This window comes from Phascolarctos cinereus, unplaced genomic scaffold (genome assembly GCF_003287225.1).
Source record: "Phascolarctos cinereus isolate Bilbo 61053 unplaced genomic scaffold, phaCin_HiC Scaffold_2;HRSCAF=192, whole genome shotgun sequence".
Classification (NCBI taxonomy): Eukaryota; Metazoa; Chordata; class Mammalia; order Diprotodontia; family Phascolarctidae; genus Phascolarctos; species Phascolarctos cinereus.
The window spans coordinates 37,330,466-37,474,644 of NW_027555625.1; the positions used below are offsets into that span (position 1 = coordinate 37,330,466).

At 38.8% G+C, this 144,179-nt stretch overlaps 5 protein-coding genes and 1 long non-coding RNA gene across 6 annotated transcripts; 2 read left to right on the top strand and 4 right to left on the bottom strand.

The window, feature by feature from the left end:
- Positions 1 to 3,747: 3,747 nt before the first annotated feature.
- LOC110203463 (uncharacterized) lies at positions 3,748 to 4,978 on the top strand. Its single transcript, XM_078149116.1, is given in 3 exon segments — positions 3,748 to 3,916; positions 4,008 to 4,151; positions 4,154 to 4,978. Coding segments are annotated over 3 exon segments (1,137 nt in total). The 3' UTR covers position 4,978.
- A 4,299-nt stretch (positions 4,979 to 9,277) lies between these two features.
- LOC110203462 (uncharacterized) lies at positions 9,278 to 31,827 on the top strand. The gene is made up of 5 exons (XM_078149310.1): positions 9,278 to 9,894; positions 26,674 to 26,800; positions 27,552 to 27,647; positions 29,964 to 30,773; positions 31,023 to 31,827. The coding sequence occupies exons 4-5, from the start codon at positions 30,003 to 30,005 to the stop codon at positions 31,746 to 31,748; spliced, it is 1,497 nt and encodes a 498-aa protein (XP_078005436.1). The 5' UTR covers positions 9,278 to 9,894; positions 26,674 to 26,800; positions 27,552 to 27,647; positions 29,964 to 30,002; the 3' UTR covers positions 31,749 to 31,827.
- Positions 22,504 to 47,393, bottom strand: LOC144455741 (uncharacterized). Its single transcript, XR_013484459.1, has 3 exons — positions 45,385 to 47,393; positions 45,057 to 45,146; positions 22,504 to 22,890 (listed from the first exon to the last, which is right to left on the bottom strand). It is a non-coding gene; the product is annotated as an uncharacterized LOC144455741 (long non-coding RNA).
- A 2,628-nt stretch (positions 47,394 to 50,021) lies between these two features.
- On the bottom strand, positions 50,022 to 66,019 carry LOC144455738 (uncharacterized). Its single transcript, XM_078149307.1, is given in 6 exon segments — positions 50,022 to 55,261; positions 55,264 to 55,893; positions 57,533 to 57,628; positions 58,397 to 58,523; positions 65,415 to 65,503; positions 65,881 to 66,019. Coding segments are annotated over 5 exon segments (2,547 nt in total). The 5' UTR covers positions 65,448 to 65,503; positions 65,881 to 66,019; the 3' UTR covers positions 50,022 to 53,600.
- A 6,919-nt stretch (positions 66,020 to 72,938) lies between these two features.
- LOC110203464 (uncharacterized) lies at positions 72,939 to 88,168 on the bottom strand. Its single transcript, XM_078149308.1, has 5 exons — positions 87,833 to 88,168; positions 87,009 to 87,097; positions 77,583 to 77,709; positions 76,790 to 76,885; positions 72,939 to 75,175 (listed from the first exon to the last, which is right to left on the bottom strand). The coding sequence occupies exons 2-5, from the start codon at positions 87,039 to 87,041 to the stop codon at positions 73,884 to 73,886; spliced, it is 1,548 nt and encodes a 515-aa protein (XP_078005434.1). The 5' UTR covers positions 87,042 to 87,097; positions 87,833 to 88,168; the 3' UTR covers positions 72,939 to 73,883.
- Positions 88,169 to 94,961: 6,793 nt separating this feature from the next.
- Positions 94,962 to 141,113, bottom strand: LOC110203465 (uncharacterized). Its single transcript, XM_078149117.1, is given in 11 exon segments — positions 94,962 to 99,409; positions 99,411 to 100,338; positions 114,609 to 114,749; positions 115,765 to 116,101; positions 133,149 to 133,271; positions 133,361 to 133,477; positions 133,704 to 134,740; positions 136,101 to 136,196; positions 136,740 to 136,866; positions 140,442 to 140,530; positions 140,904 to 141,113. Coding segments are annotated over 10 exon segments (3,792 nt in total). The 5' UTR covers positions 140,475 to 140,530; positions 140,904 to 141,113; the 3' UTR covers positions 94,962 to 98,556.
- Between the last annotated feature and the right edge of the window lie 3,066 nt (positions 141,114 to 144,179).

Genomic DNA, 144,179 nt, shown 5'->3' on the forward strand with positions numbered 1-144,179 from the left:
GGTCTCATTTCTGAGCCACGCAAGGCTAAGTTCAAACAATGCAATTAGGTTATCTGCCAATTCCCACAACTGAATAAATTTTTCTCAAAATATAGAAGTTGGACTAGACCTGTGATTGAACAGAAAAAGAACTGAGCTACCTGCAGAATTGAGTCACAAAATGGAGTCAGTGTGGTTGACTCAGTTGCCTCAATTCCCTGTACCACTTGCTGTCCTAAAACCCTCAATTCCCTCACCTTAATAGCAAGTAGTTTATATTTGAACTTCATAACAGTTAAGTGCTATAGCTGGGTAAGCACAAATGTTTTTGGTATTTCAGGAATCAGTGACATTCAAAGATGTGGCTGTGGAATTCACCCAGGAAGAGTGGGTACAATTGAACCCATCTCAGAAAAATTGTACAGGGATGTGATGCTGGAGAACTATAGGAACTTGGTGTCTTTGGGTAAGAACAGCTACCCCTTTGGAGTCTTGATATATACTATGAGAGCAAGATTTTAACAGTTGTTCTTTGGCATGCAAAGGAAACTCTTCCTAATCCATTTGTAGCCAAGAGACAGATTACTTGTGCTACCTGTTTTCAGGAAAAAGGTCCAAGCTTAGTATGCCTGGAAATTGATTTCTTGATTTTTTTGTTATCCTTGAGAATGTATCTTCCCCTCTCTGTTACCTCAAATCCAAGATATTCTTTTTAATCCCAGTGTAGGGTTCATCATGCAGTATTCCCACTGCCTAAGCAGTCAGTAAGTCAAATGAACTGTTTTTTTCTCGAGTCCTACTCAGTAATCCATTTTACCATAATACAGAGTATCCTTCCAGTGGTCTTTTGTACTATCCTTGAGGTCTTCCTAGCATGCGTACTTTTTTTCCAAAGAGAGTCTGAACTTGTTTTGAATTCTTCTATTAAGTTTTGTGGATACTTTTTGAAAAAAAATTTAATTTCTCCTTCCTTTGCAACCTGAAAAAAAAAACAATAAAAAGAAACAAAAAACCCTACTTCTTCCTCCAACCAACCCACTGAGCTCCCATGATTGAAGAAGAAGAAAAAAAGTCAGACAAAATCAACTAACATAGTGCTTTTGGGTGTATAAGCTATGTCTAGCAGCCTTATTCCCCCACCTTTCTAGTAAAGTTGGAGGAGGAGTATTTCATCTATCTCTTTAATGATGGAAGTCGATATGAGATGACTGCCTAGCACTTTTTCATTTTCAATGAACAGGATTGCAGCTTCCAGACCAAATGACAGTGACCAGTTGGAAAGAAAGGAAGTGTCTTCCCTGCCAGAGGCAGATATTCCAAGAAGCAGCTGTCCAGGTGACTACATAAAACCAAGCAGATGAGTCATTGCAAACTTGTAATCTGTTGTTCATTTTAGGTCAAAGCTCTTGAAAAACATTGAACAGAGTGGTCTGTCAAAGCTTCTCTGCCCTGTTGAGAGGAGTTGAGAGTTTTAACTTCATTTTTTTTTACCTCAAGAAGTTAGTTTTTCAATGTATCTCCTTACTGTAATGTACCTCCACTCCCAAAGAAAGTTGTTGCCTCAGTACAGGGCAGTTATATCTCTTCTGTTCATTGAAGATCACCTTAGTTCATCTGCCTCATTTGCATGAATTCATTCTTGTAAAGTAAGCACAGTATTGAAAGTCTTAAGTCGTGTGCTCTTTTTCCTTGTGAGTTCTTTTCTGATATTTTCTTGTTTGTGTCTATGATTATATTGCTTTGCTGCTACTTTTAAAATAATCCTAACCTAATTCCCCTTTCTTCAGCCTGTCATGTTATGTGTCATCCTGTTTTTTTCTTTATGCTTTGAAATTGTGTTTATAAAGGCACTTTAATATGTTCATGTCACAGGAATTATGTAGCCATAACACCATCATTGGACCTACAGATTTTTATTATTTTGCTATTTTTCTTAAGGATTTTTTTTTTTTTAGGCAGTGGGGTTAAGGGATGTTCCCAGGATCACACAGCTATTACATAGCAATTGTTGTTCTGAGGTCAGATTGGAACTCTGGTCCTGGTGACTTCTGGGCCAGTGTTCTCTCCATTGTGTCACCTAGCTGCCCTCTTTTATTTTGCTCTTTTACAGAAAGCTTGTTGTGAAAATTTGCTGAGAGTGCTGTGTTTGCTTTCAGTAACATATTGAGGCTGCAGACCTACTACTGGGGCCATTGGGTGAAAGGCTATGAACAGTTTTGTAGCTCTAGCCGAAATTCCTATCTTTTAAGGAAAATGGTAGCAGCAGCAGCTTTAATAAGTAGGTATTTTAACATAATTCCCAAACTTTATCATTTTCGAGTATCTTGCTAATCTGAAGGCTGTTTATTGCTACCTCAAAAATTGTTTTCATTTATGCTTCTTTGATTATCAGAGTTTGAGTAATGTTTCAGGTAATTATTAGTAATTTCTCTTGTCAAAAACACCATAGGTCTACATCTCACAAATTTCAATCAATTTTTTACAAAGTAGATATGTTAGATTTTTAGAGGAAATTTATAGCAACAGTTGTCATGTTTTCACCCTCATATTTCTTCTTTATTCTGTTGACTTCTTATATCTCTTTCTCTTCCCCACTCTAAACTTAGTTCTGTATTTTCTTTCTGTTCAGTCTTTTCCCTTCGTATTTTCACCTCAGAGGGTAAGGAAACATCAAAATCATCTCTTGGGCTTTTTTTCTGAACATTCTTTTCCATTCAAATGTCAGCCAATGAAAGTAGAGTAAGGGTTCATTCATCCCCCTTGGTAATTTCATCTTATGTCAATTCATTTACATGTTATGTTTGAGTCATCACACTTTCACATAAGATAAACCAATCTCTAGGGGAAGGCTAGTGAGACTGGCCTTCTCAAGTGGGAAGGCAAGAGAATAGCTCCAAAACCTTTGAGCAACTAAGAGCCTTGGGAAAGGGTGAAAAAGACAGGGTTAATCAGCTCTGTATTCTTCCTTTCAGAGAGCAGAGAATTTACTGGAAATAAACCTCTTCAATGTAATGGATATGGGAATGCCTTCTGGAGCAAGGAGCATCTTGCTGTGTGTCAGACAATTCATACTGGAGAAAAACCTTACGAATGTAGTAAATGTGGGAAAGGCTTCAGGAGTAAGTCTGAGCTTACTGTGCATCAGAGAATTCATACTGGGGAGAAGCTTTATGACTGTAAGGAGTGTGGGAAGGCTTTCCCCTATAACTCATTTCTTACTCAAAATCAAAAATTTCATACTAGAGAGAAAACGAAACCTTTTGAATGTAGTGAATGTGGAAAGGCCTTCAGGATTAAGAAACAACTTATAGTGCACCAGAGAGTTCACACTGGAGAGAAACCTTATGAATGTAGTGGGTGTGGGAAGGCCTTCAGCATCAAGACACAACTGATAGTGTACCAGAGAGTTCACACTTGGAGAGCAGCCTTATGAATGTAGTGAGTGTGGAAAGCCTCCAACAGTAAGGCAGAGCTTACTGCGCATCAGAGAGTTCACACTGGAGAGAAACCGTATGAATGCAGTGAGTGTGGAAAGACCTTTAGAATTAAGACACAACTTACAGTGCATCAGAGAGTTCACACTGGAGAGAAAACCTTATGAATGTAGTGAATGTGGAAAGGCCTTCAGGATTAAGACACAGCTCACACTGCATCAGAGAGTTCACACTGGAGAGAAACCCCATGAATGTAGGAATGTGGAAGGGCTTTCAGGAGTAAGGAGCATCTTATAGTGCATCAGAGAATTCATACTGGAGAGAAACCTTATGAATGTGTGAATGTAAAAAGACCTTTAGGAGTAAGGAAAGACTTAAAGTACATCAGAGAGTTCATACTGCAGAGATGCTTTATGAATGTAAGCAGTGTGGGAAGACTTTCACATTCAACTCACAGCTTATTCAACATCAAAAAATTCATACTGGAGAAAAACCTTATAGATGTAGGGAATGTGGAAAGGCCTTCATAAGAAAGGCACATTTAATGTGCATGAGCAAATTCATATTGGTAAGTTTCTTTTTGAATGTAAGGAGTGTGGGAAGGGTTTCCCATACAACTCAAGTCTTATTCGACATCAAAAATTCATACTGGAGAGAAACCTTATGAATGCACTGTTTGTGGGAAGGCCTTCAGGACAACAGCAAGTCATACTGAGCATCAGAGAATTCATACTGGAGAAAACCTTATCAATGTAGTGAATGTGGGAAGGCCTTCAGGACAAAAGCAGGTCATACTGAGCATGAGAGAATTCATACTGGAGATCAACCTTGCAAATGTAATGAATGTGGGAAGACCTTCACGCGTAACTCAAAACTTAAACTGCATGAGAGAATTCATACTGCAGAGAAACCTCATGCATGTGGTGAATGTGGAAAGGCCTTTAAGAGTAAAACACAATTTACTGTGCATCAGAAAATTCATATTGGAGACATTCTTTTTGAATGTAAGGAGTGTGGGAAGGCTTTCCTGTATAAGTCAGAACTTATTCGACATCAAAGAGTTCATACTGGAGAGAAACCTTATGAATGTGGTCAATGTCAGAAGGCTTTCCAGACAATGGCATCTCTTACTGTGCATCAGAAAATTCATTTTGGAGACATTGTTTATGAATGTAAAGAATGTGGGAAGGCTTTCCTCTACAGCTCAGATCTTACTCGACATAAAAAAATTCATACTAGAGAGAAACGTTATGAATGTAGTGAATGTGGGAGGGCCTTCAGGATTAAGTCAGAGCTTACTGTGCATCAGAGAATTCATACTGGAGAGAACCTTTATGATTGTAAGGAGTGTGGGAAGGCTTTCCTCTACAACTTTCAGCTTATTCGACATCAAAAAATTCATACTCGAGAAAAACCTTATGAATGTAGGGAATGTGGAAAGGCCTTCACAAGAAAGGCACATCTTAATGTGCATCAGCGAATTCATATTGTAATTTCCTTTTTGAATGTAAGGAGTGTGGAAAGGCTTTCCCACAGAACTCAAATCTTATTCGACATCAAATAATTCATAATGGAGAGAAACCTTATCAATGCAGTCTTTGTGGGAAGGCCTTCAGGACAAAAGCACATCATACTGACCATCAGAGAATTCATACTGGAGAGAAACCTTATCGATGTAGTGAATGTGGAAAGGCCTTTGGGACAAAAGCAGGTCATACTGGGCATCAGAGAATTCATACTGGATATCAACCTTGCAAATGTAGTGAATGTGGGAAGACCTTCATGCGTAACTCGAAACTTACAGTGCATGAGAGAATTCATACTGGAGAGAAACCCTATGCATGTAGTGAATGTGGAAAGGCCTTTAAGAGTAAAACAGAATTTACTGTGCATCAGAAAATTCATATTGGAGACATTCTTTTTGAATGTAAGGAGTGTGGGAAGGCTTTCCTGTATAAATCAGAACTTATTCGGCATCAAAGAGTTCATACTGGAGAAAAACCTTATGAATGTGATCAATGTCAGAAGGCTTTCCAGAGAAAGGCGTCTCTTACTGTGCATCAGAAAATTCATTCTTGAGACATTCCTTATGAATGTAGAGTGTGGGAAGGCTTTTCTCTACACCTCAGATTTTATTCGACACAAATTCATGCTGCAGAGAAGGCTAATGAAGGTAATGAATATGGGAAGTTTCAGAGTGAACATATAGCTTTCTCAACACCAAAAAATTCATTCAGGAGAGAAGCCTTAAATGTGTAATGCATGTAGGAAGTCCTTTATACTGAGGATACTACTTTATGTGCATCAGAGAATTTATAAGATTCCTCATGAATGTAAGGAGTCTGGGAAGTCCATTGTAACTCAGATCTTATTAAACATCAAAAATTGATGCTGCAAAAAACCCCTATGTATATAGTGAATGTGAGAAGGCTTTTGGAAAGAAGTTACACCTTACTGTGCATCAGAGAATTCAAATTGGAGAAATTCTCTATGAATGTGAGTAGTGTAGGAAGCCCTTCTCTCAGAAGTCAGATGTTACTCAACTTCACATCATACCTTATGAATGTAATGTACACGGAAAGGCCTTCCACTTGAGTGTAGGTCTTACTCAATATCAGAGCATTCATACTAGAGGAACATGTTATGAACGCAGTGAATGTGAGAAGACCTTCAGGCTGAAGACACAACTTGCTCAACATCAAAGACTTAATTCTGGAGGGAAACCTTTTGAATTTGGGAAAGCCTTTAGACGAAGGACCTACTTGATGTCCATCAGAGAATTCATGCTGGAGTGATTCTTCATGAATGTAAGAAGTGTGGGAAGATTCCCCCAGCTGACTAGACTGTGATTCTGAGTCCCTAGATGTAGTTCAGAGAATCTTTACTTAGGCTGCACGGGAGAAGAAGGTATCCCTCCCTCTGTAGAGACCTCTAAAGGGGCAAAGATTTAGTTTATCCTCCCACGGGCCTTGAGGGATGGAGAGGTTATGCTGGCTGTGTCACAGGTTACTGAGTGGACAATGGTATTGGGAGAGCCTTAGTACTAACTTTGACCCCTGGGAATGTGGTGTGGAAGATGCTTGGGGATGACCTCTTGGCCATCAGATGAGCCTGCGCCTAATGAGTGATGAATAGTGGTTGACGGTGCTTCGGGAATAAATCATAATCTGATTAATCATAATGAACTTTGTTCCTCATTTTGCTGGTATACCTCCTTCTGTTCATGTTAATTTGAGTAGGCAGCGTGGACCATAAAGACTTGGAATCAAGAACTACACCACCCACATCAGTACATATTCTCCCACTATGATGATCCCAAATGAGGTCAAAGAAAAATTTAATGAACATCTGGGGACGCTCATCATCCATAGCTGAAAGAGGACAAGTTCATCATTCTGGGTGACTTAAGTGCAAATATAGGCACAGACTCCCAGACATGGAAGAGAGTCCTTGGGAGAAATGGAGTCAAAAGCAGCAACAGTCACCTACTGCTGAAGACGTGTGCACCTCATGACAACACGGTCTTCCATTTACCTCAGTGCAAAAAGACTTCATGAATTCACACTCACAGAAACATTGGCATTTAACAAGCTATGTCATTTTAAGGAGAAGAGGCAGACAGGATGTGAGAGTAATGAAAGGGATGTGCGGTGCAGAGTGCGAGACTAAATACAGATTTATCCTCTCCGTGCTAAATATTCACATTCCACAAATGTGCCGGTACCAAGGAAACACAACTAACAGATGAGTTATTGTCAGCAGATTAGATCTCTTCTCTGAGCAGGGACAGTTCATTGCTAACTTGGAGAGAAAATTGAGCCAACACAGGATTAGCAACAGTGGAGCAGAAAAAGAATGGGCAGGGGGCAGCTAGGTGGCACAATGCATAGAGCTCTGGCCTTCGAGTCAAGAGCACCTGAGTTCAAATCCAGCCTCACACACTTGACACTTACTAGCTATGTGACCGTAGGTAAGTCACTTAATCCCCAATTTCCTCACCCTCCCCCCCAAAAAAAAGAGTGGGCAGCTTACAGATATTTGGTGTACAGCACTGCATTTACTCATCTAGCCCAGAATGTTCACAAGCATCACACTTGGTTTGACAAAAGTGGAGTGGAATTCAGAAGCTGCTAAAAGAAAAATTAGTACTCCACAAGGTTTACCAGCAGGTTTGCCATCCATCTCTAAGAAGGCGGCATTTACCTTCATCAGAAGTAAAGCATAAGCAAAGTTTAGAAAGATGCAAGATTCTTGGCTCAGTCAGAAGGCAGATGAAATTCAGTTTGATGCTGATAGTAACAATCCAAAGTGCTTCTGTGATGTTCTGAAGGCTATTTATGGGCCAAGACCTATGGTGCATTTCAACTACTCAGTGCTGATGGAGCCACATTGATTAGTGTTAAGGATGTGATCTTGGTGAGACAGGCTGAACAATTCCATAGTATTCTCAGTAGACCACCATCAATCAATGATGAAGCCACTGACCATTTACCTCACGTTGAAGTCAGTCTCTGTAGCCAAGTTTCCAACTGAAGAAGTGGCTTTGAATGTTGTTAGGCTCCTGTTGTGTGGCAAAGTGCCTGGTGTTTATTTTATTTCAGCTGAGATTTACGCGGCAAGGTGTCCAGTGCCCATACAAAACCTAACTCAATTTTTTGGTATTACATGACAAGAGGAGGTAATTCCTCAGGGGTTCAAGGATGCCTCCATCGTCCATCTCTATACAGGGAAAAGAAATAGACTGTCCTATGAAAATCACATAGGGGTCTCTTTCTTAGTTATTGCCAGGAAGATCCCTGCTAGAGTCCTCCTCGATAGGCTAATTGTTTACCTGGAAGATGGTCATCTACCTGACACTCAGTGTGGCTTTAGAAAGGACAAGAAATGGTCAACATGGTGTTTGCCGCCCCAGAGGTACAGGAGAAATGCCATGAGCAGAACAGAGGTCTGTATACAGTGTTATTGGTCTCACCAATCAAAGCCTTTGATACTTTCTGTCAGTCATGAAGGCTTGTCGAAAATTATGAGAAAATTTGGTTACCTGGAGAAGTTTATCAGTATTGTACTCCAATTTTATGATGGCATGCTTGCAAAAGTTCTGCATAATGGGTGATGATCTCAAGCTTTCCAGTCACCGATAGAGTGAAGCAGGGTTGTGTGTTTGCTTCCATGCTTTTGAGGGGTGTTTTCAGCGATGTTGTCAGATGCCTTCAGTGAAGAGAAAAATGGCATCAAGGTCAGCTACCTCACAGGCAGTAAATCATTTTACTTCAAAAGGCTACAAGCCAAGACTGAAGTGGAGGGAGAGTCGGTGTGCAACGTTCTGTTGGCAGATGGTTGTGGACTCAGTGCAGTCTCCTCAGCTGAGATGCAAGAAAGTATAGATCAGTTGTCTGCCCCTTCTGCTAATTTTGCCCTAACGATTAACACCAAAAAAAACACAGGCTCTCTACCAGCCAGCACCACAAAATCCATGTGTGGAATCATTGGTTACAAATGAGAAAAAAATATTTTTTTGATTGGGCAATGTTAAGTGATTTCCTAGGGTCACACAGGTAGTAAATGTTATGTGTCTGAGGCTGGATTTGAACTCAGGTCTTCCTGAATCCAGGGCCAGTGCTCTATCCACTAGCTGTCTCGAAATGGAGAAATATTGAATGCTGTGGATAAGTTCACTTACCCTGGCAGTGTACTTTCAGGGATGTACACATAGAAGATGAGATTGACGTATACATTGCCATAACTAGCTCAGTGTTTGTCAGGCTCATAAAGAAAGTGTGAAGAAAAAGATGTATTGGAATGTGTAAGAAACTGAAGGTCTGCAAAGCTGTTGTGCTGACTCATTCTTGTATAACTGAACCTGGACAGGATACCAGTGCCATGCCATGAAACCAAATCACTTACATTTGAATTGTCATTCGAAGATTCTGAAGATAAAGTGGCCAGACAAAGTACCCAGCACTAAGATCCTTTCTCTATCTGAACTGCCAAGCATTCCAACTGTACTGCAGAGAGTGAGACTCCAATTGGCTGGCCTTGCTTTTTGAATGCCAAACCCATGTTTACCTAAAAGAGTATTGTATGGAGAACTCACACAAAGCAAGTTCTCCCATGAGGTCAAAAGAAGCAATACCAAGGACACTTCTAATGTCTCTCTGAAGAACTTCGGAATCACTTGTGTGACATGGGAGACATTGGCAAAGGACCAACCCACATGGTATATCCCTGTCAAAGAAGGCACTGTGTTCTGTGAGCAAAGCAGAATTGCAGTAGCTCAAAAGATATGTGAACTGCACAAATTTAGAGACATCTCCACTCCAAATGTTTGCATGGACTATTTGTGCCTGACTTGAGGTAGAGCTTTCCAAGCTCATATTGATCTGATTATTACAGTTGAATAGACTGTACCTTGACCAATACAGTGATATCATTTTGGTCCTCTTCAAGACTGATGGAGAAGGACTACCACCAGATGTGACAGGTAATTTCTTTCTTGATTTTCTAATTTCTCTGCTGTCACCCATTGTGTCTAAGTCATATCCCTATTTGGAGTTTATCTTTGTATATGGTATGAGAAGTTGGATTATAATAGTTCATGTGAAACTGCTTTCCAGTTTTTCAAAAAGTGTGTGTTAAATAGGAAATTCTTACCCGAATAGATGGATCACTGGGATTATCAAACACTAGGCTACTATGCTTGATTGCTTCTGTATATTTTGTGTACAGTTTGTTACAGTGATTAATCTATTTTTAGCTTTTATTTAGTATTTTGTTTTTCCAGTTACATGTAAACAATTAACGTTCATTTTTGAAAATTTGAGTTTGAAATTCTCTCCTTTCCTCCCCCCCTTGAAAAAACAAGCAATTCCATATAGGTTATACATATGTAGTCATGCAAAACATATCCATAATAGTTATGTTGTGAAAAAACATAGACAAAAGAACCTCAAGAAAAATAAGTTCTTAAAAGTATGCTTCAGTCAGTGTTTACACACCATCCATTCTTTGTCTAGGTATGGATATCGTTTTTGGTCATTAAGTCCCGCAGAGTTGTCTTGGACCAGTGTATTGCTGAGAGTAGCTAAGTCATTCACAGGTGATGATGTTACAATATTGCTGTTACTTTGTACACAGTACATTTCACTTTGCATCAGCCCATGCAAGTCTTTCCAGGTTTTTATGAGAGCATCCTCCTCATAATTTCTTACAGTACAATAATATTCCATCATAATCACACACCACAACTCATTCAGCCATTGCCCAAGCGATGGGCATCCCCTTAACTTCTCATTCTTCACTCCCAGAAAAGGGCTGCTGTAAATATATATATGTATATTTTTTTTCACATAGTTCTTTTGCTTTTTGTTTTTTCTCTTTTGGGATCCAGACCTAGCAGTGGTATTGCCAGGTCAGAGTTTCATACAGTTGTGGGTATGGCCTACGGAAGACCTGAGTTAAATCCAAGTTCAGGCACTTGCTAGCTGTGTGACCCTGGACAAGTCACTTCACCCTAGTTGCCACATCTATAAAATGGGCATCATAATAGCACCTGCTTCCAGGGTTTGTGTGAGGACCAGGTGAGACAGTCAATGTAAAGTACTTAACGGTGCCTAGAACAGAGCAAGCTCTGAGTAAACGTTAGCTTCTTAGTTTTATTTAGTCCATCTACCAAAAAACCGTCAGTCATGAGGTAAGGGGAGATAGGGAGGGGGCGGGGCTCCTGGCAGGAAGGTCGAGGGAGGGGGGCAAGCAGGGAGGCAGGACCGCATTCCAGCCCGGGGAAGGACGGACCAGGCATGCGCAAGGCGCCTCAGCCTCCAGACTACGATTCCCAGAAGGCCGTGCTCGCTTCAGGGGCATTATCAAGCTCAAGGGCGGGGGGCTTTCGTCTAATTAGGACTCTTCCCTTCCTTTTCTCTCCGTCTTCCCCAAGCTTGTTCCTGTTCCACTTTTCTGTCCTGGGCTGGAGTGTGACGGGCGAGCAGGGCCTAGAGCGGGGAGGCCCAGGCGGAGCGGGTGCGGGGATGCGGCAGGGTCGGAGCATCGGGGGCTAGCTGGGGAGGCCCGCGAGAATGGGAGGAGCGTCCGCCAGGGGAGGCAGGAAGCCCCTGAGGGCCTCAGAGGTCTCGGGGCGGCGGTTGGGCCGAGGGGCTTGAGGCGAAGGCTGGGGCGGGGTTTCTGATCCTCCTTCAGTCAGGCCCGCATTCAGTGATCCTAGTCAGGGCCTGCTCCTCCAGGCCTTAGGCCTTGCCCTGTGCCCAGAGCCCCAGGGAACGTGCTACCGGCATGTGTCTGTCTGGTCCTCACTCCTCCTCCCAGCATCCTCCTAGGCAGCGCCTCCGGAAGCCCTCCCTGATACTGCCTGGGCCACGTACCTCCCCCTGCTGAAAGGCTCACCTGTCTGTCCTCCAGTTTGTCTATAAAGAGTTGCTGACCCCAAGAAAGCCCCCCCCCCACCGCAGAGAAATGACCGCTTCCTTTTCGCCCCTCCAATCCCTAGCCCTTGCCACCGTCCCTGATCTCCACATAGTGGATAAGTGGGAATGTCTGGTCTGAGCAGGCAGAGCTCCTGCGTGACCCCTCACTCTCCTGCTTCTCCTTTCCTCCTCAGCTCTGCCTTCTATGGCCTGTGCTGTGCCCCAGGAGACAGCCTGGAGGAAGAGGAATGGCTGCTGCTCAGCCAGCCAGGCCAGGGAAGGTTGCTGGCTGCTTTCCTAAATAGTGCCTCAGGGCAGAGACCTTGGGTAGGTTTCTTTGTTCTGTCTGTGATGACGGGGCACTTGGGTGCTTTTCTTTGGGTGCTTATACTTGGACCCCAGTTCTCCCTAGTGTCAGAAACACTGTCCCTTAGCTTCTCCCCATCCCAGACCCTGTGCTTAGCAATTAGTCATGAGTGGGCCCCAGGGAGACCCTTATCTCTCTCCCTGATGCAGTTCCAAACAGCACCTGAAGGATTTATTAGTTTAAACTGGCTTTGCACTGGGTCATAAAGACTTTCTTACCCACTAGTATACTATCCTACTGCCCTACCTCATTATCTACATCCTGGGTTCCTCATTATCAGTATTCTAGACTTAAGACATATGTACACTCCCTACATCTATCTTGTCTAACAAGACATTGATTGGTGGCAGCTGGACAACTCTCAGTTGTCCCTGAACTCTAGTTGACTTAGTGACTTAGCAGGCCTAAAACCACACCTTCATGTGGCCTCCCTTGTGGGCTTTTCCTAGTGAACTCTGGGTAAAACGCCTGCACAGTAGGTACAAGAAGTGCATGTTCTTTTAAAAACTGACCACTCCTTAACCACTCCCTAATCCCCCCCAATCCCTAGTTAGCATATTTGGCACATGTTTTATTGTATTTTATCCTATATAAACTTTAACTGTACCTCTCTAAGGTTGCAGGATCCTTTAAGAATCCTTGCCTGCTGAAAAGCATAACAATAAACTTTGCCACCGCTTAAAGAATGCTTGAGTCTGTGAATTCATTCCAGATGACCCATGTACTTCAGTCTTTCAGGGGTCACAACCTCTCAACCTCTCAGCCCGCAACAGTAATGCTAGGAATTGTGGGCATCAGAGAATCATAACCACAGACACCAATGTATCCTCTCCCCACACAAAAAAAGACCTAATTACATTTACTTTAGGTTATTGGAAATGGAGAATAAGGGAGTAATCCTTGAAGGAGGGGCAGGTTAAGTAATTGGAGGGCAAGGTATGGAATGTAAGTAAAGTAGAAGAGGTAGGAGGGGTAGGAGATGAGAGGTAGCACAAACGTGAAAACAAAGATCAGAAGAAGAATTTGTTACAGAAAGTGTATGTTTATGCATGTTCATGTATATCTATATATAAATGTTTCTGTGCTTAATTATATCCTGGGCGGGAGATAAAGATGGAAAAAACAAATAAAAAGTGCACAGCAGAGAACAAAAGAAAACCAACAAGGAAGCAAACCAAAGATGAACAGCACACTGCACTAAGTGTAGTATTTATTATATGGGCTTTCTTGAAATGGAAATTTGTTGCTATATATTTTGAATCTTCTTACATTCTGCTCTGCACATGTCATGCTTTTTTCTCCTTTCTTATTTTGTATGTAAGTTAAAATATTTAAGTTAATAATATGTTCTTTTATTTACATTTACGTTTCAGTAGATAAAAAAAGGAAATAAATAAATGGGAACACTTAACAAATTATGGCATGTAGTAAGTGATTATGATGAAATGTTGTTGTCCAGTAAGAAATGAAGAGCAGGATGCTCTCAGAAGAACCTGAAAAGACTTACATGAGCTGATACAAAGTGAAATGCATTGTATACAAACTAACAGCAATATTGTAAGATGATCAGTTGTGAGTGACCAGCTATTCTCTGCAATAGAGTGATCCAAGACAACTCTGAAGGACTTATGATGAAAAATGCTATCCATCTGTGGAGAAAGACCTGATGGTGTCTGAATACAGATTGAAACATACTTTTTAAACTTTAGTTTTCCTGAGGTTTTTTTGTTTGTCTTTTCTTTCACAAGACTACAAATGTATTACCTATATCAAATTGCTTGCCTTCTCAGAGGTGGGGGAGGGTAGGAGGGTGGGAAGAGAGAAAGAGAAAGAATTTTCAATTCACAGTTTAAAAAGTGAATATGAAAAGTTTATACATGTAACTGGGGAACATAATAAATATTATTTTATTTAAATTTTTTTTTTTGGTGAGGCAATTGGGGTGAAGTGACTTACACAGAATCACACAGCTAAGTGAGTGTTAAGTGTCTGAGGCTTGATTTGAACTCAGGTTCTCCTGACTCCATGGCAAGTGTTCTATCTACTGCGCCACCTAGCTGCCCCCTGAAAATAATACATTTTAAAAAATTTAATGTAATCAAAGTTATCTGTTTTACACCTCACACTACTGTTACCTCTTATTTATTCATAAATTGTTTGCCTATCTATAATTCTGATACGTTTCATGTTTCTAATTTTCTTGTATCTCTCTTTATATCTAATTCATGTATCCATTTGGCATTTAATTTGATGAATGGTGTAAGATACTGATCTACACGCAATTTCTGCCATTCTGCTTTCCAGTTTTCCCGAGAATTTTTAGCAAATAATGAATTCTTTTTTAAATTTTTAGTCAGTTAGGATTAAGTGACTTACGGGGTTACACAGCTAGTAAGTGTGAAGTATTTGTCTGAGGTTGGATTTGAACTCAGGTCCTCTCACTTCAGGGCATGTGCTATATCTATTGTGCCACCTAGCTGCCCCAAATAATGAATTCTTATCCCTGTACTTTAAGTCTTTACGCCTGTCAAATACAAGGTTATTCTATTTATTTGTTACTGTAAATTGTGTGTCTGTTCTGTTCCATTTATCTACCTTTCTATTTCTTAGCCAGAACCAGGTAGTTTTGATAATTACTGCCTTATAATATAGTCAAACTCTGGCAGAACCCTTCTTCCTTAACATGTTTTTCATTAGTTTCTTTGACATTCTTGACTTTTTGTTCTTCCAAATACATTTTGTTATTTTTTTCTAATTCAGTAGAATAATTTTTTGGTAATTTAATTGGGATAGCATTGAATATATAAATTAGTTTAAATAAAATTGTCATTTTTGTTATGTTGGCCCTGTCTACCCAGGAACAATTAAAATTCCTCTAAATCAGTTTAAATCTGATTTTATTTGTATAAAAATTTTTTAATAGTTTTATCCTCATGGATTTGTTTTGGCAGTTGTGCTCCCAGGTATTTTATATTGTCTACAGTTATTTTAAATGGCGTCTCTTTTACTATCTCTTCTTGCAGGGTTTTGTTTATGCTATGTAGAAATGCTGATGAATTAGGTGGATTTACTTTATAACCTGCTACTTTGTTAATTATTTTAACTAAAGTGAGTGGGATTTTCCAAGTATATCATCATGTCATCTGCAGAAAGAGATAGTTTTATTACCTAATTGCCTATTCTGATTCTTTCTATTTCTTTTTCTTCTCTTATTGCTGTTGCTAGGATTTCCAATACAATACTGAAAAATCTTGGTAACAGTGGATATCCTTTTTCACCCCTGATCTTTCTGGGAAGACTTCTAGCTTATCTCTATTACAAATAATGCTTGCTGATGTTTTAGATAAATGCTTTTTATCAATTTAAGGAAAAATCCATTTAGACCCAAGACTTTAAGTGTTTTAAATAGAAATGAGTGGTGTTCTTCATCAAAAGCTTGTTCTACATTTATTGATAGCATCATGTGATTTTTAAAAAACTTTTATTGTTAATATAATCAATTATTTTAATACTTTTCCTTATGATAAATCATCTCTGCACTCCTGGTATCAATCCCATGTGATCACAGTGTATAATCTTCAGGATATATTGTTGTAATCTTTCAGCTAGTCTTTTATTTACGATTTTTGTATCCATATTCATTAATGAAATTGGTCTGTAATTTTCTTTCTCTGTTTTTACTCTTCTTGGTTTTGGTGTCAGTATCACATGTCTTTCATAAACGGAGTTTGGTAGGATTTCTTTTTTGCCTATTCAAAATAATTTATGTAATATGTTGGATAGAATTCACTTGTAAATCCATCTGGTCCTGGTGCTTTTACCTTAGGAACCTCGTTTATCGTTTGTTCAATTTCTTTTTTTTAAAAGAGGTCTATTTAGATATTCTATTTCCTCTTCTGCTAATCTAAGCAATTTATATTTTTGTAAATATTCTTCCATTTCACTTAAACTGTTAAATTTATAGGCATATAATTGGACAAAATAACTACTTTTTTTCACCAAATTTTATTAATTTCTTTTGATTTATCAACAGTCACTTCCATATGCTTTTGAGTTCATTTCTCCACCTTCCTCCCTACCACCTTCCCCAAGACGGACACAATGTGATATAGGCTATACATTTACATTCCTATTAAACATATTTTCACATTAGTGAAGTTGTAAGTAAAAATTAAAACCAATAGGAGGAACCATCAGAAAGAGGAAACAAAACTCAACAGAAGAGAAAAAAATGATAGCGATTCAACTTCCATAGTTCTTTCTTTGGATGTGGACAGCATTTTCTTCACAAGGCCTCTGGAATGTCTTAGGTCCTTGTAATGCTGAGAAGGGTTAAGTTTATCAATATTAATCATCACCTAAAGTGGCTGTTATTGTGTACAAAGTTCTCTTGGTTCTGCTCATTTCACTTAGCATCAGACCATACAAGTCTTTCCAGGTTTTTCTGAAGTCAGCCTGTTCATCATTTCTTATAGCACAATAGTATTCCATTACATTCATATACAACTTGCTCAGCCATTCCCCAATTGATGGGCATCCTCTCAATTTCCAATTCTTTGCCACCACAAAAAGAGCTGCTATGAATATTTTTGTACATGTGGGTCCTTTTCCCATTTTTTGATCTCTTTGGGATATAGCCCTAGAAGTACTATTGCTGGATCAAAGGGTATGCACATTTTTGTAGCCCTTTGGGCATAGTTCCAAATTGTTCTCCAAAATGGTTGGATCATTTCACAACTCCACCAACAATGCATTAGTGTTCCAATTTTCCCACATCTTCTCCAACATTTATCATTTTCCTGTTTTGTCATGTTGGCCAATCTGATAGGTGTGATGTGGTACCTCAGAGTTGTTTTGATTTGCATTTCTCTAATCAATAATGATTTAGAGCATTTTTTCATATGACTATAGATGGCTTTAATTTCTTCATCTGAGAACTGTCTGTTCATATCCTTTGACCATTTATCAATTGGGGAATGGCTTGTCTTATAAATTTGTCTTAATTCTCTATATATTTTAGAAATGAGGCCTTTATCAGAGAGACTGGTTGTAAAAATTCTTTCCCAATTTTCTACCTTCCTTCTAATCTTAGTTGCATTGGCTTTGTTTGTGCAAAAACTTTTCAATTTAATGTAATCAAAATGATCCATTTTGCTTTTCATAATGTTCTCTATCTCCTGTTTGGTCATGAATTCTTCTGTTCTCCATAGATCTGATAAGTAAACTATTCCTTGTTCTCCCAGTTTATAGTATCAGCCTTTATATCTAAGTCATGAACCCATTTTGACTTTATTTTGGTATATGGTGTGAGATTTGGGTCTATGCCTAGTTTCTGCCATACTCTTTTCCAGTTTTCCCAGCAGTTTTTTTCAAAGAGTGGGTTCTTATCCCAGAAGCTGGGGTCTTTGGGTTTATCAAATAATAGATTACTATAGTCATTGACTACTGTGTCTTGCATATTTAACCTATTCCACTGATCCACCTCTATTTCTTAGCCAGTACCAAGCAGTTTTGATGATTGCTGCTTTATAATACAATTTAAGATCTGGAATTGCTAGGCCACCTTCCCCTGCATTTCTTTTCATTAGTTCCTTTGATATTCTGGACCTTTTGTTCTTCCAAATGAATCTTGTTATTATTTTTTCTAACTCTATAAAATAATTTTTGGTAGTTTGATTGGTATGGCACTGAATAAGTAAATTAGCTTAGGTAGGATTGTCATTTTTATTATATTAGCTCAGCCTACCCATGAGCAACTGATGTTTTTCCAATTATTTAGATCTGATTTTATTTGTGTGAAAAGTGTTTTGTAATTGTGTTCATAGAGTTCCTGGGTTTGTTTCGGAGGTAGACTCCTAAATATTTTATAATGTCTACAGTAAGTTTAAATGGATTTCTCTTTCTATCTCTTGCTGTTGGGCTTTGTTGGTAATATATAGAAATGCTGATGATTTATGTGGGTTTATTTTATAGCCTGCAACTTTGCTAAAGTTGTTTATTATTTCAAGTAGTTTTTTACTTGATTCTCTAGGATTCTCTAAGTATATCATCATGTCATCTGCAAAGAGTGATAGCTTTGTTTCTTCTTTGCCTATTCTAATACCTTCAATTTCTTTTTCTCTTTATACTGCTAAAGCTGTTTTCAGTGCAATATTGAAAAACAGTGGTGATAATGGACATCCTTGTTTCACCCCGATCTTATTGGAAATGCTTCTAGATGGTCCACATTACATATAATGCTTGCTGAAGGTTTTAGATAGATGCTTATTATTTTAAGGAAGACTCCATTTATACCTATGCTTTCTAGTGTTTTTAATAGGAATGGGTGTTGTATTTTGTCAAAAGCTTTTTCTGCATCTATTGAGATGATTATGTGGTTTCTGTTGGTTTTGGTGTTGATATGCTCAATATGCTGATAGTTTTCCTAATATTGAACCAACCCTGCATTCCTGGTATAAATCCTACCTGGTCATAGTGTATTATTCTTGTGATAAGTTGCTGCAATCTATTTGCTAGTATTTTGTTTAAAATTTTTGCATCTATATTCATTAGAGAAATTGGTCTATAATTTTCTTTCTCTGTTTTGACTCTTCCTGGTTTAGGTATCAACACCATATTTGTATCATAAAAAGAATTTGGTAAGACTCCTTCTTCACCTATTTTCCCAAATAGTCTATAGTATTGGAATTAATTGTTCTTTAAATGTTTGATAGAATTGCATGTAAATCCATCTGGCCCTGGAGATTTTTTCCTAGGGAGTTCATCAATGGCTTGTTCAATTTCTTTTTCTGAGATGGGGTTATTTAAGTATTTTACTTCCTCTTCTGTTAATCTGGGCAATTTATATTTTTGTAAATATGTATCCATTTCACTAAGATTGTCAAATTTGTTGGCATATAGTTGGGCAAAATAATTCCTAATTATTGTTTTAATTTCCTCTTCCTTGGTGGTAGCTTCACCCTTTTCATTCTTGATACTAGTAATTTGGTTTTCTTCTTTTTTTTTAATTAAATTAACCAAAGGTTTATCTATTTTATTGGTTTTTTCATAAAACCAGCTCTTAGTTTTATTTATTAGTTCAATAGTTTTCTTAATTTCAATTTTATTAATTTTTCCTTTGGTTTTCAGTATTTCTAATTTAGTGTTTAGTTGAGGATTTTTAATTTGTTTTTTTCTAGTTTTTTTAGTTGTATGCCCAATTCATTAATCTCCTCTTTTTCTATTTTATTTATGTAAGCATTTAGAGATATAAAACTTCCCTAAGAACTGCTTTCGCTGCATTCCATAAGTTTTGGTATGTTGTCTCATTATTGTCATTCTCTTGAATGAAATTATTGATTGTTTCTATGATTTGTTGTTTGACCCAATCATTTTTTAGGATTAGATTATTTAGTTTCCAATTTTTTTTAGTCTATCTTTCCATGGCCCTTTATTACATATAATTTTTATTGCATCATGATCTGAAAAGGATGCATTTAATATTTCTGCCTTTCTGCATTGGATTGTGAGGTTTTTATGCTCTAGTACATGTTCAATTTTTGTGTATCTGCCATGTACTGCTGAAAAAAAGTATATTCCTTTCTATCCCCATTCAGTTTTCTCCAGAGGTCTATCATACCTAACTTTTCTAATGTTCTATTCACCTCCTTAACTTCTTTCTTGTTTATTTTGTGGTTAGATTTATCTAGTACAGAGAGGGGAGGTTCAGGTCCCCACTAGTATAGTTTTGCTGTCTATTTCTTCCTGTAACTCCCTGAACTTCTCTAAGAATTTGGATGCTATACCATTTGGTGCATATATGTTTAGTAATGATATTACTTCATTGTCTATGGTGCCTTTTAGCAGGATGTAGTTTCCTTCCTTATCTCTTTTGATTAGATCTATTTTTGCTTTTGCTTTGTCTGAGATCAGGATTGCTACCCCTGCTTTTTTACTTCAGCTGAAGCATAATATATTCTGCTCCAGCCTTTTACCTTTACCCTGTATGTGTCACTCTTTTTCAAATGTGTTTCCTGTAAACAACATATTGTAGGATTATGGTTTTTAATCCATTCTGCAATCCTTTCCTTTTATGGGAGAGTTCATCCCATTCACATTCACAGTTATGATTACTATCTGTGTTTTTCTCCATCCTTTTCCCCTGTTTATGCTTTTCTTTCTCCTTTCCCCTCACTAGTGTTTTGCTTTTGACCACCTCCTTCAGTCCCTCCTCCCTTTATTATCCCTTTCCCTTTTCTTCCCCTTTACCTTACTGCTTCTTTCCCTCCCTCTCTTTTCTTTCCCCTTTTCCCTCCTACTGCCTATAGGGCAAGTTAGATTTCTATACCTAACTGATTATGTTTTCCCTTCTTGAGCCAAATCTGATGAGAGTAAGGTTCAAACAATGCTCCCCCCCCTTCTTTCCCTCTGCTGTAATAGGATTTTGTGTCTTTTCCTGTAATGTAATTTACCCTTGTCTGCCTCCTCCTTTCTCAGTACATTTTCTAAGATCAGATTAATCCACTTATTTGGATCCATTTAACCCACTTGATTAGATTTTTTTTATCATTACATCAAAGTCAACTAATATCCACCCTCTTTATGTATACTCCTTTAAATGTAATAACAATACAGTTCTCAAGAGTTGCAAGTGTCATCTTCCCTTGTAGGGATGTAAACAGCCCCCTTATTAACAACATATTGTATCTTTCTGTCCCATTTACCTTTTTAGTCTTCTTGAGTTGTACTTGAAGATCAAATTTTTTGTTGAGCTCTGGTCTTTTTATCAGGAAAGTTTGGAAGTCCCTATTTCGTTGAATATCCATCTCCTCCTTGAAAAATGATGCTCATTTTTGCTGGGTATTGATCCTTGGCTGCATCCAAGCTCCTTTGCCTTATGGAATATCATGTTCCATGCCCTGGTCTTTTAATGTAGAAGCTGCAAGGTCCTGTGTAATCCTGACTGTGGTTCCATGATATTTAAATTGTTTCTTTCTGGCTGCTTGCAGCACCTTCTCTTTCATCTGGTAATTTTGGAATTTTGCTATTATATTCCTTGGCGTTTTCAATTTGGGATCTCTTTCAGGTGGTGAGAGGTGTATTCTTTCTATGGTTATTTTGCCTTCTGGTTCTAGGACTTCTGGCAGTTTTCCTTTATGATTTCCTGAAAGATACTGTCCAGGCTCTTTTTTCATCATGATTTTCAGGTAGTCCAATAATTTTTAAATTGTCTCTCCTGAGTGATTTTCCAGTGGTTGTTTTACTGATGAGGTATTTTACATTTTCATCTATTTTTTCATTTTTTGTTTCTGACTGATTCTTGCTCTCTCATAGAGCATTAGTTTCCATTTGTCCAATTCTAGTTTTTAACAGATTGTTTTCTTCTGTTAGTTTTTGTACTTCTTCAATTGGCCAATTGTGTTTTTTAGGGACTTGTTTTCTTCAGTGTACTTTTTTTCCAATTGGCCAATTGTATTTTTGAAGGACTCTTCTACCTCTCTCATTTGACTTTTAAAATCCTTCTTGAGCTCTTCTAAGAAGGCTTTTTGGGCTTCAGACCAGTTCTTATTCCTTGTTGATGTTGTCCTCTTCAGAATTTCTGTCTTGATCTTCACTCTTCTCATAATATGAATCTATGGTACGTTTCTTTTTACTCATGGTGTTTCTTTATTCCCTGGCCTTTAAAGAGATTGAGCTCTCCTGCTGGGAACAGAGGGCACTGACCCAAGCTTCTTGTGTTGGGAGCCTAGGTCTTGGTCACTGGCTTTGTGTGCTGTGGGGCCTCTTATGTTGGCAATTGGAGGCTGTAGGTTCTGGCAGCTTACCTCATGTTGGGCTGGAATCAGCAAGGCTGGAACTTTCAGGCAATTCTAGGTTGCCTGCTTTTCCTTTCCTTTAGCTTTCTTCAGCTCCTTTTAGATGGGTGTGCAGGGTGTTTATCTGCCTGGGGCCCCTTGCAGTGCTGCCTCCCTCGTTTCTGCTAATGCACTGGGAGATTCCTTTTGGTAGAGTGCTGAGGCACCTGGTGGTTTTCTGAGCTGGTTTCCCGGTTCCCCACCCCCACCACTGAGGCACTGGAGGTCCAGGTGTTGGTGTTTGCCTGCTCTACCACCTGGGCTTCAGGATCTCTTCCTGGTTCACAGTTGGAGGCTGTAGGGTTCATCATGAGTCCTTCAGAGTTATCTTGGATCATTGTATTCAGCTGTAATTTTTAATGGCTGATTGACTTGAAGCATAACTAATCATGATGATAAAAATATCTTAAATTGCCATTAATTCAGGATGAATAAAAAAGAAATAGAGCAGTTTAGAAAAGAGTAGTGGGAGACAACAAAGCCTGAAACAAATTATTCTTGTGATAAAAGTTACCAAAAGATTTTAAAAATCTAGCTTGGAGGCAAGATCAAAAAATAGTGAAGACCATATTTCAGCATTGATAGTGTGATGGTGATGACAAAGGGATACCTGTGAGAAAGCTAAACAACTAAAATCTTCCTTGGCTTTTGTTTTCTCATTGAACAGTGATGAACTTTGAAGTAGGAATGAGAGCCCAGAAAGTGTGAACGCGAAGTGGATGCCAGAAGTAAAAGTCAGGATCCAGCTGTTCTGATAGGAGTGTATAATGTGCTTCATTGCTTAGCCACTATTGTGTGTCTCTGAAGAGAGGGTAGATTCTGCAAAGCCTGGGCTAGTGACTTTGAATTCTCGCACATTCCTACAATACATGAGTAAATGAGTGGTTAGAGAGAAAGGGTTTCTTCTATTTCTTCTGTAAGGCTTTGTGCTATTTCATTATAGTCATTTCTAGAAAAAAGATTTTTTTCCTTCACCCTCTAAATTATATCCTTTATACCAAAAAAGTAGTTGCATAAAAATACCAATGATAGTAACTTTATGTGACAGTTCATTAAACATTCTCCTCTAGTGATCGCCATCTTCTCTGTTTCAGAAGTGGTAACATTTTTTTAGATTTTATTCATAATTGATGGAATAAAACAAGCATTTCCTTAACAAAGTACAGTAAAAAAGATGAACGTAAAAAAGATGAAAATCCAAATGTGGTATGCACAACTTGCTATTTTTTTCAGATGTACAATAAAATTATCATGTAAATTTCTTTTTTTGCTTCTCTCTCCATTTCAGCCTAGAGATGGCTACCATTAGACACATATGGTTTTATATATACAAATTATTCTACACGTACTTCCGTGTATTAGTTCTTTCTCTGGATGTAGATAATGTCTTTCTTCATATATCCTTTGTAGTTAATTTGGGTATTTATAATAGTCATAATAACTTATTCATTCAGAGTCGTTCCTAAAATATTGCTGGTACTGTGTACAGTGTTCACTTGGTTCTGCTCATTTTTACTCTTCATTATTTCTTGCAAATCCTTCTACGTTTTTCTAAAATATTTTAGCTCATTTCTTATAGTAGTAGTATATAGTAGTATTCCATCACAATCATGTACTACAGCTTCTTCAGCCATTCCCTAATTGATGGGCATGCCTGCAGTTTCCGTTCTTTGCCACCACAAAGAGAGCTGGTATAAATATTTTAGAACATATAGGTTCTTTTCCCTTTTCCCTATTCATCTTTGGGAATAGACCAAGTAGTAGTATTGCTGGGTCGAAGAGGATAAGTAGTGTAATAACTCTTTGGGCATAATTCCATATTGCTCTCCAGAGTGGTTGGATCATTTTACAATTCCATTAACATTGAATTAGTGTCCCAATTTTTCCACATTCTCTCCAACATTTGTCACTTTCTTCTATCATTTTCGCCAATCTGGTTGGTGTAAAATGCTATCTTAAGGTTGTTTTTTCTGCATTTCTCCAATCAATAATGATTTAGAGGAATTATTTATGTGACTAAAAATTATTTTGTTTTCTTCATTGGAAAACTGCCTGTTCATTTCCTTTGAGCATTTATCATTTGGGGAATGACTCATATTCTTATAGATTAGACAAAGTTTTATATTTTAGATGTGAGCCCTTTAACTGATAAATTTTGTATAAAATTTTCCCTATGATTTTCTCCTTTCTTTCTAATCTTGGCTATATTTGTTTTATTAATACAAAATCTTTTAATTTCATGTAATTGAAATTCATCTGTTTTGCACCTAATTTTGCTCTGTCTCTTGCTTATTCATAAATTATTCACTTATCCATAAGTCTGATAAGTAATATGTTCAACTATTTTTTCCAGTTACTTAGAGCCTAGCATATTTTTATTTTTATTTTTTACTTATATTTTTGTAATTTTGTGTATTATATCTGGTTGAGTCTGCTTATTTTACACTGTGTCAGTGTATATCTTCCTTTGCTTCTCAAGAATTCCTTATATTTGTCATTTTTAACTGTATAATGAGTCCAGTGTTATTCATGTGTTAATTTTTTCTAGCTATTGTTTGAGAGTTCAGTTTGTTTCCAGTCCTTTGCTGCCCCAAAGAGTGCTCTTATAAATATTTTTGTGTAAAAACTTAGTTGTGGCCTTGGTCTGGTGATAGAGAAAGGGAATGGCAACATGGTACAATGAGAATAACCCTGGATTTGAAGCCAGGAGGACCTAGGCTCAAAGTACTCATCTACCATTTACTCCCCTTTTGGCATTAAGCAAGCCATTTTCCCCCTTTGGGCCTTACTTCCCTAATGTGTAAAATGAGATAATTGGACTATCAAGTCTCTTCCAGCTCTAAATATATGAACTGGAAAGTAGTGGTCCTTTAACACCCTTTTCAGCACTAAAAAGTTTTCACATGCTGTTACAAGAGATTGTAGTCCCCCATGCTTGCCTTTGGTCTCATGGTTCCAGGAACATAGAACACAATCATGGTCATTTCAGAGCGCCACATCTTAAGAAGCACAGTGATTAGATGAAAAGAGGAAAGTAACTGCCTTAGTTGTGAAGAGGTCAGGCTAATTGGTCAAAGGGACTATGCTTATTTACCCTGGAAGAGAAGACTTAGGACCACAGTATATCTTAAGTTATTTTCATTTTCATTATTTTATTTCAGCAAGTAGAAAAGAAATTAGCTATATTACTGCTTGAGCTCAGCATGCAGGAGTAGGAGTCATGGGTGCACATTGTTAGAAGAACAACAACAACAACAAAACACCACACCACACACATTTAAAAGTGATGTCTTTGTAACAACTTACAACAATAAGCATTTATTAAATGCCTATAAAGTGCCAGGCACTTTGCTAAGTGCAGAGGATGCAAAAGATGGCCTTATATAATGGCCCTTGCTCTTAAGGAGCTTACAGCCTAATAGGAGAGGAATTCTTTTGTAAACATTTTTATTCATTTAATTTTTAATTTAATGAACAAAAGAAGCATTTCCAAAATATAGTATGGTTAAAAAAAGATGATTGCGTATGAAATTGAAAATCTATCTATTATGTACAACTTGCTTTTCCTTTTAAATATGTAATAAAGTTATATAAATTTCTTTTTTTCCCTTCCATCCCCAACCCTAGAGATGGCTACAATTTCACACAGACACACACACACACACATACACACACACCCCTGATGTAAGATCATTCTATACATACTTCTATTTATTAATTCTTTCTGGGACAGGAATTAAGTGCCTGCTATATAACAGGCATTGTACTGGGAACAAATGAATAAATGAAACAATGCCTTGTGGCAAATGAAAGATGAAATGACTGAGGAAACAAATGTTCTGTCTTTTGAGCATATCAGTTTATTAAGCAGTGCATGGTAATTGCACAACAAACTGGGACCAGGCCCCTTCCTTAACTTAAGTCTGGACCTGAATATGTGGGGAGATGTAATTTTCTACATTAGAAACAATTAAACAGGACCAATTAATTACAAGGAAATAATACAATAGTAGGTAATCTGATTTCTAATTGGAGGAAAGATCAGGGACTTTCCATGTTGGTAAGGGGAAAGGCAACAGGTTCAGTTCCCTGAATTCAGAAATGAGTGTCCCACTCCCCCTGGGTGTCTGTATACAATCAAAAGAACATGGAACAATAATTAATTGTTAGGTATGGGGTCAGTTTTCAGGTAAGACATACGAGTTGCTTTGAGATGTTCAATTGTGAGAAAACTCCTTACATCAGTGTTTTTGTATCTGACTGGGTTCCTGGTGAGCATGGGTTTCTTGGTCCTTTGTTAAGAGTCTCTAAACAGCAGGTTGAGGAAGTCTTGTTTCCCAGCCACACAGGGCTAGTTTCAAACAATGCAATAAGGTTTTCTCTCAATTCCCACAATTGAATAAATTTTTCTCAAAAGACAGAAGTTAGACTATAGCTATAATTGAATAGAAAAAGGACTGAGCTACCTCCAGAATTGAGTCACAAAATGGAGTTAGTATGGTTGACTCAGTTGCCTCAATGTACCACTTGCTGTCCTAATGCCTTCAGTTCCCTCACACTGCTGGCAAGCAGTTTACATTTATTTGAACTTCATAAGAGTTAGAGCTATAGCTGGGTAAGCACAAATGTTTTTGTTATTTCAGGAATCAGTGACATTCAAGGATGTGGCTGTGGAATTCACCCAGGAAGAGTGGGTACAATTGAACCCATCTCAGAAAAAGTTGTATAAGGATGTGATGCTGGAGAACTATAGGAACCTGGTCTCTTTGGGTAAGAAAAGCCTTGGTGTCTTGAAGTCTTGCTATATACTATGCCAACTCGAGATTTTATTTGGCATAGAAGTTATTCTTTGGCATAGAAGAGGAAAATAATACTTATCCTTTTGTAACCCATTGACAGATTACTTGTACTACTTGTTTCCAGGAAAAAAGTCTTTGCTTAGTATCCTTGGAAATTGATTTCCTGATTTGTTGTTATCCTTGAGGATGTATCTTCCTCTCTCTGTTGGTTCAAATCCAAGATATTCTTTTTAATCTCAATATATGTTTCATCATGCACAGTATTCCCACCGTCCAAGCAGTCAAATGAACTATTTTTTCCTAAATCCTACTCAGTAATCCATTCTACCATAATATAGAGTATCCTTCAGTGGTCCTTTGTGCTATCCTTGAGGTCTTCCTAGCATGCCTACTTGAGGGTTTTGACTGGCTTTGAATTCTTTTATTACGTTTTATGGATGCTTTTTTAAAAAATGTAATTTCTTCTCCCTCTGCCACCTGAAAAAAAAAGGAAAAGGAAAAAACCCTACTTTTCCCTCCAACCAGCCCATTAAGGCTCTCTTGGTTGAGGGGAAAAATCTCAGACGAAATGAGCTAACATAGTGCCCTTGATGGTGTAAGGTACATTCAGCACCCTTATTACCCCACCTTTCTACTAAGAGTTGGAAGGAATATTTCGTCTACCTGTTCTATGATGGAACTCCAAGATGACTCCCTAGCTCTTTTTCCTTTTCAACAAACAGGATTTCCAGTTTCCAAACCAGATGTGATCTACCAGTTGGAAAGAAGGGAAGCATCTTGGATGCCAGAGGCAGATATTTCAGGAAGCAGCTGTCCAGGTGACTATATAAAAACCAAGCAGTTGGGTCATTGCAAAATAGTGATCTGTTGGTCATTTTAGGTCAAAACTCTTGTAAAACGTTGAACAGAGTGATCTATCAAAGCTTCTTAGATCTATTGAGAGGAGCTGAGACTTTAAAACTTTATTTTTTACCTCAGGAACTCACTCTTTTTTTTTTAATGTATCTCTTTACTGAAATGTACCTCCAGTCTCAAAGAAAGTTGTTGCATCTGTACAAGGCAGTTATTTCTCTTCTGTTCATTGAAGATTATCTTATTTTAAGCAGGTATTCTCTGCCTCACTTGCATGAATTCATCCTCCCTTTTAAATTTTAAAACATTAATATTTAGTTATCATTTAATACCTCAATCAACTTATCAATTTAATTATGTAATATTAATATTAAAATAAAACTTTCAGATATTAAGTAATGTACTCTTTTTGCTTCTCATTTCTCTTCTGATATTTTCTTTTATTTTGTTTTTGTGATTATGTTGCTTCGCTGCTGTTATTTTTAAAAATATTTAATCCTAACCTGATTCTCATTTTTTCAGTCTGTCATGTTATGTGTCATCCTGTTTTTCTTTATGCTTTGAAATCATATTATTTATCAAGGCACAATAATGTGTTCATATGACTTGATTAACCATAACCCCATCATTGGACGTATAGGTTTTCATTATTTTGGAATTTCACAAAAAGCTATTGTGAACATTTTAGAGAGAGTTCTTTGCTTTCAGTAATATTTTGAGGGTATAGACCTGGTAATAGGACCATTGGGTCAAATGATATGAGTAGTTTTGTAGCTCTAAAATTACTATGGTACTTTTAAGAAAAATGGCAGCAGCAGTTTCATAAGTAGGTCATTTAATAAGTTATCATTTTAAAGAATATTTGGTAATCTAATGGCTGTTTATGGACACCTGTCAGTTGTTTTCATTTTTACTTCTTTGATTACCAGATTTTGAGTAATGTTTCAGGTCAATATTAATAATTTCTCTTGTCAGAAATACTTGTATGTCTTACTCTTATAAGTTTTAATCAATTCCTTACAAAGTAGATGTGTTGGATTTTTTGAGGAAATTTCTGGCAGCAATTGTCACATTTCCCCCCTCATCTTTCTTGTTTATTCTCTTTACTTCATCTATTTATTTCTTCTCCTCACTCTAAGTTCCCTATTTCCTTTCTGTTCAATCTTTTTTTCCCTTACTATTTTAAGCTCATATGGTAAGACTACATTTGCAAGTTCTCAAAGTCATGTGTTTTTTTTTTCTGAACAGTCTTATTCCTTTCAAATGTCAACCACGTACAGCAGAATTAAGGGTTAATTCATCCTTCCTGGTAATTTCATCCTTAGTCATTTCATTTACGTATGTTACCTTTGAGTCTTCATACTTTCACATAAGATAAACTGATCCTTAGCGAAAGACTAGTGAGACTTGTCATCTCAGGTGAGAAGGCAAGAGAATAGTTCTGTTGCGGTTTCTTGGTGTGTTGTTGGCAACACCATCTCAAAGAATTCAGGGGCAGCTAAATGGCACAGTGGATAGAGCACTGGACATGGATTTGAACTCAGGAGGACCTGAGTTCAAATCTGGCCTCAAACACATAATACTTTCTAGCTGTGTGACTCTGGGCAAGTCACTTAATCACAGTTGCCTCACCAAAAAATTAATTAATTAAAAAAAGGGAAATAAAAATATCAAAGAATTCAGACTCAGACCACTTCTAATCCAAGTATTGGCATTTATTGAGGATTGATGCCCCTCAGAAGTAGGCTGGTTTCCAAGAGGAACCAGGAACTTAGGAGAAAGCAAGATGGATTTTTAGAGGGTAACAATGCAATTACATAATAGAAATGATGAGTATTAAAAAGGCAGGATGGATTTGTTAAGGGATTAGGTAATGCTGGGGGGTCCCTTCTGTGGTTTGGTAGTCATACATCCTGGTTGTGCTGCCCTCTGTTTGGCTAGCTTTGTGGTGCTGTTTGGTCAAGATGGATAGTAAGGTACCATGGGCCTGTCTTGGGCTAAATGGATGATGTGATTGTGGTTGAGTATAAGAATACACCTGTTCAAATACATGAATTGGATTCAGAGGCAGTGGCTAGCTAGGGCCACTAGCTATATTGAGTCTGGGGGGCCTGTGGTGTGGTTAAAGCTAGATTAGGTGGTTAAATCATTGAGGCCTTTAAGGAAGTTAGAATATTGGGGCTGGAGGCAGCTTCATCAGTTCTAAAATCTTTGAGCAACTAAGAACTTTGGGAAAGGGGGGAAAAAGGCAGGGTTAATTGGCTCTTTATTCTTCCTTTCAGGGAGCAGAGAATTTACTGGAGATAAACCTCCTGAATGTAATGAATGTGGGAAGGTCTTCAGGAGCAAGAATCATCTTGCTGTGCATCAGAGAATTCATGCTGGAGAGAAACCTTATGAATGTAGTGAATGTGGGAAAGCCTTCAGGATTAAGAAACAACTTTCACTACATCAGACAGTTCATTCTGGAGAGAGACCTTATGAATGTAGGTGTATGTGGGAAAGCCTTCAGGGTTAAGCAACAACTTTCACTGCATCAGAGAGTTCATACTGGGGAAAAACCTTATAAATGTAATGTATGTGGAAAGGCCTTTACTTGCAAGACAAGTCTTATTCAACATCAGAGAATTCATACTGGAGAGAAACCTTATGAATGTATTGAATGTGGGAAAGCCTTCAGGATTAAGAAACAACTTTCACTACATCAGACAGTTCATTCTGGAGAGAGACCTTATGAATGTATTAAATGTGCGAAAGCCTTCAGGATTAAGCAACAACTTTCACTACATCAGACAGTTCATACTGGAGAGAAACCTTATGAATGTAGTGTATGTGGGAAGGCCTTCAGGGTTAAGCAACAACTTTCACTGCATCAGAGAGTTCATACTGGAGAGAAACCTTATGAATGTAGTGTATGTGGGAAGGCCTTTAGTATTAAGATACAACTTTCACTGCATCAGAGAATTCATACTAGAGAAAATACTTATAAATGTAGTATGTGTGGGAAGGCCTTCACTTTGAAGGGAAGTCTTACTCGACATCTGATGATTCATACTGGAGATAATCCTTATAAATGTAGTGTATGTGGAAAGGCCTACAGGATTAAGATAGAACTTAGAATGCATCAGAGAATTCACACTGGGAGAAACCTTATAAATGTAGTGTATGTGGAAAGGCCTTCAGGATTAAAAAACACTTTCACTGCATCAAAGAATTCATACTGGAGAGAAACCTTATAAATGTAGTGTATGTGGAAAGGCCTACAGGATTAAGATAGAACTTAGAGTGCATCAAAGAATTCATACTGGGGAGAAACCTTATAAATGTAATGTATGTGGAAGGCCTTCACTTGCAAGAAAAACCTTACTCAACATCAGAGAATTCATACTGGAGAGAAACCTTATGAATGTAGTGAATGTGGGAAGGCCTTTAGGATTAAGAAACAACTTTCACTGCATCAGAGAATTCATACTGGGGAGAAACCTTATAAATGTAGTATATGTGGGAAGGCCTTCAGGAGTAAGTCAGGGCTTATTGTGCATCAGAGAGTTCATACTGGAGAGAAACCTTATGAATGTAGTCAGTGTGGGAAGGCCTTTAGGAGTAAGTCAGGGCTTATTGTGCATCAGACAGTTCATACTGGAGAGAAACCTTACGAATGTAGTCAGTGTGGGAAGGCTTTCAGGAATAAGTCAGGGCTTACTGTACATCAGACAGTTCATAGTGGAGAGAAACCTTATGAATGTAGTGAATGTGGGAAGTCCTTCCAGGGTAAGTCAGAGGTTACTGTGCATCACAGAATTCATACTGGAGAGAAACCTTATGAATGTAGTGAATGTGGGAAGGCCTTCATGTGGAAGGGAAATCTTACTCGACATCAGAGAATTCATACTGGAGATAATCCTTATGAATGTAATGAATGTGGGAAGGCCTTCAGGATTAAGATACAACTTAGCCTGCATCAGAGAATTCATACTAGAGAGAATCCTTATAAATGTAGTATGTGGGAAGGCCTTCACTTGGAAGGGAAATCTTACTCGACATCAGAGAATTCATACTGGAGATAATCCTTATGAATGTAATGAATGTGGGAAGGCCTTCAGGATTAAGATACAACTTAGCCTGCATCAGAGAATTCATACTAGAGAGAATCCTTATAAATGTAGTATATGTGGGAAGGCCTTCACTTGGAAGGGAAATCTTACTCGACATCAGATAATTCATACTGGAGATAATCCTTATGAATGTAATGAATGTGGGAAGGCCTTCAGGATTAAGATACAACTTAGACTGCATCAGAGAATTCATACTGGAGAGAAGGCTTATGAATGCAGTGAATGTGGAAAGGCCTTCTGGAAGAAGTCACATCTTACTGAGCATCAGAGACGTCATACTGAAGAGAAGCCTTATGAATGTAGTGAATGTGGAAAGGCCTTCAGGATTAAGTCAGGGCTTACTGTGCATCAGACAATTCATAGTGGAGAGAAGCCTTATGAATGTAGTGAGTGTGGAAAGGCCTTCAGGAGGAAGTCACATCATACTAAGCATCAGAAACTTCATACTGGAGATTTTCTTTATGAATGTAAGGGGTGTGGGAGGGGTTTCCTGTACAACTCAGATTTTACTCGACATCAAAAAATTCATACAGTAGAGAAAGCTTATGAATGTAGTGAATGTATGGAGGCCTTCAGGAGTAAGACACTACTTTATGTGCACCAGAGAATTCATACTGGGAAGATGCTTTATGAATGTAAGGAGTGTGGGAAGGCTTTTGCCTGCAACTCAGCACTTATTCGACACCAAAGTATTCATACTGGAGAGAAACCTTATAAATGTAGTGAATGTGGGAAGGCCTTCGGGATTAAGACAAAACTTAGTGAACATCAGAAAATTCATATTAGAGACAATTCTTTTTGAATGTAAGGAATATGGGAAGGCTTTCCCCCACAACTCAGATCTTAATCGACATTTAAAAAATTCATACTGAAGAGAAACCTTATGGATGTAATGAATGTCAGAAGACCTTCAGAGTGAGAGTATAACTTAAAGCATTAAGGAGAGATACTTTTTTAAACAATTTTTTTAGGAGAGAAATATTAAGAGAGTAATGCATGTAGAAAGGCCTTTAGACTGAGGACAGTAGTTCTCCATCAGAGAATTCATCCTAGTGAGATTCCTCACGAATGTGAGGAGTGTGGGAAGGCCTACATTGCAATTCAGATCTTATTAGATATCAAAAATTCATGCTGGAGAAAAACCTTATGTATGTAGTGAATGTGGGAAGGCCAAATTTATACCTTATGAATATAATGTATAAGGGAAGGCTTTCCAGCTGAATGTATCTTTTACTCAACATCAGAGCATTCATACTGGAGAGAGACCTTATGAATGCAGTGAATGTGGGAAGACCTTCAGCCTGAAGATACAACTTGCTCAGCATCAAAGAATTAATTCTGGAGAAAAACCTTTTCAGTTTGGAAAGGTTTATAGACTATGGACACCACTTTATGTCCATCAGATAATTCCTACTAGAGTGATTCTTCGTGAATATAAGGAGTGTAGGAACATCCCCCATCTAACTAGATTGTGATTCTGAGTCCCTAGATGTAGTTTCAGAGAGTATTTAGGCTCCCTGGGTAAGAAGATATCCCTCCCCTCTGCAGAGGCCTCTAAAGGAGCAAAAATTTAGTGTTATCCTTCCATGGGCTTTCAGGGAGGGAGATATGCTGGCTGAGCTAGAGGTTACTTAGTATTGGGAGAGCATTTGCATCTATTTTGATCCCTGGAAATATGGCATGCAAGATGCTTGGGGATGACCTCTTGGCCATGAGATGAGCCTGAGCCTAATATGTCCTGAGTAACTGTTGACCGTGCTTGAGGCATATATCACATGACATGTGAAAAAATGAATAAGATTCCTGTCAGGATTAAGGAATATAAACAGAGCTTTCGATGCAGAAATCAAAGCTAACAATAATAATGAAAGCTGTAAATCACTATTAATTAGAGAAATGCAAATGAAAACAACTTTGATGTATCAATTCACACTACCTCAGATTGGCCATCCTGACAGAAAAGGAAAATGACAGATTCTGGTGGGGATGTGGAAAAATAGAGACATTAGTGCGCAATTCAGAACTTGTCTGACCATTCTTGAGAACAATTTGGAATTGTGCCCAAAGCGCTATAAAGCTGTACATACCCTTTGACACAGCAATATCACTGCTAGGTCTATGTTCTGGACAGATAAAAGAAAAAGGTAAAGGATCTATATGTACCAAAAATATTCACAGTATAAATTGAGGGGATGTCCATCAATTGTTGAATGGCTGAAGAAGTGGTTGTATATAATTTTGATGCAATGTTATTGTGCTCTAAGAAATGAGGGAGATGTGAATAATATGTAGTTATAATATATAATAGCATTATGTAGTTATAATAGTATACAGTAATTGTATAGACATCAGCACTTTGTTGGATCCATTAGCCTATCAGTGCTGGTACTCCCTCCACTGGTGCTGATGGTGATGATATCATTACCCACCTATAGCTTCTCTTCCTACATGCCTCTTATCTGTGTCCCATGAATCTTCATAGAGGATTACACTACAAGGTGAATGCCTTTCAGTATTCCATAGTGACCACTATGACCCACAAAACATTATGAAATGCAAAATGGATAATTTTGATTATGTTAAATTGAAAAGTTTTTGCACAAACAAAGCCAATGCACCCAACATTAGGAGGGAAGCAGAAAACTGGGAAAGAATTTTTATAACCAGTGTCTCTGATAAGGGCCTCATTTCTAAAATATATAGAGAAATATATAGTGAAATTTATAAGAATACAAGTCATTCCCCAATTGATAGTCAAAGGATTCATATGAACAGTTAGTTTCCAGATGAAGAAATTAAAACTATCTATAGTCATATGAAAACATGTTCTAAATCATTACTGATTAGAGAAACACGAATAAAAACAACTCTGAGCTACCACATCACACATATCAGATTACCTAAAATGACAAAACAGGAAAATGACAAATGTTGGAGACGATTTGGGAAAATTGGAACACTAATACATTGTTGGTGGAGTTGTGAATTGATCTAACCATTTTGTTTTTCATTTTTATTTTTTTTTTTTGGCTAGGCAATATGGTTAAGGTCACAGAGCTAGTAAGTAGTATGTGTCTGAGGCCAGATTTGAACTCAGGTCCTCCTGAATCCAGGGGCGGTTCTCTGTCACTGCTCCACCTAGCTGCCCTTTGATCCAGCCATTTTGGAGAGCAATTTGGAACTATGCCCAAAGAGTTATAAAAATGTGCATATCCTTTCACCCAGCAATAGCACTTCTAGGGTTGTATCCCAAAGAGATCATGACAGTGGGAAAAAGACCCACATCTACCAAAATATTTATAGCAGCTCTGCCTGTGGTGGCAAAGAAGTAGAAATTGAGGGGATGCCCATCTATTGGGGAATGACTGAACAAGTTGTGGTATATGAATGCAAAGGAATACTATTGTGCTATAAGAAATGATGAGCAAATGGACTTCAGAAAAACCAGGAAAATCTTGTATGGACTGATGCTGCGTGAAGTGAGCAGAACCGGGAGAAAGATGTACACAGTAACAGCCATGTTGTGCAGTCACTAACTTTGATAGACAGTCCTTCTCAGCAATGCAAAGATCGAAGACATCTTCAAAAGTCTCATGATGAAAAATGCTATCCATATCCAGACAAAGAACTATGGAGTTTGAATGCATATTGAAGCATACAATTTTCTCTCTTTTTTTCTTCTGTTTTGTTTTGTTTCTTCTTTCTTCTGGTTCCTCTTATGCGTTCTAATTCTTCTTTACAACATGATTAATGTGAAAATATGTTTAATAGGAATGTACATGTAGAGCTTATATTAGATTTCATGGCGTCTTGGGGAAAGAGGTGGAGAGAGAGGGGGAGAAAATTTAAAACTTAGAAGCTTTTGGAAGTGATTGTTGAAAACTAAAAATAAACAATTTAATTAAAAAAAGAAAAAAGAAAAAGAAAAAATGCTCTCACTAATCATTATAGAAATATAAATTAAAACAACTCAGAGATACTATCTCATACCTATCAGGTTGTCTAATATGATGGAAAAGGAAAATGATAAATGTTGGAGAAGATGTGAGAAAATTGGAACACTACAGCATTGTTGGTGGAGTTGTTAACTGATTTGACCATTCTGAAGAGCAATTTGGAACTATGCCCAAAGTGCTATAAAACTGTGCATACCCTGAGATCTGGCAATATCACTACTAGGTCTGTAGGCCAAAGAAAATATAAAAAAGGGAAAAGGGCCTAGATGGACAAAAATATTTATAGCAGCTCTTTTTATGACAGCAAGCAATGACAAATTTAATTTTAAATTTAATATAAACAAAAGTATCTATTTTACATTTTATAATGCTCTCTGTGGCTCATTTGGTCATAAATTCTTCTCTTCTCCATAGGTCTGATAGGTAGACTATTCCTTGCTCCTCTAAATTGTTTACAGTATCAACTCTTTATGTCTAAATCATGTACCCATTTTGACCTTATCTTGGTATACAGTATAAGTTGTTGTCCTATAACTAGTTTTTGCCATATTATTTTCCAGTTTTTGTTAAATAGTGAGTTCTTATCCCAGAGCCTAGTGATCTATTCTACTGATCCTCCATGCTATTTCTTAGCCTGTACCAGAGAGTTTTGATAGTTACTGCTTTATAATATAGTTTGAGATCTGGTGTTGTCAGGCCACCTTCTTTTGTATTTTTTCTTTCATTCATTCCCTTAATATTCTTGACCTTTTGTTCTTCCAGATGATTTTTTTTCTTATTTTTTCTATCACTATCAAATAATTTTTGGTACTTTGATCGGTATGGCACTGAATAAATAAATTAGTTTGGACAGAATGGTCGTTTTTATTATATTGGCTCAGCCTACTCATGGGCAATTGATATTTTTCCAATTGTTTAGATCTGACTTGGTGTAAAAACTGTTTTGTAACTGTGTTCATATGTAGCCTCTGGGTTTCTCTTGGTAGGTAGACTCCCAAATATTTTATATTGTCTTTACTTATTTTAAATGGAATTTCTTTTTCTGTGTCTTGCTGCTGGGCTTTGTTGGTCATATATAGATGATCTGTGTGGATTCAGTGGCCTTTTTTACCTAGCCAAAAACAAATCAGTCTGGGAAGGGAAGACCCTCAGGGTTTCTGGCCAAAATAGAAACAGCTGCTATTTTCATCCACTCTGAGCAACCAGAGCCCAAATGAAGAACACTTACATTTAGAAGGTGTGATCTTGAAGAAGATCTAGCAAGGGAGAAAGAGAAGGACAAGTAAGATAGGGAGAGTGAGAACCAGTAGAGTGTGGTATCCTGAAAACCTAGGTAGAAGAGAGTATCAAGGTTGAGAAAGTAATTAATGGAGTGAGAAGTTGCAGAGAGGTCAAGGAGAATGAAGATTGAGAAGAAGCCCTTTGAGTTGGCAACCAATGTATCATTAATAACTTAATAATTTATAATTATATCATAATATAAAATAATAATATTAATAACAGCCATTTTTGTGGAATTGTTAAGGTTGGAAGCTGGATTGTGAAGGGTTAAGAAGAGAGTGAGGGGAGAGAGAGAGTGGAGGCACTTATTGTAGTTGGCTTTTTGGAATTTAGCTGCCAAGAGCAGAAGAGTACCAACAACAAGATGAAACATGTTGCCTGAATTCTGATAAAAAAGTAATGAACTCAGAGTACAGACTGAGACATAGTTTTCATTAAATGATAAATGCCAGTGTTTATTTTGCTTGACCACGTATGCTTCCAATGGATTTTGTTTCTCTTGCTTTCTCAATGGAATGTGAAGGGAGACAACGTGGATATGAAAATAAAAATTTTAACATAAAAGAGAAAAACAAAGACAATAATGTCACTGTGGCCAAGAACAGAAATCACGTTTCAAAGAGGCTGCACTGAAATTTTAAAATCATCAGAGCCATTTACTGAATGAAATAACTTGCATTTTTCTTAAGCTGCTTTGTATATAGGAAATTTAAGTAAGAAATTTTTTTGAAGGGGCAGCTAGGTGGTGCAGTGGATAGAGCTCTGCGTTGGAGTCAGGAGCACCCAAGTTTAAATTTGACCTCAGACACTTGACACTAGCTATGACACTGGAAACAGGTAGCACAAGTAATCTGTCTCTTGGCTAAAAAAGGATTAGGAAGAGTTTCCTTTTCTATACCAAAGAATAACTGTTAAAATCTTGCTCTCACAGTATATATCAAGACTCCAAAGGGGGTAACTGTTCTTACCCAAAGACAGCAAGTTCCTATAGTTCTCCAGTACCACATCCCTGTACAATTTTTTCTGAGATGGGTTCAATTGTACCCACTCTTCCTTGCTGAATTCCACAGCCACATCTTTGAATGTCACTGATTCTTGAAATACCAAAACCATTTGTGCTTACCCAGCCACAGCTCTTAACTGTTATGCAGTTCAACTATAAACTACTTGCCATTAAGGTGAGGGAATTGAGGGTTTTAGGACAGCAAGTGGTACAGGGAATTGAGGCAATTGAGTCAACCACATTGACTCCATTTTGTGACTCATTTCTGGGGTAGCTCAGTTCTTTTTCTGTTCAATCACAGGTCTAGTCCAACGTCTGTATTGTGAGAAAAATTTATTCAATTGTGGGAATTGGGAGAGAATCTTATTGCATTGTTTGAATTTAGCCTTGCATGGCTGAGAAATGAGATCCACTTTACCTCCTGTTTAGTCCTTAAGGACCAAGATTATGCTGATCAGAAATCCATTCAAATGCAAAAAGACTGATGTAAGGAGTTTTCTCACAATTGTACATCTGAAGCAACCCATAAGTCTTATCTGAAAGCTGGCCCCCTACTGAACAATTAATTACTGTTCCCATGTTCCTTTCATTGTATACTACTTTCAGGGAGCAGGACACCTCATTCTGAATTTAGGGAAGTGAACCTGTCGTTTCTCCAATTAGAAATCAGACTACCTAACATTTTATTATTTGCTTTTAATTAATTGGTCTTCTTTGATTGTTTTAAATTTATAAAAGTATGCCTTCCCCTATTCAGGGTCCAGCCCTAACATGAGGAAGGGGCCTGGTCCCAGTTTTTTGTGAAACAACCATGCATTGGTTAATATACTGATATGCCGAAAAAATTTAACCTTTGTTTCTTTAGCCATTTCATCTTTCACTTGCCATGAAGAATTGTTTTATTTATTTATTTGCATCCCAGTACAGTGTCTGGTATATAGCAGGCACTTAAGAATTCCTCTCCCATAAAGAACTAACAGAAGTGTGTATAGAATGGTTTTACGTACACACACACACACACACACACAGACAGACAGACATTTGTATCTAATGGTAGCCATCTCCAGAGTTGGGGGGGAGGGAGAAAAATTTATATGGAATTTCATTATATATTTAAAAGGAATAGCAAGTTGTAGATAATAGATTTTTAGTTTCCTATACAATCATCTTTTGTTTTTTATTATACACAGAGTGGAAATGCTTGTTTTATTCGATAAATTAAAAATTAAACAAATAAAAATAAAAAAAAGAATTCCTCTCTGATTAGTCTGTAATTCCTTAAGGGAAGGAGCTATTATTACCATCATTAGTATCTCGGCACTTAGCACAGTGCCTGGCACTAGGTAGGTATTTAATAATGCTTATTGTTGTAAATGGTTCCAACGACATCCATTTTAAACTCGTCCTTCATTTTTTTTTTTTACAATGAACACCTGTGGCTCCTACTTCTACCCTCTGAGCTTAAGGAGTAATATGGCTAATTTCTTTTGTACTCACTGAAATAAACAATGAAAATGAAATAGCTGAAGACAGCTATCCTGTAGTCTGAAGTCTTCACTTCCAATCTAAACAAGCCCAGTTTCTTTGACCAATAAGCCTGGTCTCTTCACAAGTAAGACAGCTACCTTCCTTTTCATCCAATCGCTGTGCTTCTCAAAACGTGCTGCTCTGAAATGAACACCATTGTGTTCCATGCTCCTGGAACCACAAGAGCAAAGGAGAGCATGAGGGATTACAATCTTCTGTCTGTAACAGCATGTGAACAATTTTTCAATATTGAAAAGGGTGTTAAAGGACCATTACTTTCCAATTCATCTATTAGAGAGGGAAGAAAGTTAAGAATCTAATTTTCTCGTTTTACAAATTCGGGAAGGAGGCCCTCAGAGGAAAAGTTGACTTGCTTAAGGTCAAAATGGGAGTAAATGGTGGATCTACACTTTGAGCACAGGTCCTCCTGCCTTCAAATCCAGGGCTATTCTAATGTACAATGTTGCCATTCCCTTTCAGTATAACCAGACCAAGGCCACAATTCAGTTTTTGGAGAAAAACATTCATAAGAGCACTCTTTGGGGCGCAAAGAACTGGAAACAAACTGAATTCTCACCTAAAGAATAGCTAGAAAAAATGGCATATGAATAACAGTCATTTATATAGTTAAAAATGACAAATATGAGCAATTCTGAGAAGCATTTGTAGGTATGCATTAACTGACAGTGCAAAATAAGCAGGCCCAACAAATTATAACACAAAAACTTCAAAAATATAAAGAATTTAAAAAAGATCCTGAACTACGAAAAAAAAATAGTCCATGTGAACATTTGTGGTGGATTCTCTAAATTTAATCATCTCATATTTCTTTTCAGCTACTTCCATTCTGCTTTGCTTATAGAGCACAGCACCTTCCCTGATGAGGGCACGCCATGATGGGCAGTCCTGTACCAGTATCTCCCAAGTCACATGTCCCATTCTGAAGTTCTTAAAAGAGACTTGAGAGTCCTTTCTGTTAGAGCAAAGTATTAGGAACAAAGGGTTACCCATCAAGTGGAAAATACCTGATCATTTCATGAAGTAGAATATTATTGTGCCCTAAGAACATGATACTTTCAAAGAAAATAGGAAGATTTGTATAAAGCAATGAAGGGAGAAAATAGCAGAACTAAGAAAACAATTTACAAATGACATTACCATTCAATGATCAGCCATGATTCCAGAGAACTGATGATGAAACATGCTACCTAAATTCTGGCAGAAAAGTGGTGACGAACTTGTTTATTTATTTACATGACTATGCTTACTGGCTATAAATGCATTGTGTTTTTTTTTTTTACTGGAGGTACAAGGAGAAGGTAGGATTCAAAAGGAAGAGAGCTAGAGATAGTGTCAGAAAAAAAGAAAAAGATGCAGAGAAGAGAAGAGGAGGAAGTTGAAAAAGAAAGAGGATAGTTTTAAAAGTCACATGCTGAATTTATTACACGAAAACAACCAAAAAATCTATACCCAAGCCTCAAACAAACATGCAGTTTAGACAAAAGCCCAACAAGAACTGATGGAGTTGTGAACTGATCCAACCATTCTGGAGAGCAGTTTGGAGCTATGCCCAAAGGCTATAAAACTGCACATTTTTAAATTCAGCAATACCATAACTAGGTCTGTATCCCAAAGAGATTATAAGAAAGGGAACGGGACCCACATGTACAAAAATGTTTATAGCAGCTCTTTTTGTGGTGGCAAAGAATTGGAAATTGAAAGGATGCCTGTCAACTGGGAATGGCTGAACAAGTTGTGGTAGGTGAATGTAATAGAATACAATTGTGCTATAAGAAATAATGAGGAGGCAGATTTTAGAAAAACTGGGAAGACTTGCATGAACTGAGGCTGAGTGAAGTGAGCAGAACCAGGAGAACATTATACACAGCAACAGCAAAATTGTGTAATGATCACATCTGACAGACTTGGATCTTCTCAGCAATACAATGATGTAAGACAATTCCAACAGACTCATGAGGGGAAATGCTATCTACATCCAAACAAAGAACTATGGAGACTGAATTCAGAGCAAGCATACTATTTCCACTTTTTTTTTGCTTTTTATTTTGTCTTTCCTGTGGCTTTTTCCAGCCTTTTCTGATTCTTCTTTCACAACAATTATGTTTATTATGAGTGTATATGTGTAACCTATATCTGACTGCTTGCCATCTAGGAGAAAGGAAGGAAAGTCTGGAGGGAAAAAAAATTTGTAACTCAAAATCAAAAGTGAATGTTGAAAACTATCTTTAAATGTAATTAGAAAAAATAAAATACTATTAAGTAGAAAATAAAATACAATTTTCAAAAGAGTTTATACTCTTTCTCCAATTGGCTAACTTTGTTTTCATAATTTTCTCAATTGCTTTTATTGCTTTTCCTGATTTTTCCTCAATGTTTCTCATTTGATTTTTGAGTTCCATTTTAAGTTCAATCAAGAGTTCTTTTTGGCTAGTGACCATTTGACACTACTTTCTGGGACAGGAGTGGCTTTTTTTTAACCTCACTATTTTCCTCTGAATATGAACCCAGATATTGTTTATCACCAAAGTGTCTATCTATGATTGGGTTCTTTTTCCTTTGCTTGCTTATTTTTATTTTCAGCAGTTTCTTATAATCAAGTTTTAATCCCCAAGTTCTGGGTAATGTTGCCCTAGGCCTCAAGTCATTCTTACTGTTATTTTCTGAGTTCTGTCGAAGGGCTCAACCTCAGGGACTCCTTTCCTCCCTTAAACCACAGTTCAGGCCTCTAGCCATTCTGCCCCCAAAATGTTCTTCGTCCCTGTGGTACTGCACTCACCAGGTATGTGCTCACTTCTCACCAACAGCTACAACCCCAGATAACTTCTGGTCAGCTCTGCTAGATGTAGCTTTGGGAAACAGAGGGAGGGGGCTGGAGGGTTTTTCAATCTTCCTACACTCACCCATCTGCTGGTCCTTAGGCAAAAGTTTGAGGGCAAGCTTGTGAGGTAAAATTTCTGGAGGCCTAGCTTGCTTTGTGACAGAGCTGATCCAGGCGCTGTTATCTGTTGATTCAGTGAAGTGAGTCTAGAAGTGACTATACTTCACTTACCCCAAGACTCAGCCCTTGGAGGGCCTCTCTTTTCTGAGGTCACCTCCAATTTTCTTAGAACAACTATTTTACCCCTTTATTTCTGCTGCTCTGCATCACTTACTGGCAATTTTCCATCTGTTTGTGGAAGAAATATGGAGAGCATTTTTTTTTCCTGTGAATTTTCCTATCTTTTCCCATTTGGCCTACTCTTTTTTTTATGGAGTTATTTTCTTCAACATTTTTTTGTGTCTCATTTACCAAGCTCTTGACTCATTTTTCATGAGTTTCTTGCATCACTCTCATTTCTCCTCTACTTACTTGATTTTCAAAATCTTTTTTAAGCTCTTTCATTGCCTGACACCAATTAATATTTTTCTTGTAGGCTATGGATGTAGAGCTTTGACTTTGTTTTCTTCTCAGTGTGTGTTCTGATCTTCCTTCTCACCACAGTAATTTTCTATGGTCACAATAGGGCTGTACTCACTCCTGTGCTCCACTCCCACCAAGGTGCAACAGACCTTTCCTACTGACCTTCTAAGTTGTTTTTGGCATCTCTAGGCTGAGAGGTCTGGAAACCACCACTGTTGCCAGTAATTCAGTCACCCCAAGGCCTGCTTCCAGTTTGCTGGGCCCTGATTGCACTGGTACAACCTGTGTAGGACTGCACTACTCTCTCACCTTGGTGCAACAAACCTTTCCTGACAACCTTCTAAGTTGTTTTGGGCTGGAAAATTGTTTCACTCTGACTTTTTGTGGGTTCCACTGCTCTAGAATTTGTTTAGAACAATTATTAAAGGTATTTGGTGGGGGGCAGGGGGGCCGCCAGGAGAGTCCCTGCCTGTTTTACACTGCCATCTTGGCTCCAGCTTACATTAAATTAAATTAAAAGGGTTTTGTATAACAGAAACAAATGTTGCCAAGATCAGAGGGAAAGCAAAAACCTGCCAAAAATACTCTCTAGACTGTTCTCAGATAAATGTCTTACATCTAAAATGTATAAAGAATTTTGTGAAATCTGTGATACAAATCATTCCTTAACTGATAGGTGGCCAAAGGATATGAACAGGCAGTTTTTTAACAAAGAAATCAAAACAATTTATAGTCAGGTGAAAAAATGCTCTAAAAGATAGACAGGGAAAGCAACAAATATTGGGAGGGGATGTGGAAAAATTAGGACACTCATTCTTGGTGGAATTGTCAACTGATCCAACTATTTTGGACAGCAACTTCGAATTTTGCCCCAAAAGCTATTAAACTATCTATACTCACTGATCCAGCAATACCAATACTAGATCCATTTCCAAAGACAATTAGGGAAAAAAGAAAAGAACCCATATGTTCTCAAATGTTTATAGCAGCTCTCTTTCTGGTGGCAAAGAACTGGAAATTGCAGGGATGCCCAACAAGTGGGGAATGGCTGAACAAGTCGTGGTATACGATTATTATGGATTATTACTGTAATATAAGAAATGATGAACGCAATGATCTTAGAAAGACTTACACAGGACCAAGGGAACATTGTATATACTAATAGCAATATTGTTTTAAGAATGAATGTGAACGAATAAGTTATTTTGATTACTATAAATACCTAAATTAACTATGAAGGACATATGAAGACATTATCTGCATCCAGAGAAAGAACTGAAAATTAAAGGATGGATAGAATAATTTTACATACATATATATACATAGCTGCATACACACAAACACAAACACACACACACACACAAACACTCCTACTTGTGTCTAATGGTAGCCATAGTGGGGAGGAGGGAGGAAAAAAAATTCACATGGTAACTTTGTAATACATTTAAAAGGAATAACAAGCTGAACATAACAGATTTGCAATGTCATATGTAATTCGTTTTTATTCTATGTTGTGAAAGTGCTTATTTTATCCCATGAATTATAAATAACGCCAATAAATGTGAAAAGTGAGAAGAAACTGGAAGACCGAGCACAGCAGCAGCAGTAATGATCAGCTGTGAAAGACTCAGCCACTCTGATGAATACAATGACCCAGGAAAAGTTTAAAGGACACATTATAAAAAACGGAGAGAACTGATGAACTTTGAGTGAGGACTGAAGCTCACTCTGTTTCACTTTCATTTTTCTTTTTGTTTTTGAACCAGGGCTAATATACAACTGTTCTGCATTACCTTACAGCCATAATGGCTATCCTATTTTTCCCTTCTCAAAGGGTGGGGGAAGGACTGGAAGGTGGGAAAGGATTTAGAAGTCAAAATTAGAAAAAAAAAACACAAAGTAATTGTAATGTCTTTTTTCTGTTTCTCAGTGTGGAGAGGATGCAGTGGTGTCTGTGGTTATATGATTCTCTGATGGCCACAATTCCTAGTGTTACAGCACAGGACAAAGAAACTTATGCCAAGGTCTTTGGCTTGAGATGCTATTTCAGGAAAGCATCAAGTGGCACTCACCTTCCCGGGGCCTGGCTGTCAGGGCAGGAGCCATTCCTTCTTCCTCCAGGCTGTCCTCCTGGGGCAGAGCAGAGACCACAGAAGGGAGAGCTGGGGAGGAAAGGAGAAGCAGGAGAGTGAGAGGTCACTCTGAGGGTCTGCCCTGCTCAGACCAGACATTTCCACTTCTCCACTGACAGGAGATCAGGGAGTGGGGCGGGGAGCTGGGGGCGTGACTGAAGAAGAATTAGAACCCTCCCCCAGGCTCCGCCTCCGCCCGGTCGGCCTCCAACCTCCCCCGGCCCCTCCCCCCGCCCGGGCTGCCCCCAGACCCCTGGGAGCCCCTTACTTCGTGCGTGGTCTTCACAGCCCCAGAGCCCATGGGGAGTCACCAGGAGTGAGCTCACAGACATCGAGGGCTCCTCCGTGGGTAGTCAAGGCCACAGTCTCTCTCACTCCTGCACCCAGTCACAACAGGCCTGCAATGAAAGGCTTGCTGTGCACCAGCATCCTGTCGCAGAAAGTGACGGAAACACGCAGGGAAGACAGGGCTCTGAGGAGGGAGACCACGGGCTGGGGCAGGATCCCCGCAGCGCTCGCTCAGCCCCCTGGGGCGTCCAGGAGGAGCAGGACACGAGTGGGCCTGGGGCAGCAGGAGAGGTCAAGGAGGCGCCGGCCAGGACAAGGCCGTGCTGGCTTTGTGTCTGTTTCCTCTGCCAAGGAGGCTGACCCGAGGGAAACCAGGAGACGCTGAGAGCGTTTGGCTGGGCCTGGGGAATGCCAGTCGTCTGCTAGATGGGCTCAATAAAACTCAGAGCTGACGTTTACATGGAGCTCATTGTGTTCCAGGCAGGGCTAAGTAATTTACAAGGACTATCTCGTCTAGTCCTCACACTAACCTTGGGAAGCAGGTGCTGTTAAAGACCCTATTTTATACATGTGGAAACTAGGGTGAAGTGACTTGCCCACGGTCCCACAGCTAGCAAGTGCCTGAACTTGGATTTCAGCTCAGGTCTGGGAGAAGTAACAGCAACAATTGGACAAGTTGGATTCATAACAGGACTTCATCACCAGGACGTGGGTACCTGTATGGTGCTTTTCTGAGCTCAGAGAATAGCCGGTTAAAGCAATGTCATAATTATATGATTTTGCCAGGGGGTGAGCTCACCCAGATGGTGAGGACAGAGGATCGTTGTTATGACAAGCTCAGGACACAGCTTACTTGCTTGGCCTTAGCCCTGGAAAAAAGGTGTCTGCGAATATCTTGACAAGAGAATATTGACAAGCAATAATTTAGACTGTTACCATAAGCCACCAAGACAGCCTCCCAAGCTCCTGATCTATGGTGCTGCCATCCTGCATTATGAAGTCCCTGACTGGTTCAGTGGCAGTGGGTCTGGGACAGACTATACTCTCACAATCATCACTGTAGAGGCTGAAGATGCTGGACTGCATTGCTATCACCATCATTACAGCTGGCCTGTCACAGTGATCCAGCCCTGAAGAAAAACCTCCTGGTGACATTTGGCTGCCTCAGCTCAGAGCACAGCTGCTTAACCTTAGGTCAGAGCAGTGACTGCTGTCTTGTCAGGACTGAGCTCTGTTGCCCCACCCCCCCACTACCTCACTCATCCCAGGACCCACATCATTCACACTTTACATTCTCCCAATAAAGGCAAGGCAGAGAGCTGAGAATAATCCTGATAGAGATTTGGGGGACTGTGGGAGGGACATAAACAAATTGGATAATTAATATTAATATTGCAAATACATCCAGAATTCTTCATTCTATCCCTCGTGTGTACATTGGAGAAGCAAAACTGTGGGTTTTACTAAGAGTGACAAGTGCTGGCTTATTTTGATCCAAGCCTCACACCCTTCAGGTAAATCGGGCAGCTAGGTGGTACAGCCTGAAGTCAGGAAGAATCCTTTTCTTGAGTTCAAATCTGGCCTCTGACACTTATTGGCTGTGTGACCCCGGGCAAGTCACAGAACTTGGTCTGCTTCAGTTTCTTTATCCATGAAATGAGATGGAGGAAGAAATGGCAAACCACTCCAGTATCCCGGCCAAGAATACCCTAAATGGGGTCACAAAAGGGTCAGACACGACTGAAATGACTGAACAACAACCGACCTTGCATCCACGTCCTCATTCATTCACAGTCATTCAGGGTAAGTCACCAAGCATTTTTAAGCACCTTCTGTGTGCCAGGCACTGTGCTAAGTGGTGCAGGTACAAAGACAGGGAAAATCAACCTCTGCTCTCAAGGACCCAGTTAGTGGGAGACAACAACAACACCCAGCTATGTACAAGCAGTATGTAGGCAGGAGAAAGTGGAGTTAGTCAGCAAAAGGTCAGTTGTGGGATTAAAGGGATGGGGGAAAGTTCTTGCTGAATGGAGATGAGATTTTAGGTGGGACCTGAAGGAAGCCTGGCATGCCAGGAGATGAGCAGGAGGAAGGAGAGAGTTCCAGGCATGCGGCAAAACGGGTAGAAATGCTCAGAGTCAGGAAATAGGTTGTTGGTATGTTAGAGTAGTGCAGAAAGACTGGAAAGGTAGGAGGCAGCCAGGTTAGGAAGAGTTTAGAAAACCGAATAGGACTTTATATTTCATTCTGGAATAGAAAACCACTGGAATTTATTGAATAGAGAACTGACATGAAGAGACCTTAAATAGAGGAGGATCTACTGAACAGGTGAGAGGGAGATGGACTGGATCAGGGACAGAGTTATGGCAGGGAGATCCATCAGAAGGCTTTTTTTGTGGTTAGGGCAGTTGAGGTTAAGTGACTTGCCCAGGGTCACACAATGAGTGTTATGTGTCAGAGACTGGATTTGAACTCAGGTTCTTCTGACTTTAGGGCTAGTGCTCTGTCCGCTGCACCACCGAGGTGCCCCCATCAGAAGGCTGTTGCAATAGCCTGGGCATGAGGTGATGAGGGTAGGGACCAGGGTGGTAGCACTGTCAGAAGAGAGAAGGAGGCATATAAGAAAAGTGTTACGTAGAAATGGAAAGACTTGACTGCTAATTATAGAGGCAGGAGTTAGGGGTTCAGAGTGACACCCAGGGTGTAAGCCTCAGTTTCGACCCTACATTGGGCATCACTACTGTGGCTTTGTGCAAGAACTTGGACTCCATGAGCCCCTCATTCCTCATCTGTAAAATGAGGAGGTAGAAGTTCATGACCTCTCAGGTCACTTCCAGCTCTAAATCTATGAACTGATAACACCAGCTTGATGGTGCAGTGGACAGAGCTCTGGACCTGCTGTCATGAAGACCTGATTTCAAATCTGGCCAGACACATTAAGTCTGACCTTGGAGTAGTCACTTAACCTCTGTCTGCCTCAGCTTCCTCTTCTGTAAAATGGAGATAATACCACCTACATCATGGGGTTCTTATGAGGAATAAATGAGATAATATTTATGCAGGGCTTAGCAAAATTTAAAATGTTAGGTAAATACTTTTGATTATGACTATTATTCACAATGATTTTCCTTTGTAGTCTTTTTGAGAGGCAATGGGGTGAAGTGACTTGCCCAGGGTCACACAGCTAGTAAGGGTCAAGTGTCTGAGGCCACATTTGAACTCAGGTCTTCCTGACTGAATCCAGGGCTGGTGCTCTATCCACTACACCATCTACTTGCCCCTTTTTGTAGTCTTCTTGCAAGAAGAAAGAATAAAGTAGTGGTATGAGCAACTTCTTCCTTACACACACAGGTGATGCACTTCCAGAAGTAGTTCTTTGAAATAATCAATTCCCTGGCAGTAAGTCTTTACTTTTGTTTTATTTTTTGGTTATAGCTGAATATGTCTTACCTCCACCTCCAAAAGACACACACACACACACACATTCACACACTCATACATGAATATATTTCACCCATTCCTTTGCACATCCTGGCTGGGAACTGTGCATAATAAAATGTACGTGATCAGTCTCCACAGCACCTCTCTCTGTTCCATCCCTTCTCTGAGGCAGATTGCTTTCCTTTACAGACTAGAGCTGCTGCATTCCTCTTCTCTGCCTCTTCCTCCTTCTTCATTTTAAAAATTATAAACTCATCACTCCACAAGCACAAACATTGTGATTCATAAAGAACACAAAAAAGAGGGTGGTGGATAAAGCCATAAACTCTTATTCCATGCAGTTCTTTTTTTTTACAGTATTACATTTAAGAAGGCAATAATAAAATTATTTACTGTCCTCTTCTCATATTTTTTTAATGTATTTTATTTTTAAATGTGTTACTGATACTCTGTTCTTTTTTTTCCCCTTAATTGCTATCACTTTCTCCAAAGGCAGCATCACATAGTGTCTAGAGACGGGGTCTGAGAGATAGGAAGGCTGGGTTAAGTTCAACCTCTGATACACACCTGCTCTTTGATCTAAGGCACAACACTGGTCCCACAGGCAACTCTCTAAGATAAGAAGTTGCAGCTCAACAGAAAATCTGATCTTCAAATACAAGACTCAAGAGAGACATAAAAAGGTAAACGGGACATAAAGAAACAACATGTCATTAATAAGGGCAAACTGTTTACATCCCTACAAGGGAAGATGAGAGTTTTAACCCTTGCAAACTGCACTGTCATTACACCATGTTAAGGGGAATACATAAAGTGGGTACGTATAAGTAGACTTTGATATGATGATAAAGATCTAATCAAGTGGGTTAAATGGATCCAAGTAAGTAGATTAACCTCATCTAAGAAAATGTACTGAGAGAAAAGAAAATGAGGTAGACAAGGGTAAACCACATTACAGGAAAAGGCACAAAAACCTATTATAGCAGAGGGAAAGGGAGGGAGATGAGCATTGTTTGAACCTTACTCTCAGCAGATTTGACTCAATAAGAGAAATAACATAATCAGTTGCATGCTAATATTGATAGATTAAACCCTTCTCAGCAATACAAGGATCTAAGACATCTCCAAAGGCCTCATTATGGAAAATGCCGTCCACATCCAAAGAAAAGAACTATGGAATTTGAATGCATATCGAAGCTTATTATTTGCTTTTTTTTTTCCCTTCTGTAGTGTTTTGTTTCCTCTTTCTGGTGATTCCTCTTATTGGTTCTAATTCTTACAACATGACTAATGTGAAAATATGTTTAGTAGGAATGTATATGTATAACCTATATCACATCGCTAGCCATCTTAGGGAGGAAGGTGGGGAGAAAGGAGGAAAAAAATTTAAAACCCAAAAGATCATGGAAGTGATTGTTGATATGTCAAAATAAATTAATTAAAAAAAAAAAGATAAGAAGTTGCAGAGAATGTCTTCACCTGCACTGGTATAGAATGTTTGTTCATCTGATTATACCTTATAGCAATGGAGCTAAAGGTCCAGTCTCTCTTCCTACCAATTTCCACTAACGCACACTGCCTCCTAATTTGAACCGCCCCTCCCCAGCCCCACTGAAAAAGATAAGTATAAGCAAGCAAGAAAAATCAAGATATTCACCATGCCTGAAAAATGTGTCTTTTTCCAAACATCTGTTCCATCAGCTGTCTGACACAAGGTGGGAGCAAGGCTTCATTATCAAGCTTGTGAAGTTAGGATTTCCCTAGTCTCTTTCCAGGTACAGTTCTATGTTTACAGCTACTACCCCATACACTTCATGAACAGTTTAGAGTGCCTATTTAAAGCATAATTCTGACTCTGTGATTTTTTTAAATGCACAGTTTAGATACAAACTCCATACAGAACAGGACCTGGTACCTAGCAAGCCCTTAATAAATGCCTGTTTCCTTTGTTAGCCACATTTTCTCTCTTGCATTTATTGTCTTCCCTACTTTTTCTCAAATTCCCAGAAAGTTATTTCTGACTCTACTTCTCACTCAAATCCTTTCCCCTCATCATTTAAAAAAAATATTATTTATTTTAAACATTATTTTTTAAATTGAGTTCTAAATTCTCCCTCTGTCATTCGGAAGACAAGGAATATGTCAATTATACATGTGAAATCACAGAAAACATATTTCCATATTTTAGCCATGTTACCATGTCATAAAAAAGGAAGAAAATTAAAAAGTAAAAGAATATACTTCAATTCATACTGTTTGTCAGGTCTCTCTGTGTTGAGGGCCAGCTCTGATGGGTCAGAGGATTCAGGCCAGTCCAGGTTTTCCCTGTTGTTTTCCTCTATCCGATGGCTGTGTAAGTCAGGAATGTTGGCTCTCCAACCTCCCCACCCTTACCCTCCATTCTATCTCTTCAGAACAGAAGGACCTTGAAGATAACAGGAAAGAGAGGAGACAATCAGAATGACTCCTCTGGTTAATGTTCCCATAAGAAAACTGCTTGTTGTTGCTTTTGCTAAAGGTATATAAACCCTTACCCTGAGATTAATAAACGGAGTCTGTCCTTTACAATCTCCAAGCTGGCCTGCGCATTTCTTTCTCTCTTCATACTCGACCAGCATCTAATCACGGCTGGCAACGCAAGCGCTCGCGGCATCTCTGGAGGTAGACAGCAATTTTTTTTTTTATCATGAATCCTCTGGAATGGTCTGAGATGATTTTCTTGATCAGAGTAATTAAGTCATTCACAGCTGATCATGTAATCATCATTAAAATGTTGCTGTTACTCTATAAAAGGAGCTCCTGGTTGTGCTCGCTTCACTCTGCATCTATTCACATAGGTCTTCCTAGGTTTTGCCAAATCATCTCCCTTGTTTCTTAGAGCACAACATTCCATCACAATCATATACAATCACCTCTTCAACCATTCAGGAACTGATGATCATCCCCTCAATTTCCAATCCTTTGCCACCACAAAAAAGGCCCCCTATAAATATTTTTGTACATGTAGGTCCTTTTCGTTTTTCTTTCATCTCTGTGGAATACAGACCTAGCTGTGGTATTGCTGTGCAAAGGATATTTACAGCTTCATAATGCTTTCAGCACAGTTCCAAATCGTTCTCCAGAATGGTTGGACCAGTTCTGAATTGCGCATAGTGTGCCTACTTTTTCATATCCCCTCCAGAATTTGTCATTTTCCTTTTCTGTCATGTTGGCCAATCGGAGGTATTGTGAGGTATTACCTCAAAGTTGTTTTCATCTGCATTTCTCTAATACGGTTAGTGATTTAGAGCACTTTTTCATTATTAATGAAAGCTTTTGATTTCTTCATTGAAAACTCCCTGTTTATATTCCCTAACCATAATGGGAATCTTATGTATCTTCTCACGTGTGTCACCAACTGGATGACAAGGCATTTGGCTACCATAAGAAGGTCATAGTCAATCCTGCTGTTTACCTGCATTTCAATGAATTTCTTCCCTTTGACATTCAGAGCACTGGGCAGAAATCACATTGTTTCAAAATCTGCCACAGGGCCTTGTGATGCTTTGTTTTAATTAAGATGATTCCAAGTCTTTATGGTCCCCACTGCCTACCCAAATGAACATGAGCAGAAGCAGTACCAGCAAAATCAGGAACAAAGCTCATTTTGATTTATCAGATTATGATTTATTCCTGAAGCACCGTCAACTATTATTCATCACTCATTAGGCTCAGGCTCATCTGATGGCCAAGAGGTCATCCCCAAGCATCTTGCACACCACGTTCCCAGGGATCAAAGATAATACTAAGGCTCTCCCAATACCACTGTCCACTCAGTAACCTCTGACACAGCCAGCATGACCTGTCCATCCCTCAAGGCCCATGGGAGGATAACACTAAATCTTTGCCCCTTTAGAGGTCTCTACAGAGGGAGGGATATCTTCTTCTCCCGTGCAGCCTAAGTAAAGATTCTCTGAACTACATCTAGGGACTCAGAATCACAGTCTAGTCAGCTGGGGGAATCTTCCCACACTCCTTATACTCATGAAGAATCACTCTAGCATGAATTCTCTGATGGACATCAAGTAGGTCCTTCGTCTAAAGGCTTTCCCAAATTCAAAAGGTTTCCCTCCAGAATTAAGTCTTTGATGTTGAGCAAGTTGTGTCTTCAGCCTGAAGGTCTTCTCACATTCACTGCATTCATAACATGTTCCTCTAGTATGAATGCTCTGATATTGAGTAAGACCTACACTCAAGTGGAAGGCCTTTCCGTGTACATTACATTCATAAGGTATGATGTGAAGTTGAGTAACATCTGACTTTCTGAGAGAAGGACTTCCTACACTACTCACATTCATAGAGAATTTCTCCAATTTGAATTCTCTGATGCACAGTAAGGTGTAACTTCTTTCCAAAAGCCTTCTCACATTCACTATATACATAGGGTTTTTTTGCAGCATCAATTTTTGATGTTTAATAAGATCTGAGTTACAATGGACTTCCCAGACTCCTTACATTCATGAGGAATCTTATAAATTCTCTGATGGACTAAAGTAGTATCCTCAGTATAAAGGACTTCCTACATGCATTACACATTTAAGGCTTCTCTCCTGAATGAATTTTTTGGTGTTGAGAAAGGTGTATGTTCACTCTCAAAATGTTCCCATATTCATTACATTCATTAGGCTTCTCTCCAGCATGAATATTTTTGTGTCGAGTAAAATCTGAGCTGTAGAGGAAAGCCTTCCCACATTCTTTACATTCATAAGGAATGTCTCAAGAATGAATTTTCTGATGCACAGTAAGAGACGCCTTTCTCTGGAAAGCCTTCTGACATTGATCACATTCATAAGGTTTCTCTCCAGTATGAAGTCTTTGATGTCGAGTAAGTTCTGACTTATACAGGAAAGCCTTCCCACACTCCTTACATTCAAAAAGAATGTCTCCACTATGAATTTTCTGATGCACAGTAAGTTGTGTTTTACTCTTAAAGGCCTTTCCACATTCACTACACGCATAAGGTTTCTCTCCAATATGAATGCTCTGATGCTTAGTATGACCTGCTGTCGTCCTGAAGGCCTTCCCACAAACAGTGCATTGATAAGATTTCTCTCCAGTATGAATGCTCTGATGCTTAGTATGACCTGCTGTTGTCCTGAAGGCATTCCCACACACAGTGCATTGATAAGGTTTCTCTCCAGTATGAATTATTTGATGTCGAATAAGCTGTGAGTTGTAGGGGAAAGCCTTCCCACACTCCTTACATTCATACAGGTTCTCTCCAGCATGAATTCTCTGATGCACAGCAAGCTCTGACTTAATTCTGAAGGCCCTCCCACATTCACTACATTCATAACGTTTCTCTCTAGTATGAATGTTTTGATGTCGAGTAAGATCTGAGTTGTAGAGGAAAGCCTTCCCACACTCTTTACATTTATAAGGAATGTCTCCAAAATGAATTTTCTGATGCAGAGTAAAAGATGCCTTTGTCCGGAAAGCCTTCTGACATTGACCACATTCATAAGGTTTCTCTCCATTATGAACTCTTTGATGTTGAATAAGTTGTGACTTATACAGGAAAGCCTTCCCACACTCCTTACATTCATTAAGCATCTCTCTAGTATGAACTCTCTGATGTACTCTAAGTTGTTTCTTACTCCTAAAGGCCTTTTTACATTCACCACAGTCGTAAGGTTTCTCTCCAGTATGAATTCTCAGATGCACTATAAGAGAATCCTTACTACTGAAAGCCTTTCCACATTCCCTACATTCATGGGGTTTCGCTCCAGTGTGAACTCTCTGATGCAGCGTAAGCTGTGTGTTAACCCTGAAGGCCTTCCCACATTCACTACACTGATAAGGTTTCTCTCCAGTATGAATTCTCTGATGCACTATAAGATGACCCCTACTCCTGAAAGCCTTTCCACATGCCCTACATTCATGGGGTTTCTCTCCAGTGTGAACTCTCTGGTGCAGTGTAAGTTGTGTCTTAATCCTGAAGGCCTTCCCACATTCACTACACTGATAAGGTTTCTCTCCAGTATGAATTATTTGATGTCGAATAAGACTTGAGTTGTATGCGAAACCCTTCCCACACTCCTTACATTCAAAAAGAAACTTACCAATATGAATCTGCTCATGCACATTAAGATGTGCCTTTCTCATGAAGGCCTTTCCACATTCCCTACATCCATAAGGTTTTTCTCCCGTATGAATTTTTTGATGTTGAATAAGATGTGAGTTCAACGGGAAAGCCTTCCCACACTGCTTACATTCATAAAGCATCTCTCCAGTATGAACTCTCTGATGTACTTTAACTTGTTCCTTACTCCTAAAGGCCTTTTTACATTCACCACATTCATAAGGTTTCTCTCCAGTATGAATTCTCTGATGCACTATAAGACGATCCTTACTCCTGAAAGCCTTTCCACATTCCTACATTCATGGGGTTTCTCTCCAGTGTGAACTCTCTGATGCAGTGTAAGTTTTGTCTTAATCCTGAAGGCCTTTCCGCATTCGCTACATTCATAAGGTTTCTCTCCAGTGTGAACTCTCTGGTGCAGTATTAGTTGTGTCTTAATCCTGAAGGCCTTCCCACACACAGTACATGCATAATTTTTCTCTCCGGTGTGAACTCTCTGGTGCACTGTGAGTTGTGTCTTAATCCTGAAGGCCTTCCCACACTCACTACACTCATAAGGTTTCTCTCCAGTGTGAACTCTCTGGTGCACTGTAAGTTGTTTCTTAATCTTGAAGGCCTTTCCACATTCACTACATTCAAAAGGTTTAGGTTTCTCTCTAGTATGAATTTTTTGATGTTGAGTAAGAAATGAGTTATAGGGGAAAGCCTTCCCACACTCCTTACAGTCATAAAGCTTCTCTCCAGTATGAATTCTCTGATGCACAGTAAGCTCAGACTTACTCCTGAAGCCTTTCCCACATTTACTACATTCATAAGGTTTTTCTCCAGTACGAATTATCTGACACACAGCAAGATGCTCCTTGCTCCAGAAGGCATTCCCATATCCATTACATTCAAGAGGTTTATCTCCAGCAAATTCTCTGCTCTCTGAAAGGAAGAATACAGAGCTGATTAACCCTGTCTTTTTCACCCTTTCCCAAGGCTCTTAGTTGCTCAAAGGTTTTGGAGCTATTCTCTTGCCTTCTCACTTGAGAAGGCCAGTCTCACTAGCCTTCCCGTAGAGATTGGTTTATCTTATGTGAAAGCATAATGACTCCAACGTAACATGTAAATGAATTGACATAAGATGAAATTACCAAGGGGGATGAATGAACCCTTACTCTACTTTCACTGGCTGACATTTGAATGGAAAAGAATGTTCAGAAAAAAAGCCCAAGAGATGATTTTGATGTATCCTTACCCTCTGAGGTGAAAATAGGAAGGGAAACGACTGAACAGAAAGAAAATACAGAACTAAGTTTAGAGTGGGGAAGAGAAAGAGATATAAGAAGTCAACAGAATAAAGAAGAAATATGAGGGTGAAAACATGACAACTGTTGCTATAAATTTCCTCTAAAAATCTAACATATCTACTTTGTAAAAAATTGATTGAAATTTGTGAGATGTAGACCTACGGTGTTTTTGACAAGAGAAATTACTAATAATTACCTGAAACATTACTCAAACTCTGATAATCAAAGAAGCATAAATGAAAACAATTTTTGAGGTAGCAATAAACAGCCTTCAGATTAGCAAGATACTCGAAAATGATAAAGTTTGGGAATTATGTTAAAATACCTACTTATTAAGCTGCTGCTGCTACCATTTTCCTTAAAAGATAGGAATTTCGGCTAGAGCTACAAAACTGTTCATAGCCTTTCACCCAATGGCCCCAGTAGTAGGTCTGCAGCCTCAATATGTTACTGAAAGCAAACACAGCACTCTCAGCAAATTTTCACAACAGCTTTTCGTAAAAGAGCAAAATAAAAGAGGGCAGCTAGGTGGCACAGTGGAGAGAACACTGGTCCAGAAATCAGGAGGACCAGACTTCCAATCTGACCTCAGACCAAACAATTGCTATGTAATAGCTGTGTGATCCTGCGAAAGTTCCTTCACCCCACTGCCTTAAAAAAAAAAAGTCTTCTTTAAAAAAAAATAGCAAAATAATGAAAATCTGTAGGTGCAAAGATGAGGTTATGGCTATACAAGTCCTGTGACATGAACATATTAAAGTGCCTTTATAAACACAATTTCAAAGCATAAAGAAAAAACAGGATGACACATAACATGACAGGCTGAAGAAAGGGGAATTAGGTTAGGATTATTTTTAAAAGTAGCAGCAAAGCAATATAATCATAGACACAAGACAAGAAAATATCAGAAAAGAACTCACAAGGAAAAAGAGCACACGACTTAAGACTTTCAATACTGTGCTTACTTTACAAGAATGAATTCATGCAAGTGAGGCAGATGAAGTAAGGTGATCTTCAATGAACAGAAGAGATATAACTGCCCTATACTGAGGCAACAACTTTCTTTGGGAGTGGAGGTACATTACAGTAAAGAGATACACTAAAAAACTAACTTCTTGAGGTAAAAAAATGAAGTTAAAACTCTCAACTGCTCTCAACAGGGCAGAGAAGCTTTGACAGACCACTTTGTTCAATGTTTTTCAAGAGCTTTGACCTAAAATGAACAACAGATTACAAGTTTGCAATGACTCATCTGCTTGGTTTTATGTAGTCACCTGGACAGCTGCTTCTTGGAATATCTGCCTCTGGCAGGGAAGACACTTCCTTTCTTTCCAACTGGTCACTGTCATTTGGTCTGGAAGCCGCAAATCCTGTACATTGAAAATGAAAAAGTGCTAGGCAGTCATCTCATATCGACTTCCATCATTGAAGAGATAGATGAAATACTCCCTCCAACTTTACTAGAAAAGTAGGGAAATAAGGGTGCTAGACATCTCTTATATCCCCAAGAGCACTATGTTAGCTGATTTTGTCTGAGTTTTTTTTTTTCTTCAATCATGGGAAGCTCAATGGGTTGGTTGGAGGGAGCAGTACAGTTTTTTGTTTCTTTTTATTGTTTTTTTGAGGTGGCAGAGGAAGGAGAAATTAATTGTTTTTTCAAAAAGTATCCACAAAACTTAATAAAAGAATTCAAAACAAGTTCAAACTCCCTTTGGAAAAAAAGTAGGCATGCTAGGAAGACCTTAAGGATAGTACAAAAGACCACTGGAAGGATACTCTGTATTATGGTAAAATGGATTACTGAGTAGGACTCAAGGAAAAATAGTTCATTTGACTTGGTGACTGCTTAGGCAGTGGGAATACTGCATGATGAACCCTACACTGGGATTGAAAAGAATATCTTGGATTTGAGGCAATAGAGAGGGGAAGATACATTCTCAAGGATAACAAAAAATCAAGAAATCAATTTCCAGGCATACTAAGCTTGGACCTTTTTCCTGAAAACAGGTAGCACAAGTAATCTGTCTCTTGGCTACAAATGGATTAGGAAGAGTTTCCTTTTGCATGCCAAAGAACAAGTGTTAAAATCTTGCTCTCACAGTATATATCAAGACTCCAAAGGGGGTAACTGTTCTTACCCAAAGACACCAAGTTCCTATAGTTCTCCAGCATCACATCCCTGTACAATTTTTTCTGAGATGGGTTCAATTGTACCCACTCTTCCTTAGTGAATTCCACAGCCACATCTTTGAATGTCACTGATTCCTGAAACACCAAAAACATTTGTGACTACCCAGCTATAGCACTTTACTATTATGAAGTTCAAACATAAACTACTTGCTACTAATGCGGGGGAATTGAGGGTTTTAGGACAGCAAGTGGTACAGGGAATTGAGGCAACTGAGTCAACCACACTGACTCCATTTTGTGACTCATTTCTGGAGGTAGCTCAGTTCTTTTTCTGTTCAATCACAGGTCTAGTCCAACTTCTGTATTGTGAGAAAAATTTATTCAATTGTGGAATCTGGGAGATAACCTAATTGCATTGTTTGAACTTAGCCTTGCGTGGCTCAGAAATGAGACCTACTCTACTTGCTGTTTACTCCTTAAAGACCTAGATTATGCTGATCAGAAACCCACTCAAATGCAAAAAGAGTGATGTAAGGAGTTTTCTCACAGTTGTACATCTGAAGCAACCCATGTCTTATCTGAAAACTGGCCCCCTACTGAACAATTAATTACTGTTCCCATGTTCCTTTCATTGTATACTACTATGAAAAGTTCCCAGTTGTTTCTCCAATTAGAAATCAGATTACCTAACATTTTATTATTTGCTTTTAATTAATTGGTCTTCTTTGATTGTTTTTAATTTATAAAAGTATGTCTTGCCCTATTCAGGATCCAGCCCTAAGATGAGGAAGGGGCCCAGCCCTAGTTTTCTGTGCAATTGCCATGCATTGTTTAATATACTGATATGCCCAAAAGACTGAACCATTGTTTCTTCAGCCATTTCATCTTTCTCTTGCCATGAGGAATTGTTTCATTTATTTATTTGCATCCCAGTACAGTGTCTAGTATATAGCAGGCACTTAAGAATTCCTCTCCCAAAAAGAACAGAAGTGTGTATACACACACACACACACACACACACATATACAGATTTTCGTATCTAATGGTAGCCATGTGTAGAGTTGGGGGGGGGAGAAAAATTTATGTGGAATTTCATTATATATTTAAAAGGATTAGCAAGTTATAGATAACAGATTTTTAGTTTCCTATACAATCATCTTTTTTTTATTCTATACGTATTGGAAATGCTTGCTTTATTCCATAAATTAAATATTAAACAAATAAAAATTTTTTAAAAAAAAGAATTCTTCTCTGATTAGTCTGTAAATTCCTTAAGGGAAGGAGTTATTTTGCATCCTTGGTATCCTGGCACTTAGCACAGTGACTGGCACTAGGTAGTATTTAATAAATGCATATTGTTGTAAATGGTTCCAACACATCCATTTTAAATTCATCCTTCATTTTTGTTTTACTGAACACCTGTGGCTCCTACTTTACCCTCTGAGCTTAAGGAGTAATATGGCTAACTTGTTTTTCTACTCGCTGAAATAAACAATGAAAATGAAATAGCTGAAGATAGCTATCCTGTCCAATCTAAACAAACCCAGTTTCTTTGACCAATCAGCCTGGTCTCTTCACAAGTAAGACAGCTACCTTCCTCTATTCATCCAATTGCTGTGCTTCTTAAAATGTGCTGCTCTGATTTGAACACCATTGTGTTCCATGCTCCTGGAACCACAAGAGCAAAGGAGCGTATGGGGGATTACAATCTTCTGTGTGTAACAGCATGTGAACACTTTTTCACTATTGAAAAGGGTGTTAACGGACCATTACTTTCCAATTAATGTATTTAGAGCGGGAAGAAACTTAAGAATCCAATTTTCCCATTTTACAAATTAGGGAAGTGAGGCCCTCAGAGGGAAACCTGACTTACTTAAGGTCAAAAGGGGAGCAAGTGCTGGATCTACACTTTGAGCACAGGTCCTCCTGCCTTCAAATCCAGGGCTATTCTGAATGTACAATGTTGCTATTCCCTTTCAGTATAACCAGACCAAGGCACAATTCAGTTTTGGACAAAACATTCATAAGATCACTCTTTGGGCAGCAAAGAACTGGAAACAAACTGAATTCTTAACACTAAAGAATAGCTGGAAAAATATGGCATATGAACTACAGTCATTTATAGAGATAAAAATGACAAATATAAGCAATTCTGAGAAGCATTTTAGGATATGCATTAACTGACAGTGCAAAATAAGCAGACCCAACAAAATATAATACATATATACTTCAAAAATATAAATAATCCAAAAAAGATACTGAACTATGAAAAAAAATAATCCACGTGAACATTCGGAGTGGATTCTCTAAATTTAATCATCTCATATTTCTTCTGAGCTACTTCCATTCTGCTCTGCTCATAGAGTATAGCATCCTCTCTGATGAGGGCACGCCATGATGGGCAGTACTGTACCGGTTTCTCTCAAGTCACATATCCCTTTCCAAAGTTCTTAAAAGAGACCTTGAGAGTCCTTTCTGTTACAGCAAAGTATTAGGAACAAAGGGATACCCATCAACTGGAAAATACCTGATCGTTGCATGAAGTGGAATATTATTGTGCCCTAAGAAATCTCGAAAACAATACTTTCAAAGAAAATAGGAAGAGTTGCATGAAGCAATGAAGGGAGAAAACAGCAGAACTAAGAAAACAATGTACAAATGACAATACCATTCAATAATCACCCATGATTCCAGAGAACTGATAATGAAACTTGCTACCTAAATGCTGACAGAAAAGTGGTGACAAACTTGTTTATTTATTTTACATGACTATGCTTACTGGCTATAAATGCACTGTGTTTTTCCTTTTTTACTGGAGGTGCAAGGAGAGAGTAGCATGTAAAAGGAAGAGAGCTAGAGATAGTATTGTCAGAAAAAAAGCAAAAAGATGCACAGAAGAGAAGAGGAGGAAGTTGAAAAAGAAAAAGAGGACAGTTTTAAAAGTCACATGCTGAATTCATTACAGAAAACAACCCAAGAAATCTATAACCAAGTCAAAGAAACATGCAGTTTAGACAAAAGCCCAACAAGAACTGATGAAGTTGTGAACTGATCCAACCATTCTGGAGAGCAATTTGGAACTATGCCCAAAAGGCCTAAAACACTGCACATTTTTTAATCCAGCAATACCATAACTAGGTCTGTATACCAAAGAGATTATAAGGCAAAGGGACCAACGTGTACAAAAATATTTATAGCAGCTCTTTTTCTGGTGGCAAAGAATTGGAAATTGAAAGGATGCCTATCAAATAGGGAATGGCTGAACAAGTTCTACTTCCTGAATGTAACAGAATACAATTGTGCTATAAGAAATAATGAGCAGGAGATTTCAGAATAACACAGGAAGACTTACATAAACTGATGTGAATGAAGTGAGCAGAACAGGGAATAGTATGCACAGTAACAGCAAAATTGTGTAATGATCAACTTTGACAGACTTGGCTCTTCTCAGCAACACAATGATGTAAGACAATTCCAAAAGACTCATGAGGGGAAATGCTATCTACATCCAAACAAAGAACTATGGAGACTGAATTCAGAGCAAGCATACTATTTCCACTTTTTTTTTGCTTTTTGTTTGTTTTCTGTAGCTTTTTCCAGCCTGTTCTGATTCTTCTTTCACAACAATTATGTTTAATATGAGTGTATATGTGTAACCTATAGCTGACTGTTTCCCATCTAGGAGAAACGGAAGGAAAGGCTGGGAGGGAAAAAAAAATTTGTAACTCAAAATCAAAAGTGAATGTTGAAAACTATCCTTACTTGTCATTTGAAATAAAAAACTATTAAGTGGAAAAATAAAATATAATTTTGAAAAGAGTTTATAACTCTTTCTCCAATTGGCTAACTTCCTTTTCATAATTTTTCAATTGCTTTTATTTTTTTCTAATTTTTTCTCAATCTCCCTCATTTAATTTTTCGAGTTCCATTTTAAGTTTAATCAAGAGTTCTTTTTGGGCTAGTGACCATTTAACATTACTTTCTGGGACAGGAGTGGCTTTTTTTACCTCACTATTTCCTCTGAATATGAACCCAGATACTGTTTATCACCAAAGTGTCTATCTAATTGGGTTCTTTTCCTCTGCTTGCTTATTTTGATTTTCAGCATTTTATTATAATCAAGTTTTAATCCCCAAGTTCTGGGTAATGTTGCCCTAGGCCTCAAGTCATGCTTACTGTTATTTTCTGAATTCTGCCGAAGGGCTCAACCTCAGGGACTCCTTTCCTCCCTTAAACCACAGTTCAGGCCTCTAGCCATTCTGCCCCCAAAATGTTCTTCGTCCCTGTGGTACTGCACTCACCAGGTATGTGCTCACTTCTCACCAACAGCTACAACCCCAGATAACTTCTGGTCAGCTCTGGTAGATCTAGCTTTGCGAAACAGAGGGAAGGGCTGGAGGGTTTTTCAGTCATCCTACATTCAGCCTTCTGCTGGTCCTTAGGCAACAGTTTGAGGTGCAAGCTTCTGAGGTAAAATTTCTTGAGGCCTAGCTTGCTTCTTGACAGAGCTGATGCAGGGCCTCTAATCTGTTGATTCAATGAAGTCAGCCTGGAAGTGACTACACTTCACTTACCCCAACACTCAGCCCTTGGAGGTCCTCTCTTTTCTAAGGTCATCTGAAGTTTTCTTAGGAGAACAACTGCTTTACCCCTTTATTTCTGCTGCTCTCCATTCATTTAATGGCAATTCTCCACGTGTTTGTGGAAGAAATATGGAGAGCATTTTTTTTCCTGTGAATTTTCCTGTAATTTTCCATTTGGCCTGCTATGTTTTTTATGGAGTTATTTTCTTCAACATTTTTTTGCATCTCATTTACCAAGCTGTTGACTCACTTTTCACGACTTTCTTGCTTCACTCTCATTTCTCCTCTACTTACTTGATTTTCAAAAGTTCTTTAAGCTCTTTCATTGCCAGACACCAATTCATATCTTTCTTGTAGGCTTTGGATGTAAGAGCTTTGACTTTGTTTTCTTCTGAGTATGTGTTTGGATCTTCCTTGACACCACAAGTAATTTTCCATGGTCAGAATCGGGCTGTACTCACTCAGCCTGTCCTTTATTCCCACCAAGGTGCAACAGACCCTTCCTGCTGACCTTCTAAGTTGTTTTTGGCATCTCTAGGCTGAGAGGTCTGGAAACCACCACTGTTGCCAGTAATTCAGTCACCCCAAGGCCTGCTTCCAGTTTGCTGGGCCCTGATTACACAGGTACAACCTGTGCAGAACTGCACTACTCTCTCACCTTAGTGCAACAAACCTTTCCTGACAACCTTCTAAGTTGTTTTGGGCTGGAAAATTGTTTCACTCTGACTTTTGTGGGTTCCACTGCTCTAGAACTTCTTTAGAATAATTATTAAAGGTATTTGGGGGGGGCTCAGGAGAGTTCCTGCCTTTTTTAAACCACCATCCTGCTCCAGCTTATATTAAATTAAAAAGGTTTTGTATAAATGAAACAAATGTTGTCAAGGTAAGACGTAAATCAAAAAATTGCAAAAAATGCTCTCTAGATGGTCTCGGATAAAGGTCTTATACCTAAAATATATAAAGAACTTTATGAAATCTGTCATACAAATCATTTCTTAATTGATAAGTGGCAAAAGGATATGAACAGGCAGGTTTGTAACAAAGAAATCAAAACAATTTATACTGATGTGAAACAATGCTCTAAATCATAATCGATTAGAGAAATGAAAATTCAAACACCTCGAGATATCATTTTATACCTATCAGTGTGGCTGAAATGATAGACAGAGAAAGCAACAAATATTGGGAGGGGATGTGGAAAAATTGGGACACTAATTCATTCCTGGTGGAATTGTCAACTGATCCAACTATTTTGGACAGCAACTTAGAATTTTGCCCCAAAAGCTATTAAACTATCTATACTCTCTGATCCAGCAATACAAATACTAGATCCATTTCCAAAGATGATTAGGGAAAATAGAAAAGAACCCATATGTTCTCAAATGTTCATAGCAGCTCTCTTTCTGGTGGCAAAGAACTGGAAATTGCAGGGATGCCCAACAAGTGGGGAATGGCTGAACAATTATGATAGATTTTTACAGTAATACAAGAAATTATGAGCTCAATGATCTTAGAAAGACTTACAGAGAACCAAGGGAACACTGTATATACTAATAGCAATGTTGTTTTAAGAATGAATTTGAATAAGTTATTCTGATTGCTGTAAATACCTAAATTAACTATGGAGGACATATGAGACATTATTTGCATCCAGAGAAAGAACTGAAAATTAAAGGATGTATAGAAGAATATTACATACATATATATATATCTGCAGACACACAAACACAAACACACACATGCTCCTACTTGTCTCTAATGGTTGCCATAGTGGGGAGGAGGGAGAAAAAAAATTCACACGGTAACTTTGTAATACATTTAACAGGAATAACAAGTTGAACATAACAGATTTGCAATTTCATATGTAATTCGTTTTTATTCTGCTATGAAAATGCTTGTTTTATCCCATGAATTATAAATAACGCCAATAAATGTGAAAAGTGAGAAGAAACAGGAAGACAGAGCACAGTAGCAGAAATGATCAGCTGTGAAAGACTCAGCCACTCTGATGAATACAATGACCCAGGAAAAGTTTAAAGGACCCATTATAAAAAACGGAGAGAACTGATGAACTTTGAGTGAGGACTGAAGCACATTCTTTCTCACTTTCATATTTCTTACTTTTGTTTTTTGAACCAGGAGTAATATACAACTGTTCTGCATTACCTTATAGCCATAATGGCTATCCTATCTTTCCCTTCTCAAGGGTGGGGGAAGGACTGGAAAGTGGGAAAGGATTTAGAATTCAAAATTAGAAAAAAAAACACAAAGTAATTGTAAGGTCTTTTTTCTTTTTTTCAGTGTGCAGAGCATGCAGTGGTGTCTGTGGTTATATGATTCTCTGATGCCCACGATTTCTAGTGTTACAGTACAGGACAAAGAAACCTATCCCACGGTCTCTGGCCTAAGATGCTATTTGAGGAAAGCAGCAAGTGGAACTCACCTTCCCGGGCGTGGCTGTCAGGGCAGGAACCATTCCCTCCTCCTCCAGGCTGTCCTCCTGGGGCGGAGCAGAGGCCACAGAAGGGAGAGCTGAGGAGTACAGGAAAAGCAGGAGAGTGAGGGGTCACGCCGGGGTCTGCCCTGCTCAGACCAGACATTTCCACTCCTCCACTGATGGGAGATAACGGAGAGGGCAGGGAGCTGGGGGCGAGACTGAAGGAGCATTAAAACCCGCCCCCAGGCTCCGCCTCCGTCTGGTCGGCCTCCAACCCCCGAACCCCCCCCCCAAGCACTGGCCGCCACGAGACCCCTGGGAGCCCCTGGGAGCCCCTCGGGGCTTCCTTCCTTCTCTGCCGGACGCTCCTCGCATTCTCCGTGAGCTCCCCAGCCAGCCCCCGGTGCTCCGACCCCGCCGCACCCCCGCACCGGCTCCGCCTGGGCCTGGCCACGCTCTAAGCCCCGCTCACCGGGTCACACTTCAGCCCAGAACAGAGAAGGGAAAGCAGGAACCAGCGAGGATGGAACAAGCAGAGAGAAAAGCAAGCGGAAGTGGCCTAGTAAGAAGGAAGTCCAGTGCTCCCTCCCTTTGGGGTTGGGAAAATGCCCCTGAAGCGAGTACGGCCTTCTGGGAATCGTAGTCTGAAGGGTGAGGCGCCTTCTGCGCATGCCTGGGGCTCGGCCCTTTTCCCCGTCCTTGAATGTGTACTGCCTCCCTGCCTGCCCCGCCCCTCCCAGCTCTTCTGCCAAGAGGCCCGCCTCCCCCCACCCCTCCCCCTTACCCCTGCGTGGTCGTCACAGCCCTAGATCCCACGGGGAGTAACCAGGCGTGGGCTCAGAGACCTCGACGGCTCCTCCGTGGGTAGTCAAGGCCATAGTCTCTCCCACTCCTGCACCCAGTCACAACAGGCCGCGACTCCAATGAAAGGCTTGCTGTGCACCAGCATCCTGTCGCAGAAAGTGACGGAAACACGCAGGGAAGACAGGGCTCTGCGGAGGGAGACCACGGGCTGGGGCAGGATCCCCGCAGCGCTCGCTCAGCCCCCTGGGGCATCCAGGAAGAGCAGGACACGAGTGGGCCCGGGGCAGCAGGAGCGGGCAAGGGGGCGCCAGCCAGGGCAAGGCCGTGCTGGCTTTGTGTCTGTTTCCTCTGCCAAGGAGACTGACCCGAGGGAAACCAGGAGACGCTGAGAGCGTTTGGCTGGGCCTGGGGAATGCCAGTCGTCTGCTAGATGGGCTCAGTAAAACTCAGAGCTGACGTTTAGGTGGAGCTCATTGTGTTCCAGGCAGGGTTAAGTACCTTATAATGACTATCTCATCTGGTCTTCACAAAATCCCTGGGAAGCAGATGTTGTTACAGACACCATTTTATAGATGTGGCAACTAGGGTGAAGTGACTTGCCCACGGTCACCCAGCTAGCAAGTGCCTGAACTTGGATTTCAGCTCAGGCTGGGAGAAGTAACAGCAACAATTGGACAAGTTTGATTCCAGAACATGGCTACTTCTCTGGTGCTTTTCTGAGGTCAGAGGGTACCTGGTCAAAGCAACGTCATAATTATGTGATTTTCCCAGGGGGTGAGCTCACCCAGATGGTGAGGACAGAGGATCGTTGTTATGCCAAGCTCAGGACACAGCTTACTTGCTTGGCCTTAGCCCTGGAAAACAGGGTGTCTACGAATATCTTGACAAGAGAATATTGACAAGCAATAATTTAGCCTGTTACCATAAGCCACCAAGATAGCCTCCCAAGCTCCTGATCTTTGCTGCTACCATCCTGCATTCTGGAGTCCCTGTCTGTTCAGTGGCAGTGGGTCTGGGACAGACTACACTCTCACAATCATCACTGTAGAGGCTGAAGATGCTGGACTGCATTGCTATCACCATCATTACAGCTGGCCTGTCACAGTGATCCAGCCCTGAAGAAAAACCTCCTGGTGACATTTGGCTGCCTCAGCACAGCTGCTTAACCTTAGGTCAGAGCAGTGACTGCTGTCTTGTCAGGACTGAGCTCTGTTGCCCCACCCCCCCACTACCTCACTCATCCCAGGACCCACATCATTCACACTTTACATTCTCCCAATAAAGGCAGGCAGAGAGCTGAGAATAATCCTGATAGAGATTTGGGGGACTGTGGGAGGGACATAAACAAGTTGGACAATTAATATTAATATTGCATATACATCCAGAATTCTTCATTCTATCCCTCATGTGTACATTGGAGAAGCAAAACTGTGGGTTTTACTAAAAATGACAAATGCTGGCTTATTTTGATCCAAGCCTCACACCCTTCAGGTAAATCAGGCAGCTAGGTGGTACAGCCTGAAGTCAGGAAGAATCCTTTTCTTGAGTTCAAATCTGGCCTCTGACACTTATTGGCTGTGTGACCCCGGGCAAGTCACAGAACTTGGTCTGCTTCAGTTTCTTTATCCATGAAATGAGATGGAGGAAGAAATGGCAAACCACTCCAGTATCCCGGCCAAGAATACCCTAAATGGGGTCACAAAAGGGTCAGACACGACTGAAATGACTGAACAACAACCGACCTTGCATCCACGTCCTCATTCATTCACAGTCATTCAGGGTAAGTCACCAAGCATTTTTAAGCACCTTCTGTGTGCCAGGCACTGTGCTAAGTGGTGCAGGTACAAAGACAGGGAAAATCAACCTCTGCTCTCAAGGACCCAGTCAGTGGGAGACAACAACAACACCCAGCTATGTACAAGCAGTATGTAGGCAGGAGAAATTGGAGTTAGTCAGCAAAAGGTCAGTTGTGGGATTAAAGGGATGGGGGAAAGGTCTTGCTGAATGGAGATGAGATTTTAGGTGGGACCTGAAGGAAGCCTGGCATGCCAGGAGATGAGCAGGAGGAAGGAGAGAGTTCCAGGCATGCGGCAAAACGGGTAGAAATGCTCAGAGTCAGGAAATAGGTTGTTGGTATGTTAGAGTAGTGCAGAAAGACTGGAAAGGTAGGAGGCAGCCAGGTTAGGAAGAGTTTAGAAAACCGAATAGGACTTTATATTTCATTCTGGAATAGAAAACCACTGGAATTTATTGAATAGAGAACTGACATGAAGAGACCTTAAATAGAGGAGGATCTACTGAACAGGTGAGAGGGAGATGGACTGGATCAGGGACAGAGTTATGGCAGGGAGATCCATCAGAAGGCTTTTTTTGTGGTTAGGGCAGTTGAGGTTAAGTGACTTACCCAGGGTCACACAATGAGTGTTATGTGTCAGAGACTGGATTTGAACTCAGGTTCTTCTGACTTTAGGGCTAGTGCTCTGTCCGCTGCACCACCGAGGTGCCCCCATCAGAAGGCTGTTGCAATAGCCTGGGCATGAGGTGATGAGGGTAGGGACCAGGGTGGTAGCACTGTCAGAAGAGAGAAGGGGGCACATAAGAAAGGTGTTACGTAGAAATGGAAAGACTTGACTGCTAATTATAGAGGCAGGAGTTAGGGGTTCAGAGTGACACCCAGGGTGTAAGCCTCAGTTTCGACCCTACATTGGGCATCACTACTGTGGCTTTGTGCAAGAACTTGGACTCCATGAGCCCCTCATTCCTCATCTGTAAAATGAGAAGGTAGAAGTTCATGACCTCTCAGGTCACTTCCAGCTCTAAATGTATGAACTGATACCAGCTTGATGGTGCAGTGGACAGAGCCCTGGACCTGGTGTCATGCAGAACTAATTTCAGATCTGGCCAGAGACACCACCAACTGTATGACCTTGGAGAAGTCACTTAACCTCTGTCTGCCTCAGTTTCCTCTTCTGTAAAATGAAGATAATAATAGCACCTTCATCATGGGGTTCTTATGAGGAATAAATGAGATAATATTTATGCAGGGCTTAGCAAAATTCAAAATGTTAGATAAATGCTACTTGTTACCATTACTCCCAATGATTTTCTTTTGTAGAATTTTTTTCCATTTTGGAGAGGCAATGGGGTGAAGTGACTTGCCCAGGGTCACATAGCTAGTAAGTGTCAAGTGTCTGAGGCCAGGTGTATACTCAGGTCTACCTGAATTCAGGGCTGGTGCTCTACCCACTACACCATCTACTTGCCCCTCTTTGTAGTATTCTTGCAAGAAGAAAGAATAAAGTAGTGGTATGAGCAGCTTCTTTTATACAGACACAGGTGATGTGCTTCCAAGAGTACTTCTTTGAAATAATCAATTCTCTGACAGATGAGTCTTTACTTTTGTTTCATTTTTTGGTTATATCTGAATATGTCTTACCTCCACCTGCAAAAGGCACACACACACACACACACACACACACTCATACATGAATATATGTCACCCATTCGTTATGTAGAGCTTGGCTGGGAACTGTGCATAATGAAATGTATGTGATCAGTCTCCACAGCACCTCTCTGTTCCATCCCTTCTGTGAGGCAGATTGCTTTCCTTTACAGACTAGAGCTGCTGCATTCCTCTTCTCTGCCTCTTCTTCCTTCTTCATTTTAAAAAATATGAACTCATTACTCCACAAGCACAAACATTGTGATTCATAAAGAATACAAAAAAGAGGGTGGTGTATAAAGCCATAAACTCTTATTCCATGCAGTTCTTTTTTATAGTATTACATTCAAGAAGATGATCATAAAATAATTCACTGTCCTCTTTTCATGTTTTTGTTTTTTATGTATTTTATTTTTAAATATGTTATTGATACTCTTAATTTTTTTTTCTTAATTGCTATCACTTTCTACAAAGGCAGCATCACATAGTGTCTAGAGAGGGGGTCTAAGAGATAGGAAGAACTGGGTTCAAGTTTAACCTCTGATACATAATGATCTTTGATCTAAGGCACAACATTGAACCACTTGGTCCCACAGGCAACTCTCTAAACTGAGAAGTTGCAGCTTAACAGGAAATTTGTTCCTCAAATACAAGACTCAAGAGAGACATAAAAAGGCAAACAGTACATAAAGAAACAACATGTTATTAATAAGGGCAAACTGTTTACATCACTAGAAGGGAAGATGACACTTGTCACCCTAGAGAACTGTGTTGTTATTACACCACGTTAAGGAGGAATACATAAAGAGTGTGGGTATAAGTTGACTTTGATGTAATGATAAAAATCTAATCAAGTGGGTTAAATGGATCCAAGTAAGTAGATTAATCTCATCTAAGAAAATGTACTGAGAGAAAAGGAAAGGAGGCAGACAAGGGTAATTTATGTTACGGGAAAAGGCACAAAAACCTATATAGCAGAGGGAAAGAAGGGAGGGAGATGAGCATTGTTTGAACCTTAGTCTCTTCAGATTGGGCTCAAGAAGAGAAATAACATAATGAGTTAATATTACTAATAAATAAATTAATATTACTAATAAATTACTAATATTGATAGACTTAACCCTTATCAGCAGTATAAGGATCTAAGACATCTCCAAAGGCCTCATGATGGAAAATGCTGTCTTGTCCACATCCAAAGAAAGAACTATGGAATTTGAATGCATATGGAAGCATACTACTTGCTTATTTTTTTCTTCTGTAGTGTTTTGTTTCCTCTTTCTGGTGATTCCTCCTATTGGTTCTAATTCTTACTTACAACATGACTAATGTGAAAATATGTTTAATAGGAATGTATATGTATAATCTGTATCACATTGCTTGCCATCTTAGGGAGGGAGGAAGAAAAAAATTTAAAACTCAGGAGCTTATGGAATTGATTGTTGATAAATCCAAATAAATTAATTTAAAAAAAAAAGATAAGTTGCAGAGAAAGTCTTGACCTGCACTGGTACAGAGTGTTCATCTGAGAATACCTTATAGCAATGGAGCTAAAGGTCCAGTCTCTCTCCCTACCAATTTCCACTAACTCACACTGCCTCCTAATTTGAACCTGCCCCCCCCAGCCCCACTGAAAAAGGTAAGTATAAGCAAGCAAGAAAAAACAAGACATTGACCATGTCTAAAAATGTGTCTTATTCTAAACATCTGGTCCATCAGCTATCTGATATAAGGTGGGAGGAAGGCTTCACTATCAACATTCTCAAGTTAGGATTTTCCTAGTCTCTTTCCAGTTAAAGTTCTATGTTTAAAGTGACTACCCCATACACTTCATGAACAGTTTAAAGAGTGCCTATTTAAAGGTTAATTCTCACTCTGTGGTTTTTGACATGCTGATTTTAGATAAAAACTCCATAGAGAACAGGAGGACCTGGTACCTAGCAAGCCCTTAATAGATGTCCATTTCCTTTGTTAGCCACATTTTCTCTCTTACATTTATTGTTTTCCCTCCTTTTTCTCAAATTCCCAGAAAGTTGTTTCTCACTCTACTTCTCACTCAAATCCCTTCCCCTCATCATTTAAAAAAATATTATTTATTTTAAACATTCTTTTTTATATTGAGTTCTAAATTCTCCCTCAGTCATTGAGAAGACAAGGAATATGTCAATTATACATGTGTAATCACACAAAATATATTTCTATGTTTTAGCCATGTTAGCCATGCCATAAACAAGCAAGAAAGTTAAAAAGTAAAAAAATATACTACAATTCATACTAAGTTTGTCAGTTCTCTCTGGAGGTAGACAGCAATTTTTTTTATCATGAATCCTCTGGAATGGTCTTAGATGATTTTCTTGATCAGCATAAGTAAGTCATTCACAGCTGAACATCTAATCATCATTAAAATGTTGTTAATCTACACAAAGAGCTCTTGGTTCTGCTTACTTAACTCTGCATCTATTCACATAGGTCTTCCCAGGTTTTGGCAAAACCATCTCCCTCGTTTCTTACAGCACAACATTGCATCACAATCATATACAATCACCTCTTCAGCTGCTCAGGAACCGATGATCGTCCCCTCAATTTCCAATTCTTTGCCACCACAAAAAAGGCTGGCTATAAATATTTTTGTACCTGTAGGTCCTTTTCCTTTTTCTTTCACCTGTGTGGAATACAGACCTAGTCGTGGTATTGCTATGTGGTATGTAGAGCTTTATAGTGCTTTGGGCACAGTTCCAAATTGTTCTCTAGAATGGTTGGACCAGTTCTGAATTGTGCATAGTGTACCTATTTTTCCATATCCCCTCCAGAATTTGTCATTTTCCTCTTCTGTCTTGTTGGCCAATCTGAGGTAGTGTAAGGTATTACCTCAAAATTGTTTTCATCTGCATTTCTCTAATAGATTTAGTGATTTAGAGCACTTTTTCATTATTATTGATAGCTTTGATTTCTTCATTGAAAACTCCCTGTTTATATTTCCTAACCATAACGGGAATCTTATTTATCTTTTCACGTGTGTCACCAACTGGATGACAAGGCATTTGGCTACCATAAGGAGGCCATAGTTAATCCTGCTGTTTAGCTGCACTTCAATAAATTTCTTTCCTTTGACTTTCAGAGCACTGTGCAGAAATCACATTACATCAAAATCTGCCACAGGTCCTTCTGATGCTTTGTTTTAATTAAGATGATTCCAAGTCTTTATGGTCCACACTGGCTACCCAAATGAACATGAGCAGAAGCAGCACCAGCAAAATCAGGAACAAAGCTCACTTTGATTTATCAGATTAATTTAATTAAATTAATTTAATTTAATCAGATTTATCAAGCACTGTCAACAATTATTCATCACTCATTAGGCTCAGACTCATCTGATGGCCAAGAGGTCATCCCCAAGCATCTTGCACACCATATTCCCAGGGATCAAAGTTAATACTAAGGCTCTCCCTATACCACTATCCACTCAGTAACCTCTGACTCAGCCAGCATAATCTCTCCCTCCCTGAACACCTATGGGAGGATAACACTAAATCTTTGCCCCTTTAGAGGTCTCTACAGAGGGAGGGATATCTTCTTCTCCCATGCAGCCTAAGTAAAGATTCTCTGAACTACATCTAGGGACTCAGAATCACAGTCTAGTCAGCTTGGGGGAATCTTCCCACACTCCTCATCTTCATGAAGAATCACTCTAGTATGAATTCTCTGATGGACATCAAGTAGGTCCTTTGTCTAAAGACTTTCCCAAATTCAAAAGGTTTCCCTCCAGAATTAATTCTTTGATGTTGAGCAAGTTGTGTTTTCAGCCTGAAGGTCTTCTCACATTCACTGCATTCATAACATCTTTCTTCAGTATGAATGCTCTGATGTTTAGTAAGATCTACACTCAAGTGCAAAGCCTTTCCGTGTACATTACATTCATAAGGTATGATCTGAAGTTGAATAAGATCTGAGTTGTGAGAGAAGGGCTTCCTACACTACTCATATTCATACAGAATTTCTCCAATATGAATTTTCTGATGCACAGTAAGGTGTACCTTCTTTCTCAAAGCCCTCTCACATTCACTACATACATAAGGTTTTTGTTCCAGTATCAATTTTTGATGTTTAATAAGATCTGAGTTGCAATGGAAGGCTTTCCTACACTCCTTACATTCAAGAGGAATCTTATAAATTCTCTGATGGACATAAAGTAGTGTCCTCAGTCTAAAGGCCTTCCTACATGCATCACATATTTAAGGTTTCTCTCCTGAATGAATTTTTTGGTGTTGAGTAAGCTGTATCTTCACTCTGAAAGTCTTCCCACACTCATTACATTCATTAGGTTTCTCTCCAGCGTGAATTTTTTTATGTCGAGTAAGAGCTGAGTTATATGGGAAACCCTTCCCACACTCCTTACATTCAAAAAGACTGCCTCCAATATGAATTTTCTGATGCACAGTAAGTTGTGTTTTACTCTTGAAAGCATTTCCACATTCACTACATGCATAAGGTTTCTCTCCAGTATGAATTCTCTCATGCACAGTAAGATTTTCCTTCATCCTGAAGTCCTTCCCACATACACTACATTCATAAGGTTTCTCTCCAGTATGAATTCTCTGATGTCGAATAAGTTCTGAGTTGTATGGGAAAGCCTTCCCACACTCCTTGCATTCATAGAGCATATTCCTAGTATGAATTCTCTGGTGTACAGAAAGGAGTGTCTTACTCCTAAAGGCCTCCATACATTCACTACATTCATAAGGTTTCTCTCCAGTATGAATTCTCTGATGTACAATAAATACTGAGTTGTAGAGAAAACCCTTTCCACACTCCTTACATTCATAAAGAACGTCTCCAGTATGAATTCTCTGATGCTCAGTATGATGTCCTTTCCTCCTGAAGGCCTTCCCACATTCACTACATTCATAAGGTTTCTCTCCAGTATGAATTCTCTCATGCACTGTAAGTTGTATCTTACTCCTGAAGGCCTTCCCACATTCGCTACATTCATAAGGTTTCTCTCCAGTATGAATTTTTTGATGTTGAGTAAGATATGAGTTGTAGAGGAAAGCTTTCCCACACTCCTTACATTCATAAAGAACGTCTCCAGTATGAATTCTTTGATGTGCTATAAGTTGCGAGTTGGACCTGAAGGCCTTCCCACATTCACTACATTCATAGGGTTTTTCTCCCGTATGAATTTTTTGATGTTGAATAAGACGTGAGTTGTAGGGGAAAGCCTTCCCACACTGCTTGCATTCATAAAGCATCTCTCCAGTATGAATTCTCTGATGCACAGTAAGGTCTGACTTAATCCTGAAGGCCTTCCCACATTCACTACACTCATAAGGTTTCTCTCCAGTATGAAGTCTCTGATGCTCAGTATAATGTGACTTCTTCCAGAAGGCTTTCCCACATTCACTACATTTATAAGGCTTCTCTCCAGGATGAAGTCTCTGACACACAGCAAGATGCTTCTTGCTCCTGAAGACCTTCCCACATTCACTATATTCAAAAGGCTTATCTCCAGCAAATTCTCTGCTCCCTGAAAGGAAGATTAAAGAGCTGTTTAAACCTGCCTCTTCCCCCCTTCCCAAGATACTTAGCTGCTCAAAGGTTTTAGAGCTGTTCTCTTGAGAAGGCTACTCTCATTAGTCTTTCACTAAGGATCAATTTAGCTTATGTAAAAGTATGATGACTCAAAGTCACACATGCAAATGAACTGACTTAGGAAGAAATTACCTGGAAGGATGAATGAACCCTTATGCAACTTTAATTGGCTGACATTTAAACAGAATAAGACTATCCAGAAAAAAACTGATGACTCTGAGAATTTACAAATGTATCCTTACCCTCTGAGGGGAAAATAGGAAAGGAAAAAAACTGAACTAAATGAAATTAGAGAATTGACTTTAGAGTGAGGAAGAAATATATACATGAAGTAAACAGAATAAAGAACTATGAGGGTAAAAATGTGACAATTGTTGCCATAAATTTCCCCTAAAAATCCAACATATCTACTTTGTAAAGAATTAATTGAAATTTGTAATAGTAAGACACAGTTGTTTTTGGCAAGAGCAATTATTAATAATTACCTAAAATATTACTCCAATTCTGGTAATCAAACAAGAAAAAATGAAAACAATTTGGAGGTAGCAATAAATAGCCTTCAGATTAGAAAAGACACTTGAAAATGATCAATTTTGGCAAGTAAGTTGAAATAGCTATTTATTAAGCTGCTGCCGCTGCCATTTTCCTGAAAAGTAACAAAGGAATTTGATCTAGATCTACAAAACTGTCCATATGCTTTGACCCAGTGGTCCCAGCACTAAATCTACATCTTCAACATGTTACTGAAGGCAAACAAAGCACTCTCAGTAAAATTGTCACAACTTTTTAGGAAACGGCAAAAGAATAAAATAGGTCCAATGATGGGGTTATGGCTAAACAAGTCCTGTCATATGAACATATTAATGTGCCTTTATAAACACAATTTCAAAGAAAAAAACTGGATGACACATAACATGATACACTGAAGAAGGGGGAATTAGGTTAGGATTAAATACTTTAAAAAGTAGTAGCAAAGCAATATAATCATAAAAACAAAACAGAGGAAAATATCAGAAGAGAACTAAGCAAAAAGAGCATATTACTTAATATCTTAAGTAGTGTGCTTATTTTAAAAGGGTGAATAGTGGTGCAGTGGATAGAATTCTGGCCTTGGAGTCAGGAGGACCTGAATTCAAATGTGGCCTCAGACACTTGACACTTATTCACTGTGTGACCCTGGGCAAGTCACTTAATGCCGACTGCCTCACCAAAAAAGAAAAAAAAAGAATAAAGGACAAAAAGGAGAATGAATTCATGAAAGCAAGGCAGGAGCATGTCTGTTTAAGTTAAAATAATCTTCAATGAGCAGAAGAGAAATAACTGCCCTGTACTGAGTCAACAACTCTCTTTGAGAGTGGAGATACATTTCAGTAAAGAGATACATTAAAAAACATAACCTCTTGAGGTAAAAAATGAAATCTCAGCTTCTCTCAACAGGCCTGAGAAGCTATGACAGAACACTGTTCAACATTTTACGAGAGCTTTCACCTAAAATGACCACCAGAGCACTATTCTGCAATGAGCCATCTGCTTGGTTTTATGTAGTCACCTGGACAGTTGCTTTTTGGAATATCTGGCTCTGGCATCCAAGATGTTTCCTTTTTTTCCAATTGGTAGATCACATCTGGTTTGGAAACTGCAAATCCTGTTCATTGAAAATGAAAAAGTGCTAGTGAGTCATTTCAGAGTTCCATTATAGAATAGATAGATGAAATACTCCTTCCATCTTAAAATACCAAGGGTACTATATTAGCTGATTTTATCTGAGATTTTTTTTTCAACCATGGGTGTTTCAATGGGTTGGTTGGAGGGAGTAGGGTTTTTTCTTTTTTTTCTTTTTTTTTGGAGAAATTAAGTTTTTTTAAAAAAGCATTCATAAAACAATAAAAGAATTCAAAACAAGTTCAAACCCTGTTTGGCAAAAAAGTAGGCATGGCAGGAAGACCTCAAGGATAGTACAAAGTACCACTGAAGGATATTCTATATTATGGTACAATGGATTACTGAGTAGGATTTAGGAAAAAATAGTTCATTTGACTCATTCTCTGCTTAGACAGTGTGAACATTGTACATGAGGACACCTACACTGGGATTAAAAAAAACCATCCTGGATTTGAAGGAACAGAGAGGGGAAGATAAATTCTCAAGAATAACAACAAATCAAGAAATCAATTTCCAGGCATAGTAAGCATAGACCTTTTTCCTGGAAACAGGCCAAGTAATCTTTCCCCGGCTACAAAAGGATTAGGAATATTTTCCTCTTGTATGTCAAAGGATAACTGTTAAAATCTTGAAAGTTGTCATAGTACATATCAACACTCCAAAGGGGTAGCTGTTCTTACCCAAAAAGACCAAGTTCTTATAGTTCTCCAGCATCACATCCCTGTACAGCTTTTTCTGAGATGGGTTCAATTGTACCCACTCTTCCTGGGTGAATTCCACAGCCACATCCTTGAATGTCACTGATTCCTGAAATACCAAAAACATTCGTGCTTACCCAGTTCTAACTGTTAAGAAGTTCAAATGTAAACTGCTTGCCAGCAGGGTGAGGGAACTGAAGGCATTAGGATAGCAAGTGGTACAGGAAATTGACTCAACTGAGGCAACCACAGCAACCCAATTTTGTGACTCAATTCTAGGGGTAGCTCAGTCTTTTTTTAATTCAGTTATAGCTATAGTACAACTTCTGTCTTGTGAGAAAAATTTATTCAATTGTAGGAATTTCGGGAAAACCTTATCGTATCGCTTGATACAATAAGCCCTGTGTGGCTGGGAAACAAGACCACCTGTACCTGCTCTTTAGAAACCAGTAACCAAGGACTGAGGTCATGCTGACCAGAAATCCAGTCAGATCCAAAAAGACTGATACAAGGAGTTTTCTCACAATCGCACATATGAAGCAACTCATATATCTGACATCCATCTGACCCCATATTGAACAATTAATTGTTTCCACGTTCATTTGATTGTATACAGACACTTTGGGGGGTGGGACACCTCATTTTCTGAATTCAGGGAACTGAACCTGCTGCTTTTCCCCCCTCCCAACATGGAAAGTGCCCAATCTTTCCTCCATTTAGAAATCAAATTGCCTAATAGTCCATTATTTGCTTTTAATTAATTCCTCTTGTTTGATTGTTTTTAATGTAAAAAAGCACATCTCCCTCCATATTCAGGATCCAGCCCTAAGGTGAGGAAGGGCCTGGTCCCAGTTTGTTGTGCAATTGCCATGCATTGCTTAATAAACTGATATGCCTCAAAGATTGAACCTTTGTTTCCCCAGTCATTTCATCTTTCACTTGCCATGAGGGATTGTTTCATTTCTTTATTTGCATCCCAGTACAGTGTCTGATATATAGCAGGCACTTAAGAATTCATCTCCCAGAAAGAACTGATAAACAGAAGAATATATAGAATCATTTTACATACACATACACATACACCTACACACACAGACATTTGTATCTAATGGTAGCCATCTCTAGGATTGGGGGGAGAAGGGAGAAAAAGAAATTTACAGGATAATTTTTTTATATATTTAAAAGAAATAGCAAGTTGTAGATAAAAATTTGCAGTTTCATATGAAATCATCTTTTTTTCATCATACTATGTATTGGAAATGCTTGTTTTATTCCATAAATTAAAAATTAAATGAATAAAAATTAAAAAAAAAAGAATTTCTCTTGGATGAGTTTGTGTGTTCCTTAAGAGCAGGAGCTATTACTGCCATCTTTGGTCTCCTCAGCACTTAGCACAGTTGCAGGACACTTGTAGGTGCTTAATAAACACTGTTGTAAATGGTTCCAATGACATCAATTTGAAATGTGTGGTTCATTTTTTTACAATGTTCATCCATGGCTCCTACTTCTGCCCTCTGACCTAAAGCAATAATATGGCTAATTCCTTTTCTATTTGCTGAAACAATGAAAATGAAATAGTTGAAAATAGCTATCACTAAAAATAATGGAAGGTTAAGAAAGAGATGTACTAGGAGATGAGAAGGAAGTAGAAAAATGAGGGAAGTTTTCTTATATGAAAATGGAGAGAAAGGAAAAACACTTTTGATGGAGAAGAAAATAGGAGGGGTTGGCACTGCTTGAATCTCATTCTAATCTGATTCAAGGAGGAAAGAATATATACAAAACTCAGCAGGATAAAGAAATCTATCTTATCCAATAAGGAAGCAGAAGGGGGAAGGGATAAGAGAAAAAGGTGGAGGTGATAAGAGGAGGAGCTGATGAAGGGAGGCAGTAGTAAGAAGCAAAAAACACTTCTGAGGCAGAACAGGGTAAAAAAAGAAAACAGAGAGGGAAAATCAGAAGAAAATAAGAGGGAGAAATGAAAACAGTAATCATAACTGTGAATGTGAATAGAATGAATTGACAAATAAGATGGAAGTGAAAAGCAGACTGATCAGAAAACAGAGTCAACAATATGTTTATCACAAAAAAACTCCAAATCTGAAAAAAGAAAAATACACAGAGTTAAAATAAATGACTAGAGCAGAGGGAGGGGTAGCAATGATGATGTGAGACAATGCAAAAACAAAAGTAAATCTAATTAAAGGAGATACAGGGAAACTACATCTTGGCTAAAAGGTATCATAGACAATGAAGTCATTAGAATTCTAAAAATATATGCAGCAAATACCATAGCATTCAAAATTGTAAAGCAAAAGTAAAATGAGTTACAGGAAGAATTAAACAGCCAAACTATACCAGTGAGGGACTTCAACTTTCTCTTCTCAAAACTAGACAAATCTAACCATAAAATAATTAAGAAGTTAAGAATAGAAAAATAAGCTACGGCAGATAGACTTTTGGAGAAAAGTAAATGGGAACAGAAAGGAATATACCTTTTTCTCCACTGTATATAGCACCATCACAAAAATTCAGGCTGTGTTAGTGCACAGAAACCTCACAAACTCGGTAAAGCAGAAATAATAAGTGCGTACTTTACCAACCATAACACATTGAAAATCACATTCAATATAGGGTCTTTGAAGGACAGATCAAAATTAATTGAAAATTAAATAATCTAATCCTAAAGAATGTGGGGGTCAAAGAACAAATCATATAATCAATACTTTCATTAATGAAAATAACAATAAGACAACATGCCAAAATTTGTGGGATGCAACCAAAGCAGTATATCAAGTTGTACATAACAGATTTGCAATTTCACATGCAATTATCTTTTTTATCATACTATGTTAAGGAAATGTTTGTTTTATTCCATAAATTATAAATAAAATCAATAAATGTGAAAAGTGAGAAGAACTAGGAGAAGACTGGGCACATTAGCAGTAATAATGATCAACTGTGAAAGACTTAAGTACTCTGATGATGACAATAATCCATGAAAATTCCAAAGGATTAATTATAAAAAATGAAAGAACTTGATGAACTTTGAGTACAAATTGAAGCATATTCTTTTTCACTTTCATTTTTTGCAGAGACATAAAAAGGTAAACCAGATAGAAATTAACAACAACATGTTATTAATGAGGACAAACTGTTTACATTCCTACAAGAGAAGATGACACTTGTAACTCTTGAGAACTGTATTGTTATTACAGGACATTAAAGGGACTGGGTATAAGTTGACTTTGATGTAGTGATAAAAAAAATCTAATCAAGTGGGTTAATCAAGTGGAAGGGGAGATATCTTAGAAGTCTGAGGAGGAATGAAAAGCTCTGGAAAAGCCTCTGTGGTGATGAAGATACTGCGCGAGAGACTTTGTAACACACATGATCCCAGTCTAGCTTTGTTCTACAGCATTTAAGTAGGAAGGAAGATGGGAATAATCTAGGATGAGGCTTGGTAAAGCATCATCAGTGATCGGATAAGGGGCTAAGGTATTCAAGAGAACAGTGTAGACTGAATTCATTCACCAAGAGAACAAGATGGGGAAGAGAGAAGCCATAGCATGGGAGAGCCTAGGAAAGAAGCAAGTAGTTCAGCACTTGTAGGTCATGGTAAGGATGAAGAACAAGGTTTAAGATTGCAAGGTTGAGAAAAAAAGGGATGGAATGACAATAGATTGTGATTAGATAAGCACATTTCAGAGGTTATGACCATAGAGGAGTTGCATTGGTGGGAGTTTGCAAGATTGAGGTTACGACCCTCTGTGTGTTCCTGAGGTGGGGTGGAGGATAATCTCATGGCAAACTAGTAAACTGCGCAACTGGAAGAGGTTTTTTGAGGGAGTATGTTGTTGTGTGACTATGCATGTTCAAGTCTTCTGGTATGAGTGCAGGAGTTGAAGAAGAAAGAAAGACTGAGCCAGTCAATAAACTCATTGAGGAATGACAGAGTGTCCTTGAGGTAGAGACACAAAAGGTAACAGATTTCTAACTGGGTGGTAGATGTGGATTTACAACCAGTGTCTCTGATAAGGGCCTCATTTCTAAACTACATAGAGAACTAAGTAAAATTTATAAGAATACAAGTCATTAGGGGCAGCTAGGTGGCGCAGTGGATAGAGCACTGGCCCTGAAGTTAGGAGTACCTGAGTTCAAATCCAGCCTCAGACCAAACACCTGACACTTACTAGCTGTGTGACCCTAGGCAAGTCACTTAACCCCAATTGCCTAAAAAGAAAAAAAAACCCTAAAAAAAAAGAATACAAGTCATTCCCCCAGTTGTTAAATGATGAAAGAATATGAACAGGCAATTTTCGGATGAAAAAATTAAAGCTATCTACACTCACATAAAAAAATGCTCTAAATCACTATTGATTAGAGAAATGCAAATCAAAACAACTGTGAGGTACTACATCACACCTATCAGATTAGTAACAAAACAGAAAAATGATAAATGTTGGAGAAAATGTGGGAAAATTGGAACACTAATGCATTGTTGGTGGAGTTGTGAATTGATCCAACCACTTTGGAGAACAATTTGGAACTATACCCAAAGGGCTATAAAAATGTACATACCTTTGACCCAGCAATAGCACTTCTAGGGCTGTATCCCAAAGAGATCATAAAAATGGGAAAAAGACCCATATGTACAAAACTATTTATAGCAGCTCTCTTTGTGGATGCAAAAAATTGTAAATTGAGAGGATGCCCATCAATTGGGGAATGGCTGAGCAAGTCGTGGAATACGAATGTAATGGAATACCATTGTGCTATAAGAAATGATGAACAGGCTGACTTCAGAAAAACCTGGAAAGACTTGTATGGTCTGATGCTGAGTGAAGTGAGCAGAACCAGGAAAACGTTGTACATAGTAACAGCCACACTGTGCAAGGACTAACTTTGATAGACTTAGCCCTTCTCAGCAATGCAAGAATCTAAGACAACTCCAAAAGTCTAATGATGGAAAATGCTATCCACATCCAGAGAAAGAACTATGGAGTTTGAATGCAGATTGAAGATGACTATTTGCTCTTTTTTTTGTTTTGTTTCTTGCTTCTCTTTTTGTGGTTTCCCATTGTGGTTCCTCCTATTGGTTCTAATTCTTCCTTACAACAAAACTAATGTGAAAATAAGTTTAATAGGAAGGTATATGTAGACCCTATATCAGATTGCATGCCATCTTGGGGAGGGGGGCAAGGAGAGGAAGAAAACTTAAAATTCAAAAGCTTATGAAAGTAATTGTTGAAAACTAAAAATAAATCTTAAAAGTGTATCCAGATTCTTTTTTTTGATAACTTTCATGTAGTCTGATAATTCTTATATTATCTCTCCTATATCTGTTGTCCAGATCAGTTATTTTTCTGCAATGTTTCAGATTCTCTCTCTTTTTTAAAAATCATTTCTGAGAGCCTTCTAACATCATTGAATTCCATTTGCCCAATTCTAGTTGTCAAGGAATTATTTTCTTCCTTAAGATTTTATAACTCTTTTCTCAATTGGCTAACTTTTCATAATTTTTAATTGTTTTTATTTTTTCTCCTAATTTTTCCTCAATCTATTTGATTTTTGAATTCCTTTTTTAGTTCATCTAAAAGCTCTTTTTTGGATTGTGACCCTTTAACATTGTTCTTTGGGGTAGTAGGAGTGGCTTTTTTTACCTCACTGGTTTCCTCTGAATATGAACCCAGATCTTCTTTTTCACCAAAGCATCTACCTATGGTTGGGTTCTTTTCCCTTTGCTTACTCACTTTTATTTATTTATCTTTGGCAGTTTGTTATTATGATCATGTTTTAAGCCCGAGTTGTGGGTAATGTTGCCCTAGGCCTCAGATCTTCCTTACTGTTATTTTTTGAATTCCGTGGAAGGGCTCAACCTCAGGGACTCCTCTCCTCCCCTGAACAAGTTAGGACCCCCAGACATGCTGTCCCCAAAATGTTCTTGCTTCCTGAAGTACTGCACTCACTGTGCATGTGCTCCCTTCTCCTCACCAACAGCCATAGCCTGGGATCACCTCTGGTCAGCACCACTAGACCCAGCTTCTGCAAACAGGTGTGGGGGAGGGCAGGAGGAGAGGGCTCTTCAATCTTCCCACACTCAGCCATCTGCTGTTCCTTAGATAAATTTTGAGGTACAAGTTTGTGAAGTGAAATGTCTTGAGGCCTAGTCAGCTTCCTGACAGAGCTGATCCAGGGCCTGTTATTTGTTGATTCAGTGGAATTGGCTTGGAGGTGACTATGCTTCATTCAGGCCAGACCTCAGCCCTTGGAGGTCCTTTCTTTTCTGAGGTCCTCTCAAGTTGTCTTAGGAAGACAACTGCCTTACCCCTGTATTTTTGCCACTCTCCATACATTTGGTGGCAACTTTCTGTCTGTCTGAGAAGGAAATCTGGAGAGCCTAGAAATTTCTGACCTACTCTGCCATCTTTCCAGAATGTACAATATCATTACTGAATCTATACACACCAAATACTATAGCATCTAAATTTTTACCAAAAAAAGCTAAATGAATTACAAGTGGAGAGAGATGGTAGTAATATAATAGTCAGGAACTTTAATTTTCTTCTCTTAGAACTAGATCAATCTAAACAAAAAATAAATAAGAAAGATGTCAAGGAAGGGAATAGAATTTAAGATAAGCTAGATATTATTGGTATCTGGGGAAAACTGAATGGAAATAAAAATACAACTGATAAATAAAACTAAGTATAGAATAATTTTATATATACATGTGTATATATATCTATATATACATATTTGTGTGTATGCATACCTATTTTTTTATTTTAATTAATTTATTTTGATTTATCAATAATCACCTCCATATGCTTTTGAGTTTAAAATTTTTCTCCTGCTTTCTCCCCACCACCCTTCTCAAGACAGCGCACAATCTGATATAGGCTATACATTTATATTCCTATTAAACATATTTTCACATTAGCAATGTAAGTAAAAATTAAAACCAATAGGAGGAACCATCAGAAAGAGGAAACAAAACTCAAAAGACAAAAAAAAATAGCAATTCAACTTCCATAGTTCTTTCTTTGGATGTGGATAGCATTTTGCATCACTAGGCCTCTGGAGATGTCTTAGATCCTTGTGTTGCTGGGAAGGGTTAAGTTTATCAATATTAGTCATCGCACAACTTCGCTGTTACTGTGTACAATGTTTTCTTGGTTCTGCTCACGTCACTCAGCATCAGACCATACATGTCTTTCCAGGTTTTTCTGAAGTCAGCCTGTTCATCATTTCTTATAGCACAATAGTATTCCATTACATTCATATACCACAACTTGCTCAGCCATTCCCCAATTGATGGGCATCCTCTCAATTCACAATTCTTTGCCACCACAAAAAGAGTTGCTATGAATATTTTTGTACATGTGGGTCCTTTTCCCATTCACATGCTCTCTCTTTGGGATATAGCCCTAGAAGTGCTATTGCTGGGTCAAAGGGTATGCACATTTTTATAGCCCTTTGGGCATAGTTCCAAATTGTTCTCCAAAATAGTTGGATCAATTCACAACTCCACCAACAATGCATTAGTGTTCCAATTTTCCTACATCTTCTCCAACATTTATCATTTTCCTGTTTTGTCACGTTGGCCAATCTGATAGGTGTGATGTGGTACCTCAGAGTTGTTTTGATTTGCATTTCTCTGATCAATAATGATTTAGAGCATTTCTTCATATGACTATAGATGGCTTTAATTTCCTCATCTGACAACTGTCTGTTCATATCCTTTGACCATTTATCAATGGGGGGAATGGCTTGTATTCTTATAAATTTGACTTAATACTCTATACATTTTAGAAATGAGGCCCTTATTAGAGAGACTGGTTGTAAAAATTCCCAATTTTCTACCTTCCTTCTAATCTTAATTGCATTGGTTTTGTTTGTGCAAAAACTTTTCAATTTAATGTAAACAAAAGTATCCATTTTGCTTTTCATAATGTTCTCTATCTCCTGTTTGGTCATGAATTCTTCTGTTCTCCATAGATCTGATAGATAAACTATTCCTTGCTCTCTCAGTCTGCTTATAGTATCAGCCTTTATATCTAAGTCATGAACCCATTTTGACTTTATTTTGGTATATGGTGTGAGATTTTGGTCTATGCCTAGTTTCTGCCATACTCTTTTCCAGTTTTCTCCAAAGAGTGGGTTGTTATCCCAGAAGCTGGGGTCTTTGGGTTTATCAAATAATAGATTACTATAGTCATTGACTACTGTGTCCTGCATATTTAACCTATTCCATTGATACTGTTTCTTAGCCAGTACCAAGCAGTTTTGATGATTCCTGCTTTATAGTACAATTTAAGATTCCTCTGCATTTCTTTTCATTAGTTCCCTTGATATTCTGGACCTTTTGTTCTTCCAAATGAATCTTGTTATCATTTTTTTTAGGTGTATAAAATAATTTTTTGGTAGTTTGATTGGTATGGCACTGAATAAGTAAATTAGATTAGGCAGAATTGTCATTTTATTATATTAGCTCAGCCTACCCATGAGCAACTGATGTTTTTCAAATTATTTAGATCTGATTGTATTTCTGTGAAAAGTGTTTTGTAATTGTGTTCACAGAATTCCTGGGTTTTGGGAGGTAGACTCCTAAATATTTTATAATGTCTACAGTAAGTTTCAATGGAATTTCCGTTTCTATCTCTTGTTGTTGGGCTTTGTTGGTTATATAGAAGTGCCAATGACTTATGTGGGTTTATTTTATATGCATATCTATTTTTGTCTAATGGTGGGGGGGAGAAAAAAAAAGAAAAGTAAATTTACATAACTTTATTATATATTTAAAAGGAATAGCAAGATGTGCATAATAGGCTGGCAGTTTCACAAGCAATTATCTTTTTTATTATACTATGTTATGGAAATGCTTCTTTTATTTCATAAATTAAAAATAAAATCAATAAATATGAAAAGTGAGAACTAGGAGAAGACTGGGGCAATAATGACCAACCATGAAAGACTTAGCTATTCTGATGAATACAATGATCCATGAAAATTCCAAAGGATTTATAAAAAATGAAGAAAGAATTGATGAACTTTGAGTACAAATTGAAGCATATTCTTTTTCACTTTTATTTTTTTTGGACTATAGCCAATATGAAAATGTTTTGCATTATTTCACATGTATAATGGATATCCTATTGTTTGCCTTCTCAGTGAGTGGTGGAAAGATTGGAGGGAGGAAAAGAATTTGGAATTCAAAATTAGAAAAAAAAGGAAACAGTTTTTTTTTCATGGGGAGAGGATAACACGGTGTCTATGGCATCTTTCAGCTCTAAATATGATTCTCTGATGCCCACAATCCCTACTGTTACAGCACAAGACAAAGACACCTATCCCACGGTCTCTGGCCTGAGATGTTATTTGAGGAAAGCAGCAAGTGGCACTCACCTTCCCGGGCCTGGCTGTCAGGGCAGAAGCCATTCCCTCTTCCTACAGGCTGTCCTCCTGGGGCAGAGCAGAGGCCACAGAAGGGAGAGCTGTGGAGAAAAGAAGAAGCAGGAGAAGGAGGGGTCACGCAGGGGTCTGCCCTGCTCAGACCAGACATTCCCACTTCTCACTGGGGGTAGATCAGGGAGGGGGGCAGGGGCTGGGGTGGGAGGGGGCCAAAAGGAAGCGCGTTTCTCTCCTTGGGGGCGGGGGGCTGTCTTTGGGCCAGCATCTCTTTAGAGACAAACTGGAGGTCAGACAGCTAACCCTTTCAGCAGGGGGAGGGCACGGGGCCCCGGCAGCATCAGGGAAGGATTCCCAGAGGAGGCGCTACCAAGGAGGATGCTGGGAGGAGGAGATGAGGCCACGGTAAGCCCGCATGGAGGGCCAGACAGACACACACCGGGAGCAGGTTCCCTGGGACTCTGGGCACAGAGCAAGGCCCGAGGCCTGGAGGAGCAGGCCCACACCTGGGCAACGGGATGCGGGCCAGACAGACACACACCGGGAGCAGGTTCCCTGGGACTCTGGGCACAGAGCAAGGCCCGAGGCCTGGAGGGGCAGGCCCACACCTGGGCCACGGGATGCGGGCGTGAGTGAAGGAGAATTAGAACCCGCCCGTAGGCTCCGCCTTCGCCTGCTCCGCCTCCAACCCCCGCCCCCCGCACGGGCCGCCCCCAGACCCCTGGGAGCCCCTCGGGGGGCTTCCTTCCTCCTCTGCCGGACGCTCCTCCCATTCTCCGTGTGCTCCCCAGCCAGCCCCCGGTGCTCCGACCCCGCCGTACCCCCGCAGCCGGCTGCGCCGAGGACTGGGCCCGCTCACCCTGTCACACGTCAGCCCAGGACAGAGAAAGGGAAGGAGCTACACAAACAACCATGAGAGTCTGAAAGAGGGGTGGGGGAAGTGACATGAGGGACGGCCCGCCCTCTTTGGAAAATGCCTCTGAGGCGAGCACGGACTTCTGGGAATCGTAGTCTGAAAGCTGAGGCGCCTTCTGCGCATGCCTGGGGCTCGACCCCGCCCCCGGCCTGCAACGTGGCCCTGCCTCCCTGCTCAGTCCCTCCCCGCCCTTTCTGCCAGGAGCCCCGCCCCCTCCGTTCCTTCCCCTTACCTGGTGAATGCTAGTCATTTGGTAGATGGACTAAATAAAACTAAGAGCTAAAGTTTACCTGGAGCTTACTGTGTTCCAGGTAGTGCTAAGTACTTTACATTGATTATCTCACCTGGTCTTCACAACAGCCCTGGGAAGCAGGTGCTATAGTGGTGCCCATTTTATAGATGTGAAAACTAGGGTAAAGTGACTTGTCCAGGGTCACACAGCTAACAAGTGCCTGAAATTTGATTTTTTTCAATTAATTAACTCATTTTTAGTTTTCAACATTCACTTCCATAAGCTTTTCAGTTTTAAATTTTCTCCCCCTCCCTCCCCACGACATTGAAGAACAGTGGTGTTGCTCTCTAGTGGTTTTTAATAGGAATGTTGTATTTTGTCAAAAGCTTTTTCTGCATCTATTGAGATAATCCTGGTTTCTGTTAGTTTGTTGTTAATATTATCAATTATCTTGATAGTTTTCCTAATATTGAACCAGCCCTGCATTCCTGGTATAAATCCTACCTGGTCACAGTGTATTATTCTTGTGATAAGTTGCTGTGATCTATTTGCTAATATTTTATTTAAAATTTTTACATCTATAGTCACTCAAGAAATTGGTCTATAATTTTCCTTCTCTGTTTTGACACTTCCCAGTTAAGTATCAGCAGCATATTTGTATCATAAAAAGAATTTGGTAAGACTCCTTCTTCACCTGTTTTCCCAAATAGTCTATATAGTATTGGAATTCATTGTTCTTTAAATGTTTGATAGAATTAGCTTATAAATTCATCTGACCCTGGAGATTTTGTCTTAAGGAGTTCATCGATGGCTTGTTCAATTTCTTTTTCCGATATGAGGTTATTTAACCATTTTACTTCCTCTTCTGTTAATCTGAGCAATTTATAGTTTTGTAAATATTCATGCATTTCACTAAGATTGTAAAATTTATTGGCATATGATTAGGTGAAACAGTTTCTAATTATTGTTTTAATTTCCTCTTCATTGGTGATGAATTCACCCTTTTCATTTTTGATACTGGTAATTTAGTTTTCTTCTTTTGTTTTTTAAATTAAATTAACCAAAGGTCTATTTTTTTTCATAAAATCAGCTCTTAGTTTTTTTATTATTATTATTATTAGTTCAATAGTTTTCTTAATTTCAATTTTATTAATCTCTCCTTTGGTTTTCAGTATTTCTAATTTGGCATTTAATTGGGGGTTTTTAATTTGTTCTTTTTCTAGATTTTTTAGTTGCATCCCCAATTCATTGATCTCCTTTTTCTCTATTTTATTCATGTAAGCATTTAGAGATATAAAACTTCCCCTAAGAACTGCTTTCATTGTATCCCATAAGTTTTGGTATCTTGTCTCATTCTCATTCTTTTTTTTTTTTTACCTTGAAAGTAGAAAGGAGTTTATTGCTTTATCGTGAGAAAGGGTACCCTCCTAGTCGCCATTTTGGGCCAGGAGAGTACCTCATTGTCATTCTCTTGAATGAAGTTATTGATTGTTTCTATGATTTGTTGTTTGACCCATTCATTCTTTAAGATTAGATTATTTAGTTTCCAATCAATTTTTAGTCTACCTTTCCATGGCCCTTTATTATATATAATTTTTATTGCATCATGATCTGAAAAGGATGCAGTTAATATTTCTGCATTGGATTGGGAGGTTTTTATGCCTTAGTATGTGGTCAATTTTTGTGCAAGTGCCATGTACCACTGAGAAAAAAGTATATTCCTTTCTATCCCCATTCAATTTTCTCCAAATGTCTACCATATCTAACTTTTCTAAAATTCTATTCTTGTTTGTTTTGCAGTTAGATTTATCTAGTTCAGAGATGAGGAGGTTGAGGTCCCCCAGTAGTATAGTTTTGCTGTCTATTTCTTCCTATAACTCCCTGAACTTCTCCTCTAAGAATTTGGTTTCAGATGTGGGTATATTGACAACATTGTCCTCTTCTGAATTTGTGCCTTGATCTTCCCTGTCCCCACAACAGGAATCCATGGTCACTGTATGTTTCTTTTTGCTCGTGGTGTTTGCTTATTTCCTGACTTAAAAAGATTGAACTCTCCTACTGGAGAGCAGGGGGCACTGACCCAAGTTTCTTGTGCTGGGGACTAGGGGCCTGGTCGCTGGCTTTGTGTGCTGGGGCCTCAGGTACTGGCAGTTGGAGACTGTAGGGTTCTGGCAGCTTACCTGGTATTGGGCTGGAATGAGCAGCACTGGAGCTCTAGGGTTAGGGGTGGGGAATCTGGCCCCTGAAGGACATCTGCTCACCTGGGCCTTGCACTCCTTTCTTTGGCTCATGCTCACCCAGGCTTTGCACAGGGATGTTTTGCTGCTGCAGGATGTCTCTCAGCCTAGAGCTTTCCCTCTTGGAACTGTGCTTCCCAGTTTTGCTGAGGCACCAGAAGACTTGGCTTCCAGAGAACGCTGTGGCATGTGGTGGTTTTCTGAGATGGTTTCCACCAGGTCCTCTGCCTGTAGTGAGGCACTCGGAGGTCCTGGTGTTGCTTTTTGCCTGTTCCACCACCCTGGGGTTCAGGATCTCCCCTGGTATACTGAGGTGGGTCTTTCCGCTAGCTTGCTGGGACACCTCCCATTCTGTACTGGTTCCCCTCCGCCAGAGAAGGGGCCTTTCCTATTCATCCACCGAGCTTCCTGGGCTACAAGACTGCTACATCCCATCTTTCTGCTGGTTCAGCTGTTCCAGTATTTTTCCTGGGGCAATATTTTTTGCACTTTCAGAGGTTAATAAGGGAAGGTGAGAGTGACTTACTTCTTACTCAGCCATCTTGGCTCCCAGAAGCAGAACTCCTGAACTTGGATTCGATCTCAGGTCTTTCTGACTTCACCTCCAGATCCCTATCCCCTGCACCATCTTGCTGACCCAATCCTCTCAGTGTTAAAAGAATTGGCAGATAGTATTGATGAGTCAGTCGTCGTCAGTGATATTTGCAAGATAATGGTCAACAGGAGGGAAACAAGGGAGAATCAGAAGTATCCATTTTCTAAAAAGTGACCAGAATGGTCAGGAAACTGTAGGTGAGCAAGTTTGCTTTTATTTTCCAACAATATTCTAGGCTGTATTTTTAACTGTTATTGATGTGTTTGTTTTTACATTGCCTTCTTTTCCAAACACTTCCTTCCCCCTTCCCTATTCAAATTATGACAGAGGACAAAGAAAGAGAGAAAAAAACGTTTCAACAAATCTAACACATTTCCTGAGTCAGTGAAAGTCACTTTTCACAAATATAATCCTCCCTGACATCTGCAGAGAAGAGGAAGAATTTAGAAAAAAGGGAGGGTTGTCTCTCTTCTCTTGTTCTTCTGAGACATCATGACTTTGAAAAACAAAGAGGCAAGATTTCTTGCATAAGATAATAACAATTCCTTGAGAAGAAAATAGCACTATGCAACTTAAAAAGTCAGATTTACAAAATGTATTGTATTAAATGTGTTTTTATATCACAACCTCATAATTTTAATGTGGACTTTTATTTATGAGACAATGAAAAAAAGATGTTAATTTAAAAAAAATTTTTTTTAGGGCAATTGGGGTTAAGTGACTTGCCCAGGGTCACACAGCTAGTAAGTGTCAAGTGTTTGGTCTGAGGCTGGATTTGAACTCAGGTCTCCCTGAGGCCAGTGCTCTATCCACTGTGCCACCTAGCTGCCCCCAAAAAGATGTTCTTTATGAACACTTCTGACATTGTTTTCTACGCATGATTATCTCACAAGTGGCAATTATAGAGTACAGAACTGTACTTACCTCTTAACTGACAGACACATATTCATTTGTCTATTCTTTCCCTGGGTCAGGGGAAGGGTTTTTTTTCCCCTTCTAAGAATTGAGGGGTGGTTTTTTTTTCATCTGTTAAAAGATTTATTTAAAAAAAAAGCGCAAAAACCTCTGGTTACTTTGATCTTAAGTGATTTTTAGAAATAAGTTAACCTCCTTCACTCTTCATCATTTGTCCAAATAATAGTTAAGTAGGGGGGTTTTTTCCCCCTAATGTAATCCAGATAGATTTGATTACTGGAGAAAAATTTTGTCATACCATATTCTAAAGATATAGGCAATGTCATGCTTCATCAGGGTGTAAAAAATTACTTTTCAGAATTTTTTTTGTTAAGAATATAAAATTATACATAGGCCTTAAAATGATTTTGACTGTTATGATTGAAAAGTACTTAAACTATAATTTTGATTTTAAAAAACATATTCATGTTAAACTGATCAGAATCTTTGCCAATATTTGAAAATGTTTTAATATTAAATAATAGGATGGAAGAATTTATACCTGGATGTTATAAAATATTTTACTTTAGAATCACATTACAAAAGGAAAAAAAACCAGTCTGACTGTAGTCTAGATTTTGAGAAAGCAGATTTGAAGTGGTTCAAAGGAAAAGCTCACAGGTATGTTTCTCATGAAGTAAAATGCTTTAGAGGAAAGTCAGTGCAGAAGGGAGGGGAGAAGGTCAGCAATGAAATGTTGAACAGAGAAAGAAAAAAAAATCCAGTCAATTGGAAAAATGATGTATCTGGACAGACCAAAGTGTAAGTATGGGAAACTCGCCAACCAACTTAGACTAAAAAAAAGGTAGAGATAATAGAAGCAAAACCAGATAAGAAAGAACAAATATGAATAATGTATGATCCTAGAAAAATTGTATCAGAAATGTCAAAACTCAGAATAAGCTGAGGCTGCTAATGAAAACTGAAGGCAGTGGGCGGGGGGAGAGGGGCCGCGGCAATTCTTTAATGTCATGTTGGGGCAAAAAAGGAAGATCAAAGATAATAACAGGACACTCAATGCCACTGTACCTATGGGTGGGAAGTATAACAGCCAAAGGACTCCTCCCTACAATACTATATTGGGTTGACTCAGAAAATATCAGAGACTTAGCAACTTGTCTCATGATCCCATTCTTTAAAAATTCCAACTGAGACTTAGCCACTGATCCAACCTGGTGACTGAGTCTACTAGAAATGTCATCTCCAAAAACACTCCTTGCAGCTACAGTGGAAAAGTCCCTTTGAAGTCCTGCTCACCACCCCCACTGCAGCCAAACTCCAGGGAGTAAGTAGAGTCCTGGATCCACCTGTCACATCTCAAAAGGGAAGTACTGCCCATCTAGATCATGGATCCCACAGGTTTCATAATCCAAAGCAGCCAACATATGAGGCAGACAGCTGTCCCCAAGACACCTAAGATATCAACAACAGCTGAAGTAGACCACTAACCCATGAAACCAGGCATGGGCTGAGGGTTACAGTTAATACCTCTATGAACGAAGCCTTTTTTTCCCCCTCTCCTTACTACTGTCCCCTCAATTTCTCAACGTTCATGGAAATAGCATTTTGGTTTTTTTTATGTTGTACTTATCTCCCTAAGTTTGATTAGTGAAAAGTTTGCTATTTAAGGTAAAAATTCCTAGGACTATAATTTGTTTTGAACTTTGATTGCAGGGATAGTTGTCTTGAGGTTTAGAGGTGCTGGCATCCTGAAACAGCAATGTACAGGTCTTGCCCAAATGAATTCGACCCAAGCCTTCTTTCAGCCAAAAACACAAGGTTTATTAGAACACCAATTGGAGTGAGTGAGATTCCTAATGAGTCTGCACTATTGGCTAGATTTTAAGAATCTGAGCCTTTGGCCAGATTTTAACAATCTAAGCACCTTAATAGAGGCCAAGATGGATCTTATATACAGAAACTGTGGGAGGGATCTAGGAGTATCCAAGTAGTCTGAGGTGACTGTGAGGTAACACAACAGAATTGGGAGACTGGGCATAGCCACAATCAAAGGCCAGTTGAATGGATTACAGCCTCAGGCAAATGCCAGAGACGACTATGTGGGAAAGTCCAGGGCTTTTCCTTTTTGGGGTTCAGATCACATCCCCATCAGTCTGAATTGTCATAAAGCCAGTAAGAGAAAATGGCATGTGCGGCAGTCTGAGGACTGCTAAGGTGGATGTCTGTGCCTGGGAAAGGCTGTGGGGATCACCTAGAACATGGCCTAGGTAGGATCATCCTGACTTCATTTCCCCATTAGGTTATTTCCTTTCTAGAAAAGGAAAATTCCCATCTGATAAATCCTGAGCCTTTCCTGTAATACTCTGTAACTGCATGATTGGCTATCAGATATGACTCATACCTGGAATCAGAGGTAAGGGAGTTTTTCCCCTGTTATATAACAACATCCCTCTTTTCCCTTTTATAGCAAATTTCTATAATCAAGAAATTTTTCAGTCATGTTTCAAATGAATGCTCCTCATCGGCCTTCAAGGGTTGTTCAGATCTTTTAGCTGAAAGGAGGGAATGTGAAGGGAATTCTCGTTTTCATAATTATCAATTTGATATGTGTAATGAATATACTAATTAGGAATTTTCAAGAACTGCCTCTTCCAGTTTGCGAGTCAGACCTACAATGCAGCTTGACATGATCAAACCCTTGACGACACTCCCACAACCACCGCATTCTTTTGCTACCTTAAGTGAAGCAAATCAAAGGCTCTATAACCTACTCCTGTCACAGAACTCTGGTCTTGCACCCTAAGGAATGACCCCCAAAGACTTGAACACTATTGCTCCCACGGGACTCCAGAATTATTGTATTGTCTTCCACTTGTGGGCAACCACACAGGTCCTGGGAAGCATTTGTAACCTCCCTCCCTCCCTACCTTCCCATTGTGATTTATGTAGATAATCTCTGTCTTCACTACTGCAAGGTGGAATTCAGATCAGGAGAAATCCAGATTTGCAAATCTTCCTCATAAAGAAACTAATTAACTGAACAGCTACCAGGTTACTGGCACTTTGTCTCTGGCCTGATGTTTTGTCATTCTGAGGTTAGAGCCTGGCTCAATACAATCCTGTTAACAACAGAATGATGGTCTACACATATTCCATCTCAGGAAGTCTGGACATGCTCTAGACTCTCATTATAGAAGTTTATATGTAAAATTTCATTTTAGTTTTTAGCAATTATTATTTTCTTCTCTGGCCTCCTCTCTCACTGAACAAAAAAAGACAAGAAAAGTAAAACCTTCATATTATATACACACACACAGACACACACACACACACACACACACACACACACACACACACAGAGTCCAGCAAAATAAATTTCTACATTGGTCACATCAAAAAATGTCACATTCTGCATGTTAAATCCATTACCTTTCTGGAAAGAGATATATAGCAAGACTATTTTCAGCCCTCTTGAATCAAGATTTGCCTAGGATAGGAATTTATAATGGAGTGGTCCATCTCTGTGAGTACAGGTAACCTCCATATTGGGACTTCCCCATAGGGATGAAATCACAGGTCCAAAGGAAAACAAACACACATGCAGTTTTTCTCCTTTCCAACATTTTCTCTATACAACTGGCAAATGGATATTCCTAAATCATAGGTCAGACCATGCCATTCTGTTTTAGGACTTCAGTAGCTTTCTAAATGACTCTAGAATAAAAATACTAACTCATCCATTAAAGCCCTCCACAGAGTGACTGTCTTTACCATATGATTATTTATTGCCTTGCCTGCCAACAAGGAGGTGGAAAAGAGGCTTCAAAATCACTGAACAGGGGCTGCTGTAAGACAGCAACACCTCCAGACACTGAACCTAATGAGACACTAGTGGTTGAAGGGATGGGCAGCACATGGGAACAATGGGTTTCTAAGTAATGATTTATAGATCATTCCCAACTTTGAGGCTGAAAAGACTCTTTTCTAGGATTGGGTGAGTGGCTGCAAAGCCAACCCCTGGTTGGTGTAAGCATTAGTCATTCACCAAACCTTTTATTACGCTAGAGCCCACAAGTTTGGAGATATATGAATTGGCCCCCATTGCACCCATCTGACTAGAACTGGTAGGCACATTATTAGGATTCAGGGAGGTAGGCTGAAATCTTAGGTTTTTCCTCTATCCTGCAGAAAGATCCATGTCTCAGAGTTCAACAATCTGTCCAACATTGTGGGTGACTCCACAGTTTCTTCATTTGAAAAAATTTTATTTTTAACATTCTTTTTAAATTTTAACTTCTAAATGCTCTCTCCATCTATCCACTGAGAAGTTAAGTAATACAGAAATTCTACAAGTGAAAGCATGCAAAATATATTTCTCTATTAGCCAAGTCACCAAAAAAAAGAAAGGAAAGTAAAAAAGTGATTCTTTACTTTACACTAAGTTTGTCAGTTCTCTCCCAGAGGGTGGACGGCATTTTTTATCATGTGTCCTTTGGAATTGTCTTAGATCATTATCTTGATCACATTAGCTAAATCATTCAGTTGATCATCATTAAAATATTGCTGTTACTGTGTACAATGACCTTCTGGTTCTGCTTACTTCACTCTGTATCTATTCATACAGATTGTCCCAGGTTTTTATGAAACAATTGCCCTCATCATTTCTTATAGCGAAATATAATCACATACAACTTGTTTAGCCTTTTGCCAATTGAGAGACATGCTCTAAATTTCCAATTCTTTGCCACCACAAAAAGAACTGCTAAAAATATTTCTGTACAAATAGTACTTTATCTTTGATCTCTTTGGGATACAGACCTAGTAGTGGTATTGCTGGGTTAAAGGAGATACAGTTTTATAGCCCTTTCAGCATCGTTACAAACTGTCCTCTAGAATGGTTGAACCAGTTCTGGATTGTGCATTACTGTGTATTTTTCCACATCCCGTCTAGAATTTGTCTTTTTTCTGTTGTTAGCCAATCTGAGAGGTGCGAGGTGATATCGCAATTATTATTAATTTACATTTCTCTAATCAGTAGTGACTTTGAGCATTTTTCAAATGACTAAGAAAAGCTTCGATATCTTCTATAAATCCCCTGTTCATATCCCTTGACCACAATGGGAATCTCATTCATCTTTCATGTGCGTCACGTATTAGATGACAAGGCATCTGGCTACCTTAAGAAAGTCACAGTTACTCACATCATTTACTTGCACTTCACTGAATTTCTTCACTTTAATATTCACAACACTGGGCAGAAATCACATTTCATCAATATTAGCATAGGCCCTTGTGATGCTTTTTTTTTTTTTTAAAATTAAGGTGATTCCAATTCTTCATGCTTCACAGTGGCTACCCTGAAGAATATGAGCAAATGCATGGACAACATCAAGAACACAGCTCAGTACATGATACATTTGTTAAGCATAGTCAACAAGTGTTTATCATACATCAGGCTCATCAGATGGCTAAGTGGTCATCTGTAAGCTTACTGCATGCCATTTGCCCAGGGATCATAGTTAATACCAAAGCTTTTTTAATACCACCTGCCTTTACTAGCTGTGTGACCCTGGGCAAGTCACTTAACCCCAACTGCCTCACCAAAAAGCAATACCACCTGCCACACTCAGAATCCTTTGGGTTAACTTTCCCTCACTGATGGGAGATGGAAGTAAACTAAATCTTTACACCTTTATAGGCCTCTACAGAGAGAAGGGATTATCTCTGTTGATGGGGGCTAAATAAGGACTCTGAACTGCATCTACAGACTCAGAATCATAGTCTAGTCAGCTAGGAGATCTTCCCATACTTCTTACATTCATGAGAAATTTCTCTAGTATGAATTCTCTAATGGACATTAAAGTTGTATCTGCAGTCCAAGAAAGGCCTTCCCACATGCAATACACTCAAAGATTTCTCTCCAGAATGAATTCTTTGATGTTGAGCAAATTGTATCCTCAGTCTGAAGGTTTTCCACATTCATGACATTCATAAGGTGTTCATTCAGTATGAATTGTCTGATGTTAAGTAAGATTTACATTCAGCCAGGGCTTCCTTCATACAGTACATACATAAGGTTTCTCTCCAACATGAATTCTCTGAAGTTGAATAAGATCTGAATTGCATTAGAAAGCCTTCCCAAACTCCTCATATTCATAAAGAATTTCTCCACTATGAATTCCTCAATGGACAGAAAGTTGTATCTAGTTCCTAAAGGCCTTCCCACATTCACTACATTTATAAGATTTCTCTCCACTATGAATTCTTGGATGTAGAATAAATGCTGAGTTGTAGAGGAAAACCTTCCCACACTCCTTCGTCATGAAGAATGTTTACAGTATGAATTTCTGATATACAGCAGGTCTTACTCCTGAAGATCTCCAAACATTCACTACATTTATATTGCTTCTCTCCAGTATGAATTTTCTGATGCACAGGGAGTTGTGCCTTCCTCCACAAGGCCTTCCCATATTCACTACATTCATAAGGTTTCTCTCCAGTATGAATTCATTAATTTTTATAAGATCTGAGTTGTGAGAGAAGGCCAGTCCACACTCCTTACATTTATGAGGAATCTCTCCAAACTGAATTCTCTGAAAGATATAAAGTACTGTCCTCAGTCTAAAGGCCTTCCCAAGTGCATTATACTCTTACAGCTTCTCTTGTGAATGAATTCTTTGATGTTGAGTAAGTTGACTCCTCAGTCTGAAGGCCTTCCCACATTCATTACATTCATAAGGTCTCTCTCCAGTATGAATACTCTGATGTCGAGTAAGATTTCCAGTCCGGCGGAACGCCTTACCACATACACTACATTCAAAAGGTTTCTCTCCAGTATGAATTCTTTGATGTCGAATAAGTTCCGAGTTGTAGGGGAAAGACTTTCCACACTCTTTACATTCATAAATAAGCTCTCCAGTATGAATTCTCTGATGCACAGTAACTAGTGTCTTCCTCCTGAAAGCCTTCCCACATTCACTACATTCATAAGGTTTCTCTCCAGTATGAATTCTTTGGTGTAGAATAAATGCTGAGTTGTAGGGGAAAGCCTTCCCACACTCCTTACATTCATAAAGATTCTCTCCAGCATGAGATTTCTGATGCACAGTAAGATGTGCCTTTCTCTTGAAGGCCTTCTGACATTCACTACATTCATAAGGTTTTCCCCCTGTATAAATTCTCTGATGCACAGTAAGATGCTGCTTCCTCCTAAAGACCTTCCCACATAATCTACATTTATAAGGTTTCTCTCCACTATGAATTCTTTGATGTCGAAAAAGTTCTGAGTTGTAGGGAAAAGCCTTCCCACACTCCTTACATTCATAAAGAATCTTTCCAGTATGAATTCTCTGATGTACAGTAAGTAGTATCTTACTCCTGAACACCTCTGCACACTCACTACATGCATAAGGTTTTTCTCCAGTATGAATTCTGTGATGCACAATAAATGTTGAGTTGTATAGGAAAGCCTGCCCACACTCTTTACATTCATAAAGAGCGTCTCTGATGCACAGTAAGATGTGCCTTCCTCTTGAAGGCCTGTCTACATTCACTACATTTGTAAGGTTTCTCTCCCATATGAATTCTCAGATGTTTAATAAGATCTGAGTTGTGATAGAAGGCCTTCCTACACTCCTTACATTTGTGAAGACTCTTTAAAGGATGAATTCTCTGATGCACAGCAAGTTTTATCTTACTCCTAAAGGCCTTCTTACATTCACCACACTCATAAGGTTCCTCTCCAATATGAATTCTTTCATGTCGAGTATGGTGTGCCTTCAGTCTGAAGGCCTTCCCACATTTACTACATGCATAAGGTTTCTCTCCAGTATGAATTCTCTGAGGCTGAATAAGATCTGAGTTGCAATGAAAGGCACTCCCAAACTCCTCACATTCATAAACAATCTTTCCAGTATGAATTCTCTGATGAACAGTAAGTTGTGTCTTACTGCTGAAGGCCTTCCCACATTCATTACATTCATAAAGTTTCTCTCTAGTATGAATTCTTTGATTTTCAAGAAGTTCAGAGTTGAAGAAGAAGGTCTTCCTATATTCCTTAGATTCATGAGGAATCTCTCGAGTATGAATTCTCTGATGGACATAAAGTTGCGTCTTCTGTCTAAAGGCCTTCCCACATTCACTACATTCAAAAGGTTTCTCTCTAGTATGAATGTTCTGGTGTCGAGTAAGATTTGCCTTCATGTTGAAGGCCTTGCCACATATACTACATTCATAAGGTTTCTCACCAGTATGAATTCTTTGATGTCGAATAAGTTCAGAGTTCCAGTGGAAAGCCTTCCCACATTCTTTACATTCATAAAAAAACTCTCCATTATGAATTCTCTGATGTACAGCAAGATGTTGCTTGCTCCTGAAGGCCTTCCCATATTCACCACATTCATTAGGTTTCTCTCCAGTAAATTCTATGCTCTCTGAAAAAACAGAATAAAGAACTAATTAAACCTGCCTTTTCTTCCCTTTCCCAATATTCTTAGTTGCCCAAATTTAGAGTTGTTCTCTTACCTTCCCACTTGGGAAGGCTCTTCTCACTGGTCTTTCACAGTTTATCTTATGTGAAAGTATGATGACTCAAAGCTAATACATGTAAATAAATTGACTTAGGATAAAATTATTTGGAGGGATTTATAAGCCCTTACTCTACCATAAACAGCTGACATTTGAATGTAATAAGAAAAGGAAAAAAATCTCCATAAAAAGTAGATGATTTTGAGAGCTTGCAAATGCGTCCTTACCATCTTAGGTGAAAATAGGAAAGGAAAATACTGAACAGAAAAAAAAAAGGAGAACTGATGAGGAGGAGAGATAGAGACATGAAGCAAACAGAGTAAAGAAGAACTATGAGGAAAGGGGGGGGTCATAGCAGACAACCGTTGCCATAAATTTCCTTTAAAAATTTAACGTATCTCCTTTATAAGTAATTCATTCAAATTTTAAGTGTAACAATATAGCTATTTTTCACAAAAGAAATTATTACTAATTACTCAAGCTCTGGTAATCAAAAAAGTAAAAATCTAAACAATCTGGAGGAATCACTAAATAGCCATCAGATTCGCAAAGATACTTTAAAAGAATAACAAATGTTAGTAGTTATGCTGAAATAGGTACTTATTAAGCTTCTGCTGCCATTTTCCTGAAAAATAACATAGTGATATCAACCAGAGCTATAAGACTTTTCATACCCTTTGATCCAACTGTCCTGCTAAGGTCTCCCATTCTCAAAATGTTATTGAAAGCAAAGACCTCTCTCAAAAATATTCACAACATCTTTTTGTGAAACAGCAAAATGTTAAAAACCTATAGGTCTAATGATGGGGCTGCAGCTAAACAAGTCCTTTCATACGAACATATTATTGTCCCTTTGTAAAAGTAATTTCAAAGCATAAAAACAGGATGATATATTACCTGATAGACTGAAGAAAGGGCAATTAAAATTAAATATTTTATAAAGTAACAGCAGCAAAGAAACAATCATAAAAACAATACAAAAGAAAATATCAGAAGGGGACTGAGAAGGAAAAATGCATATTATTAATATTTTGAGTAATGTGCTTATTTTAAAAGGGAGGATGAATGGATGGAAGTGAGACAGAAGAATGCCTCCTTAAGATAATCTTCAATGAACAGAAGAGAGCAGAGTTACATATCAGTAAAGAGGTACAAAAAAAAGTAATTTCTTGAGTTTAAAAATGAAGTTTTATGGGGCAGCTAGGTGGCGTAGTAGATAGAGTTCCAGCCTTGGAGTCAAGAGGACCTGAGTTCAAATTTGACCTCAGACACATGACACTTACTAGTTGTGTGACCCCGGGCAAGTTACTTAACTCCAATTGCCTCGCCAAAAGAAAAAAAAAGTTTTTAAGTCTCAGCTCTTTTCAACAGGCCTGAGAAGCTTCAATAAGGCTAACTTCTTCAACATTTTACAAGAGCTTTGACCTAAAATGACCAACAGAGCTGGCTTTTATAATGATCCATCTGCTTGGTTTTTCTGAAGTCACCCGGACAGCTGCTTCTTGGAATATCTGCCTCTGGCATCCAAGATGCTTCCTTTCTTTCCAACTGGTAGATGACATCTGGCTTGGAAACTGCAAATCCTGTTTAGTAAAACATGAAAAATTGCTAGGAACAGTCACCTCAGAATTCCATCATAGAACACACAGATTAAACATTCCTCTCAACTCTTCCTAGAAGTTTGGAAAAAACCGCAGAATTGATCTGATAACATCAAGGGCCCTGGCAATGTTAGCTCATTATGTCTGAGATTTTTTTTCAACCATGGAGGGCTCAATGGACAGGAGAGGTAGGCTTTTGTTTGTTTTTTTATGTAGTGGTGCATCCATAAAATTTCATAAAAGAATTCATAACTAGTTTAATCTCTCTTTGGGGAAAAAAAAGTATGCATCCTAGGAAGACTCCCAAGGACAATACAAAGGACTACTGAAGGATATTCTGTACTATGGAGGAATGGGTTAGAATACAGGACTAAGGAAAAACAGTTCATTTGACTCACTTCATACTTAGACAATGAAAACACTTTGTATATGATGAAACCTACACTGGGATTAAACTGAAAACCTTAGATTTGAAGCAACAGAGAGGGAAAGAAACATTCTCAAGAATAACAACAAATTAAAAAGTCAGCTTCCAGGCATACTAAGCAAAGACCTTAATCCTGGAAACAAGTAACACAAGTACTGCCTCTCTGGGCTACACAAGGCCAAGGGAATATTGTCCTTTTGTATGCCAAAGAATAACTTTTAAAAGTCAACATCATATATACCAGGACTGCAAAAGAGAAGCTGTTCTTACCCAAAGACACCAAGTTCCTATAATTCTCCAGCATCACATCCCTGTACAGTGTTTTCTGAGATGGGTTCAAATGTACCCACTCCTCCCAGGTGAATTCTACAGCCACATCCTTGAATGTCACCGATTCCTGAAACACCAAAAGTATTTGTAATCACCCAGATATAGTTCTGTTAAGAAGCTCAAATGTTAATATTGTTGTTTGTCCTTCATTCCCCAAGAGGACCACAAAATCACGAACATGAAGCTATACGTGCAAGTGAAGTGGATTTAAGTGAGGAAGGGCCATGCAAAGTCACCAGCCTCACTTTCTCTTTTGAAGCCATCTATGTCCAGTGGTAAGAGATAGCTCAGGATGACTGGATTTGGGCCCAGATGCAGTGGGAGACCTTGGCCTTTTTAAGCTAAGGTCTTTCCCATGTCTCAGTTTGTCTCAGGCAACACCTGCTCAATGATTAAGGATAGGTAAGAAATGAGGCAAAGAAGGGGAAGACCTTCAGGGTTTCTGGCCAAAACAGAAACAATTGCTATTTACATTAATTCTGAGCCATCAGGGCCCAAACGATGACCAAGTGAGGCCTGAGCAGGAACCTATTATTGGCCGAGTGTTCAGTGCTCCCAGAGCAATAAGAGCGAATGTGAGCATGGGGTAAGGGAGCTACCATCTCCTGTATGTAACAGTACATGAAAAAAATGTGCATTAAAGAACCATTATTTTCCAATTCATATACTCAGAGCTAGAAGAGACTTTAGAGTCCAACTTTCTCATCTTACAAATTAGGGAAATGAGATACAAAGAGGAAAAGTAACTTGCTTAAGGTCAAAAGTGGAAAGAATGGTAGATCTGTACTCTGAGCCCAGGTGCTCTGGACTCTGAATTCAGAGTTATTCTCACTACCATGCTGCCATACCCTTTCTCTATAACAAGAGCAAGGCTAAAATTGAATTTATACACAGAAACATTCGCAAGTGTACTCCTTTGGGACATCAAAGAAATGGAAACAAACTGAATTCTCACCAATAAAGAATGGCTAGGAAAAAATGGCATATGGATACAATGGACTATTACTATATAGTAAGAAATGACAAATATGAGGACTGAGAAGCACAGGAAAATGTGTATTAACTGATGCAATGTGAAATAAGTAGAGCTAACAGAACACAGAAGGAATACAAAAATATAAATTTTTTTCAAAATGAAAAAGTTGCTAAACCAAGTAACTGAAAAAATGTTACCACTTTTCATAGCAGAGAGAATAGAGACCACTAATACCGAATGTTTTATGACTTGTCAGGTAAAGTCACTATCTTGGGTATTTTTGTGCAATTGCATTTCTTTGGTATAAAAGAGGATAAAATTTGGAGAGTGAGAGAGAGAAGGCTTTTTTCCAGAAATGACTATGGTTGAAATAGCATAAAGCAGTATAGAAAAAAAAAAGTGTTTTCTAATTGATCCTTAACCACTCATTTACCAATGAACTGGGCTAGGCTTTGCAAAATCCACCCTCTTTTCCAGTCCTGTGGCACTTCCTCTGTTCTCCAAGATTTTTCAGGGACACATGTTAATAATGGCTAAGCAATCAAACACATTATAGACTTCTATCATCACAAGTGGATCCTGTCTCCTTTTACTTTCAAGAGAAATTATTATTTTACTAGCATATTAATAACTAATTATTAAATTGAGGTCCAGGCTTTTCTCCTTTATTTTCTCATTAAGGCCCTGCTCCTGTAATAAATCAGTCTCCGAAGGCCACAACTAACTCAGAAGGATAGTACTAGCCCTCAAGGAACACACTTGTCAATCTTAGGTGAGATCCCACCCAACCAGGAGACCTAACTACTATTTAGAGCATAATAGGAACCAGTCTGGGCAGTTCTTATCCTGAGGAAAATAGCTCCTGTTTTTGTACCCCTTAATTAGAGTTTAGGGTGACCCAGCTCATGAAGGAGAAAACCAACCAAAGTGGTCTCAATGGAAACACAATCACCTGTCCAGATGGCTGGAGGTGTTTGAGTCTCATGATAAAAGCCACATTCTGATCAGGAGGAGCTGAAGACTTCTAGCCCACCTCCTCATTAAATGTCCACCAATTCGAGTTGACTTTCACTTGTCAGGCACATTCCCTTTCAAGGATTACGTAAAGCTTTCAGGCTCTCCATGACTTGTCTTTGGTTAGTAAGAGAAACCACTGACGATTAATTTATTGATTGTGGGCCAGCCTAATTAATGAATTGATTATTAATTACCCAGAAGCTGTTTCTTGGGGTTTGTCATTCATTACACTTTGGGTATCTGCTTCTTGTTGACAACTTTGGGGCTCTCATTCCCAGTTTAAAGAGAAAACTAAGGCCTAGGAAGATTTTAGCTTTTTGGCCTTGCAGGTACCCCTCCTTATTGCCATCAGCTCCTAAACATGGTCTTCTATATTCTCATTTCTTGCTTGCCTCCAACCTAGGTTTTAAAAATCTTGTGCTAACATTTATCACTAGAATCAGTTCTTCTGGAAAGTTATTGTTTCTCCACTACTTTTTTAAAAACACTGCTCTTTTTTTTTTATTCATCCTTAGCTAATGGTATTTAAATCCATTTTAACTATTATGATTAATTATGCTTCAATTCAATCAGCTATTAAGAATTACAGCTGAGTGTCAAACATAAGTCTTCTGACATACAATCTGGTGCTCTTTTCTTTAAACTTTGCTACCTTTTATTCTCTAATTAAATTCACTTTAACACAGCACTACCCCAAAAAGCAGTGTTTACTATTTGCCAGGCACTATCACATTCCAATATAGTATTAGATTAGCTGAGTGGTTAAATAGCTGACCTGCTATTTCTCATAGGGGGCAGGAATTATTTCATGCTAGTAACAGCTGGACTGTTGCTATCCCTAAGAAAATTCATTTTAAACTTGGTACATCCATGGGAAATTACTCAATCTTTTGGCCAATTCACAAACATATTAATGTTATTATTCTGAAGTACCAAATATCATTTAATTGGACTAATCAAATTCCAGACAATTTTCTTTTCTTTTTAACTTAAAAAAAAGATTTTCATCTTACTTTTAAAAAAATGTTTATTTTGTTAAATATTTCCTAATTACATGTAAGAAAAATTTTAACTTTGATTTTTTTTTTAAATTTTGAGTTACAAATTCTCTTCCTCTTTGAGAAGGCAAAAAATTTGATATCAATCATTCATGTGAAGTGAAAACATATACACAAACACACAACAAAAGAAAAATAAAGGCATTTTAAGAAAGTATTCTTCAGTGGCAGTTAGGTGGCACAGTGAATAAAGCACCAGGCCTGGTGTCGGGAGGACCTGAGTTCAACTCTGAAACTTGTTAGGTGTGTGACCCTGGAAAAGTCACTTAACCCTGATGACCTCTCAAAAAAAAAAAAGAACATATTCTTCAATCTGCATTCAGAGTACATCAGTTTTCTCTCTGGAGGGGAATACCATTTTTAATCAAGGATCATTCAGAATTGTCTTGGATCATTTTCTTGATCAGAGTAGCTAAGTCTTTTACAGTTCATCACCATTACAATATTGCTATAACTGTGTACAAGGTTCTCCTGATTCTGCTCATTTCACTTTGCATGAGTTCACCTAAGTCTTTCCAGTTTTTCTGATACCTTTTATTCACCATTTCTTATAGCACAACAGTATTCCACACAATCATATGTCACATCTTGTTCAGCCATTCCCCAATTGATGAACAACCCCTCAATTTCCAATTCTTTACCACCACAAAAAGAACAGCTGTAAATATTTTTGTACAAATAGGTCCTTTTCCCTTTTCTTGGATCTCTTGGGGATATATAAACCTAGTAGATGTATTGCTGGCTTAAAGGATATGCACAGTTTTAGAGCTTCTTGGGCATAAATCCAAATTGTTCTTAATAAGGTAGTAGTGTCCCAATTTTTCCACTTCCCCTCCAGTATTTGTCATTTGCCTTTTCTGTCATGTTTGCCAATCTGATATGTGTGTGATGGTACCTCAGAATTGTTTTAATTTAGATTTCTCTAATCATTAGTCATTTAAACCATTTTGTCACATGATTATTGATAGCTTTGATTTCTCCTAAAAACTTCCTGTTCCTATTGGCCATTTATCAACAGAAAAATGGCTCTTATTTTTATAAATTTAGCTTGGTTCCCTATATATTTGAGAAATGAGACCTTTATCAAAGAAACCTGCTATGAATTTCTCCCCCAGTTTGTTATTTTCTTTCTATTTTTGGCTGCATTAGTTTTATTTGTGCCTAACCTTTTTCATTACATAATAATTAAAATCATTCATTTCACTTCCCATGATTCTATCTCTTGTTTGGTCATAAATCTTTCCTTATCCATAGATCTGACAGGTCCGTTTTTCCATGCTCTTCTAATTTAATGATCACCATTTTATTTACCCATTTTGATTTTATATTGGTATGTGCTGTGGGATGCTGGTATATGCCTTATTTCAAAATGCTTTCTAGTTTTTCTAGCAATTTTTTCAAATGGGGAGTTCCTACCCCAAAAGCTTGGATCTTTAGGTTTATCGAATATTAGATTACTATGGTCATTTACTACTGTGTATTGTTTACCTAATCTATTCCACTGATACAACATGCTACTTCTTGGCTAGTATCAGATTATTTTGATGATTACCATGCCAGGACATAGTTTGAAACCTGGTATAGTGTGAGGCCACCTTCTTTCACATGATATTCTTGACCTGTTCTTCCACATTCTGTAATGTTTTCTAGCTTCATAAAATACATCTTTGGTAATTTGGCTGGTATGGAACTGAATGAGTAAATTAACTTGGGGAGATTTATAATTTTTATTGTATTAACTGGGCCTACCCAAGAGCAATTTCTCCAATTGATTTACACATAAAGAATGATACCGTAATCAAATTAGGAGGGCATGGAGTAGTTTATCTATCAGATCTATAAATAAAGTAAGAATTTAAGACCTAAGAAAATATAGAGAGCATTGCAAAACATAAAATAGATAATTCTGATTGTATAAAATTTAAGTTTTTACACAAAGAAAACCAATGCAACCAAAATTATAAGGAAAGCAGAAGACCATGAAAAAACATTTTACAACTTATCTCTAATAAAAGCCTCATTTTTCAAATATATAGGTAATTTAGCCAAATCTATGAAAATGCAAGTCATTCCCCAACCAACAGATGCTCAAAGGATATGAACAGTTTTCAGACAAAGAAATAAAAGCTACCTATTGTCATACCAAAAAATGCTCTAAATCACTATTGATTAGAGAAATGCAAAGTAAAACAACCCTGAGGTACCACCTCACACCTATCCCATTGGCTCATGTAACAAAAAAAGGAAAATGATGCATGTTCATGGAGATGTGGGAAAACTGGGACAACAGGTAAGGACCAGGATGCTGACCAGGAGAGCACTGACCACACCCCTCTGCAGATCATAGTACCTTGGAATCACCAAAAACATAAGAGAACCACAGACATAGCTGTGAAAACAGCAGGGGAAAAATCTTTCATCTTGGGACAAGCCCAGCAAGAATCCCTAAAAAGAGCTAAAGAATTCTACAAAGGGGGCAGCTAGGTGGCGCAGTGCGTAGAGTACTGGCTCTGGAGTCAAGAGAACCTGAGTTCAAATCTGGCCTCAGACACTTGATCACTTGATACTTACTAGCTGTGTGACTCTGGGCAAGTCACTTAACTCCAACAGCCTTGCAAAAAAAAAAAATTAAACAAAGAACAAAAAAATTTTTTTAAATTAAGAATAGTAGAGGAAAAATTGGGAAAAGTAATGAGAGCAATTAAAGAAAATTAGGAAAAGAGAATCAACACCTTGGGAAAAGAAGGAAAAAAACCTGAAAAACAAACTCTTTAAAGATTAGAATTGGCAAAGTAGTAAAAGAAATACAAAACCTAAGTGAAGAAAATAACCGATTAAAAATTAGAATTGGAGGGGCAGCTAGGTGGCATAGTGGAGAGAGCACCATTAGCTGTGTGACACTGGGCAAGTCACTTAACCCCAACTGCCTTGCCAAAAAAAAAAATTAGAATTGGTCAAGTGAAAGCAAATGAATCTGTATGACATCAAGAAATAATAATACAAAGTTAAAAGACTGAAAAAAGAATGGAAGAAAATGTGAAATATCATGTCAGGAAAAACAAGTGACCTGGAAAATAGATTGAGGAGAGAGAATTTAAAATTTATTGGACTACCTGAAAGCCATGATCAAAAATAGAGCCTAGACATTATATGTCAAGAAAAAGTGACCAGATATTTTAGAATAAGAGGACAAAGTAGAATTGGAAAGAATCTGCCAATCACCTCTTGAAAAAAGATGCCAAAATGTAAATTTTCAGGGCTCCTATAGGGGTCAAAGAGAGAATATTGCAAGTAACCAGAAAGAAACCATTTAAATACTGTGAAGCTAAAATGAAGATTACACAAGTCTGAGCAGCTACCACATTAAAGGAGCAGAAGGCTTGGCATATGATATTCCAGAAAGGAAAGGAGCTGGTATAACAACCTGAATTACCTGAGTATAATTCTTCACAGGAAACAAGGGATATTTAGTGAAACAGAAGACGTTCAAGCATTCCTAATGAAAAGACCAGAGATGAATAAAATATTTGACATTGACACAAGTCTCAAGAGAAACATAAAAAGGTAACCATAAAAGAGAAATCTTAAGGGACTTAATAATTTAAATTGTTTACATTATCATGGGACAATGACAAATGTAACTCCTAAGAACTTTAATCATTATTAGGGTAGGGCGATTAGGAGTCTATGTAAATAGAACGCATGGCTGTGAGTTGATAATGGTGGAATAATCTTTAAAAAAAAATGGAGGAGTGAAAAAGAGAAATATACTGAGATGGGGGAAGAACATGGAAAAATGGAGAAAATTATCTCTCATGAAAATGGGGCAAGAGAAAGAACTCTTACACTGGAGGGGGAAATGGGGGAGATGGTGGGCATTGTTTAAACCTTACTCTTAACTGGTTCAAAGAGGAAAAAATATATACAAACTTAGCAGGGTACAGAAATCTATTTTGTACATTGTAGAAGTTGTAGGGGAAAAGGATAAGAGAAAAGGATGAAGATGATACTGTATTTCACTGCATAATCATCACCACTGCGTAGTATTCCACCTTGTTTTTCTTCAGTCTAAAAATTGGTTCATAACCTTTCATCGCATAATTGTTGCATAATTTTGCTGGTATTGTTGTATAATTCTGTTCATCATGCTGCTTAAAAGGTAAACAAAGTAGCAACATATTCACCAGTGGCGTATGCATATGCATTTATGTCTCAGGCATTGTGAGCCAAGAGCCTAAAATTCTCGGCACACATACTTTGTCAGTATATTTCCAAAAGCTAACTTGCATGGTTTGTTTTCAGCACTGCAGTACTAATAGTATTGTCACTCAACCCAATGAAGAGCCATAGGTGTAAGGGGAACAGGCTGGCAGGCAAAGCTGCCATGAGTAAGTCACATGATATAGTAAGACTTGCATCCTTCCTTACTACCTAAACTGTACAGTTCACCTACCAGCGATACAGTTTAGTAATAAACAATTTTTAAGTAACACCAGCACAATTAAAAAAAAAACAACAACAAACTTCATACAATGGTTGCACCCCACTTTTTTGCAAAAATGAAAAGGGATAAAATCTGTGACAATTATGCAGTGAACTACCATAACAAGAAGGGTGGCTGTAGTAAGCAAAAAAGATTTTCAAAATGGACAGGATAAAAAAAGAGAGAGAAAGAAAAACAGAATAAGATGGAAGGAAAAACATAGTCATCATAACTGTGAATGTGAATAGAATCAATTCTCTTATAAAACTGAAGTGGAAAGCAGAATGGGTTAGAAAACAGAATCAAACAATATGTTGTTTGCAAGAAACACACTACAGAAAGATACAGAGTTAAAACAAGGGGCTGGAGCAGAATCAATTATGATTCAGCTGAAGTAAATAAGGGAAAGGTAGCAATCATTATCCCAGACAAAGAAAAATCGATAACCAGGGAAATTACATCTTGCTATAAGGTACCATAGACAATGAAGTAATATCAATACCAGACATAAATGCATCAAATGGCATAGCATTCAAATCTTTTAAAGTAAAAGTTAAGTGAGTTACAGGAGGAAATGGAAAGTAAAACTATGCTTTGGTTGGAGACCTCAATTTTCCCTTCTTAGGACTAGATAAATCTAACAGCAAAATAAACAAGAAAGAAGTTAAGGAGATGAATAGAATATAGAAATTTAGAATTTTAGCTATGATAGATCTCTGGAGAAAAATGAATAGGAAGAGAAAGGAATATACCTTTTTATCAGCTGTACATAGCACTTTCACATAAATTCACCATATATTAGGGCAAATACAGAAAATCTTTAATATTAACATATTAAATGTATCCCTTTCACATTATAATGTAAAGAAAATCACATACAATAAAGGGCCTTTGAAGCACAGATGAAAACTTAATTGAAAATTAATCTAAAGAATGTGAGGGTTAAAGAACAAACCATAGAAACAATAATTTCATTAAAGATAATAACGAGATAACATACTAAAATTTGTGAAGTGCAGTCAAAATAGTATTTCCTGAAAAATTTTATATCTCTAAAATTTTACACTAACAAAAGAAAGAACCAATCAATAAATTGAATATTAAAAAAACTAGAAGAATGAATGAAAAATCTCCAATTAAACATTAAAACAGAAATCCCAAAAACCAAAGGAGAGTTTAACAAAGAAAAGCCAATGAACTAGTACAAATCAAATTAAGAGCTAGTTTAATGTAAAAATGTAAAAAAAAAAAAAGTAAAAATAATTATAAACCAGTGGCTAATTTGGTTTTTTAAAAAGAAAACCAAATTACCAGTATCAAAAATGAAAAGGGTAACTACATTACCAATGAAAACAAAATTAAAACAATTATTGGGAGATATATTGCCCATAAAAGTGCCTATAAAAGCGAAAATCTAAGTGAAATGGATACATTTTTACAAAAGTTAAATTGCACAAATTAATAGAAAAGGAAACAATTATTTAAATAATACTATATATAAGAATAGGAAATTGAAAAGGCATGAAAAGGCAAGAGAAAAATCCCCAGGATCAGTTGGATTTTCAAGTGAATTCTACTAATCTTTTAAAGAACAATTAATTCAAATACTATATACACTATTTGAAAAAATGCGCAAAGGAGTCCTACCATTCCTCCTATGGCACAAATATGGTTTTGATAAGTAAGGGAGAACAAAACAGAAAAAGAAAGCAACAAACTATTTCCCTAATGAATATGGAGACAAATATTTTAAAAATTATGTATTAGCAGGACATTACAGCAACATAACGTAAAGAACATACATTACAATCAAGCTGTATTTTTATACTAGGAACATAGGGCTGATTCAACATTAGGAAGACTATAGGCATAAGTGAAAATGTTAGTGACAAAAAATAAAAAAAGCATATTTATATCAATAAGCACAGAAAAAAGCTTTCAACAAATTCCTATTAAAAACACTAACAAGCATAAGAATAAATGTAGCTTTTCTTAAAATGAAAACCAGTATCTATCTAAAACCAAGAGCAAGCACGATCTGTAATGAGGATAAACTGGAAGTTTTCCCAAGAACATCAGGGGTAAAGCAAGGATGGTCATGATCAACTTTTATTCAGTATTGTGCTAGAAATGCTAACTATATTAAAGAGAGAGAGAGAAAAAAAAGAAACTGAAAGAATAACAATAGGCAACAAGGGAAAAAAAACTATCACTCTTTGTAGATGATGAGAACCTTAGAGAACCAACTAAAAACGAGTTGAAACGAAGTTGGAGAATATAAAATAAGCCCACATAAATCATCAGCATGTCTACATATCACCAACAAAACCGAGCAGCAAGAGATAGAAAGAGAAATTCCATTTAAAATAACCAAAGACAGTAAAAAATACTTGGGAATCTACCGGCCCAGACACCCTCAGGAACTAAATGAATATAATTATAAAACACTTATTAAAAAATTTAAAAATTAAAAATTGGAGAAATATTAATTGCTCACGGGTATGCTGAACCAATATAATGAAAATAACAATTATACCTAAATTAGTTTACTGATTCAGTATGATACCAATCAAACTACTAAAAAAATTTTTTTATAAAGCTAGAAAAACTAATAAAATTTTATCAGGAAAAAAAAAGTTAGAGAATATCAAGGGAAGCAATTTTTTAAAAGGTGCGGGAAGGTGACCTAGCCATCTCAGATCTCAAATAAAGTGGTAATCATCAAAACAATTTGGTACTGGGTAAGAAACAAAATAGTGGATCAGTGGAATATAGTCATCTATGATTTAATGAACCCACATATGCAAGGTATTGGGTAAGAACTTACTATTTCACAAAAGTTGCTGGAAAAACTGCAAATTAGTTTGGCAGAAATTAGGCATAGACCAATATCTCACACTGTATATCACAACACCACAGTGAAAATGGGTACTTGGGGGCAGCCAGCCTCATAGTCAGGAGGACCTGAGTTCAAATCCGACCTCTGACACATGATATTAGCTGTGTGACCCTGGGCAAGTCATTTAACCCCAACTGCCTCACCAAAAAGTAAAAGAAAAAAAAACATGATTCAGACATAAAGGCTAATATCACTGAGGGGAGCATGGAAAAATTTACCTGTCATGGAAGAAATTGTGACCAAACAAGAGATACAGAGGATCACAAGAAATAAAATTTAAAAGTTTTTGCAAAAACAAAACTAATGCAGCTAAAATTAGAAGGCAATCAAGAAAAGAGAAAAAAAGCTTTTATAGCAAGTTTCTCAAATACAAAGGGAACTGAGTCATATTTATAAAAATAAGAAGCCACTCTCATATTGAAAAATGATCAAAGCATATAAACAGGCACTTTTCAGGAGAAAAAAAAATAAAACTATCACCAGTCATATGAAAAATGCTCTAAATCACTAATAACTAGAGAAATGCAAATTGAAACAACTCAGAGATACCATTTGAAACCTATTAGATTGGATAATATGACAGAAAAGGTAAATGATAAATGCTGGAAGGGTTATGAAAAAATGGGGATAGTAATGTACTTTTAGCGGAGGTGTGAACTGATCAAACAAATCATTCTGGGGAAGTCTGGAATTATCCCCAAAGGACTATAAAACTGTGCATACCCTTTCATTTAGCAGCACCACTATTAGGTCTGTATTCCAAAGAGATCAAAGAAAAAAGGAAAGGACCTAAATGTACAAAAATATAGCAGCTTTTTTTTTTTGCTGTGGTAAGAATGAGAAACTGAATGGATGCCCATCAGTTGAAGAAGATGTAGTATATGATTGTGATGGATCACTACTGCAATTAAGAAATGATGACTGGGTGGATTCAGAAAAATTTGCTATAACAAGTATAAAATGAGGCAAAGAGAAGTGAGCAGAACCAGAAGAATATTGTAAACAGTAACAGTAATATTTTAAAAATTATTAACTTCGCAATTCTGAGGAATAGAATGATCCATGAAAATTCCAAAGGACTCAAAAAAAATGAAGGGAGAACTGATAAACTTTGAGTATAGATTGAGACATATGCTTGCCTTCTCAATAGTTGGGGAAAGAAAGGCAGAAGGGAAAGGATTTTTAACTCAAAACTGTAAAATGAACATTTAAAAAATGTAATTTTTGTGGGGGGAAGATAAATAGAATATCTCTATGGTATCTTTTAGCTCTAAATATGATTCTCTGTGCCCATAATTCCCACTGTTACAGCACAGGACAAAGAAACCTATCCCAAGGTCTCTGGCCTTAGATGTTATTTCAGGAGAGCAGCAAGTGGCACTCACCTTCCTGGGCCTGGCTGTCAGGGCAGGAGCCATTCTCTCTTCCTCCAGGCTGTCCTCCTGGGGCAGAGCAGAGGCCACAGAAGGGAGAGCTGGGGAGCAAAGGAGAAGCAGGACAGTGAGGAGTCACGCTGGGGGTCTGCCCTGCTCACACCAGGCGTTCCCACTTCTCCACTGCGGGCAGATCAGGGAGTGGGGCAGGGGCTGGAAGGGGACCAGAAGGAAGAGGTCATTTCTCTCGGGGGGGGGGGGCCTGTCTTTCGGCCAGCATCTCTTTAAAGAAAAAACTAGAGAACAAAGAGATGATATTGTCAGGAAGGGGAGGGCACTGATCCCTTGCAGCATCAGAGAAGGCTTCCAGGAGGAGGAGGCACCCGGGAAGGGTTCTGGAGGAGAGAAGAATGCTGGGAGGAGATGAAGCTTCAGTAGACTGAGGACCAAAGAAAAGATACACACCAGTAGTTCATTCCTCAGACTCTTTGCACAGAACAAAACATGGAGGCTTAGGAGGAAGATGGCAGCACTAACCAAGGCTCACATGCCCAGGGAGCTAGAGATGCGGATTTTAACCCAGCTCTGCCTTCAGACTCAGCGCCCCCCATGCCCAGAGCCTTCACGTCTGGGCATGCGCTGTCTCCAGGCTACAGTAATCCCTTTGAGTGCATCTTTCCTCTTTGGAGAAGGCTGAGCCTATTCTCTGGGTGCTCCCCAACCATCCCCCACGGCCCCTCAGTTTGCATCTGGATCTGGCCCTAACCCTAACCCGTCACTGTATGGTTCAGGAAAGAAAACGGAAAGACCACCAGCAATCAACTTAGAACAGGAGTAAGGGCAGAGCAGAAGTGACTAGAGTGGGACGTTGCTCCACTCCCTTGGGCTTGGCACGGCCTTCTGGGAATCGTAGTCTGGAGGCTGAGGCGCCTTCTGCGCATGCCTGGGGCTCGGCCCCTCCCCCGGCCTAGAATGCGGTCCTGCCTCCCTGCCTGCCCCGTACCTCCCCGCCCTTCCTGCCAGGAGCCCCACCCCCTCCGCTCCTCCCCTTACCTCCTGTGTGGTCTTCACAGCCCCAGAGCCCACAGGGAGTCACCAGGCGTGGGCTCACAGACCTCGAGGGGTCCTGGGCTCCTCCGAAGCTAGTTTAGCCCGCAGTCTCCCTTACTTAAGCAGCCAGTCACAACAGGCCGCGGGTCTAATGAAGTGCTTCTGGTGCGCCGCCATCTTCTCGCAGGAAGTGACGCAAACACGCAGGGAAGCCACGGCTCTGAGGAGGGAGACCACGGGCTGGGGCAGGATCCCCGGAGCGCTCGCTCAGCCCCATGGGGCTTCCAAGAGGAGCAGGACACGAGTGAGCCCAGGGCAGCAGGAGAGGTGAAGGGGGCGCCGGCCAGGACAAGGCCGTGATCTCTTTGTGTCTGTTTCCTCTGCCAAGGAGACTGACCCGAGGGAAGCCAGGAGACGTGGAGAGCGTTTGGCTGGGCCTGGGGAATGCCAGTGGTCTGCTAGATGGGCTCAATAAAACTCAGAGCTAACGTTTACGTGGAGCTCATTGTGTTCCAGGCAGGGCTAAGTAATTTACAAGGACTATCTCGTCTAGTCCTCACACCAACCTTGGGAAGCAGGTGCTGTTAAAGACCCTATTTTATACATGTGGAAACTAGGGTGAAGTGACTTGCTCAGGGGTCCCACAGCTAGCAAGTGCCTGAACTTGGATTTGAGCTCAGGTCTGGGAGAGGTAACAGCAGCAATGGGACAAGTTGGATTCATAACAGGACTTCATCGCCAGTACGTGGTTACCTGTGTGGTGCTTTTCTGAGCTCACAGAATACCTGGTCAAAGCAATGTCATAATTATATGATTTTGCCAGGGGGTGAGATCACCCAGATGGTGAGGACAGAGGATCATTGTTATGCCAAGCTCAGGACACAGCTTACTTGCTTGGCCTTAGCCCTGGAAAACAGGGTATTTCTGAATATCTTGACAAGAGAATATTGACAAGCAATAATTTAGCTTGGTACCATCAGCCACCAAGACAGCCTCCCAAGCTCCTTATCTATGGTGCTGCCATCCTGCATTCTGGAGTCCCTGCCTGGTTCAGTGGCAGCGGGTCTGGGACAGACTATACTCTCACAGTCATCACTGTAGAGACTGAAGATAATGGACTGCATTACTATCAACATCATTACAGCTGGCCTGTCACAGTGATCCAGCCCTGAACAAAAACCTCCTGGTGAAATTTGGCTTCCTTAGCACAGGGGCACAACTGCTTAACCTTAGGTCAGAGCAGTGACTGCTGTCTTGTCAGGACTGAGCTCGGAGAAAAAGCAGGAGAAAGAAGAAACAAAAAAAGTATGCTTCTATCTGCATTCAGACTACACAGTTTTTTTCTCTGGATGTGGATAGCATTTTCCATTATAAGCCTTTTGGAATTTTCTTAGAGCTTTGCATTGCCGAGAAGAGCTAAGTCATTCACAGGTGATCACTGTACAACATTGCTGTTACTATGTACAATGTTCTCCTGGTTCTGCACACTTCACTCAGCATTGGTTCATTTAAGTCTTTCCAGTCTTACCCGCTCATCATTTCTTATGGAACAGTAGTATTCCATTACATTCATATACCACAGTTTGTTTAGCCATTCCCCACTTGATGGGCATCCCCTCGATTTCCAATTCTTGGCCACCACAAAAAGAGCTGCTGTAAATATTTTTGTACATGTGTGTCCTTTTCCCATTTTTATGATCTCTTTAGGATACTGCCCTAGAAGTGGTATTGCTGGGTAAAAGGGTATTGTGCAAATTCTTTTTAATATCACATAATCAAAAGTATTCCTTTTTCTTCCTCTTCTTTACACATAGACTCTGCTTATCCAGATATGACAGTTACATTTCCCCATGTTCCTCCAATTTACTTATGTTATCACCCTTTATGTCTAAATCCATTTTCACCTTATTGTGATATATGGTGTGAGATGTTGGTCTGTGTCTAATTTCTACCAAACTGCTTGCCAGTTTCCCCAGCAATTCTTGTCAAATGGTAGAAGTTTGGATCTCTGCATTTATCAAACACTAGATTACTATAGTCATTTTCTACTGTGCATTGTGTACCTAATCTATTCCATGGATCTAACAGTCTATTTCTTAGCTAGTACCAGACTTTTAACAAAAATCTGGAACTGCTAACCTTTCTTCCTTCACATTTCCCCCCCCCCGGATATTCTTGACCTTTTGTTTTTCCAGGTGAATTTTGTTTTTATTTTTGCTAGCTGTATAAAATATTTCTTTTGTAGTTGGATTACTAGGGTGCACTGAATGAGTAAATTAATTTAGGTAGAATTGTCATTTTTATTATATTGGCTTGGCCTACCCATGATCTATTAATATTTCTCCAGTAGTGTTTTGCGATTGTGTTCATATTATCCCTTGGTTTATCTTGGCAGTACTTGGAAATGTTTCAAAGTATTTGATGTTGTCTGCAAGTATTTTAAATGGAATTTCTGTATCTCTTCCTGTTGGGTTTTGTTGGAAGTGTAGAGAAATGCTGATGACTTATGTGGGTTTATTTCATAAACTGCAATATTGCTAAAGTTCTTCATTGTTTCAACTAGTTTTTTAGTTGTTTTTCTAGGGTTCTTTAAGGTTATGATCATATCGTCTACATGGAGTTTCCTCATGGAGTTGTTTCCTCATTGCTTGTTTTTATTCCTTCAGTTTCTTTTTTATCTTATTGTAATAGATATTATTTTGAGTATAATATTGAATAGCAGTAGTATAATGGCCATACTTGCTTCACCCCTGATCTTATTTGAAAGATTTCAATTTTCTCCTCATTTCAGATGTTTGCTCTTGGTTTTAGATGAATACTACTTATCAGTTTAAGAAAGTCTCCATTTATTCCTGTGCTTTGTATTGTTTTTAATAGGAATGGGGGTTGTATTTTGTCAAAAGCCTTTTCTGCATCTTCTGAGATTATCACATGATTTTTGTTGTTTTTGTCATTGATATAGTTACAATTTTTAAAATCATCATCATCTTGTATATACTATTCAATTAATGATTAGAAAGTGAGATCAAGGTTCTAGAATAGCTATAGCATACATGCCTGATAAAATTATGATTCTCAATAATGATTCTATGAATTATCTAAGGAACAAAACAGTGACTCCAAGATCAGGCTGAAATCTTCAAACTAATGAATACATATATTCTGGAAAGTATAAAAGGGTAAAAGATACAAGTCTAAAGACACAGTAGACCCCAAACTGAATGAATGAGGCTAAAGATTACCAACATAATAATAGGATTTGAAGAAGAATGCCTTGGCCCCAGTTATTCCAAACTGCTTATTGAACTTTTCACAATGCCATAGTTGATACACTATCATAGCTAAGAAGTACCCTCTGTCCATCTGTCTCCTTGTAGACAATTTTTTTATGGTATTAGTAATAGCTTGTAAAACTGCTTAACTGTGCTTGGTTTTCTCTTTCCACTTTATGCTGTAGATACCAGATATAATTGTTTTGCAATTAGATCCTAATGAAATGACAGAGGGATCTCTAGGTCAAATGTAGACTCTCCCAGAAACTGCTTGTATTCTGAGCAGAGTGAAAGAATTTAACCACAAAATCAAGAATGAAAGTTTGATTCTTCTCACATATTAACACTCAGACTAGTCCAAGGAGGATCAAGTGATAACAAATGAAAAAATCATGGACCACTACAAAGTTTTATATATTCTTCTTTCTCTGAATGTTTAAGGCCTCTAAGGATTCACCTGGAAAAAATCTTGACTTCCTTGTACTACTGACATGCCAATTCAACCAGTAGTCTTGATCTCCTTTGGTCTTGAGTAGAAGGTGAAAAACTGGGACAGGCTCAAGTTATTTGTGGACCTTTTAGATTCCTGGCTTTAACATCCTCAGTATGGTCCTTGCAAAGATGATCTCTCCCTAAATTTCAGTTTTCTTATCTATACAATGGAAATATTAAGACCTAAAAGTTTCTTCAAGGAAAATGTTTTGTAAATCTTAAGTCAGGATATAAATATTTGATGCTATTATTCTCCTTCCTTTGCATCCCTCAAACATTGTACTGACCATACAATAGCTTTGAAAGGGTAAACAAATGAATATGTAAAAGTTGGATACATAAAAGAGGACATTAGGCACATGGGAAGCACTTCATGTGAAGGATGTCACTTAAGAGGGCAGTATTGGGTAACAGAGTGCTTGGTTTTGGAGTCACAGTCATGGACAGATTTATGAGATGAGGTTTATATACCTGTGATAAAATCATGACCCTCTTACTCTGGATGGCTTCTGGCTCTGACTAAACACACAATCATTTTCACTGTCCCAGCGTTCGCTTCCTGGCTGGTAATCAACAAGCATTTATTAAATACCTAACACCTACAGGGCACTATGCTAGGTACAGGGTACATAAAGGAAAAATCACATCCTGCCCTCTAGGAGTCTATATTCTTATGGTGGAAACAATATGCACACAGGGTATCATAAATATGAAACAGATACAAAGCATGAGGTGAAGCGAAGATGGCAGAATACGGGGGCTATTGCCAAACTCTCAACATTCCTCACCAAAAAAACTTTAAAATAATGCAGTGAAACGTATTCTGGAGTGGCACAGCCAAATGAAGGTGGTTGAGGTATTTTTTCTAGGCCAACACAATTTAGGGGGTCAGAAGGAGCAGCCTATGCCACTGACTGGTCTGCAGTACACATGACAGTAACACCAGATCTGGGTCTTAGAGGTGGCGGCGGCGGCAGCAGACGAAACAATTCAGGGAGATCTCATTGTCCAGAGACAGTAAGGAGACTGGACAATGGTCAGAAAAAGATTACGTGGGACTTCCTGTAACACCTTGATTGGCCTTTGACTTCCTTCAAATGTCAGCTAAAGTCCCACCTTCCACAAGAAGCCCCTCCTGATCCCCCTTAATGCTGGTGCCTTGCTTCTGTGGATTATTTGTTCAGCATATATCTTGTTTGCATGTCATCTCCTCCAGCAGACTGTGAGCTCCTGGAGAGCAGGGATTGTCTTTTGCCATTTTCTTTGTAGCCCCAGAACTTAGCATAGTGCCTGGCACATAACAGGCACTTAATAAATGTTTGTTGAATGACTGACCAAAAAAATATTGCATGGGACTTCAGTAAAGGTTCTGGGTGTGGGGCTGGGGGGTACTTGGCAACTCTAGTGTACATCACTTAGTTCCCAGTTACAGGATAGAGCTACAAACCCTTGGGGACCAAGGACGCTGGAGCCCTGGTTATAATTCCAGGGCCAGAGAAACAGCATGAAATTTAAGTTTCTTATAAAAACAAAACTAATGCAGCCAAAATTAGGCAATTGAGAATAATGGAAAATATTTTTATATCAAGTTTCTCTGATAAAGGCCTTATTTCTCAAACATACACAGAACTGAGCAATATTTACAAAAAGCTCCAGAGATGCACTGCAAGCTATTGGTTTTTCCATTACCAATGTATGGCTGTGACAGTAGGCCTATAAGGAAAACTGAGAGGCACAGAATTGATGCTTTTGTATTGTGATCCTGGAGATTTTTGAGAGTCTTTTGGATTGCAAGGAGATCAAATTAGTCAATGCTAATTAATTAAGAAATTAAGGCTATTCACTGGAAGGTCAAATACTGAAGCTGAAGCTGAAATACTTTGGCCACATGAGAAGATGAGACTCATTGGAAAAGACTAATGGTAAGAAAGATTGAAGGCAAAAGGAAAATGGGATGGCAGATGAGATGGATAGATAGTATAATGGAAACAATGAACATGAACTTAGACTTCAAGAGACAGTGCAGGACAGAAGGGCCTGATGTGCTGTGGTATATAGGGTCATGAAGAATCAGACATGACATGTTCTTCCCCTTAAAATCTGAACTCATGTAGAGCAGAAACTGTCTCCTCTTTACTAGTTGCACCCTCAGCTCTTAGCACATTGTTTTAAACGCTGTAAGCACTTGGCAAAGGCTTTTTCATTCATTCAGTTGTCTATTCGTTTCTAGAATTAGGCATAAGCATTTCCAAAGATCAAAGCTTTACAGTGAGGGAGAATCTTACAACCCAGTAACTTTAAAACCTTCATTACAAACATGAAGGAACTAAGGGGCAGAGAAGTTAAGTGATTTGCTTTAGGTCAGAAGTAGTGACAGAACTGGGATTCTAAGCCAGATTCCATGACTCCAATTCAGAATGTTTCCATTGGACCACATTTCCTCCTAATCTTACCTATTCCTTTCTGTGATGCTTTGGCTCCTCCTTCCCCAAAACTGGCAATAAGGAATGCAGGATGTGGAATTCATCTCCAAAGGAATACATGGACCCTGGAATTGTGGAAAGAAGGAAGATCCCACCTAACAACTCCAGGAAAGTTCAGTCCCTTTACGTTGCCTCAGTTCTTTACTTCAAGATACTGACGGGGTGCTTGGGTTTGGGTGCTTGTACTTGGACCCCAGTTTCTCCCTAGTCTCAGAAACACTGTCCCTGACAGTTTCTCCCCAGCCTAAGGACACTGTGCTTAGCAATTATTCATGAGTGGGCCCCAGCAAGACCCTTATCTCTCTCCCTGGTGCAGTTCCAAACAGCACCTGAAGGATTTATTAGTTTAAACTGGCTTTGCACTGGGTCATAAAGACATCCCCACTGGACTATCTATAGTACTGCTCTACCTCATTATCTACATCCTGGGCTCCTCATTAACTGTATTCTAGACTTAAGACATATGTATACTCCCTAGATCTATTGGTTGGTGGCAGACTGGACAACTCTGTTACCCTGAACTCTAGTTGACTTAGTAACATAGCAGGCCTGAAACCACACCTCCACGTGGCCCCCCTTGTGGGCTTTTCCTAATGAACTCTGGGTAAAATGCCTGCGCTGTAGGTACAAGAAGTGCATGTTCCTTTAAGAACTGACCACTCCTTAACCACTCCCTAATCCCACCCTGAATTCCCTAGTTAGCATACTTAGCACATGTTTTATTGTATTTTATCCTATATAAACTTTAACTGTACCTTTCTAAGGTTGCAGGATCTGTAAGAATCCTTGCCTGCTGAAAAGCGTAACAATAAATCTTTGCCACCTTAACTCAAAGAATGTTTGAGTCTGTGAATTCATTCCAGGGTCACAACCTCTCAACCTCTCATACCGCAACAATACCACAGAAACAGTATAAGTTTTTTGTATTCATTAAAGGGCTCTGATTTCAGATTGTTAAGGAAGACATAATTATTGGAGTAGATGTGACTGAGGTCAAAGGGAACTGTAAAAATCCTATTGATTGAAGTGGATTCAAGCAGGCCTATTGCTTCAAAACAAGGGCTACACCAGAATTTTGAAAACAAAAGTAAACAAATTTAGCAAGCAATTTCCTGGGAAGTCATTTCTTTTAAAAACAAAACTTTATGTGTAGTAGGAACAATGAAAAAATATAACTTCTTAAAAACATTTTGTTAAACATTAAGGACAAACTAATACAAGTTGATAAATACGTGTAGCAAAGTTATGAGAACTACTCTCCCAACCCCAAACCTACTTGCAGGTCACGTTATCAGAGCTGGACTACTCTTCCCCTCAAAATTCTAGGGGTAACCCTGAAAGGTTTGGGAGTGCCTCATTAGTGCAACAGATTACGAACACCCATCCAGTATGTTCTCCCCAATACCCCAGTTACCACTGATTATTTCCATATCAGCTAACCAACTGATAATTCTTTAACATCATTTACCTGATTAACCTGAACTATGTTTAACAAGAAGAGTTACTGAGAAACATAGTAAGACTGAAGGTATGGAACCCTCTGAAATTGGGAGCCAGTCACCTCCACCACTTTGGTGTCTAAGGAGACTGGACTCAAATTGGCTGTACCTAGGTCACAACTAGGTGTGGCACAGCTGATGGATTAACCATTCCTTTGTTAGCAAAATATATTTTCTTGGCTTCTTTATTCATTCATGGCTGGTTTGAGTCATGTAGGCCATTCCTCAGGGTTACCATAGTTCCTGAGAGACCCTGTGAAGTATTCTACTTATTGTATCTGTGGTTCTTCCTATTTTTCGTAGTTCATAAGGTCTTGGCCTGGTCTACTCTTTTTTTTTAAATTTTATTAATTTATTTTGATTTATCAACAATCACTTCCATATGCTTTTGAGTTGAGAATTTTTCTCCCTCTTCTTCCCCCCCACCCTCCCCAAGACGGCGCAAAATCTGATATAGGCTTTACATTTACATACCCATTAAACATATTTTCACATTAGTGAAGTTGAAAGTAAAAATTAAAACCAATAGGAGGAACCATCAGAAAGATGAAACAAAACTCAACAGAAGGGAAAAATAAGTGATAGTGATTCAATTTCCATAGTTCTTTCTTTGGATGTGGACAGCATTTTCCATCCCAAGGCCTCTGGAGATGTCTTAGATCCTTGTAATGTTGAGAAGGGTTCAGTTCAACATTCTTAGTCATTGCATAATGTGGCTGTTATTGTGTAGAAAGCCCTCTTGGTTCTGCTCACTTCACTCAGCATCAGACCATATAAGTCTTTCCAGGTTTTACTGAATTCAGCCTGTTCATCATTTCTTATAGCACAATAGTATTCCATTACATTCATATACCACAACTCGCTCAGCCATTCCCCAATTAATGGGCATCCTCTCAATTTCCAATTCTTTGCCACCACAAAAAGAGCTGCTATGAATATTTTCGTACATGTGGGTCCTTTTCCCATTTGTCTGATCTCTTTGGGATATAGCCCTAGAAGTGCTATTGCTGGATCAAAGGGTATGCACATTTTTGTAGCCCTTTGGGTATAGTTCCAAATTGTTCTCCAAAATGGTTGGATCATTTCATAACTCCACCAACAATGTATTAGCATTCCAATTTTCCCACATCTTCTCCAACATTTATCATTTTTCTGTTTTGTCATGTTGTTGGCCTGGTCTGTTCTGTCTCTGATATTCACACACCTAAGATCAAGGAAGGATTTACATGACAGAGATAGAAACAATGGAATCGTGTACTTTTGACTATATGGCTGCTAAGGCAGGGGCAAAGTATCTTCAATGGCCTGTGGGGCTTCCAAGAAAATGGCAATAAGGGGGTCACCAGGAGAACAAGCTACCTGTTGGCTGGTCACTCTGTCAACTACAGAAACACCCCAATGAAACAAAACTCTTAGGAGGAACAGCAAGAGTTGGCCTTGAATGACACTGATCAAAGTATTGGGGGGAAACTCTGATATAACACACAAAATACTAGAAAAGAAGGGCAAAGAGAGGGCCACAGGAGAAGGGAAGGCAGGGGTAGCATTACAAGGGCAATAATTAAAAACCAGAATCAATAATGAGCTTTGGAGATTGCTTCCACCTCTACAACTATGATCCAATGGCTTCTTCCATTAACTTCTGAGAGATACCTTTAAATATGGGTTAACCTGGGGTCTGAGACCCAAAGGGGTCTGTGAATAGATTTCATATTGTTTTTGCACATGGATGGGAAAATTAGATATTTATTTCAATACAATTAATTTCCTTGTCTCCTGTGTATTTTATTTTGTGTATTTAAAAATGTGATTCTGGGTATTATCCATAAGCTTCAGCAGATTGCCAAGGAGGTCCATGATACAAACAAGGTTAAGAACCCCTGCCCTAAAAGGTTTTTTTTTTTAAAAAGTTTAAGCCAGTGAATGCTGGGAATTTTTTTTATTAACTAGACTTCACTGAGCTGTGTCTCTGGTTAGTCCTAAGACAAAGATCATCAGTTTCGTTATTTTAGCTTCTCTGAGCCAGTTCTGTAGCTACTTTGTATACTTCTTAACCTCTCCCATTTTCATGATCAGGAGATTCTATTGTACTCGGAAAATAAAACTGTAACACTAAGATGCACGAAGACTTCTGGGACATCCTGTATAATGGAAACTAGAAAGTCCTCCATGAACATTAGCTAGCATTATATGTCCTTTTAGGAATGTTAAGAACTGGTTATGTATTTTAAGGTTCAACTGACTTCCCTGAATTTTTATTATTTCTTAGGGATTTCAGGTTTTGGAGGACTATGTGCTAACTCAGTCTCCAGCCTGCTTGGCAGTGACCCCAGGAGAAACAGTCACCATCACTCAGACATGAGGCCAGTTCAAGCACTGGTAACTATCTAAACTGGTACCAAAAGAAGCCAGAATGGCCACTTGGGCTCTACCACAAATACAATCAGGCACTCTGGGGCCCCAACCATGCTCAGTGGCAGTGGTTACACTGACTACACCCTCATTATCAATCCTGTGGAGTCTGCTGACACTGCAGACTAATACTCAGCATAGTAACTGTGCCCCTCCCACGGTGCTCTAACGTTAAACAAGCCCTTCTGGCCGCCTAAGCAGTGAGGCTCAGCTAACCCATCTCCTGTCCTTCACCCCACCATCGGTGACAGAAGCCTTGCTTCTGGCCTTGTTCACAGGAAGGTTTTTTAGGGCCCTGGTGGACACTGTGGCCACTGTCTTGGCCCTACTTTGGCATGCCTGTCCCAGGTATGGAGCACACTGTTGTGTGCTACAGCTACCCAAAAATAGCACTCAGAGATTTTCTAGGTATAAAGTAAAAGATTTATTACGTTCTGGCGAGAAGCGGGCCTCTGCTTGTCCGGCAGTCCGAGCTAAGTGAGGCAAGGCACAAAGGCCAGGACAAAGGTTATTATATAGCCCTAACACAAGGATATCCACCCACTACTGGCTTTGAATTCCCATTGGACAGGAATTTCAGCCTTACAATCTGAAACGTGAAAATCTACCCCAGAAACAAGGAATCTCATTATAATACTACCAATCCTAGCTATTTTATCCTTTTTAGTAATTAGCCATTAGTAATGCTGATATAACAGTACAAATCATGTGTTTTCTAGGAACCTGAAACTTAGGCCTATTGAGGCTAGTGTAACCAACCTTGAGTTTGTAAGTCTAAGAAATTGCTACACTCAGTCCATCTGAGAGATCTCACATTGTTTACATTGTTTCACTCAGTTAAAAAAACCAGAGTCTTGACAAAAGTTTGCAAAAGGGGAGATCTCTCCATTGACTATTGACTTTCTGGAGAAAGTGCACCCCCATGCTGCCTCAGCTGCCCCAAGAGTTCGAGTGCTCTTTGTTCAAGGCAAGACTACACAGACCCCAACGTAGCAGCCCACCCTAACCCCCTTCCCATGGGGTCATTGACTGAGCCTCAGGTGTACAATCTATTCGTGTAAAAACTACCCCAGCAACAGAGAGAACAAGGAGGTATAGAAATTATGTTAGCACGTTCCCCTTTTCAGGGCCTCACAGTTTCAGCAGTCTTTTACCCAAGGTCATACAACCAGCTAGAGGACGAGATAGACAGGATGCTCCCATGTCTCAGGAATTTCTGCTAACACTATCCAAAAGTAGGAGAGGGAGAAGGCTAGGGGAGGGGGTCTTGCATTCTGAGGGGTCTTCACTTAGTGTTGGTACACATGTACCACTCACAAGCAACAATACCAGAATCATTAACAAGAACTAATGACCCTTTGAGGAGGCTTCACTTCTGACAGATCATCTCTCACACTGTCATTGTGTTCTAATTGAGTAGAGTGGTATTTTATTTTTGAGGTAATGGTTTAAAAACATAATGGCCTTAATGCTGTGGGATTTTCTTTTTATCCCTTTCCCCCATATTCGAGAAGAGAAAGAGAAATACCTATTTTCTACAAGTGATATGATAGAAAGTGGGCAGGGTACGCAAAACCGAGGCACCAGGCAACATTTCTCATTGGAATGGGCAGCCCAGCCCATTTCTGCACAGCTTTAATAGTAAGGAAGTTTGTCCTGACACTGAGCCTAAATTGCCCCACTGAAACTCCCTCATTGCCCATAGTTCTTCCCTTTGGGTCAAACAAGGCTAGACTAATCCTTTTTCTCACCTGACAGACTTGTGCAGCAGGAAAATGGATGAGAGCCCAAACCACAGAACATAAAAGGAAGGCTGTCACTAGCCTCAGGACCCATTACCTGGACGCTGTTGAATGTTTCGATTTAAAACTGATTGTTTGTAAAAATAAAGCTAGCATTTCTATAGTGTTGTAGTCATCTCCTTTTATCCTCATAACAACCTTGAAGGCAGTTCCCGAGTTGAAAATGCAAAGGAATATTGTAGCCAAACTACCCAGGAAAACTGAGCATAATCTTTCAGGGGAGGAGATGGACATTCAATAAAACAGGGGACTTCCAAACCTTCCTGATGAAAAAACCAGAGCTCAATAGAAAATTTGATCGTCAAGTACAAGACTCAAGAGAGGCATAAAAAGGTAAACAGGAAAGAAAAAGACAAAATAAAACGTTATTCAATAAGGGCAAACTGTTTATATGTCTACATGGGAAGATGATACATGTAACTCTTAAGAATTGTATCTTTATTACAACATTTAGAAGGGGAATACATAGGCAGAGGGTATGGGTATAAGTTGACTTTGATGTGATGATAAAAAAATCTAAGTCGTGAAAAGGCATTGTACTGAAAGAAGAGGAAAGCAGGAGGAAAAAAAGGTGATCATATTAGGTGCAAAGACCTGTTACAGTAGAGGGAAAGAAGGAAGAGTGATTAGCATTGCTTGAACTTTACTCTTATCATATTTGGCTCAAAGAGGGAATTACATACTCAGGTAAAGAAATCTAATTTACCCTATAGAAAGTAGAAGAGGAAAGGGGAAAGAAAAGGGAGAGGTAGATAGAAAGGAGGGAAGAAGTAGTAAGGGAAAAGGGAAAAAAAGGGAGGCGAATGATAGAAGGGAGGGCAGATTGAGGGAGATAATGGTCTAAAGCAAAATTCTAGTGAGGAAAGGAAAGAGAGAAAGGAGAGAAAAGCATAAACAGGGAGGAAAATAGGATGGTGAGAAAGACCAAGAGTAATCATAACTGTGAATATGAATGGGATGAACTTTCCCATAGAACGGAAGTGGATAGCAGAGTGGATTAAAAACCATAATCCTACAATGTGTTGTTTACAGGAAACACATTCGAAGAATAGGGATACACACAGAGTAAAGGTAAAAGGCTGGAGTAGAATACATTATGCTTCAGCTGATAAAAAAAAAAAGCAGGGGTAGCAATCCTGATCTCAGACAAAAGGAAAGTAAAAATAGATCTAATTTAAAGATATAAGAAAGGAAACTGTATCATGCTAAAAAGTACCATAGACAATGAAGTAATATCATTACTAAACATATGCACCAAGTGGTATAGCATCCAAATTCTTAATGAAGAAGTAAAGAGAGTTACAGGAAGGAACAGACAGGAAAATTATACTACTGGGGGACCTCCCCCTCCCCCTCTTAGAACTACATAAATCTTACCACAAAATAAACAAGAAAGAAGTTAAAGAGGTAAATAAAATTTTTAAAAAGTTAGAAATGGTAGACCTCTGGAGAAAACTGAATGGATATAGAAAGGAATATACCTTTTTTCTCAGTGGTACATGGCACCTACACAAAAAATTGACCATGCCTCAAGGCATAAAAACCTCACAGTTCAAGGGGCAGCTAGGTGGTACAGTAGATAGAGCACCGGCCCTGGAGTCAGAAGGACCTGAGTTCAAATCCGGCTTCAGACACATAACACTCACTAGCTGTGTGACCCTGGGCAAGTCACTTAACCCCACTGCCTAGCCAAAAAAACCTCCAAAAACCTCACAATCCAATGCAGAAAGGCAGAATATTAAATGCATCCTGTTCAGATCATGATATAATAAAAATTACAACATAGTAAAAGGCCATGGAAAGACTGGCTAAAAATTAATTGGAAACTAAATAATCTAATCCTAAAGAACGAATGGGTCAAACAACAAATCACAGAAACAAACAATAACTTCACCCAAGAACATGACAATAATGAGACAACATACCAAAATGTATGGGATGCAGTGGAAGCAGTTCTTAGGGGAAGTTTTATATCTCTAAATGCTTATACTAATAAAATAGAGAAACACTAATAAAATAGAGAAAGAGGAGATCAATGAATGGGGCACGCAACTAAAAAAGCTAAAAAAAGAACAACTAAAAATCTCCAATTAAATACCAAATTAGACATTCTGAAAACCAAAAGAGATTAATAAAATTGAAATTAAGAAAACTATTGAACTAATAAATAAAACTAAGAGCTGGTTTTATGGAAAAAAAAACCCACAATAAAATAGATAAAACTTTGGTTAATTTGATTTAAAAAAGAAAACCAAATTACCAGTATCAAAAATGAAAAGGGTGAATTCACCACCAATGAAGAGGAAATTAAAACAATAAGTAGGAGCTATTTTGCCCAACTGTATGCCAGTAAATTTGACAATCTTAGTGAAATGGATGAATATTTACAAAATATAAAATGTCCAGATTAATGGAAGAGAAAATACAATACTTAGACAACCCCATTTCAGAAAAAGAAATTAAACAAGCCATCAATGAATTCCCTAAGAAAAAATCTCCAGGGCCAAATAGATTTATAAGTGAATTCTATCAAACATTTAAAGAACAACTAATTCCAATACTCTACAAACTATTTGGGAAAATAGGTGAAGGAGTCCTACCAAATTCTTTTTATGATAAAAATATGGTGCTAATTGATACCTAAACCAGCAAGAGCAAAAACAGAGAAAGAAAATTATACATCAATTTCCCTAATGAATATAGATGCAAAAATTTTAAATAAATTATTAACAAAGAGATTACAACAACTTATCTTAAGTAGGATTTATACCAGGAATGCAGGGCTGATTTTAAATATTAGGAAAACTATCAGCATAATTGATGACATCAACAACAAAACTAATAGAAATTACATGATTATTTCAACAGAGACAGAAAAAGCTTGACCAAATGCAACACCTATTCCTATTAAAAAACACTAGAAAGCATAGGAATAAATGGAATCTCCTTTACAGTAATAAGTACTATCTATCTAAAATGATCAGCAAGCATTATATGTAATGGGGATAAGCTAGAAGCATTTCCAGTAAGATCGGGGTGAAACAAGGATGTCCATTATCACCAGTGTTATTCAAAATTGTACTTGAAATGTTAGCTTTAGCGATCAGAAAAGAAAAATAACTGGTAAGTTTTCTCAACTCAAACGTAAATTTGTTTCATTGCAATTTTTACCCATCATTCCTAATCCAAAATTCTAATCCTTCTTGTATGGGGTAGCCTTCAAACCACTCAAATAATCAAAAATAGTTATTAGGCTATGCATCAGGCACTGAGTTCAACAAAGGTAACAAAGAAAAAGAATTAAAGCATCCTGATTTCCAAAAACCTTATGTACAAATGTGGGTGCATGTATACACACACATATATACATATAAATATATATTGTTGTTATTCAGTCATTTCACTTAGGTCTGACTCTTTATGACCGCATTTGGGGTTTTCTTAACAAAGATACTGGTGTGATTTGCCATTTATTTCTCCGGCTCATTTTACAGATGAGTAAGCTGAAACAAATAGGATTGAGTAACTTGCTAGAATCACACAGGTACTAAATGTCTGACACAACAACTGAACTAAGATAAGACTCCAGGCCTGGTACACTATCCACTGCACCACTGAGCTGCCCCTTATGTAACTGTGGTCTACATATATTCCAGCTCAGTAGTTCTAGACATGCTCTAGACCCTCATTCTAGGTCTTTTCTTTTTTACTTACTTTTATTTTTAGCAATTATTTTTTCTCCTCCCTCATGAAACAAAAGACAAGAAATTTATAACCTTCATCACATACACACACACACACAGTCCAGCAAAAGAAATTTCCACATTGGTCACACTCCAAAATCTAAGTTTCATTCTATACTTTAAATCCATCACCTCTCCTGAAAGAAATGGGCAGCATGCTTATCTTTAACCCTCTGGAATCATGGTTTGCCTAGGAAAATCATTTACAGAGCAGTTGTCCATCTCAATGAACGTAGGTAACCTCCACATTGGGACTTCCCCATTAAGATGAAATCACAGGTCCAAAACAAAACAGACACACAGGCAATCTTTCTCCTTTCAAACACATTCTCTGTATAATTGGCAAATGGATATTCAAAAATCGTAAGCCAGAGTATGTCATTTTGTTCTAGGACTTCAGCAGCTTTCTTGACTGGGCAAGTAGGTGGTGCAGTGGAAAGAGTGTCAGCCTGGAGTCAGGAAAACTTATCTTCCTGAGCTGAAAATCTAGCCTGATGCTTACTGTGTGATTGTGTAATCTTCATTAAAATATTGCTGTTACTGAGTACAAGGACCACCTGCTTCTGCTTATTTAATCGGTATCTATTCATATAGGACTTCCCAGGTTTTGCCAAACCCATCCCCCTCATTTCTTAGAGCACAATAATATTCCATCACAATCATATGCAACCACTTCTTCAGCCATTCAGCAATTAATGGACATCCCCTCAATTTCCAACTCTTTGCCATCACAAAAAGACCTGCTATAAATTATTTATATATATTGGACCATTGCCGTTTTTTCCCCATCTGTTTGGAATACAGACCTAGCAGTGATACTGCCGTCAAAGGGTATAAGTTTTATAGCCCTCTGGGCACAGTTCCAAATTGTCCTCCAGAATGGTTGGACCAGTTCTGAACTGCGCATTAATATCCCTATTTTTCCAAATTCCCTCCAGAATTTGTCATTTTCCTTTTCTGTCATGTTGGCCAATCTGAGGTAGTGTGAGCTGTTACCTCAAAGTTGTTTTCATTTGCATTTCTCTAATCAATAGTGATTTACAGCTTTCATTACTGATAGCTTTGATTTCTTCACTGAAATCTCCCTGTTTATGTTCCTTAACCATAATGGGAATCTTATTGATTTTTTCATGTGTGTCACTAATTGGATGACAAGGCATTTGGCTACCATGAGAAGGTCATAGTTACTCCAGCTGTTTACCTGCACTTCAATGAATTTCTTCCCTTTGGCATTCAGAGCACTGGGCAGAAATCACATCAACATCTGCCACAGGCCCTTGTGATGCTTCAATTAACGTGATTTGAAATCTTTATGGTCTACAGTGATTACCCAAATGAATAAGAGCAGAAGCAGCACCAGCACCATCAGGAACAAAGCTCAGATTATGATTTATTTCTCAAGCACCGTCAATAATTATTCATCACTCATTAGGCTCAGGCTCATGTCATGGCCAAGAGGTCATCCCCAAGCATCTTGCATGCCATACGCCCAGAGATCAAAATAGATACTAAGGCTCTCCCAATACCACCATCCACTCAGTAACCTCTGACTCAGCCAGCATAACCTCTCCCTCCCTGAAGGCTCATGGGAGGATAACACTAAATCTTTGCCCATTTAGAGGCCTCTGCAGAGGGTCTTCTCCCATGAAGCTTAAATAAAGACTCCCTGAATTACATCTAGGGACTCAGAATCACAGTCCAGTCAGCTGAGGGAAGTTTTCCACATTCCTTATATTCATGAAGAATCACTCTAGTATGAATTCTCTGATGGACATCCAGTAGGTTCTTAGTCTAAAGACCTTCCCAAATTCAAAAGGTTTCCCTCCAGAATTAATTCTTTGATGCTGAGCAAGTTGTGTCTTCAGGTTGAAGGTCTTCCCACATTCACTGCCTTCATAAGATCTTTCTCCAGTATGAATGCTCTGATGTTGAATGAGATCTACATTCAGGTGGAAGGCCTTTCCTTGTACAATACACTCATAAGGTATGAATTAGGCCTTTCCACATTTACAACACACACAAGGCTTTTCTCCAGCATGAATTTTTGATGTTTAATAAGATCTGAATTGCAATGGAAGGCCTTCCCACACTCCTCACATTCATGAGGAATCTCACCAGGATGAATTCTCTGATGGACATAAAGTAGTGTCCTCAGTCTAAAGGCCTTCATACATGTGTCACACTCAACATTTCTCTCCTAAATGAATACTCTGGTGTTGAGTAAGTTTTATCCTCACTCTGGAGGTCTTCTCTCCTTCATTACATTCAAAAAGTTTCTCTACTGTATGAATTTTTTGATGTTAGTAAGACCTGAGTTGTACTGGAAACCCTTCTGATACTCCTTACATTTTTTAAAGAAAGTCTACAACATGAGTTCCCTTATGCACAGTAAGATGGTCCTTCCTCTTGAAGGCCTTTCCACATTCACTACATTCATAAGGTTTCTCTCCAGTATGAAGTTTCAGATGTTCAGTATGATGTGACTTCCTCCTAAAGGCCTTTCCACATTCACTACATTCATAAAGTTTCTCTTTAGTATGAATTCTTTGATGTTGAATAAGTTCTGAGTTGCAGGGACAAGCTATCCCACATGCCTTACATTCATAAAGAATCACTCCAGTATGAATTCCCTGATGCACAGTAAGAAGTGCCTTCCTTCTGAAGGTCTTCCCACATTCACTACATTCATAAGGTTTCTCTCCAGTATGAATTCTTTGATGTCGAATAAGGTCTGAGTTGTACAGGAAACCCTTCCCACACTCCTTACATTCATAAAGAAAGTGTCCAGTATGAAGTTTCTGATGCTGAGTATGCTGTGACTTCCTCCTGAAAGCCTTTCCACATTCACTACATTCATAAGGTTTCTCTCCAGTATGAATTTTCTGATGCAGTGAAAGTTGAATCTTAATCCTGAAGGCCTTCCCACATTCACTACATTCATAAGGTTTCTCTCCACTATGAATTATCTGATGTCGAGTAAGATATCTCTTGAAAGTAAAGGCCTTCCCACATACATTACATTTATGAGGTTTCTCCCCAGTATGAATTCTCTGATGCAATGAAAGTTGTATCTTAATCCTGAAGGCCTTTCCACATTCACTACATTGATAAGGTTTCTCTTCAGCATGAATTCTCTGATGTACTTTAAGTTGTGAGTTAGTCCTGAAGGCCTTCCCACATTCACTACATCCATAAGGTTTCTCTCCAGTATGAATTCTCTGATGTATAATAAATACTGAGTTGTAGAGAAAAGCCTTCCCACATTCCTTACATTTATAAAGAATGTCTCCAGTATGAATTCTCTGATGCACAGCAAGATGATTCTTGCTCCAGAAGGCCTTCCCACATTCATTACATTCAAGAGGTTTATCTCCAGTAAATCCTCTTCTTTCTGAAAGGAAGAATAAAGAGCTGATTAACCCTGCCTTTTTTAGCCTTTTTCCAAGTTTTCTAGTTGCTCAAAGTTTTAGAGCTGTTCTCTTGCCTTCTCACTTGAGAAGACTACTCTCACTAGTCTTTGACTAAGGATCAATTTATCTTATGTGAAAGTATCATGACTCAAAAAAAAAACAAAAGGAAAGTCCGATGACTCAAAGGTAACATATGTAAATGAACGGATTTAAGATGAAATTACTAGGAGGAATGAATGAAGCCTTACTTTACTTTAAGTGGCTAACATTTGAATGAAAAAAGAGTATTCAGAAAAAACAGATGACTTTGAGAACTTGCAAGTGCATTCTTACCATCTGAGGTGGAAATAGGAAGGAAAAAGACTGAACAGAAAGAAAATAGAGAACTGAGTTTAAAGTGAGGAGAAGAAATAGATACATGAAGTAAACAGAATAAACAAGAAATACTAGGGGGAAAATGTTTTAATTGTTGTCATAAATATCCTCTAAAGATCCAACACGTCTACTTTGTAAGAAATTGATTTAAATTTCTAAGAGTAAGATATACAAGTATTTCTGACAAGAGAAAGCATTAAAATTTACCTGAAACATTACTCAAACTCTGCTAACCAAAGAAGTAAAAATGAAAACAAATTGGAGCTACCAATAAATAGCCACCAGATTAGCAAAGATAATTTAAAGTGATAAATTTTGGCAGTTATATTGAAATAGCTACTTATTAAGCTGCTGCTGCTGCCATGTTCTGAAAACCAATAGCAATTTCAGCTACAGCTACAAAACTGTTGATATCCTTTCACCCAATGGTCCCACTACTAGGTTTATATATCCTCAAAATGTTACTGAAAGCAAAAAACTCTCTCTAAAATTTTCACAATACCTTTCTGTGAAACTGCAAAATGATGAAAATATATAGGTCCAAAGATGGGGTTATGGTTAAGCAAGTCATATGACACATTATTTGCCTTTATAAATATAATTTCAAAGCATAACAAAAAACAGCATGATACACGACAGACTGAAAAAAAGGAAATCAGGTTAGGATTAAATATTTTTAAAAGTAACAGCACCAAAGCAACATAATCATAAAAGCAACACAAGAGAAAATATCAGAAGAGAACTCAGAAGCAAAAAAGAATACATTAAGTAATGTGCTTATTTTTAAAAGGGAGAATGAATTCATGCAAATGAGTCAGATATTATCTATAAGTCTCAGCTCTTCTCAACAGGTCTGAGAAACTTTGATAGACCACCTTGTTCAACATTTTAGAAGAACGCTGACCTAAAATGACCAACAGAGCTGGATTTTGCAATGACCCATCTGCTTAGTTTTTATGAAGTCACCTGGACAGCTGCTTCTTGGAATATCTGCCTCTGGCATCCAAGACGCTTCCTTTCTTTCCAACTGGTAGATCACATCTGGTTTGGAAATGGCAAATCCTGTTTGTTGAAAATGAAAAAGTGCTAGGGAGTCATCTTAACAGAGAGATGAAATATTCTTATTAGAAAGGTAGGGGGATAAAGGTCCCGAATATATGTTATACCATCAAGGGCAATATGTTAGCTCATGTTGCCTGAGATTTTTTTTTCCCCCAACTAAGAGAGGCTTAATGGGCTGGCTGGAGGAAGAAGTAGGGTTGTTCCTTTTTTTTTTTTAGGTGGCAGGGGGGAAGAGAAATTACATTTTATAAAAATCATCTATAAAACTTACATTGTGTATGATGAAACCTACATTGGGATTAAAAAGAAAATCTTGGATTTGAAGCAACAGAGAGGAAGATACATTCTCAAGGATAACAACAAATCAAGAAATCAATTTCCAGGCATACTAAGCAAAGATCTTTTTCCTGAAAACAGGCAGCACAAGTAATCTGGCCCTTGGCTACAAAAGGATTAGGAATATTTTCCTCTTGTACACCAAAGAATAACGTTAAAATCTTGAAAATTGTCATATCAGGATTGCAAAGGGGTAGCTTTTCTTACCCAAAGAGACCAAGTTCCTATAGTTCTCTAGCATCATATCCTTGTACAACTTTTTCTGAGATGAGTTCAATTGTACCCACTCCTCCTGGGTGAATTCCACAGCCACATCCTTGAATGTCACTGATTCCTGAAATACCAGAAACATTTGTTCTTACCCAGCTGTAATTCTAACTGTTACGAAGTTCAAATGTAAACTGCATGCCAGCAAGGTGAGGGAATTGAGGGTTTTAGGAAACCAAGTGGTACAGGCAATTGAGGCAACTGAGTCAACCACATTGACCCCCATTTTGTGACCCAATTTTGGAGGTAGCTCAGTTCTTTTTCTGTTCAATTATAGGTCTAGTCCAACTTCTGCCTTGTGAGAAAAAGTTTTTCAATTGTGGGAATTGGGAGAAAATATTATTGCATTGTTTGAACTTATCCCTGCGTGACTGGGAAACGAGACCACCTTCACCTGCTATTTAGAGACTCATAACTAAGGACCTAGGTTATTCTGACCAGAAACCCAGTCAGATCCAAAAATTCTGATGTAAGGAATTTTCTCACAATTGCACATCTCAAGCAACCAACATCTTACCTGAAAATGGATCCCATACTGAGTAATTGTTTGTTTCCATGTTCCTTTGATTGTATACAGACACTTAGGGGGAGTGAGACACCTCATTTTCTGAATTCAGGGAACTGAACCTGTTGACTTCCCACCTCCCAACCTGGAAAGTTCCTCATCTTTCCTCCAATTAGAAATCAGATTACCTAATACTGTACTGTTTGCTTTTAATTAATTGGTCTTCTTTGATTGTTTTTAATGTATAAAAGTATGTCTCCCCCTATATTCAGGATCTAGCCCTAAGCTGAGGAAGGGGCCTGCTTCGAGTTTGCTGTGCAATTACCATGCACTGCTTAATACACTGATATGCTCAAAAGACAAAACATTTATTTCCTCAGTCATTTCATCTTTCATTTGCCACAAGCGATTGTTTAACTTACTCATTTGTTCCCAGTACAGTGCCTGCTATGTAGCAGGCACCTAAGAATTCCTTTACCAGAAAGAATTGATAAATAGAAGTTGTATAGAATGATCTTACATGGGGGTGTGTGTGTGAAATTGTAGCCATCTCTAGGGTTGGGAATGGAAGGGAAAAATAGAAATTTACATGATAACTTTATTATATATTTAAAAGGAAAAGCAAGTTGTACGTAATAGATTTGAAGTTTCATGTGCAATCATCTTTTTTAAAAAAGTATACTGTTTTGGAAATGTTTGTTTTATTCCATAAATTAAAAATTAAATGAATAAAAATGCTTAGAAAAGAATTCCTCTCCAATTAGTCTGTAAGCTCCTTAAGGGCAGGAGCCATCACTGCCATCCCTTGTAACCTCTCTACTTAGCACAGTGCTGGTACTCTGAAGGTGCTTAATAAATGCTTACTGTTGTAAACGGTTCCAATGACATCAATTTTAAATGTATGTTGTTTTTTGGCTTAAGGAGGGAATAATATACACACTCAATTGGGTTTGGAAATCTATCTTATTCTACAGGAAAACAAGGGGGAAGGAGATAAGAGATGTGAGGATGATAGAAAGGAGGGCAGATTGGAGGAGAGGGTAATCAGAAACAAACACTTTTGAGGAGGGACAGGGTTAAAGGAGAGAATAGAATAAACAGGGGGCAGGATAGGATGGAAGGCAATATAGTCAGACTTTCACAACATGACTATTATGGAAATGTTTTGCATGACTACACAGGTATAACCTATATGGAATTGCTTGCCTTCTTTTTTCCTAATTTTCCCTCAATCTCTCTTATTTGATTTTGAATTCCTTTTTAAGTTCATCCAAGAGCTCGCTTTAGGCTTGTGACCATTTAACACTGCTCTTTGGGGGTAGTAGGAGTGGCTTTTTTTACCTCACTGGTTTCCTCTGAATATGAACCCAGATCTTCTTTTTCACCAAAGCATCTACCTATGGTTGGGTTCTTTTCCCTTTGCTTACTCACTTTTATTTATTTATCTTTGGCAGTTTGTTATTATGATCATGTTTTAAGCCCGAGTTGTGGGTAATGTTGCCCTAGGCCTCAGATCTTCCTTACTGTTATTTTTTGAATTCCGTGGAAGGGCTCAACCTCAGGGACTCCTCTCCTCCCCTGAACAAGTTAGGACCCCCAGACATGCTGTCCCCAAAATGTTCTTGCTTCCTGAAGTACTGCACTCACTGTGCATGTGCTCCCTTCTCCTCACCAACAGCCATAGCCTGGGATCACCTCTGGTCAGCACCACTAGACCCAGCTTCTGCAAACAGGTGTGGGGGAGGGCAGGAGGAGAGGGCTCTTCAATCTTCCCACACTCAGCCATCTGCTGTTCCTTAGATAAATTTTGAGGTACAAGTTTGTGAAGTGAAATGTCTTGAGGCCTAGTCAGCTTCCTGACAGAGCTGATCCAGGGCCTGTTATTTGTTGATTCAGTGGAATTGGCTTGGAGGTGACTATGCTTCATTCAGGCCAGACCTCAGCCCTTGGAGGTCCTTTCTTTTCTGAGGTCCTCTCAAGTTGTCTTAGGAAGACAACTGCCTTACCCCTGTATTTTTGCCACTCTCCATACATTTGGTGGCAACTTTCTGTCTGTCTGAGAAGGAAATCTGGAGAGCCTAGAAATTTCTGACCTACTCTGCCATCTTTCCAGAATGTACAATATCATTACTGAATCTATACACACCAAATACTATAGCATCTAAATTTTTACCAAAAAAAGCTAAATGAATTACAAGTGGAGAGAGATGGTAGTACTATAATAGTCAGGAACTTTAAGTTTCTTCTCTTAGACTTAGATCAATCTAAACAAAAAATAAATAAGAAAGATGTCAAGGAAGGGAATAGAATTTAAGATAAGCTAGATATTATTGATATCTGGAGAAACCTGAATGGAAATAAAAAGGAATACAACTGATAAATAAAACTGTGTATAGGATAATTTTACAGATACTTGTGTGTGTGTGTGTATATATATATATATGTATGTATATATATATATATATATGAGAAAAAAGAGAAGAAAAATACATTTACATGACAACTTTATTATATATTTAAAAGGAATAGCAAGATGTGCATAATAGCCTGGCAGTTTCATATGCAATTATCTTTTTATTATACTATGCTATGGAAATGTTTATTTTATTCCATAAATTGAAAATAAATTCAATAAATATGAAAAGAAGAACTAGGAGAAGACTGGGCACAGTAGTATGGGCACAGTAATAATGATTAACTGTGAAAGACTCGGCTACTCTGATGAATACAATGATCCATGAAAATTCCAAAGGACTCATAAAAAATGAAGAAAGAATTGCCAGACTTTGAGTGCAAATTGAAGCATATTCTTTTTCACTTTCATTTTTCTTGCATTTTTTTGGACTATGGCCAATATGGAAACGTTTTGTATTACTTCACATGTATAATAGATATCCCATTGCTTGCCTTCTCAATGGGTGGGGGAAGGACTAGAGGGAGGAAAAGAATTTGGAATTCAAAATTAGAAAAAAAAAAGGAAACTATAGTCTCTTTTTGTGGGAAAAGGATAAATTGGTGTCTGTGGTTATGATTCTCTGATGCCCACAATTCCTAGTGTTATAGCACAGGACAAAGAAACCTATCCCACGGTCTCTGGCCTGAGATGCTATTTCAGGAAAGCTGCAAGTGGCACTTACCTTCCCGGGCCCGGCTGTCGGGGCAGCAGCCATTCCCTCTTCCTCCAGGCTGTCCTCCTGCGGCAGAGCAGAGGCCACAGAAGGGAGAACTGGGGAGGAAAGGAAAAGCAGGAGAGTGAGGGGTCACTCTGAGGGTCTGCCCTGCTCAGACCAGACATTTCCACTTCTCCACTGACAGGAGATCAGGGAGTGGGGCGGGGAGCTGGGGGCGTGACTGAAGAATTAGAACCCTCCCCCAGGCTCCGCCTCCGCCCGGTCGGCCTCCAACCTCCCCCGTCCCCCGCCCCGCCCCGCCCGGGCTGCCCCCAGACCCCTGGGAGCCCCTCGGGGGCTTCCTGCCTCCTCTGCCGGACGCTCCTCCTATTCTCCGTGAGCTCCCCAGCCAGCCCCTGGTGCTCCGACCCCGCCGCACCCCCGCAGCCGGCTCCGCCTGGGCCTAGCCCCGCTCTCGGCCCTGCTCACCCGGTCACACTTCAGCCCTGGACAGAGAAGGGGAAGGAGACACAAATAACCACGGAAAAGGGTGAAAGAGGAGCGGCAGAAGTGACGTAATGACCAGCCCACTCCTTGGGAAAATGCCCCGGAAGTGAGTATGGCCTTCTGGGAATCGTAGTCTGGAGGCTGAGGCCCCTTCTGAGCATGATTGGTGCTCAGCCTCTCCTCGGGCCTGGAATGCGGTCCTGCCTCCCTGCCTGCCCCGCCCCTCCCGCCAGGAGCCCCGCCCCCTCCTACTGTCCATTCCTCCACTTACCTAGAATAGCAATCTTTTGCTAAATGGGCCAAATAAACTCAGAGCTGACATTTACGTGGAGCGTACTGTGCTCCAGGCACTGCTAAGTACTTTACATTGACTATCTCCTCTGGTCCTCACAACAGCCCTGGGAAGCAGGTGCTGTTATAGACCTTATTTTATAGATGTGGAAACTAGGGTGAAGTGACGTGTGCAGGGTCACACAGTTAGCAAGTGCCTGAACTTGGATTTGAACATTCTTTTCTATGCTTAACATTTACACAAGTGGAAATTATAGAATACAAGTTTGCTTACCTTTTATGTGATAGACATGTATTTTTAAAAAAAATTTTATCCCTGGGTCAGATAAACTTTTTAAAAAAATAATTGTAAGGTGTTTTTTTTTTAATTTGTTAAAATATCTCTCAAATAAAGCAAAAACATCTGATTATTTGCTGTCTTAAGTGATTTTTGTTTTGTTTTGGGTTTTGGTTAGGCAGTTGGGGTTAAGTGACTTGCCCAGGGTCACACAGTAAGTGTCAAGTCTTTGGTCTGAGCCTGGATTTGAACTCAGATCCTCCTGACTTCAGGGCTGGTGCTCTATCCACTGTGCCACCTAGCTGCCCCCTTAAATGATTTTTAACAATAAGTTAACCTTCACTTTGTTCATTTCTCTTAATGATTTGCATGGTTTTTTTTCCTATTTTTCCTAGTGTAATCTGTGAAATTGCTTATTGATTACTGATTGATTGTTAAAGAGTTTTTTGTTAAACAATGGAATAAATAGCTATGGATCAGGTTTGAATTTAGTACCATAAATCTTAATAGTAGATTTTAAAAGAGCTTTTGTACCCAAATTTTAAGACTATAAGCTTGTCCTGTCTTCTGACAGAGGTAAGTAAGATGGGTGGTAGATGAGTCAGCCTGGTCAGGAGATGTTTTGCCCAGCACTGCGTTTTTCTGATGCTAAGTGGTATCTGTCATAGGAGTTTCTAGTGGATGTTAACTAAATGCATTTTTCCAGTTGCTATGGATTTTGGAGACCCCCTCTTAACAAGTTAACATGATTCTACCAAATGTCACCTTGATTTATATTAAGAGGGTCATAATTTCCAAGAATAGGGAAGTAGTCCCAGTGCCCTAGTCAGTGCACACCTGAAGTACTGCCAGGTACTGGGTGCTATGGTCTAAGAAGGACGCTGATAAGCTGGAGAGGGTCCAGAGAAAGGCAGCTGGGATGGTGGAGGGCTTTGACTCTATGACATGAGAAGATCATTGGAAGGAAGTGGGATAATTAGCCTGAAGAGAAGATTGAGGGGGAACATGATAACTGTCTTCAAGACAGAAGAGATTCTACTTTTCCTGTTTGGCTGCAAAAGGCAAAAGCAAGAGGAGTGGGTAAATGGTGCAAAGTGGGAAATTGAGGCTTAATGTCAAAAACTTCCTAACAATTACAGCTGTTCAAAAGTGGGATGAGTTGCCTTGAAAAGTGGTGGTTTCCCCTCCTTGAAGGTCTTCAAGCAGAGGCTGAGCTACCAATTGTCAGGTGTGCTATAGTGAATGGGGATTCCTTTGGTACCTGAGTTGGACTGGATTGCCATCGAAATCTCTTCCAACTCTCACATTTTGTAATGGTGTAAATCCCGTAGCAATGCTTAATTTCTTCTACCTGGGAGTCAAATTAGCCCCAAAATGTGAAACAAGCAGCACATTTCTTTAAAATGTCACAACTAAGATTTGAAAGGAGAGTAGACGTAAGTGGACTGACATTCCCTCATAATACTTCAAAACTCTGAACAGAAAAGCAGATCCTAAAAACAGATGAGATGCATGGTGTTCCACACCAAATAGGTCTTCAATTAAGAGAGAAAATAGCAGCTATGAAAACATTGCACCAGTGAATTCACCGAAAAGTAGCAGGAATTCTGCTCTTACCACCTGGCACCACCTACAAAGCTCATCAGGGAGAAAAGTACACTTTGAAGAAATTAAATTGATTCCTTACCATTTTATAATTAATTCTATTCAGTAATTGATCCTATTCTGTATTACTGTCCCATTTTGTATGATTGTTCAAGCCACACTTTTTTGTCTCTTGGCCTATGAGCTAAGTTTAGAATTTCAGTTCTCCTGTGAATCACTGTTCTGTTCTTGCCTGAAGGGAATGTTATCCTTGAGGAATGCGGGTGGATACTAGGGATCTGGTCCAACATCTCTAACCTTACAGGAGGATTCAAACAATGAACATTTCTAAGTCAGAGGAGTTTAGCTACTTTCTGAGTTAGGTCAAAGGAAACTTATTATCCCTTTATACCTTTAGCTCCTGGAAAATCCAATGACATCATCTTGCTATCTTTGAAGGCCTAGAAGCTGACCTGCTACATTGCCACTAAATATATTGTCCATCCGTGCATTTCCTTGTATGATTATGGAAGGTCTTATCTCCCCCCAGGAGCCAGGGAGTCTCCTACCTGGGCTACTATCAATAGCCTCAGGATATAGATGGGTCTCCTAAATCAATCCAGCATTCCTCTAAGACCGAGAGGGGTATTCGCTAGTCCCACCCAATCATGTGTTCTTCGCCCCTCGATGCTACCAACCCTATAACCATTTGTATTATTTGCTTCGCCTACCCAGTTCATTCTTGGTTGTATTCTTATAAAAAGGAGCTGCACCTCTTCTGTGTCGCTGGACTAACTGAGAGAGTTTTTTGACTCACATTATTCACAGGTTCACACCCTGGTAACAAATTGATAAAACTCAGACTGCTGTACCTCAATTGACTTTTATTAAAGACTATCAAGGCAGCTTCTACCCCGCTGGAGGAGTCTATGTAAGGTACTGTTAGCAACCAAAATTGCTCTCCATACACAAATCCCTGTTACGGATCCACACAGCATGCTGTGAAAGAACCTCTTCATTGGGAAGCCAGCCTCCCTTTCACCTCCGTACCATAAAGTACCTGAACGTTTGCCCCTGGAATCAACAGCTTTGCCCCTAGCATACAC

Coding starts and splice junctions, on each gene's coding strand:
- LOC110203462 (XM_078149310.1), top strand. CDS start 30,003: ATGAATGTGGGAAGGTCTTCAGGAGCAAGAATCATCTTGCTGTGCATC. Junction 30,774..31,022: donor AATGTAGTGTATGTGGAAAG/GCCTACAGGATT, acceptor TGTATGTGGAAG/GCCTTCACTTGCAAGAAAAA.
- LOC110203464 (XM_078149308.1), bottom strand. CDS start 87,041: ATGGCTTCTGCCCTGACAGCCAGGCCCGGGAAG. Junction 77,710..87,008: donor TGACAGCCAGGCCCGGGAAG/GTGAGTGCCACT, acceptor TTGGTATTTCAG/GAATCAGTGACATTCAAGGA. Junction 75,176..76,789: donor TCCAAAAAGCAACTGTCCAG/GTGACTACATAA, acceptor TCTTCCTTTCAG/GGAGCAGAGAATTTGCTGGA.